Source organism: Larimichthys crocea, chromosome XXIII (genome assembly GCF_000972845.2).
Source record: "Larimichthys crocea isolate SSNF chromosome XXIII, L_crocea_2.0, whole genome shotgun sequence".
Taxonomy (NCBI): Eukaryota; Metazoa; Chordata; class Actinopteri; family Sciaenidae; genus Larimichthys; species Larimichthys crocea.
The window spans coordinates 9,470,154-9,592,049 of NC_040033.1; the positions used below are offsets into that span (position 1 = coordinate 9,470,154).

The 121,896-nt window shown below is 40.9% G+C and overlaps 6 protein-coding genes across 8 annotated transcripts; 4 read left to right on the forward strand and 2 right to left on the reverse strand.

Annotated features, from left to right (window-relative positions):
* Window positions 1-53,084: 53,084 nt before the first annotated feature.
* agtr1b (angiotensin II receptor, type 1b) lies at window positions 53,085-59,714 on the forward strand. The gene is made up of 2 exons (XM_010753411.3): window positions 53,085-53,359; window positions 57,629-59,714. Exon 2 carries the CDS (start codon window positions 57,735-57,737, stop codon window positions 58,818-58,820), a length of 1,086 nt encoding a protein of 361 aa, XP_010751713.1. The 5' UTR covers window positions 53,085-53,359; window positions 57,629-57,734; the 3' UTR covers window positions 58,821-59,714.
* Window positions 59,715-59,911: 197 nt separating this feature from the next.
* cpb1 (carboxypeptidase B1 (tissue)) lies at window positions 59,912-64,928 on the forward strand. The gene is made up of 11 exons (XM_010753400.3): window positions 59,912-60,053; window positions 60,744-60,819; window positions 61,141-61,265; window positions 61,388-61,487; window positions 61,568-61,669; window positions 61,778-61,882; window positions 61,966-62,076; window positions 62,196-62,286; window positions 62,742-62,944; window positions 64,162-64,246; window positions 64,560-64,928. The coding sequence occupies exons 1-11, from the start codon at window positions 59,989-59,991 to the stop codon at window positions 64,745-64,747; spliced, it is 1,251 nt and encodes a 416-aa protein (XP_010751702.1). The 5' UTR covers window positions 59,912-59,988; the 3' UTR covers window positions 64,748-64,928.
* A 1,245-nt stretch (window positions 64,929-66,173) lies between these two features.
* On the forward strand, window positions 66,174-77,478 carry gyg1b (glycogenin 1b). 2 transcript variants are annotated; one of them, XM_010753386.3, is made up of 8 exons: window positions 66,174-66,305; window positions 68,536-68,671; window positions 68,806-68,980; window positions 69,078-69,240; window positions 74,414-74,540; window positions 75,574-75,790; window positions 76,290-76,328; window positions 76,598-77,478. In XM_010753386.3, exons 1-8 carry the CDS (start codon window positions 66,299-66,301, stop codon window positions 76,751-76,753), a joined length of 1,020 nt encoding a protein of 339 aa, XP_010751688.2. In that variant the 5' UTR covers window positions 66,174-66,298; the 3' UTR covers window positions 76,754-77,478. The 2 variants fall into 2 exon arrangements, with proteins under 2 accessions (XP_010751688.2, XP_010751691.2); XM_010753389.3 differs by lacking the exon at window positions 76,290-76,328.
* Window positions 77,479-79,782: 2,304 nt separating this feature from the next.
* On the forward strand, window positions 79,783-83,194 carry bdh1 (3-hydroxybutyrate dehydrogenase, type 1). Its single transcript, XM_019258580.2, has 5 exons — window positions 79,783-80,004; window positions 80,314-80,424; window positions 80,546-80,687; window positions 80,767-80,919; window positions 81,458-83,194. The coding sequence occupies exons 1-5, from the start codon at window positions 79,792-79,794 to the stop codon at window positions 81,922-81,924; spliced, it is 1,086 nt and encodes a 361-aa protein (XP_019114125.1). The 5' UTR covers window positions 79,783-79,791; the 3' UTR covers window positions 81,925-83,194.
* On the reverse strand, window positions 82,999-110,680 carry nck1b (NCK adaptor protein 1b). 2 transcript variants are annotated; one of them, XM_010753362.3, is made up of 5 exons: window positions 110,350-110,680; window positions 99,792-99,844; window positions 99,097-99,337; window positions 87,702-88,447; window positions 82,999-87,244 (listed from the first exon to the last, which is right to left on the reverse strand). In XM_010753362.3, the coding sequence occupies exons 3-5, from the start codon at window positions 99,320-99,322 to the stop codon at window positions 87,044-87,046; spliced, it is 1,173 nt and encodes a 390-aa protein (XP_010751664.1). In that variant the 5' UTR covers window positions 99,323-99,337; window positions 99,792-99,844; window positions 110,350-110,680; the 3' UTR covers window positions 82,999-87,043. The 2 variants fall into 2 exon arrangements, with proteins under 2 accessions (XP_010751664.1, XP_010751675.1); XM_010753373.3 differs by lacking the exons at window positions 99,097-99,337; window positions 99,792-99,844; window positions 110,350-110,680 and adding an exon at window positions 96,412-97,105.
* Window positions 110,681-111,846: 1,166 nt separating this feature from the next.
* On the reverse strand, window positions 111,847-116,996 carry slc35g2b (solute carrier family 35 member G2b). The gene is made up of 2 exons (XM_010753702.3): window positions 116,023-116,996; window positions 111,847-114,834 (listed from the first exon to the last, which is right to left on the reverse strand). Exon 2 carries the CDS (start codon window positions 114,805-114,807, stop codon window positions 113,557-113,559), a length of 1,251 nt encoding a protein of 416 aa, XP_010752004.2. The 5' UTR covers window positions 114,808-114,834; window positions 116,023-116,996; the 3' UTR covers window positions 111,847-113,556.
* Between the last annotated feature and the right edge of the window lie 4,900 nt (window positions 116,997-121,896).

Below are 121,896 nucleotides of genomic sequence, written 5' to 3' on the forward strand. Positions count from 1 at the left end.
TGGTTTTCTGGAATAACTTTGGTCTTCAGCGAGCACAGGCTCTTTTAATTAGGTTACACTTTAGCATAGCACACTGGCAGCAGTTAAACATTTAGGGGAAGTGCAACTAATTCGCTGGGCAGGACTATGAACTGTGGCATTACATCCTTGAAGAAAAGGGGAAAAGCCATATAACAGAAGCACACAGGCTCTAAAGATCTTAATTCCCCATTAGTTCCTTATTCTCTCCAGTGACAAAGACGGGGCCCTTTCAGTCTTGTGTTCCCTTGCATACCAAAGTCATTCAACAGAGGAGACCTTTACCAAGAGCAATGCTCTATTCAAGCCATGTTAATTACAATTTTAAACCATTATTTGTTTCAACACCTGGTTAACCTATTCAGACCTGTTTAAATCCTCTTTATTATCCCAGGTGTGATGGGAAGGCACTAAGGAGTGAAAGGGTCCTGTGTGTACCAGGAACATAATCAAGCCAGCACTACATAGTGCTGAATAGCTTTTGGGATAAGATCAGATGTTACACACTCCAGTCCTCAAGTAAAATGGTGCTAGGTGGATTATGTCTGAAAAGAGGATTTTGTCAAGGATGTGTCCTCAACTTTTCTTTTTCGGCAGTAAAGCATCATGAATAGCACACTGCTTCTTCAGCAGCTGTATTAGGCCTAGAAAACTCAATTGCGGGCTTAAAAGCAATTGGCTTTGTTGTGCATTTCTGTGCATATATTTGTGTTGCAGTTACAGGCTTTGAGACCAAGGGGCCATGCTGTGTCATGAGGATGGATGGTGTTTCTATTAGAGGACATGGTCATAGAAGGGTCTCTTCATCTCCTAAGCTTCTTTTCTCTCTCCATCTCTCACCTACTTTGAAGTTGTAGTCAGTAGTTAGACCACAGTCCTTCGTCCATTATGATGTCATTAACACAGGCTTTACACAGGAACTTGACCCCTGTGGAGGCTTTGTTACCATAGCCACTCACGGCTTACCTGTCTTAGGTACTTGTTTGAGGATGATCCCATTTCAATAGGAAATATCAACAAAGTGGCATAATGGGACAACATGATGGAAAATGGGGGAAAAACACATGAAAAAGAATATTACACCATCATGAGAGCTTTTTTTTTCTGACTTCACTCAATGCCTTTTCTAATTTCCTGGCCCAGCACCTACATCCACAATGGCTAGAGGCTGTTTGTATACACTTCCCGCTGTGTGGTTCAAATATAGTGCAGACTTCAATATAGTAAAGGATAGCCACACAAAGTTCTGATTAACGAATTAACACCCTGTAATAGCCCTTCACCATCCTCCCTTAAATGGATTAAGGCTCCTCTCTAACACTTTCTTTTGCACAAAATTTAATTAAGATTTAGATTTGGTTTGAACATGCCAGGACAGATTCGCACTGCATTCATGATGTACTTCAATTAAGGAGCAAAGCAACTTAAGCTGCTTCACCAATAATTAGACTATCTCCTTTTTTAAATGGTATCTAATTATGCTTTATCCCTGTGTAATTCAATTTTTTTTGTAGGTTACATCGTGGATACTGGGACCATCTTTTTACATTTTAAAGGTCATCTTCTCCAATTTTGGGGTTGTATTGAGTGCCATCTCTTTAAATACATAGCTTTTTATAGCTTTGTAATGCAACTGCACATTACAGCAACCACAAATATTCAATTAGACGCCACTTTAATCCTCCGCCATCCCTGACAACATACTCTCAGTTAGCATCCAATCAACAGCTACTCAGGAAAATATGTAGAATAAATAAAGCTTCATGGCTAGTGTTTACATACATGATGGCTTTCCAAACAGTATTTTTTCTTGTCTTTGTTGACATTTGGCCTCCTGAGGGGGTTGCCCATGTATTTGTATAGTGATTTAAAACAACAGAGAATGTCCTGCCCAGTGTTAATTTACTCAAAGCAGCAGGGGTCGTTGGCCTGGCCACTGACCATTACACAGTAGGACAGGAGTGTCCAGCTGACTGTCCTTTTAATCGACAACAGCAGGCCTAAGGAATTTAACAGCATGGGATTCACCATTTTTTCCCCAACAAATAACGTTTATGGAAGATTTACGAGTTGCCGGAATTGTCTGGGCTTTCCTTCCTTTCAGTTCATTCAATTAGTGGCTGTGAATGTCGTGGTTAAAGGGGGTGACGAGACAATTGAAGGTGTCATCTAATTATTTTAGCCCAGCACTACATAAAAACCGCTCTCGTGCAGGAATCCCTGGCCTTGGCTTGGTGATATGAAGTAAATGGGTTAAAGCAGCAGGGATGATCCAATATGTGGCTCTCCTGGAGATGTTCCCCAACCTCTAGCATCTTTAAAGTGAATCACGGACCTGCAGGACTGCAATTTGATTAGATAGAAAATATACAAAGTCTAAGGTAAATCAAATCACCTACTTTATATGCACATTTATGAGTAGACTGTATCTTGTAAGGTCAGATACTGTACAGGATTCACTCAGTATGCTCCTACATCCACTGCTCTTGAGAGCGGGCCAATGTACACAGGGCTGTGGTAAAGAAATAAGTGATCCCTGTCCCAACTCCATCAACCCCATATGGAAGTTTCAAATGCTTTACTTTACCCCAAGACGGCCAAGGAAAACTCAGACTGAGAAGTCATGTGAACAGTACAGAGCAATAGCAGGAGGCCACAAGCTGAAGTCTGTCCTGCAGCCAGGTTTTTCCCTTGTTTGTAAATTAGCTGTGAGTAATGAATTCTGGGAAGCTGCCCTGCTGCAGGGTTGCTCCCTTGCTGCCGGACCCTCCCATGCTCCCCCGTCGACATTGCCTTCCCAAATCTGTCCTGATGTTCCTAGTCTGTCAGGAGCCGCCCCAGGGGGCAGTGCGATAGCCCGCTTGGCCTGCCCCCTTCCCTTCTCTGGGCCCAAGCCAGCTGAACCGTGTAAGTCCCTGCCATTGCAAACATGGTGACCCCAAACAGGATTGACAGATCGCAGACCGTAGATGCTAGGCCACCAGTCCAGTGACATCAGTCTCTACTGGTGGTAAGAAAACTGCTTGCATGAAATGGTCACATTGACAATTTCAGGTTTACATTCATAATCTGCTACAGAATGCCAACACTCGAAGGAAATCAAGAAAAGCTAGACCACGATGGCTTTACTTATGTGTAAACAACTGTTTAGCTGAAGAAAATGCTTTTTAATTCAGTTTGCATGAGATTTCCACTGTATCAAATTCAAAGAACGTGCTGTATTTCCTCTGTACTGCTACACTTATCCTTGTGTCTGTAAAAAGCCTTGGCTATGACTACCACATGGGTCCCCAAGCGCACATTAGAGAGCCTGGGGGGTCCCTAAGTGTCACCCATGAAATCGGGATGTTAGGGTATGAAAAACGGGGGAGGGACCGCTAGTAATTCTCATTATTGTTAAATGTTCATCGTCTCTGGTGTTGACTTTGCCTTAGTCTGGCTCCGCTGCCAAGAAACAACATGACTACTACACCCGCAGTCAGTTTTAAAAGCTACAGATATGGGAAAAATCCTCTTAAGTCTGAACGTGACCCTAAATTAATTACAACATCTGACCAATAAAGGTTGCAAATTTTCCTCACCACTGCTTGTCTTATAATTGTCAAAAAAAACAAATCAGATTTCTTGTGAAATATGAATAATTATACAATGATAAATGCTAAATTATCTAATTCTGATTCCAAAGGTCAATAGCAATTTGTCAGCAATTAACGTAAAGGAGGAACTGCAGGGTATCCACATCATTTACACTGTGGCCCCGTAGAATCCGGGCTGCAGCGTTGACTGGCAGAGAGAAAAGAACTTCTCAGTGGCAGATTTTTGACGTCCATAATGGCTTAATGTCTGCATTTGACAGAGATATTGGGGGAAGAAGAGTGACTCTTTGCGCATTGGCGTGGCCCAGAGGCTTTTGCTGTCACAGCTGATGACAGTAACTTTCTCCATGCAGATTAAATTGGTGTTTACAGATTTGCCCTGGGTGTACATTTTTCCCCCTGCTGGGCTCCACTAGCTGATGATGAGTTGCAGATGAGACCAACCGTTCTCGACACTGATGCTTATGCTTCCATCACACAGAGCCTGTAGTGGCTTACCAGGCATCCGGCACTATACTGCCACACAGTGCTTTCCACTCTGGCACAGTAAATGGTACAGTATTACCACCTATTTACATTTGCAGAAAATGCGAGCGCTGTCACTTCTGCCACTCCAGTACTTGCTGCATGCCAGAGCTGTTTGGCGTAGGAAGATGAAATGCTGTTGAGAAAATTAAACATCATCAGTCATGATGTTGATAGTAGACTCCAACCAAAGGTCCCATAGTGTTACAATAGATATCAATGACTTCGTAGTGTTGTTGTACCGCTGGAGTTGTTACAGCTGGTCGGTAAGAATGTGCTCAAAGTTTAAAGACACAGTGGGTTGTTTTCACAGATGCCTTTTTTTTTTTGAGACCCCACTTCAAAAAGGAATGGAACTTGGCTCATCGCAAACTTTGACGTATGTGAATCACATAAAAACAGAGACATACATTTCTCTATAGTATTTAGCTGTGTTTTTTTGAAAAGCACTGAGTAAACAATCATGTAGTCACGTAGCCTTCCACTGCCCAAAACAGCAAGTGTGTCCCAATGGCATGATGCAAAATATTAAGTAGTTTGTTACATGTAATTTGCATTGATTAATCTTTAGGCATACAATAGTGGGGCAGAGTCTGCTGATTGCCTGAAGTGTTTGATGCAGAATATTTACTCTGAAGGGCACTTTGTTAGTGTAAATTAACTGCCCTGAAAAATCAATGAACAGAATAGTTTGGACTGCTCTGGTCGTAGCAGCAGGTGTTAATGTAATGACAAATATTCATATTTAATTTCATATTTTGTTATTTCTATTCATCTACTTTTACTTTAAATAAAAACACCAGTACATGGGTGAATAGTAGCAGTCAGCTTCCTATAAATCAGTTATTGTTTAGATATAATTAAAACTCATTAAAACTTTTAAATCATCTTTAGATGAAAAAGTGTCCATAGATGAGCAGTGACTATACAGAGCAGCATCTATGTGTGTATTCATTTCAGGTTGTAAACAGTAGTCTCTGACACTGGGTTGTTATCGAGTTGTGGCCCCCGGCGTAGGATTGATCCACTTCAGTCCAGCAGCAGGGGGGCGGGAGCTCTGGAGGGGCTCAGCAGGGCTCCAAATCAATAAGGTTAATAGATGTGGGGGCCACGCAGTCAGAGGTGTGCAGCCTGGCATTTTCGGTGCCAATGAGGAAAATTCCTGATGACGAGGTGTCTCTTTTGGAGCCTGCATTAATGTCAGTCTGATTACCTGGAACCAGGATGTCAGATACAGTGGGTTAGTGGAGCCTTGTTCCCTGGCCATTAACTGGAATTAGCTTTACAAGGAGACCCTTCAGATTGGAGACTTTAACTTGCCACCTCTTCATCCGCTGTCCATTGAGAACAAATTGCCAACCCCCTCCCTCCTTTCCTCCTGACTCTATTCTTTCACTCTGATTTCTATAATGCCAACAGTTTCATAATCACTTGATGAGTAATTTCCTCTCATTTGGGATTTTGCGAGAGAGGTTTCATTAAGAAGTTTCTTTTTTTCCCCCCCTCTCTCTCAGGGAGAAAGGGAGCGAGGAAAAATGCTCTAATTTTTATGCTTTTCCTCACATCACATTTCCAAGAGAGGGTTTGATGGGGGGGGAGCATAGATGACGGCATAGTACAAAAATTAAACGTTAAAAAAGGGAACGTGGTTAAAATCTTGTTTAACTGACAAAATGGAAATAAAAGCCTTCCATTATAGGATCTGCTCTTCCACGTTTTGCTGTTGGACTTGGCGTTTGCCATATTACAGCCTCTCCTTCAGGAACTGAACTGAATTTCTTCCTATTATTTATTTCAGGGACAATAAGCTAACAGTTCACAGTAAGTCTTTTGTAAATTTTCCTCACACAGAAAGTTTGTGCTTAGCTTTCCCACACTGTGATACCCACTAGACTATTAAGATTTCTGAATAGGGCCCTTCAGTTTCTCTCAGACTTACAGCAGAGTTTGAATGGCGAAAATGCAAATGAGGTGCTTGCTGATCTATTCTCTCAGTACCTGGCTAATGTCTATACAGAAAGCCAAGTGTCTGCGTGCGTGTCTCTCTCTGTGTATGGGGTGTGTATGCGTGGATATACAGGGAGGTGGAGGCTGGCCATTGGCACACCTGCAATTAGCCATGCACCTGCATCAGCTGAATTAAAGTGTGCAGGCAGAAGTCATGCTGGCTTCACTACCCTCAGCCCCCCTAAACAAAACACTGAAGTCATTTGCAATAAAAGAATCAGTTGTCTCCTTTCCCCCCTTTTCAAAAGGTCCCTTTGCATAGGAAATCAGTTGTCTCTCCCTTCATGGACATCATGCAGTGTGGGCTCCCATGGAAATGAGTTTTGGCATTGTTGTGCCGAGGCACTCCCCCTCTAATAAATTGAGGAGGATTAAGGGAGAAGAATGTAATAAAGGATAGTCATTTCATCATGACAGCCATTTTTAGAGGGGGTTGGGGCAGCCAGAGATTTAAAGGATAATCAGCCCCGGGTTTATTTCCATAACATGCATTACAATCTGCTTCTTTGAACTTTGCTGCCACTTAGGTTACTAGATTTGTAGGAGGAAAAAGAAAAAAGAAAAAAGACGCATTATTATCAAATGTTTAGTATTTGAGACTTGAGTGACATATTAGAGACATCTGAGTGAGTTATTAAACCGTTATGGCTCTTGGAGATTATTACGCATTAATCTAAGCACTTTGAAGTGTGTCTGTTTCTACAGTGGAATTATAAGCATACATTTTGGCTGGTAAAATAAGGCCGTCATTGTAAATGATATTTAAGAAAGAGTCTTGCATGTTCTTACTTTGAAATTCCCTGCCGCTCCTTCCCTTTACTTATTTATATGCAAAGAAAGATCATGTTCAAATTAATAGGAACCTCAGGTGGCCAAAACATTTAGCTCAGTCTGATCATGCTGCCAAATTTCTCCACGCATGGTTTTGGTTTTTTATTGATCATGTCAGTCAGCTTCCAGCCTGCCCCCTCCTGACTGTTTGTTTAGTCTCTGTATGTGATTGGAAACACTTCAGAAATGGTGACCAGCAGCAGGTGAAGGGGTGCCTGAGCTTTGAAGTCTGTGCTCCTTATTGATCCCGTGCATATTCTAAAAATCAAAGAAGGCATCAAAGGCATAGCTAAACTCTTAAAGACTCTGCACGCACCAAAAAAGGGCACCAATGACAGCGTGAACAAGCAAAGCAGGTGGTGGCTGCTGGTCAGAGCAATCACCCCTCCAACCCCCGTCACGCCCCAGACAGACTGCTGAAGGCTTCTATTTTAATGTTGGACAGCAGTACGGCTCCCACTTTGACTGGCACTTGTCTCTCATTAGAGGAAGGAAAAGCAGCTTGGGGAAATCTTCAGTTCAAATTAATTAGTCTGCTAAGCCAACACACTGTAGACACTTGGCTGCAGAGGATAAATGAGTGGAATATAACATTTGGAGCAATTAGTAGATACAGATACAGGTACTTGATACAGACAACATGATGTGTGTCATCATTCTAATACTATAAATTATAAAAGGTGCTAATCTTTATCACATTTTGGGAGGGAAATGATTAGAGGCTGGCAAATATATCAGCTGGGTTGACATATCAGCATGTCAGTATATGAGGCAATGTTGAAACACATTGACTATTGTCTGACAATGATCTAGACTCTAAGGGTTTCTGGGATAGTCAGCAGATATCTGCAAAACAAATAATGGATATCCAAGCAAGACTTCCTCTGTAGTCCAATTAGCAACTTGATGCGTGCTAATGACGAGAAAGACTTGTCTAAACAGAAATCTGCGTTTGAATGCTTATATATTTTTTAAAAAGCTAAACCATCATCAGACAATAGCAGATGGGCTTCAAGATTGCATTCCACCTCTTCTGCTGTCCACATGGACCATTTATCTCACTTCAAATGACACTGGTCAACTCTGCTTGGACTATTAATGGAGTTCTTCCGATGCCAAAATCGTGGTCCCTTGCCACAACTTTGCAACTCTGAGCTAACTTAGAAAGAGTGTTGCCATCATAAAGTCTGTCCTCCAAAGAGCAACAACAAACTTTATTTTCTTGCTGTTATGTTACTATAACTGTTTCTGTCAATCAATAATCTAAACTGTTTCCACTGTTATACACTAGACAAAGCTCTCCACAGCAACTAATTTTGTTTATGATTTACTAAAAAGACATTAATTTGGACACTCTTATCTTGATTTATAATTTCTGACATATTTCTAAGTGTGAACAAAATCAGTATTTACTTCAGAATTGTATAACACAGTGTCAGGTAGACCTAGCTTTACGGTAACCAATCTTTGTGACAGCAGACAGTACCCAGAGCCATCACCACAGTCAATGACTCCACTATTGGCAGAATTGATGACACTAAAGCAACTAGGTGCAGGCTGCAATTGGAACATCTCTCTGAAACTCCAGGATAAATCCACACTCCTTCAACCTCCAGCTCCCCCTCTGATGTATGCCTGTCCTCTGCTCTCCTTGGGTGCACATGGGAGTTATTTGAGCCTTTCTGCGACCAGCGGGAAGCAGCCCTGCCACACCGGCTCACTGTTGGATTACTCTCATTGCGTGAGTCTTTGGCCTCTTTCCTCTCGTGACGACACAGGGTCGAGTTCACAAGGGGCTGATTTAACTCATTCACCGCAGTCCACTGCCACTAGCCACATGCCTGCCAGCTCAGTAACTCTAACACAACACTAAGTGTTCCTGAAATGAGGAGACAAAATGCCTCTTTGACTCGATTCACAAAGATTGAATTTTTGTTTGGGGGGGCTGATGGTTTGATTTACGCCTAACACTCTCCAGGGAGTTAATCTTAAAGAAGTTAAGCTCGGAGCACTTTGAGGTCTTGTTTCTACTGTAAATGTGTATCTTTCACTTTGTGAATCTGCAACTACTGTAATTAGGTTTAATTTAACTTTTCCAAGCAAACATACCAAACATTATCTTGTTCCAACTTCTCAACTGTGAGAATTTGCTACTTTTCTTTGTTTTCTATCATAGTAAACTGAATGTCTTTAATTTCTTGACTGCCGGTTGCACAAAAACGAGCAGTCACCTTCTGATTTACATAAGATACTTCTTATAGAGTAAATGCTTAAACAATTAATTAAGAAAATTTGCAGCTGACTCAATCGTTAAATAATGGTTAGTTGCTGTTCTGTTGGGCTTTTTTACTATTTGTACATGAAACCAGAACCACATTCATATCAAGATGTGTACATATCATGACCCACTAGAAGAAACCCTTTTAAAATATCGATTTTTGTTATTGCGGATTAATGGGTAGTTGCAAATAATGTGTTTTTCTCAGTTTCATAGATCTCGTGCTGCCATCTCAACATTAATAGAGCATTGTCTGTACCAACTTTAGTAACTTTGTTGCGTCTGGTGCAGTGATATGGATGTGTATGACATAGCATTTTGTTGCCATTATCACCTGTGGCATAAATGCTATCCATAAGCCTTGCAATTATGATAAATGTACTGACTTAATTAAAACTAGCTGCTGTGATGAATGAATGAATACAAGGTTACTCAGAATATATACTGTACTGCTGGATGTAGTTTAAATCCAGCTTTGGCAGCTTGTGTATTTCAGTCCAACAATGCCATGACAGGTTTAATTTTATACTTGTCAGAAAATATGAGTAATCTGATTGTTGATTTGAGTATAAACATTTAGAAATAAAAAGCAGGTTTAGAAATGAATATCTGGACTTTACTCAGTGTAAAACGTTACAAAAACTAAATTGTTCTTAAAGTAAATCAAATAATTCTGCTGTTGGAAATCTCCCCTCCTAATTGCACGTGGATTATCTATCTCGTTTCATGGGATGTTGTCACTGAGCTCAAGAAAAAAAACACAAAAAGCTTATCCTGCCTTTTCCCAAGAGACTTAACAATAATACATACAATGAACCTACTGACCCTCGAAACCCTTCTTTTTAGTGAGTGTGAGAATGTCATGTTTTTATTGGCTGTGTTTCTTAAGTGCTCCGATTGCTGTAAGTAGCCTGTACAGCAAATGTCTTTGGCCTCCCTAACTGAGGCATCCCGTCATCTGAACAGAGACATCCCACTGACGTCCCAGGAGACACAACTTGAGTAATGTTCTCACATTAAGAGGGCAAACAAGGGATACTCTTACATTGGGATTATTAATTCAAGGTCCTGCAGTGTTCTGGCTGCATGTTATGATTGATCTAATATGATGTAATTTTAACAACGTGGTTGCAATGTCGGTTAGAGTTTCATTTCTGATGTTCTTCCTTTCTAAAACTTTGAGTCTAAGTGGTTGGGTACGCTCTTCAGAAAAGGCATCGCTAATTCATTAGCAGGACAAGTGAACATCAGCTATGGGTGTGGTAGGATGTTTCCTCCGCTTTAGTGTTTGTGATCCGTGTCATGTAATTAAAGCCCAAACATACTAAGTCAACCCTTTTGCACATTAATTGACATCTTTTCAAGAAAATGTTATGTCAAGTCAGAATGGTTCCAAACGAGCTGTGCATTTCAACTTTGTTTGACATAAAACATGCACTCTAACATATTTGTATGTCTTAACATACTTTCTTCCACAGTGTTTCAGCGCGGGACAATCAGAACATTTAGAAAGGGTGTGAAAAAGTCTGCTGCCTGTGGCCAAAAAGAATGAACTATGGCAGACTGGAGATTGTGAATAGGCCTTTTACAGGTCACAGAATCCATTCAACCCACTGACATTGTTATTATCTGACCGTCATAGATGGGCCTAATTAATATTCTAATCATAGGCCTCCGGAACATTGTAAACAAAATTATCCACTGAGTACCATTTGCTTATTCAGTCGCTCGTTGACTCTGTTAGTGAGAAATAAGCACTCTGGAGAAAATGAACACCAAGTAAAGGCAAGCTTAAGGACAAGAGAATCTCTTTTCATAGGCGAAGTTTCTCTTTTCATCTCTGCAATGTTTCAGACATGTGTGCAGTAAGAAAATTAATGCTTAACACTATATTGACTTCAAGGGAACACATGTAGAGGATTGTTGGCTTTATATATAACAGAAATCTTAAGTAGGTAAATAAATAAATACCAATTGTGAGATCTTATTAGCTACCTCTGTCTTTATTAAGTTATTTGTTCTAATGCCCAAATGTGCATATTTAGATAAATCAGTCTTCATAAAGAGCTACAAGCAGTTATGACTTTAAAATATCTCATTAAATTAAAGTTTTAGGTGTCTTACAAGCCTTCAAATCTTCTTCCAAGTCTACAATATGCAGAAAAACCCTCCTTTTGGGCTGGAAGTGCTGAATATTAAGATTTCATATTCACATCCCTTTTAATAATGTTTTATAGTACAAAGCCGAGCCAGTGAAGTACATGGATCGTTATATTAGTGCAAATAAATCAGCCAAATTTAAAAATCATCTTTGCATTGGTGCCCAATATTGAAACTGTATTATACTAGTCTGTTGTTTATGATCTGCCTACAAAAGCAATGCTGCAAATCTCCATCATTATTGTTCCCTGTCAACTTAGAGATGTCTCTCTCGGTGGGGTGTTGCGAGAGTTATGGAGTGCCGTGACGAAGGAGACCTGGAGTTGACAGACATCTTTTCGGGGCACACGGTCTCATGACGGAGCTCCTTCAGATGGGAAAGTGAACAGACTGAAATGCTAATTTCCACACGATGATAAATCTGCAGTATGAAATTGTCGGTACAGAGCTCTCTTGCCCTGAGGCTGTGCGTTATTGCTTTATTCTATTAGTCAGTTATTACCAGCAATCACAGTCAACCCCCACTGCCCCCCGCACACAAAGCCCCTTTTACATTACATTTATCAGACGTTGTACAAACGTTGAAAACATATGACGGCAGCCCTCAGAGCTGTGTTTCCTCCGGGGCTGGGGGGCCTCTGCTGAGGGAGGGGACCTCCAGCTGGCCCATAGTGCATCTGTTCACTGGGCTGGGCGGCAGTGACACCATGAGGGCCACTTACATTCATCTCAATCAAGCTCTCACACATCCTCCTATAGATTCCAGTTTTTAACTCATGTTTATGTACATTTAAAGGATCTCTTGAAACCAACTCTGTTTAGGACTCAAGTGTTCACAATGAAGTGTGAACACTGTCAAATATATGTTTCCCCTAACGCCTGTGTGATGTAGCTAATCACCTGACTCTACACTTCTAATTGTGCTACCTCTTCGCCCAGATGTTCAGCCCCGTGCCCTCTCTCCACTTCCTCTTATGGGAGCAGCAGCCTGAGGCTATTTACATCGCTATCTGTGGAGTAATTACCATACTGTTTTATATAATGCCAAGGCAATCATAGGGTGATAACATGCAATTAAGAAGTGTTCTCTGATTTGTACGTAGGCAATCTTGCATCTCTCCAGCCCCGAAGATAAAGTGCCCATCTCAAAATGTCAGATTGTAGTGGGGCTTAATCTGATTATTTTCAATTAATATGCATGTCTCTCTATCCTGGGATTGCCGCCGTTATTGACATTGATAAATTGAGCTCATTTCGATCCTATTTTTGGGCCAGAGACACTCCATTTGGCTAAATGTCACCTGTTATACTTTTCCTCCACTCGCTTCTTTCTTCGTTTTTCTCCAGGGTTGAACTGAAATCTCCTACATCAGATTTGTTTCAGGATTAGGGAAGTCTTGAAAGGAGCAACATACTCATCGCAGGGTGTTGGGATATAATTGTTTGTCGTGTCATTTCTCCACCTTGCAAATTCCCTGCGAGTCCTGTTGGAAGGGAGCAGGCAGCCGTGGATGACAGGTGCCAGGGGGGCTAGGTGTTTATAGTGTCGCCCAGGAGAGTGGTGCTGGACTGGGCCTCGAGAGACAGTGCCGTCTGCCTGTCTTAGCCAAGAAGCTCTATATTTCAGCTTCAAAATCTCAACTACAGAGCTTGTGAGTGTCATGTAGGCTTGAGGAAAAGCAGAAAAAAAAGCTCTGTTAAAATTATTTTTTTATGTTTGCAGTTGAAATATACATTTATTTTGGAAGACATCTAATTTTCTGAACATTTAAAAAAAGAGGTCTGAGCTGTTGTAGTGAGCAGGCTGCTCAAACGGGTAGGCAGCTTCGTCACATTTGAGCAGATTCTTCCATCTAGCCTGAGGGAGCGTGGTGCTCACCGTTTGAAGATTAAAACATCCACTGTCATTTCCTGCTCCAGTGGTTGCTTTCCCAAGAAGAGTGGAGATATGAATTGTATTTTCCACCCCCTTCAGAGCTGATTATCGAGAGCCAGCCTTTCAGTGGCCTCCATGTTTCATGGTGGTCTCAGGAACAAGCCACCAAAGAGACAGAATCGGAGGGGTGCGGATCAGCTGTGTGTTGTATTTGTGTAAGCCATTGTTCCAACCAAATACAAAAGGTGAAGCATGGCTAAATCCTTTCTACTTCCTTGTGTGTGTGCGAACAGCCGCGTCCACGTATCTTCCTTTACACACATGTGTCTGGGTCTGTTTTTATGTGTGTTGGTCCATTGGCGTGTCTCTGAATGTGGCTGTTGGTATGTTTAGACCCTCCATTTAGTCTTCCCCTTAGCCCATCAGTGCGTTGTCAGCAGCACGTCCAGTCCAGAGAAAGGCCTGGGATAGGACTAGGTGCCGTGGTGGGGGGCTCTAATAGAGCCATCAGTCAAGTGCCTGTCCAGCCAACCATTCCACAGGGCGTTAGCGTTAATGCTGAGGCACATGGCGTAAGCGCTGAGGAGCAGGGCTGTTTGTCAAAGTGCATCCAATGTGAAGGAAGTTGTTAGTTAAGTGTGTTCACACGACTGCATGGCTGTCCCACTGGAACATGTTCTATAGCTGCCTTTTTACCCCCCTTTTCTGATGCTAGCGCTATTTCAGGGGTTATTTTTTTATTTTTTTCTCACAGGAATTGTCAACCACAATTGTATCAGTTAATGGACAATAACTGATTTGTCATTTATCAAGCCAAATTTAAGAGACTTGCAAGTTCAACTGTGAGAATCTTGTTTTATATCATTTTTAATTATATAATTATATTATATTATATGATTTTTTTTAAAAACTCAAATAATAAATCAATATCAGCCCTAATATTCAATCAATCTAAACAATTGTGTAGAGTTCCTATATCTTAAATAAGAGTTGGAACAAGCCAATACAAATGGAATAAAATGATTTTAACAACCTTAAAGCTACTTAAGGTAAAACTGCTAATCAATAATGAAAATAATCACAATCTGTGCAGTGCGTATAATTTTCCTATACGAGTGCTCTGAGCCGAAGACCTCTATTGCTATTTTGAGAGGTTGGCCCAAAATGTTTGTGCGTGTGCGTGCATATGCTCAAGCCACTTCCTGTGTGACCTTCTGGAGTGTGAGAGGAGCCACAGTGAGACACACACACCGACTCCGCGGGAAGCAACAGCCAACACTGCCCACTCTGCATCATCAGATCAGCATATCACTCCAGTTCTGCTGCATCACACATCATCTCTCACCACATTATTTGGCCATTTCTGCATGCCATTTTAACCCTGACATGTCCTACTGCTGCCCTTTTTCCCTCTTTAATAGTTGGGCTTTATTTTCTACCTCATCAGTTTGTCGCTAGGCAGACATAGAAGTGCGCTGCCTTTATTTTACAGCTCAGAATAGTGTTAAACCCAGAGCATCTGTATCATTTTCGCCTTTACCATTGTTTTTCTACAAATACAGACTTTCAGTAATTAGTATGTTTACAAGTGTTGTTGGGTGTGAAAAATGTACTATACATACATATACATATTTAGACGTGTTTCATAACCTCCACCAAGACACCTGGTTTGACACCATTTACAAAAGCAAATAATGCTTTTGTTCCACAGTTTTGGTAGTTTAAAATAGAATTGAAATACATAACTGAGCTCATTAACATAAAAAAAACAGTTTTCTGATACATGGCACATTTGCACCTGAGGAAGCTATATATATATTAAAAAAAAGCGGTTCAGATAGGCTTCATGGAAAAGATTTCTGACACATTGTACGGTGCTTCGAGACACTTTTTTCAGAGGAGAATGTTGCCTCGGGCTGAAATTGAAATGGTTCAGCTGTTTCCAATACAACAGCTCTCTTTTAGCAAAAACAGAAGTCGAGATGTAAAGATAGCACGTGTTGGAGCATATAGATCTTATTTTCACATGGGACTTGCTGCTTGTTTAGAGAATCTCTGATCAAAGCTGCCCCTCCTGAGAATGGCTTTATTAGATTTCACACCTTCCCCCTAGGAGCCAGGGAAAAACACAAAGCATACTTTCCTGCATCAATAAATATTCATTTTTCTCTCAGATCAATCCCTTTTCAAGTTTGTCATTACATTGCAACACATTACGGTTTATTGGGCCGGGGTGATGATCGTTTTGACACAAATATTTAATATATAAGCCTTTTAAAATCATCCCATATGTTCCGCAACCCCTCCCAACCACAAAAGCAAAGCTCTACCTTACTGGTGATGAACTGCAGTCTCATCAGCATAACGACGGAGGAGGAAAAGCAACACCATCTTTTAATTGGCTGGGATTAAGTTTGGATTGAGAAGACTTTTTGGTTGAATGAGATCTGGGCACGCTGCCAAATGAATAGAAAATGGTGTTCTCTTCCTCTCGACTGGCCATGGCACTCCCTCGTCATTAGGAGGGGAGTTCATGTGAGCCATTCCAGATTTGATTTTAATAATGCCAATGTCTTCATTTTGCCTCCCAGCCTCTTTAAATTGTGGGTTTTGGGTAAATGCAATACAGCCCTCCTGTTCCCCCAATTTAGGAACTTAGATAAAAACACCTCTCAGTTCTTTTGATTCCAACCTCGAGGAGTATCAGGTGTGTCTGGCAGGAGTGTTTGAGGGCAATCCTCTGAAATTGAGGAATTGTATTAGCTTCCATGAAATAGAGTTTGCTTTCACTGAGGGGTGTTGAAATAGAGCGATCCTCCCTCTGCCCTGTGATAATGTCCTATCTCTTTGTTATGATAAAGCTGCTCCAGTGTTTTGGCTTTTACGATCGCTTTTTAATAAGATCTACTTAATAATTCTACATCATCCTCATTGCCGTGGATTGTATCACAGATTTCCTCCACATTGCCTCATGAACGCTACATAGAACTTGACAGATAGCGCCACAATGTCCCTGTTTCACCTTTTTCGAGTGCCGCCATTGTCAGCATGCAAACAAACAGGCACAGTGCTGTTTCCTGCTCTCCCCAAATGAACCGTCTGGCCTGGGAGCTGGCTAAAGCCAGAGGTTAGCACTCCCATTTTCCTCCCTCCTCGCCACATCACCATGACAACGGATATAGAAATCACACTGTCTCCTGGGAAGAAAGCCTGGGTGACACCACACAGTGGCACTTTTGTGGTACATGGAGGAGAGCAGGGTTCATTTAGGCGAGCCGGTCAAGGATGAGTATTCAGCCATCTGAAGAGGAAAGATCAGGCTGGACAGAAGAGGTCGGGGGGATTTGGGGTGAAGAAGAGGTTTTGGTCAAAGAGCTATGATGCGGCTCCAACCATTGAATTCACCAGCCGGAAAGAGAAAGGTGACCGATTTATTTATGCGCAAAATAGCCAACAAGCCTGTCAAGAGCTAAGGCTTGCCTGAGAGCCTTTAAAAACAAAACAGCTTTATGTTTCACTTCCTTGCTCTGAATATTTTGCTGCACTTTGTGATATTTTGCAATGCAACTTGTATCATTCAAAAATGTCTATTTAGCTTTTACTCATGCAATTCTATCAAGGGTTGTATTAGACATGAGAGGCCTCTACTGGCAGCTGAGGTCCTAACATCTGTCGCATGAGTGGGAAACAAACCACATCCTACACAGGGGACTATGACATAAGAGGCATTTAGAGGAAGTAGCTTCTGTAAAATAAGCAGAACAGCAACATCTGAAATCCAAGCGCAGCTGTGTATAGCGTGTCTTATGTCTGAGAAGCTTATTACAATTCAATGCCCACATTGTTTGATGGATTAAATCCAAGAACTGAAAAGTCCTCTTCCTCCCTCTGTTTAAGAGCATGCGTCTAAATCCGTTCAATAAACCAGTCAAAGTCTTCACACTGTTCGGCGAACAATAAAAATCAATACCATTAAACACTTCTTTAAGAAACCTTAAGTGTTTCCCCAGAGGCCTTGTCGGTTTCTATGTATCATATCTTTTTACGGTCTCTTGTCAATAAAACATTCGGAGGATCTTAAATTCTTCATTACATCTCTGAGGCAGAGGTCTCCACACGTCTTTTTTCTTCCCCCTCCCTCACCAACGTTCTGAAGATTCAGGTAACTGATAGATCAATAGACAATATTTTTAGAGGAGCGAACGTACCTTTCATGCAGCGCTAACTTGTTTCTTCCTGCTCCCCAGGTGTCTGGGGCGTCCGTCCAATCAGAGGATCCCATAAGAAGCGGCCTGACCGACCACAAGCCTGATCATTCGCTTCCTGAATGCATTCCAATTCTTTCACAGGCGTATAAGCAATTTTTACAGTAGTTAAACAGAGGTGGAACTGCTTCATATAATCTCGCTTAGACCGTCTCCACTGTCGGCCCAGTGACAAATCATGTTAAATCCCAGACTGAGCTCAAGCACAAAGTGGAATAAGCTTTTTTGGTGGTAATAAACATCTGAGTACGGACAGCGAAAACACTCCTGTGATCAGTGTTATCCATCCTTTCAGTACACCAAAACATCCGCTACCCAGCAAGTCACAGCTTGTGGTAATGGATGTTTAATTTGAGCCTGTTTTCCCTGGACTTATTGCGCCCTTTACCAAATGTAACTAAACTATAATTCAGAGCTAAAACAGCATGTTTCTGACAGTGTTTACAGTATATTCTGCTGGATTTGATCAGTCATGTTAGGTTGTGGTTTCAAGCTATTAGGGGTCATGTTTGGTGTGATGCCTTGAGGGTGTCAGCAGGTCAGTTAACTATTAACCAAGACGGGTTATTTACTTTCTTTTCATCCTCTTTTACTAACTTCTAACCACTGGTTTCTGTGCCTAACTTGACACTAACTTGACTCTAGGGAGCTGCCTCAATTGTTTAACCCTAAGCTGACCATGACAAAGTAGCCCTTTCAATACTAACCAACAGGCTTTCTTCCGCTACAAATAACAATGTTGCGGCGAGCATTCAAGCCCAGAAAACATTCACGTAACACAAATAAAACATGACAGTGACGGGACAACGACAACAACATCATTCTTCTTTATGTTCGTCTGTTTTGCACTTTTTGGTTTGATGATAACTGCATTCTGTTGTACTAGCACTTACTCTGCGCGGTGACAATTCAGCTGAATCTAATCCAGTCATTATTGACCATTATCATCTCCCATTATTTTTTCCAATTAATCTGCTAATTGTTTTTTCAGAAAATGGCAGAAAAAAATGGACATCAGCATTCTACCAAGTCCCAGGGGAGGTCTTTAAATTGCTTGTTTTGTCCAACCAACAGCCTAAACCCTGAAGACATTTGATAACCACCATTATAACAAAGTAAAAAGCGGAAAATCCTCAGAGACTGGAAGCAGAAAATATTTCAATGGTTGTTTTTTGTTTGACTTAATGATTAATCAGCGATCAATTAGTGATCTGTTGACTAATCATTTCAGCTCTAAACATTTAACAGAAATTATATATATATAGGAACAGCAATATGAAGAAAGAGAAGTAACTCTCAGACCTAGACTGACCATTAAAGGCCAATTGCAAAAAATATTTCAAACTCCTTAATCTGTGTTTGTGTTATAATGTCATGTGTACCTACAAACTTTGTTTTTCAACCGCTGAGACTGACTCTTGACACTTCTTGGTCTTGGGGCCCTCTGAAGACCGTGGCATGCATCCCACCCCCTGCCTCATCACCCGTCCTCCCCTTCCCCTCCTCTCCCTCCCCTTCGCCCCATCCTGTTTGAGCTTCATCAAAGCAAAAGTAGCTCAAGGATTGCTAATGCTTCAGATGGTAGCACTAGTCCTAACAACCCTGAGGTTGTGGAATTCTTTGCAGCAGACTAAGGTCATTTTTTTTCTACATTCTCTCCCCCCTTTCTCTCCCTCACTTTCTCTCTCCATCTAACCCCCTCTCTCCCCCAAAATGCTTTTCTCTATTAATCAGAGCTCACAGCTCAAACTGGTCTTCAACTTCCTCCCCAATCCTCGCTAAGCCTGTCATTTCTGGCTATTATTTACTTTAATGGGCTTTGGCTGATCCCTGGCGAAGCCTTGGATCTGAGAATAATGCGGCTGAGGGTAGCAGGCCCAGACGCAAGCGCGGGGCTGCCTGTAGATTAGCTATGGCAGATGGGCTTTACAGGGGCTTCCTGTGAGCAGGAGTGTTGATTGAGAGGGCATAATGAGAGAGGTGGTGTCCTCACAATGGACCCAGCCACCTCGCTGCACCTCTTGCGTCCAAACAACCTCCGAGCCCCTCAGCGCTCTCTCCCTCTCTCTCTCTGCCTCTGCCTCCCTCCCTTCCTCCCTCTCGTGGTCTCTCCCTCTCGCTCACTCTCTCTCCTGTGTGGAAGTCGGGAGTGCAGAAACAAGCACAAAAGCAACTGTAAATAACCATGAATGTTAATCCAGCATTAATTGGTTCCCTCTTAAACTGGGTGTGCACTTTCACAGGCTGGGCTCCTCCGCGGGTCATTAAAGGCATAGACCCCCTTCTCATTGTTTACTTAACTAGATTCTTCTATATTTCAAGAGACAGACTAATAAAATTGACCATGGCTGCGATATCAAGACGACCTCATTGCTCGTCTTGAAGAGAGAGTGTAAAATCTGAGCTTTGATACGTTTTCTCACAGCAGCCAAACATCCTGTAAAAACTGGATGCCACCCCCCTTAAAGTTTTTATTTTAACACTTCAAAATGTAGATAAAACTGAAGCACTCCCATTGTTGTCACCCTCACCTGTTTGTCTATACACTGCGGTGTTGACACTGGGCCCCGAGCCACACTGGGGCAAACACTCTGCGAACGAAGTGTGGAAAACCCCGCAGTAGTCCCGGGGTCAAGTTTGTATACAAGAGTTTAAATTTTGTTGCGTCCGACTCTCTCTGTCCCCAGCTCTGGAAGTTTCCACACAAGGGCCACTACACAATCCACAGACTCCAATTATCCCCTTCCTCTGAGCGCCTTAAGCAAGTTTTTCTAAACTCCTTTCACTTCGCTCTTGTCAAGCAATGAAAGAAAAACTAACCACCATGTCAAGAGAACTCAGCTGCCTAGCAACAGGGCCACAGTTTAATTCTGATTTGCTTCAGGTTTTGAGTAATGGGAATTGACAATGTTAAGCCAGTCACAAGTGTTGTTTGTCACCTCTGAAATGCAAACAAAAATGCATTGTTTTTCCAAAGTATTGAGCATGATTGATGTTTAGAGACCACAATGGTATCATTCATTTCTCCCTTGTGTTTTTGCCAGGATTGATGTCATATCTTTTCATGGCAAGTTAAAGGTTTTGAAGGAGCATGAAAATGCACAGCTTTTCATCTCGCAGCAGACGGCAGCGCGGCGCATGCATTCCTATAACTGGTGAAGTTTAATGATTCTATTCAGCCTCTGTTCATCTCACCCAGAAATAATTTAATAAGAAACTTTGGCCTTTAGAAGTCTGTGTGTCGTGTCACAATAGTCGCAGGACGGACAAAAGACGACCTGAATACAACAAAGAGAAAGTCCTGAATATGAAAGCCTTTGATAGCCTTCATTTATTTGTTCTGTGACTTTTTGTAGGATTTGTTTTTCATGACAGACTTTGATGCTGAAATATTTGGATTTGCAGCTTAACACCTGGTTTAAAAACTGTCAAAAAGATATGATTTCCCATTTTAAATTTGGTTTAAATTTGAGTCCAAAAAAGTTCAGAAATGTTACATTTCACCAAGTTATCTACTTTTTTTGTTTTGTAAACACACTGTACTATTCATATCATTATGTGTGTTTATATTATTTTATCATACATGCTACTGTATACTGTACTTACAGTATATGTGACATACAGATTTTGAGATGATTTCTTATATTACTATATGAGAGAGGTGTTCAACTGTATCAAAGCATCAAGAACTATATTGCGTTATTCATAGATACATCATAATCAGTACAAAAAATAAATCATTTATATAACAGAATTTGCTATTTTATTGTTTTTTTTTCAGAATACATTGATCTACCTCTGCTCTAATGTTATGGATTTTTTTTTTAAGATTTGTTTTAGTTATTAATTTAGAGCAAAGATAGTATTTTAAAATCCCACTACTATATTTTTAACATTTCATCTGTAATTTTGGATCATTTTGGATGTATCCTACACACAAGATCTTTTTTTTTTTCTTCTCAGAGAACTGTGCTTGATTGTATGATTTGGAAGCTGGCAATTTCTTCTGCTCCAAGGAGCATTTTTCAAAAGGCGCAAATGACACAATAAGAAAGCCATCCATCACAAAGGAAAATTAGTGTAGAAATATATGGCAGTCTTTGCTCTCTCTCTCTCTCTCTCTTTCCTCTGTGTCCCATGTGAAGCTCAGATGAATATTGAGGCAGACAGCAGAGAATAGTCAACAATAACCTCAGTGACATCAAAGGCCCAGACAGTGGTACTGGGGAAGCCCACAGAGGGCCAAAGACAAAATAAACAGTGGCTATGTCAAAGCCCACATATCTCCACCTACAACTCCCCCTTCAGACGTGTTACTGTTGCAGGTCTTCCGCGTCCATGCTGCTGTGTTTCTACTGCCATCTGCAATAGATTGTAAAGCTTAATCTTTGCTGCAAATAGTTTTCTCTCACCCCGGGGATAACACTGGCCTCTGTGATAATGCACCATCTTATCCTTACCAAACAATGGGAAAGACTTAATTTTCTTAATTGTGAAAAACCCCACTGTTCACTATGCGCGTCTCGCGTGTGTAGCCATTTCAAAGGACATTTCACTGTATGGAAACTGTAATCTCTTACAAGCATTTAGGTTCTCCTTTATATGCAGTTCAATTCATGTTGTGTGAAGTGACAATGAAATGTGTGTACTATCAGTGTAGAAGTCATGCATATAATTTCACAAGCTTACATCACAACTGCCTCTACATTCTCATTTCTGTCTCAGTGATCTTATCACAAAACATGCCTTCATATTTAACATATGGACACATGTTTATGCTTTGATCAGACGTACATAATTTTGTTAAAGGGTCTTGTAGTGATCAATGATGTCATTTAACACAAGAGTAAAAAGGAAACGTGGCGGGATGATGAAATGTTACGAGTCTATCATCACTTAAACAAAAAAAGAAAATGTATATTCCAAGAAATGCATATCTATACGCCACAGTCACAACACACTGAGGGAAGTATCTGCTCATTTATAATCATCAACATGCTGAAATAATCAAGAACTACACCACCACAACAAATAGTGCTTGGTGTGAAAAACATATCTGATGTCTCTCAGGTTCTGACATTGTCTGAAATGTCTTCCTGCATCCATAACAAATGGCTTTCAGCGCTCATGCCATCTGTCCTTAATGAGTCCATTTTCTCTCCAAGCCATTTCCATACTGTATTGTGCATTGCCTTACATGCATTTGCATAATTGTTCAAAGATTTTGCGCCAAAATAGATATCCATGCTGGGAGTGAGTGTGAGAGGATGAAGCCGGAGAAGAAAAGAGAGAGAGAGAAAGAAGGCAGAGTGAAGATGTTTGTGAAATAATGTGCAGGGAAAATCCATTTTTTCCCCCTCTAAGCCCTGCAGTAACCTAATCAGGAGTTGCTTTATCTGCTAATCCACATTTAAACTTTAACCTGTAGGGGGGCTCTTTGTGTTAGTTAATGTAAGCATAAAAGCAGAGGCCGGCCTGAATGACTAATCAGATCCATCATACATTGTAAAAGCAAATAGCTTTTCCAAAAGGAAATCAGAATTAGCGTGACTTCCATCTAAGGCGAAGCAGGGTAAATTTTAAATGAAACAATGGCCATATAACAAAAATGGTGGAGTGGAATAAATTAGTGTTCAAAAGGCAACTTCTTAATCAGCTCAGCTGTCTAAGCCTGACAGAAACGGGGATGTTGGGTCATTTGGTAAATGAAGGCATGGAAGGGGCAAACCTCAAGATGCAGATAGGCAGCTGCTAATGGAGCCAAGTTCAAAATGAAATGCGAGGACAGGCATATAAACAGGAACAAATGCTGGCAATTTAATAAAAAGTAATTTGAAGGAAATCTTTACAGACCCGAAGGACATGCTGCAGCTAAGATGATAAATGACAGCCATGACAGGTGACATATTAGGCTTTTAATATTTCAGTATATAAAGAGAATTAGAAGTTTGAGCTCAAAGCCGGACGTAAATGAGATCATCCAACAACAATGGGTAATTCATTGGAGTATTTGAAATGTATCAGCTGCTGAAGTCGACTTTCTATTGAACAGGAACGCCAGCTGAACAGCAAAGGGATGATGACATTTTGTTTTTGTGTTTGGAAAACACTTAAAAAAGAAAAAAAGGATTTATCTATATATAACTAGAAAAACAAAGTTAAACATATATAAGCACATTTGTTTAAATGTCTCTCAATCAACATAAACTATGAATATTCATAAAGGCTCTAAAACAATGCATTATTTACCATGACACAGATACTCCTCGTTGGATTCTGAAGTCAATTACCTGTCACAACTGCTACATGCTAAATGGTGCAATCCACGTGAGAGATCAAGAGAAATGGTGATTCCCCAGATTTCACAGCATTAAACATCTGTTGACAGAGTTCACGTTTACTCCTTTGGGACTAGCACTTAATTTTGTTTTCCTTCAATCTTACATTACATTGTGTCAAGACACTGAGCCAATGTGTCTCTGGCACATAAGTGACATATGGAGCTCCAGACATGTGATGTACGTCATATTCTTTGCATCTAAATCAATACATTTACGCAGATTATTCTTTATTTTATTATTCTTTTGGAGCAGGCTGTGCTGTACTATTTATATCTGTAAAAACTGTTCTGGTAATGCTCTGCAATTACAATATTTCTTTCTGCTTTTAGCCACCATTAACACTAAAATGCTACTCTTGGATTCAAAGCAGAGAGAGAGAGGATTGAAAAAAAAAAGAAGAATAGCATGTCACTTTCTCCTTATCGATGTATCTAACTATATAATTTTCTCTCCATTAGAGACTGGGACATGCTTCTGTATCAGCATTATCATATCACACAGTAAGGCATGCCGTCAACCCATTTCATGACGTATTTTCCCCACCTCCCCCCCTTCTTTGCTCTATCTGTCCCTCCCCAAAAAAGAAAATCATAATAATGATGGACCTTAAGATTCATCTCACAGAAAACACTGTAAAATTAGAAAAATGTTAGAAATTACAACCTCTATGATGTTACACATTTTCTCTTAAACTTGGAGTTGTTCAGCAGTTTGACACGTGAAACATGGAGTTTGCGGGTATAAAATCGCAGGTCGTTCGTTTTCTACAATTTAAAGTAAAAGAATCCCATTCTGGTCACACAGAGTCTACATACATATATCTGTATGGATAATCCAAACACTAACATAGGTAATTAGCTCACTGTATGAGAGAAGGTGAAAGCTGGGGGATGCACTCAAGATGATTATCATTTTCATTTTAATAAAAGGTAGCTGCTCCCGTGGTATGTATGTGTATGGTCTATTTATGAGTCACGCCTGCTCCTAGGATACTAAATAAGACCAGGCCACTGGAAGATTATGCTGTGGTCTCTGTGCAGGAAACTATGCATTCTCCCTTCCCAAGGTCTGAGCACATGAAGGGGGCTACGTGTCCTCTGCTTCACTTCTGCTGTTATTGTCTTGTTTCTGCCAAGGTCCCAAAGCTCTTCTGTAGGATCTAACTCCATCTAGTGGCCCAGTGGGCTCTCTTCAGCGTGCACGACACCCCAAACCAGACTCAACCTATAGCTGTGTACACACTACTTCACCTCCTACAGCCTCTAAACAATTACCAAAATATGTTTAACCTCACAGGAAATGTGTATACTTATACAATCATTTGCTCTTTGTATCTCCATACCATCTTTATGAAATATTTTAGGTTTTTTTCCCCCCTTTCTTTCAAGTAGCTGTCGTCGTGCTTCAGCAGGACCAGTCTGCCAGAGGCTGGGGGTAATAAAACAATTTTTCGGAGCCAACACTCGGAGCCTAATAATAAAAGAAGCCATCTCAAGGGACATGTAATCTTTGTACATCCTCTAAAGCTCATTATTACCATAATACCACAATAAAGTTGTCTCTGTCATATTAATGTTACCCACTTTTTTTAGAATTCTAATGAAGTTGTCCGGTCCGTTTTCATTTAGCAGATTACGTTATGTAAAGAAACAATAACGGAGGCCAAGGCTTTGCGACTGTAATCACACAATTTACCACCACTCTCAGGTCTTATATGACAGGCCAATTTCCACACTTAATAAGCCCCTGACACACTTGAAATAATCGTATTAGCGTTTTTTTGTGAAATTAGCCCAATTTCTGGGAGACTGTCTTGAATTGATGTAATAGACTCTTATTCATAAGTTGTGATGTCTCTATTGCTGCTCAGCACCAGGCAGGGGGTGGAAAGGCCGGGCCTTACTCTGAGCTATCAGTCAAACCTTGCTCCCTGCTTGGCCTTCTATATACTACCACGTTAACTTCCTTTTTGAAATTTTCTAATCAACGATGTGGTGCTAAACGATTTAATTTGCTCTGGAAAGAACATTGGAATATTTTAACACTTCTAGCGACTCCCTGCGGAGGAGGTCAGAGGCAAGTCTGAGACCTCTACTCCGCAGCTAAGACCGAAAACAACTTCCCCACTTGTTTTTCACCCGCTAATGTTTGACACGACTGACATTTTGCCTCGGTACCATTGGTAAACATTGCCAAAGTAGCAAGCACGAAACTCGCGGTGTCATAACTCACCACCGCAAAATGAGGCCGCTCACTGGGAGCGGTGGAAAGAAGAAACACAAGGCACTCTGCTCATCGCCCCCCTCCAGTGAGGAATGCACACACTGCAAACCGGTTTCTAGTTGGGGTACGCCACATCCTGGTACTTTTATCTTTAACCCCTGACCCCGGCCACATCTGGAAACATAGTTGGACTCAAACATGAGGAAGTTTTCTTTTCTCTTCGCTCAAAGCGATTATGGAAGAGAAGCTTTTATGTTTTTCTGTAACGCAGTAGACATGTCCTTCTCTGTTTAATGGATGCACTAGCTATGAACTCTGGGATACTGACCATTTCGAGCATATACAGTGAGAGAGAGCATGGGACAACGAGATGGTGAGAAAACACTATTGTTCTTTTTGGCTGGGTGGCTTCAAGACTTGGAAGCAGACAAACATCTCAGCTGGAGTTGGGCGGCTTTGATGTTCGAGGATCAAGATTTGGACATCGAGCTGGAGCCAATGCAAACATGCCAAGCAGGATATTTTGAAGTAACGCACAGAGGCACCTTTTTTTTTTCTTGGATCAACTGTTTCCAAACAGCTCTTTATTAGTGCTTTTATTACAGAGCCTGTTTTTGCTAAGTGGTTTAAGGTGGAACATTCTGATCTTTCTTGCTGGGTGTTTCATTGTTTCTCAGAGACAGAGTTTTATTTGTGTGTGTGTGTGTGTACATCCTTTGCATACAGACAGTACATATTGTCATCCTTGTGTAAAATCATCTCTTTATAGGGGGCTGTGAGTGGGCCTCTTTGACAGCGTGAGCCAGCCTGAGGGTGTCTCAGGGATACAAAAAAAATAATCTTTCCCTCTGCTAGCCATCGCTGAATCAAAACAGCAATCAAGTGGAATATAATTAGTAGAATATATGCAGGTATTTATTAGCCATTTATTATCCGTACCAAGAGTGTCAGTCAGTACTGTCTACTGAGGAGTTGGACATTTCTGAGTGGAAGAAATTATTTGTCTATCAATCTGTCTTTTGGGACTTGTCAGTGAGGCTATGATTTGATCATCGAAGTCTTTCAGCAGAGATGGGTAACCTCTTCAGGTTTTATGATCATTGTTATTTCAATGTTGCTGGGGAGAGGGGGGGTTAGGACCATAATCCTGGCCGTTTAGTAGTGCTGACATTTACTGGAGCGACGGTTTTATATGCCACCGCCTTCTGCTCCTCGTCCAGCCACAGCTGCTTATTTTATTCCATATAAATGACTATTTCAGAGATAACACTGGATCTCACAGAGGAAAAGAAAAGGCTATAATAAAGAGTCTTGATAGAAATAGTGTCTATAGGGATTTTTTTTTTTTTCATCGGTCCAGTGTCTGTCTCAGAGGAAATATGTGAATTTTAGATTCCCCAAAGAAGCATTTTGTTCTTTGTTCATTCTCTTTCTCAAAGGAGTAAAAGGTGTTTCTAAGGCAAATCCTCCATCGTCCTCTTCCCTTTCAAGCATGGACAGACCCATATTGTTCACATTTATATATCTATTCACATTTCTCTTCTCACATTTTCTACTAACTAATCTTTCACAACTTTGAACATGACACCAAAAAGCAAAGGCCACATTTGAATTATCAGTCAGTTTCAAAGAAATAAACTTTGAAAACAAAAACACCCCTTTCTTGTAAAATAAACAAATGTATTTAATGAGATATGAAATGCTTATAAATGTCTTCTCGCTCCACGGTTAATTGCAGCTTGTCACCCTAAAGCATTCAGTGATATATTGCGTGCACACACCAAAGAGTTTTTCTTTTCAGTGTATGACTTTTATATCACATTTATGTTTTGCGCAGTGTTTTAAAAATGTATACACAGTGTCACTATTGTCTGTTCAGTAATTTAAATATGTATAATCATATTAATCACTGGAAGTTTAATAGGTAGGCTTACATCATTTAGCACATCACAGATACCAAATCATGCCCAGGGTTATAGTTGTCGGCATGAAAGCTTTTCTTCCTTGAGAAAAGTAAGAAAGTTCCAAGTGAGGCAATCACTGCTGCCATTTACATCAAAAAATCACCAATAAAGTCAGTGTTCTGTAAAAACACGCCATATTTTTACATCTGTGGCCCTTGCTGAGCGAGGCTGCACAGGGAAGACCATTTCACACTTCTTACTACCCCGTGGTTTCCTGGCTTACAGTCTCAGAGTCCATGTTCTCCACATTTTCCTGTATGCTCTGCCTCGTTAACTCTTACTCAGACCTGATAGTGTGAAAACGCATTTTGCCTTTGTTGTTCATGATTGTTATCTGGCCAACTTTGTTTCTCAATTTACTTTATTTTTACTTTTTCAGAAAGAAAAAGAAGTCACAGAAACCAAGTTGGCCTTCGCCAGGCCGATATCCGAACTCGCATACTGCGTGAGAAGAAAAAGAAATGGCTGGTATCTCCGAATTGATTTGGAAAGCAATTGTAAAGTATTTGATCACTCGTGCATGTGTTGGCTGTCAAGTGTTTACTATAAAAGACCATGAGGAATGCTGAATTCTGACCTCCCTCTTTGTGCTGATAAAAACAGCAAAGCGAGTGATGGAGAGAAAATGAGACTGGATGTGGCAGAAATAAAAACAGATGAGAGAAGTGTTAACTTCACAGCAACTCTTCCTTGCATGCTCTATCAGAGGGAACACATCAGCAGCCATCAGAGGCCGGTTCACCAAGCAAGACAAGAAATCCAGTAAAGAGTCTGGGAGGCAACAGATTAGAGGAGGTCACATCATGCTAATGAGAGTCATTACTATCACATGATAGCCAAATAAACTAATTGCCAGCTTATTTACGAGACAGAGTGTCCTAAATCAAAAGGTTAATTACATCTGAGACAGAGTCCTTCACTGGAAATTGACCTTTAGATTTTTTTTGTTTTCTTGCTTTTTCTTTTCCCGTCCTCCTTCCTCTTTTCTGTACAAGATACAAAAGGCCATATCCAGATAGAGTTGCCTGCTTGTTTCTTGATAAGCTTCAGGCGCAGAACCTTGCCTATTACTTTTTGTGTTTTCCCAGGAAGTGCCTGGCTGCATAATTAGCAAACATCATCAGACAAGACTTGGTGCCACCAAGGACTTTATTTTTCCTGAAGTTTCTGCGCCCCGAAGCTTTCCCCCAGCCACCAAAGAATGTTTGTTCTTCTTGAAATTAGATGGGTTTAATTGCTGTGGAACAACAGCAAAACACTGCCCGCCCCCCCTCCAAACACACACACACACACACAGACACACACACACACATGAACACACCCTCATACATAAAAAGTCTAAGATCAGGCTGGCTAATTATGCTAATAGCCAATTGTTCAACCATGGTGATATGTTTACTGAGGGAGTTGATGTGTTTCCTTTTGCTTCGTCATAAGCAGCCTGTCTACGGGTCCTCTGTGAGATCGCTGCACCTGAAGGCAAGAGGACTGTGCCCTCATCCATCCTGCCTAACCCATTACCCTTGGACAGGGAAGAAGATAAATATTGTTGCAGATGCCTAACTCTCTGCAAATGAGATTTTTCAAGCCAGATTTATCAAGGCTTGGCGGGGTGTTTAAGGCTCCAAAACTTGGCCCTCGGCATGATAAAATGGCAGCACATGTTTCTGAATCACCCACCACAGTGTTGTTGCCAAAGGGTTATGATGATATAGTCAGCTGCTTTTTTCCTGTTGTGCATCATAGCCTTTGAGGTTCTCATATTCTGTTTTCTCGACGCCTAAGATCTTAAATAATTTGGATAGAGCTGAATGTTAATCTTTTTTTTTTCCTTCTTTCGTAGCACAACATTTCTTGTTTATAGCACGCACTAAGTGATAGTATTCATACAGTGCACTGCACTGAAAAGAAATGTCTAAAAGTTTTTATATATGCCGGTTTGATCATGTGTAGTGTGTACATACAGGATTTTGTGTAGTGGAGAAATTATGTTTAAGTTCTCCAGTGCGTTGGGTGCATCTGTTCTAGTGATGTGAATTAAACAAAAAATCTAAATAGAAGAAAGAGCAAAATTACGTATTCTCCAAATCATCACCCATCAGAATCAAAAATCCAGATTTTTTTTTTCAGGATTCACAGTATGCAGCCTGTGCTCACACCCAAACATGCCGAGAAGGCATTGATGGGAGAAATTCATAGGGCCTGCAGTAAAAGTTGTGTATCCGAACCTGTTGCTGCCAAGCCTATGGTCTTAACGACTCTCCATGGAGCATCCCACAGTGAAGTGCCATATTTATGTTGGCAATATATGCGAAAGAATTAGGATCATAAAACTCTACGGCCACACAAAAGCTCTTAAGGAAGTTTTGTGCGGCCGGCTTTATTTATGCAACTGGAGGCTGAAGTCAAGTTGTCCGCTTTTTCTTACGTTCAAGACAATATTTCCTTATTTGCCCACCTTTGTAGTTGTAATGACTGGATAAGATTTATGACTTCAAAATATTTCTTTACTGCCACCGTCATTACTGAGTAATGCTCGTGTTTTGTTTCACTTATTTTTCCTATACTGTATTGTTTATTTTTTTGGACCACTGGTAGGAATCCGGCCACACAACACTACACAGCAAGCGTGTGCAACGTGGCATGTCTCCTGCAGGCCATCATGCCTGGAGGCCACGATGAAAAGCTGAAAAACATACCAAAAAATGTGTTCATTTCTATTTGGTTGAACAACAAAACTGACTCTTGGTCAATGCAGAACCAAAGGTCGACCTCTGCTGCATGAAAGCTATGCAAGAAATGACCCCTGCACTGAATAATGATCCCACCATCAGTTACCCCTAAGCCTCTTGGGTGACTTGTGGCACTTAGGTGTTGAAAATGACAAAGTTCACGAGCAGCTAAAGCGTATATCATATTCACTTTTTCTAGGCAAAGAGGCACTTGGAAATTCAAACACGCTACAGTATACAGTATATTTCTATTTGTGTATGAGCATGCATTCCTGTGTATGAAATGTCACTTATTTGGAGAAACACCGTTTCAAAAATTCTTGTAATTTTTTCAAGGGGGTCTGGTCATAGTACAGTAATAGTGTCACTTCACGATAACTCTGACATTGCAAGAGGGAGGAATTACAGTAGAAAACTAAGACCAGAGTCCAAGAATACTGTAACTCTAAACTGAAAAACACTCCCTGCCCACCCCATCATCTCCACCTCCAGGGGTAGCTCTAACCAGCAGCAGCAGCAGCAGCGGGGGTCGCTCGTAAAATAAACACAAAATTCAGGCTGAAGACTTTACCTGCCCTTTGAGTCGGGAGAGGAAATGCAGACAGGAAGGCTGCGTTTTACCTCTTTTCCCATCTTCACTGTGGGTAGTGGGACCAATAACATAAAAAGAATATTATAATGTTAAAACCTGAAATGAAATCACAAAATAAAACTTTTACGCACTGGAGATACCCAGGATGGACACTTAATTTAAGGATGGTGAGGTGTCTCCATAAAGGTGACCTTTGACACTGCATATCCACTCCAAATCAACACTCTGCTCACACACTCTGCTCAAGCCAACAGGGAGCCTGGAGTTTCTGCAAATGAACGATCTGTCAGGAGGCTGTTTATATCCCCTCGCCCGCTCCTTTATTTAACACTCTCGCATTAAAAGGGAAGAGCTTTTTAATTAGCTATGGACTCTCCTATTTTAATCAACTCACAAGCGGAGTCCAGCTGTGACAGCCTTGACAGGCGAAGACTGGTGACGTTCCGACTGCTGACTTTCCTCCCGAAAAAAAAAAAAGGAAAGAAAGAGAGGAGACCACTGAATTTGCAATCTCGAGCAGTTTAGCGAGATAGATGGGTTTCGAATTAAAGTCTAACAGTCTGTCTCTTTCCAGTTACAAGACAGTTTGTGGGAATTTTTAATTGAGTTTTTTTTTTAGTTCTTAAATATACAAAACTTGTCATAACGTGCTGTACTTCTGCTGTCTGTCTAATGTAAAGTTTTGTTGATGTGATACAGGAGGATATACGTAATAAGTCCTATATAATATATGCTGTTCTTGCTTGCTCTCAGTCACACCACACACACGTTAAACCCTTTAAATTAGACCGGACACATTGTGCCCAAAAATGTGCAGAATGTAGCGTGCTCGGCGCGTTAATCAACTTGCTTCATCAACACCATTTGCTTCATCTTCCTTCACTTCCGCCACTGACTTCTTTCCCCTCGTCTTTTATCCCTGGAGTGGCTTTAAGCTCTTAAGCAAAAACACAACAAACAAAGAAAGTATAACAGAGGTTCTTGTTTGAGCTATTTGATGTAGCTGCCAGGCAGCCAGTGGGATGCTTTGAATTTAATTTCCTCTATTCACGATGCAGCTTTTATTTACATGACAAGACTGAACAGATTGCGCCGGCCTTGGAAAAGATAAATGAAAGAGGGGGGTAAAAAAACAAACTTGGACAAATTAAAGCAGATATTTGCCAAACAATGCAATGCAATTAAAACGGAGAGAGAGCTGTCGAGTACGTAATGTTAGTCCACTCACTTCCACCATCAGTGACTTTTTGATCTTTTATTACACATAGGAGAGTAGCCTACTGTTAGACTATGATGTGCAATCTGCTCGCCTCTCATACTGTCATGCAAATACATTAGCTTAGGAGATGGGTCCCTCCACAGTACTCTCAGTGGACAACACTCATTAAACTAATTACACATTGAACCTAAACTGAGTGGAGCGTAATGAGGTATGTGATATTCACAAGGAACTTATGCCATTGGGAGCCTGCCAATGGAAATTTGTGATGCCACCATTCCACACCAGCCTGAAACCACACATACAGTGAAAACATAATTTGCTTTCTGTTTGAGTTGGTAATTTGTTTAATTTATCCACCTGGGCTGCTGGAGGCTGAATCACTCTGAATCCAAAACCTTATGGACTCTCTGTGTACAAGTTTAGCACTGATTGGTGTGGATTACAAATACTTTATCTACAGACATTTCGATTTGAAATATAAAAGTTCTTCATTTGGGAAATATTTTGGGTTCCTGAGAGTTTGATGAGAAAATCAATGCTATTCTCACACTTGTAATGCGAAATATGAAGCAACATCCAGCAGAAACTTTGCTTAGCCTATCATAAAGACTGGTTCTAGTCCAAAAAATTAATAAAGATCTGCTTACCATCACATCTAAAGCGCCCTCCTGGATGTCGTGTATGATCGATCTAATTCTCAGCAAGAAAACCAATTTTTCCAAAATATCAAAATTATTCTTTTAAAAACCACATGACCAATCCTCAAGTCTTACCATCACAACAAATAAAACAATTTTAAACTCTCTTAAAAGAGAAATATAATAATATACATGTGTGTATATAATGAACATTGCAGCTTCTGCTTGTTCGACTGAGGCTTGGAAAATGGTGACTCAAAGCTGTTAGTCACTGCTTTAGGCACTTACTGTAACTGAACTTCATGAGCAGGACATTAAAAAAAGTAATAAAACTTTTGTTTATTCTCAATTGAATTAAAGTTTAATCTTTGTGTATAGATCTGCCCTTCCTGTGTCCAAGACAACAATCAAAGTCGACTGAAGCCGAGCACTGTTTGTGTCCTGATTAAAGAAAACACCAGAGAAATGCAACTTAATAGAAATAGACCGCCCTCCCATGACTCAGACACACAGATTCCACATCTCAATCATAAGGCCTTTTCACGATCATTGGGATATCCATGGTGTGTTTTTTACTTTGTGGAAAAGGGACCTACTTTGACTGCTACAGACAACTGGTATAAACACTGTTGTAGCAGCACAAATGTGAAAATATTCACACTCATATAGGCTCAGCAGCTCAGAGTAGAGCCATTTGCTTCTTTGCATCGAAGTTAAGGGAGTTCAGAAGTTTTCTGAGTACATCCAACTGGTAGAAGACCCTGGGATAGACCCAGAATACACCGGAGAGACTATATCTGGCTTGGGAATGACTCTGGATCCCCCAGGAGGAGCCGGAAAACATTGCTGGGGAGAGGGACATCTGGACTTCTTTGCTTAGTCTGCTGCAATCACGGATGGAGGTTACAACGTAGTATTCTATAATTCTCTCACACTGATTTTCCAGAGAAGCAACCTTGTTCTTGCATGCCTAAAAAAAGTCTGAGGAAAAGCATGCTGAGGAACCATGAAATGGAAGTTGCTCAGAGAGTAGACACTGCTAAACCAGTCACCTGGACAAAAAAGAAAAACTGAGATAGTGTAACTGAAGCGAGAAGCCCTGTTGTAGCGTGTGCTTCCCACACTCATGCAGCAACTTAGGAAGGGTCTCGAAGTAAACGCTGTTGCAGTAAATAGAAAAAGGTTCTTGCCTCTTCGACTCATCACCACTGTCAGTTGGCCACACAAGATAGTGTAGGGTTTCAACTTCCTGCATTCAGGAGGGGCCAAGGGATGACACGCATATGCAGGGTCAGTCCCTCCCACCACCTTCACAGCAAGCCAGTTCTGGTTCCAGTGCTGTCTCAGAGGTATAGGTGATATAGACAGAGTGAGGGGTCCTGTGTTCGTCATCCCTCGTCACGCAGGAATGCTTTCAGCTCTCAGTATTCTGGTTGAGCTGATGGTGGTCAGGAAGCAGTCTTCTGTGCTGGTGGAGGTGCCGTTTTAGATGGATTCTCCTTTATTCCAGGAGAACCGCTGTGGTTCTTCCAAGACAGGAAGGGTGGTGATTATTCATCTGCCAAATCCTTGACCTTCTCAGAGCTTGGTGATTAACCTGTCCAGATAGCCATAAAATGAATCCCGTTGGCTAAAGCAGCATTCTTGTTTTTGTCAGCATTCAGGGACGATACATGATGTTACAAGCTGTCACAGCCCAAGCCACCAGGAGGAATAGTATGTTTTAATATTCAGCCATTTCTCTGTAGCTCTGCTGTAGAGAAACAGGTTTCCTGCTCTCAACTGGCAGATGCAGAGACAAAGTGGGTGGCTGCACTGTCATCCAGTTGTGGGATATATGGACGCCAAAGGTCCAATTTTCCCCACTGCTTTGGTGGATTCCAGGACTGTTTCATGGTGTACGAATAACTGATGATATCACACGAAATGCATCTGCTGTTTGTGTAAATGCACATAACTGTAATGTTTTCAGCAGTTAGTCGAAAAGCTGAAAAGAAAACATTGAAATATTAGAGGAGAACCTTTCTTTTCTCGACCTTTTTTCTTGGCTTCATCCTTGTAACACCTCCACCATCTGTGTGTGTGTGTGTTTGTGTGAGCATTGGGGTAGGAGGGAAAGCATTTAATTCTTTGTGCACTCCATGCAACCTTCTAAGAAGCATGAAGAATTAATTCATTGCTACTTTTATACGTTGCTAATAAATTTGCACTGCTATGTTTATTACATCTCACACTGAGGAGAGAGTATCACATTTCATTTGGCAGGACCGTTTGTTATAATGTTTTATTTCACTACAAACTCTCTAATTCTCTGGCTTTAGTTTCCAAACCACCCTGCCTGCTTTCATTCCTCCTTTTTATTTTTTTTTCTCTCCTCACTTCACTAAATGTATCCAGACTGGCTGTGATGGTGTGTGCTGGAAGTTTTCCATGCATCATAATTGTTTCGCTAATTTACTATGCTAATTGAGTAATTAATTCGGGAACAGGAGATTAGAAGGGGGCAAAAATACAGAAATAAATAAACAAGTAAAGCGTTGAGTGTTACCGCCGGGGCTACCGTTTTGTTCTGACATTAGGGATGCAAACTGACTCAAATACTCCAGCATGTTTGCTTCCTTTGCCCAAGGCGAGCTCGTTGATGTGCTTGGTGTGCAGGCACAGAGTTAGCATCCCCTAACTTCTCACCATGGGACTTACAAACATTCAGCCACTAACTGCATGCTACAACGCATCAATTGAACTCCAGTGGCGTGGTCAAACGTAATAGTCATCACTGCGTACACTTCCAGTGATTTAGCTGCTATTTTATTGCTGAGCACCTTAAAACTGAACACATAAAGGACGAGGTCATTTAAGTGTCACTGTGATTTCAAGAATCCCAGTTGTGGAGAAATTTCATGAAGCAGAAAAGTAGAAAGGAGTTTAATGTGCAAGGGAAAACGTGGCACGATGATGAAGAACATGAGCGAGAAAAAACATCTCTCAGTCTAGTGTCGGCCTGTGTTTCACTGCTGTGAAACTGTAGGACAATTAATATAACAAAAAGGTCAAAGACAGCCTGAACTACCAATGCCAATAACCTTAATATAAAACAGCCTTCAGGAAAGTTTTCACTGTGTCCTGGTAGTCCAGATGCTATTCATACTTTCAACATTGGGATCACCTCTAGAGTGGGGCCTTGCATGTCTCATACAAGCTCCAAACTATCAAATTAAACTAAAAAAGCTCACATTAAGCAGGAAACTGAACCTGCTGTACCTCACTTTATCTTTAACTCCACTGCGGCTGAAGTGAAATGGATTCAGTTTCTGTCTTTTTTGTGTGTAATTGAGATGAGAAACCACAAGATGGCAGCCATCCAATTCACATCCTAAATTCACTGTCTGCTTTGCTGCACACGGAATAACAATCTGCTGTTGATGTCTTTATTTTGGATAAATATATCGATCCCCTCGTGAGAATTTCTTATTTTTAAATTGATTTTCAGTCCGGTAGATCTCACCGAGCCAAACTATAAATGCAAGAAGTGTTTACTTGCACCAAATGTTCATGGCTAAAATTACTAGTGCTAAATCAGTAACCTGAAGTGATCATCATTCTGCATTGTATATTTTAATGAACAATAATGCCGTGATGATTACACCAATTTCACCTTTGAGGAAAAAAAACTGTTCAAACATGCCACAGATCTATTTCTTATTCATTTGTATGAACATAAGAACCACAAAAGACCATCAGACATGAATGATTATTATTTTAAACTTCAGTTTAAAAGAGTTACTGAAGAAATATATCAGCAAGCAAAGAGAGGCTCTCATTCAGCTGTTAATTCAAGCGTCCACTATGGGGCAGAGTTGAGACATGTGAAAGATTTCAGGAGTACAATTGCTTCATTTTACTTCACCGTTAAATATCACTGTGCTGAACTATCGAAAACAAAATCATCTTCATACACCAAAATCACGTATATGATATGAAAATATGTTTTCCAAAGTTCTGGCACACATAAAAAGGAAAGAAGTAGACCATAACATCACATAAAACTGGACACATCGTGGAGAGTATATGGAAAATTACAAATCTTATCAGTGGAACAAGAACAGAGTGCCAGCTGTGACTGGAAGTGATCTAGTGGCCTACTGCCCACCTATAAAACAGTACACAACCTCCTTTTTTAGGAACAGTGTTTTGTGTCAATGAGTTAGTATACATCCTCTCAGTGACATCAGCGCAGCCTGGTTACACAGACTTAACAACCTGTCTGGTGATGCCTTTGTTTCTCTGTTTTTCAGAGAGCTCCAAATGAGTGTCCCTAATGGATGTAAAGCTGAAAAATGGTACCACGAGGCCCTTTCATGTCCCTGACTTTGAAGGCCTTTGGATGGATGACGTCAGCAGAGTGAGCTTTATTGTTGTGTGCATGGTCTGAGCAGATGGTTTCCCTGGTGCTATATAATGCTATACATCACACAGGTATGGTAGTGTGTGACAGTTTTTGAAGCCGTCTTTTAAATATTTAACCAAGCTACGAGAAAGTAATAATATTGACTAACTCTTTGTCCTGGAACAGCCCACTCACCCTTTGTTGACAATATAATATAAATGTATTGTGGTATAGCCTTTAAATGAATAAGAGGGGGAGGAGGATAAAGAAGGGAGACGCCGTTGCAAACATTTTTTATCCTTCTTTAATTCCTCCCAAATTCCTTTTTTTCCTTTCCTGATTTCTCAAATCCTCCCCTTCCTAATTCCTTACATTCTTAGTTTACATCCTTTATTCTTTCCTTGATTCCTTCTTTCCACAATTCCTGTGCATTATTTTTAATTCCATTACTCCTTCCTTCCTCATTTTCTTCTTCAAGTGTTTCCTTCCTCCTCCCTGTCTTTCCTAGACATATAATTCAAGTCTTGTACATTTAAGAGGACGCAAACCATGACCGTCTCAAAACAAGGAGCAACTGACTTTTTCCAGTGACACTGATCCCTGATAACGTTAAACTCTCAGAGCAAGCTGAAGATAAATCATGTTTGCTAATCATGACATCTCGGACTGGTCTAAAACACTCCCAGATAATGTGTGCAACTGTCCATGGCGACCTTCCTCATTTTTTACACACCAGTGCAGACTGTCGAGGCTCTTGAAAATCAGTTGATAATCAGCCTGTGTATCATGTAATGTGCTTTTGGTTTTAGGACGATCAGGAACATATGAAATATTATGTGTTGCTAATAAGGAATACTTAAAATACAATGGTTTGGATCATGTCTAATCAGTAAAGTCAAGTCTCATCTTTGAAAATATATTCTTGAATTTCTGAAAAATTGCAGTTCGTCATGCAACCTGTTAGATGCATGAGAATACATCTCCAGACCCCAACGTTTCCTCTGTACAAATTGTGTTGCACAACCTATATGGGAAACAGGCATGGGAAACTGTCTTACTCAAACAGGCTTAACCTTGCAAGCAGACCGATGGCCAGGGAGCCCAACTTTACTGTAGAGAGAAAATGTTTCTCCTGGATGTTTAACATATGTCCTTGACTAAACGCAGAGGTCATGATAACAAAACCTAAATGTCAGTTGCTGAGAGAAATATGGGAAGACGTCCCTCAAATGTCGCTCGAACACAATTATTGAGGGTTCCTTCAAAGTAATTTTCCCTAGGGAGTGTAACTTATGCTATACATAATATGAAACAGATGTACAGTAAAGGAAATGACCCATCAGAGGAAGAATAACAGAGTGTGTTTTAAGTTTGCTTGAATGCAGAGAATCTATTGAGTTTTGCTGTTCTGGAAAATATGAAAGTGATGTTAATAAAGTTTGAAATGTAGCCTCTTTTTAAACTCTTCGAATCATTTGCACTCATATTAACTGAACTGATTCTTGCCTCAGTGCGTCAAGTTGCCTTTCGACAAAAGCAGATCATAAATAACAACGAGTGACTAGCTGTCAAATGCAAAATTATATAATGGTGTAAAAATGGCTAAAGGCTACATGTTTCTGGAAAACGTGACTGAAAGTCCTTGGATGAAGATGTTGTTATGAAACTGGTCTATTGGGAAGCTAACTTGGAATTGGTTGCCATAAAGGAACATGTCAAAATCCATGCCAAAGAATAAATCTTGGCTTTTTACCATTAGTATTACAACTGCCTAGAGCTGAGACTTCATTAAGTACTAAGATATCATAATGGAAATCTAAAAATCAGTCGCTTCACTCTGTTGTGTCTAGTCAAAAGACATGCCACAATGTCCAGCAAAAACTCCAGACAAAAACAATGCAAAAAATAATTTGTGCGGTTATAAGTAGCCTTCAATTGTCTGCCTCGTTATAGCTTTTAATGGGTCTGAGTCATTGTAAATGATCATTGTTAGCGCCGTTGTCCTTTCTCTGATGTAATTAAGCAGGCGACAGAGACGAAAGGCTAATGAGCATCGTCTGTTGTGAGGAAGGTCAGCGACCAACTAAACCCTGATATGAGGGGAAAGTGAGAAAGCGCGTGTGTGTGTGTGTGTGTGTGTGTGACTATCTAAACAGTACGGCAGATGCACTTGGGGATTGATGTACCACGGTGTCTCATGTCCAAATCTATATGGCCCTTTTAATCCAATGAAAAATGAGAAGTGTGCGGTAACTTTGTTAGAAGTGGGTAATGTAGCCAGGGGAAATGGAACAGGGGCCAGCTTTGCAGGCCTCCTCCACATTCAGTGTAAGAGCTAACCTGATTTGCACTGTGCTAGCTCTGAGACCAATCAGGAGTGATTAAATAAACATGACGGACAGTTTTCTGAGAACCTATTAACTGTGACGTCTGTTTAGCATGTCTTTGTCGATACAAGTGGGTCCTTTTACCATCAAATTTGCTGTTTTACACTCCGAAGGTGTGACCCTCGCTCGCACCTTTCCATGGCATAATTACTTAGTCTTCTAGATTCTACTCATAAGCTAAAATGATTCCAAATAAAAAGAAATATTCTACTCATTTTATACTGCGTAGAATATAAAAGAGCCTGGAAACTATGAAAATAAGTTAAGCGGTTTCTATCAGGTACGATAGAGACACGTGGTATCCATCTGTGGTTTGGCTCAGCTCGAGTAACTGACAAGAGGCTCATGCGGAAAGTCAGCTTCATCAATCAGTATGACTGCCATTAATAAGTAATGCTTTTCAAATTACCAGGATGAGTGAAGGAGTCTAGGCTCTGCAAAAGTTTGGACGAAAGACAGATTCAACAGTTTCCTGAGCATGACTGCTGCATCTCGCCTGTCAAAGATGGATTACGTGTGCGAGTGTGTGGATTTATACGCTGTGCACGAATCCAAGTATCCGTAACAAAGTCAGTGTATTATTTCAATTAGGGGTGCAATTATTCATCTTTTGCAATAATAATTAATTTTAAAAAAATCTGGAAATACTGTGTTTTAGTGTGCAGTCTTGTAATATTTTTCTTGATTCTGCCAAACCTCCTGCTGCAGATTCATCTTTATTAAAGAAAACAGCACCATCTTATAAAAGAGGGTAGTATTTCCCCTATGTAAGGCTATCAGCAGCTTTATTGCTGTAATGATTGTGTCTATTGAGACAATTATATCATAAATGCCTATTTGGGAAAGAAACTAATACAAGATTGTGAATCTCAAAGCAGCATGTCCTTAATAAATAGTCACTGCAAGACATGTAATAGTGTTACTGGGGGTGAAATAGACATGCGTTAGTGTATATGAGACAGACATTTTCCTCTGCGGGCAGCAATACTTTTAATATCTATGGTTAGAATAAGTCAATGTTGTCAACAGGACTGCTTTATGGAAATATGTGATGATAATGATTTTTCAGGTGTTAAATTAACTGGATCAACCAAAAACAAACATTTCCTATCTGGTTATGGTACCTAAAAATTTCCAGAAAAACGTACTACCAAAATACTTGATATTGTGGTATAAAATATTCTATTCTACGACAATATACACTGTTGAAATTACTTAAAATATCTGTCCAGAGGTAGAAGTGAAATATTTACCTAATCACACATGATGATTGCATACTGCAAAGAGTCAAGACCTATGCTTACAACCATTACTGGCATTTTAAAGTCCCAACAGTGATTAAATCATATTGATCCTAATTGTTTTGATTGTTTTCAATTAGAAAATCACTTAACTCATTGAAGGTATAATCCAATAAAATCTGATTAACACATTACTTTTGTAATGATTTTCTGTTTAAGAAATGACTCGCAACTATTACAAAGGATGAAATTAAAAAAGGTGACTAACACATGTTTTCATTACACATGCTTTAAAGCGATTACTTTCTTTATTAATCATTTGTCCTAATAAATGTCAGGAACCGATGTAAATGCACACACGGCTGTTTAAAACCCAGAAATATCTCGTTTCTGGACAACAACAAAAAGCAACAAATCCTCAACAATTATTAGGGAAGTTTCAACTAGATAATGTCCTGCTTGAAAAATGGTGTAGATATTTTAATCCATTATCACAATCATTGCCAATAAATGTTTAGTTGGTTAACTGATTATTTAATTAATATTTTTAAATTTAGATGGAATTTCTGCATTATATTTATAAAACTGGAAAATGCTTTTTATTGCAGAAAATGTGTGAGATCCCTGGAGGCTGGAATAAATCGCAGAGCATTACTAAAAATGCAGAATGTGAAATAAGAAGTCTTAAAACAAAAAAATGAAAACACTGATGCTGAAATGTACAACAGACAGAGGAAATACTACAAAAGCTGGAAGTGGAAATGTGCCACTATTTTCGTGAAAGGTTATTTTTACCTTCCTGTGCACACACGTGTTAAGATGTGTATGTGATTAGAGGTCGGGATGGGGTTGCATACGGGGTGTTGATGTGGACAGTTTCCAACAACAGTTGTCTGACCACTTATCCAGTTCCTCCCATCTCAGGCTCTAGTCTCCACTCCTCAGTGATTAATTAGGAAAGTGAGTGGAATTAGTCTATCAGCAGGCTGAGGGAGAGGATGAAAATATTTACAGAGCTCCCAGGAAGGGATTTCATTAGGAGTTGACTCGTGGTGAGCCGCCTCCTCTCTCTTCATGCCGACACAGAGCGGGAGTACTCTAAAACTTGACCTCCAGTGTCAAGTCATGTGGTAACAGAGTTAAATGCCATAATGACAGCTACGATACAGACATGAGGCAGAAATTACGATTTTCTTATTGGATTAATCTGGACAAATATACAGTAACAGGAAATGAACTGCTTCAGAACATGAAAGGCTAAACTTATGCTATAAAATATCCGAGGAACCGAAGCATAATCCCACTGAGACAACACGATTCAAGGTACAGCATGCACATTAACCCCTCTCTCCCCTGAAGAGTAAAAACAACCTACACAGTCTTGGGAAAATCGGTAAGCATCAGTCTTTTGACAAATGTTTCTCACTTTGCTGTATGTTGATTGGCGTGAGATATCCCGCTGCTGTGTTATTTCCTCTAGCTCCACTCCTCCTCCCATCCACTCCAGCTCTCTCAGCAGGGGTTAGCTGACCTCAGAAAGGCACAGTATGAGCACCCATTGGCCGGCTGAATGCCTGTGTGATTATCAGGGGAAAAATAACAAAGTACATGCATCTTATGACCAATTTAGGAGCCTTGGAGTCCAATCCATAATAATAATGGTTCAAAAATATGAAAGCAAATATGTTTCTTTTTGAATGATCGTGTTAGCATCTACTACAACTATTATTACTTGCGTCTGAGTCAAATGATTGCACAGATAAAACAACGGTTTGACGTTTAATAAAGTCAGTCAACAAACCATTCACGGTTAATGAGAGATTAAAAGTTAAACACTAAAACACAAAGGTGAATAAGAACACATATGATTCATCAGTGTTACTAAATTTCTATGAAGTTTTCACTTCATGTATTTTAGAAAATTGCAAATATTTCCCCTGTGTTTATCTTCGTTCTGTTGCAATGGTGCAAATGGTCATTGCCACATGAAAACATGCTGGGCCATTTTGGCTCCAGCTAGGGAATTCCTTGGCACGGTTTCCAAATCTTTTTCTAAGTTGTTCATTAAAAGTAGGGGACACATAATCTAATATGTTCAAGAATATGGTACTTTACTCTGTGGTTGGATGTTATTAGTACAGACTGGTGAGAGTACATGTGCCATTACTATTTATATTTACAACATATTTCCCTGCTTTGTTCTGCTTTCTCATGGAAAGTCAGACACCATTTTTAAACATTCATAGCTTCTGTTTACAGTCATAACAGAAAAAAACACACACACTGCACAGTTAACTTTGATATCATATTGTTTGATATCAGTTGTATTATCTAGCAGAGCAATGTCATGGACTGAAGGTGTGCCTTAATATTACTATATAACTGGGTTGTTTGTATGCAATCACGTCTGAAAGGCGATAGTGTTTATAGCTACTGTTCTGTCATAAAGATGAGCAGTATGAGTAAGAGTATGACGCAGGGAGTCGTAGGAATAATGCAGCACATTTTCAGACAGTGTGTCTTCAAATCCTCACATTTATGATGTTGTTCACATGAGAACTGACAGAAATAGATGTGTGAGCAATGAAAAAGAGAGCTCGGGAGTAGAGCTGTAATGATTAGCTGACCGATTATTAAATGAATTTGAAACTATTTTTGATAATCAATAATCCTTTTGAGTCATTTTTTAAAATAAAAATGTCCAGATTTTAAATCCAAAATGTCTTTAAACACTTGAGGATGTCTCCTTGAGCTTTGAGGAATGATCAACATTATTCATCATTTGCTGACATGTTCTTGACCAAAAAAGTCATTATTAATTATATGATTAATCGAGAAAATGAATGATTCATCGATAATGAAATTAAACATTAGTTGCAGTCCTACTTGAGAGAGAAGCTCATACCCTACTTTTTTTTTCATAACATCTGGTGAATGAGTGAAGTGGCCGTGATTGCAGATTTAAGAAAATGACAAAAATTGTTGGACGAGGCACGCCCATGCTAGCTGTTTAATAAACTTTAATTCAAGCATAGGACATCTTTAGTTAGTGACTTTATCTGTCACAACATGTTAATAAGTAAAATGAAAAAAAGCCTTGTTTGCAGTGCAATGCCAAAAGTAGTATGGTTGGAGTCTAAACGGCTAAAATGTATTTATTTTGGCCTCCAAAAGTGTAGGTGAAGGAGGTGTGGGTGGAGAGCTAGTGTCCAGCTATAAATCACAGGGATTTATAGCTTAATACTAGCTTCTCTAGGTTCTCCAGAGAGTCATGTTCTCTGCGTCTTTCGAGCAGCAACATAAAATCCCTGAAATGATCCCATGCCTAAATATTCCAGTTCACTTGGAAGTACGTCACATTAGAGAAGCTTAAGATGCTCCAACTTCCCAAATACAAACAGAAAACAAAATTAGAAACCAGTATGAGCTCCTCCTTCCCAGGGACTATGTGCTGATTACAAGACCTTGGTGCCATCCACTAACTGGCACTCCTCTAAAACGGGACCAAGACAAACTCCCTAAGCAAGGCCACCTCAGCAGAAAATGTAGGGAATTGGCAGGAAAGTTTTACAGAAGAATGTTCAGCCGTCTGGCAGACACTGCTGCGTCACCATCAAATGAATTAAGATGAATTGAGTAAATGCATGACCAAAAGCAAGTACTGTATTTTCTAACGTGCCTGTTTCTGCATCTCAGTGCACAAAACTGGACTGGAGGGATGGACAGATGCCTGTTCGAGATGGTTCGAGCAAAGTTCTTGACCTGTTGATTACTTTAGGTCAAGTGAACTCAGCGACCAAGGGTAAACATGATGACGAAGAGAGGATGACTAAAATATGCACGTTAAGGACATTCAGAGTCTGGTTTCCAGATTAGAAATTGTTGTTTGCACTCAGTGTCACCAGTAAAGCTTGAATTATGTTACAGCAATACAGTGTGTTCTTTTAAAAGGTTAATGTCTGTCTTTACTGACTCATGGCCCGTATAACACACAGAGGATAAAGATCTAAGAGGAATTATAGGAAAATATACCAGTAGGAGTTCTTTGGAGTTTATTGCAGGAATAATTTAGGCGGAGTGCAATACCAATAATCTTTAGGTTTCCTTTTAAGGCAATAGTCTTACAGATTTTTACGGCGCTTCCCATCATCTCTTCTCCCAGGAGATAATCAAAACGTTTGAACAAAGATTGTGATGTTTAAGTACTCGCCTTTCAGATGTCTGTACATTTTGTAAGAAGAGTCTTGTGTTCCCAAACAGGACGCGACTCAGGACGGATGTTAAATCTTTTAAAAATAAAGATGTCCAAGTTTGGTATTAAACATCAATAGATCATCATAAACTTACTAGTGATAGGTTGTCACAACCACCATGAACAAATTGTGTGTAGACATTTCTCAAAATGTTTTATAGAAGCCAAACCTGCACATAAATTAAATTGTTTTTTAAATAGTGTCAGTCCTGAAATTTAGTTTCAATCCTAGCAGGGAAGTTTAGTTTAATTTCAAATACAGGTGGTGATCAAAACTATACAAGTCATTATTAACAAATTATTGTAATTAGATTTCTTTTACAGATCTATTTTACTGGTGGATTCAGTTTTATGATTCAGAAATTAAGAATTTAGTAGATTCATGACCAAACACAAATACCAAACATGCCTGTTGTGCAAAAGGGATGGACAGAAGACTGTTAGAGTTTTATAGAATAAGAATCCTGAACTTTTCCCACCAACTACAGATTGGTATTTATAAAATATTAACATGAGAACCTATAAAACAATAGTGCAATAGAGAACAGAGCAGCAGACTCCTCAACATGCACAATGGTCGTATTTCAAATTGAAGACAGGAACTATTTAGAAACATTTTGGAGAAACAAAATGTTTAGAACATCCTGAGGATTTGGGTGGAGACAGAAGTGGATTTCACATTCTTTCTGAAAACCGGCCATCTTTCTTCGTATACACAATAAATCCAGACAACAGTTCTCTAATAAAACAACGTGGATGATCATCTGGTGGATCATGTAATGTTTTCATATCAGTTCAGCGCCTTAAACTGCTCCATTCATACTGATTCTAAAATTTGCAGTGATTTGTTTTAACTGCGTTATATACTGCGCCAATATAAACAAATAAAGAAAATCCTGTTTATTTGCAATATGACAAGGTCTCTTCAAAGAACGACTGAACCATTTCCCTCCAAACACATCTGTCAAGGACTAATCTGTTTGTTACTACAGAGATGAGGACATGACAAAACATCGCCAGCGTGGAGCGAGTCACCCTCTTCCCGGAGGACGGGGGTGTTTATAGGGTCTGGAGGGCCTCGGGGCTATTGACTCAGCTGAGATCCGAACTCCCCAGCAGCCCCAAAGAGTAACAGTGTGGCCGGAGGGTTTCTTTTTTAAAACAGGGACGTGGGTACAAGCTGTACGCACTTTTGGATAGACGCACACAGATGCATCTAGTGCAATTTAGTGTCTATATATAATTGATGTTTACAATCAACATTTGTTTTATTTGTTTTATTTAATTGAAAACTCTGCAGGTAATGTTTCCATGCCTGGTTATGGCTCTTTTGCAAGAGAGAAGGTCACGGGTGAGAAAGAAAACTCAACTCTGTTCACATGCTGTTTACACAAGGAAAGCCTGGCTGGGATAAGAACAGGTTCCAGACCCCTTGGTACACCATTGTGTGTGTGTGTGTGTGTGTGTGTGTGTGTGTGAAACTTTTCTGTCTTCTACACAAAAGTTCTCATGCGGACACACTGAATTTTTCCCATACAGTAACTGACAGCCTGCTGCAACTGTAAAAACATGAGAAAATAAGAAGAACATGGAGGCAAATTTATTTGTTTACGCACGTACAATCTGTGTCTGAGATGTCTGAAGGTAATGACAAATCTTTTTAATAAAACAGCAACCTTGAAAACAACAAACTCACTTCCTTGCTTGGGGGCAACATTACCTCTTCCTCCATTATCTTCGTCTATAATGCTCTTTTGGCTGAGCAGATAGTACCTTAAGGAAGCGAAATATGTCTGCATGACAGCTCACTGTTTTATTGAATTCAAATGTCATCCTCTGCTGATAAATCAAGTACAAATGCCTTATTTATCCGACATAGATCTAATAAAGGGCTCAAAATATTCATGGGAGAGGTTACACTAAAGGAGAAGTAGCGGGCCTCCCTCAGCAACCCCCTCAATATTTTCCCATCCCTCCCTGTGTGGTGATGTAAAAAAGCAACCTTGGGGAGCCCAGACCTAAACAATGTGATCTCCTAGAGGCCCGTTACATGCCTTCCCACCACTTTCCTCCCAATCTCTTGGACACTTCCTGTTTGTGTAAAAGATTTGTTGTCTTTGACATATCTGTACTTTTGCTCCAATTGAGAGGAGTGTGGCGCCTACATAATTTTGCATCTCAAGAGTCAACCTCTGGTTCAGTGATTTCCGTGACGTTGAGCAGGAATGGAAGCTCGGTGGGGGCAAAGGTCAGCCACAAACCAGCGTGCTTACAGGTTGTACATGTATTCCTAGATCCTGGCAACAAGAAGAAAAAAAAAAACACAGTACAGAGTGTGACACTTTTTGTTCTGTTTGTCCACGTCCCGCTCGTCCTCCCACACAAACAGTTTTTTTGAGTCAGGCTCGCATGGGCAACAACGCTAACAAGGCAGGTCCATTCAGTGTGAGAGATGCAGTAAATATTTTCTGAGCCTTGACTGCACCAGAGGGATGGTGCTAGAGCTGTCCTTGACACCTACGCAGCACACTGAGAAAATAAAAGCCTTGTTAAAGTCACATTGGACAGGTCCCTTGTGGGCCATCCGAGGGTGATATATGTAGTCCTGGATGTTTAGGACTGTCAGGAGCGCAGAAATTAGTTCTGTACAGATGGATGTTTGTTATGTCTATAAAGCACGAGAGCGCTGAGTGTCCATTAGATAAAACACATGTTATAAGGCTTGCTTGAAGTCCACCATGACAAAACATCTTTTTCAGAGAATATATTTTATAGCCTTTAACATCCCAGGCCAGATGTAAATCAGTTATTTGCCACTGGATGAACATCAGTCTTAAACACAAGGCTTGCGTGTTCTGTTTATAACAACACGATAATTACTGCAATATGTTAAACATAACTATTTATGTCAATTAGGTGGCTAATTAAGCTGATAAATGTCTTAATTAACACATATCTCTATGTCGACATATTTGTCAGTATATGCTACGCATTTTAAAACACAATATTAGCATTTAAAATCAGTTTTATGCGGAAAAATGCTACAAATTTTAATCGTTTATGCAGACAGACAGCATAACATAACATGTCCTGCATGCTACTGTACATATTATGGTGTCGGGGCCTTAAAATGGCCCATTTTGATGGTTCAGTGAAGCCAGCTGACATGACAGGGATTTAGTATGTGAATGCAGAGTTGATATTTGGCATCCAGAACTGACCCCATCACTCCCCGCAAGCATTCACCAAGTTCGACACAGCGGGAATTGGGGAGCAATGACAACAAACTTAGACTCCACATGTGGATGCTGTGGTGGAGGAGTTTTTGAAAAGCAGTGTGAACAGCAGTGGAAACGACAGCTCGCACTTTTTTGCAGCAGTTTGAAAGTAAAGTTTCAGGCACACAATCTCTTCTTAAGCGGTGCATAATCTTTAGGACATGGATGTAAGATTAAGATATCGATAAATACAGTTTCAGCAATTATAACGAGCAAGTTGTCACGTAACAGAGTTGAAATATCTCTCTAAATCTTAGATGTATATGGAGGGGATGTGTCAACAGCCTTGCTTAGTTACACTGTTTGCACGACAACAGTTATTGCAACATGAGCATCTCCTAGAGACCCAAGCTTGCAGTGGGATATAGTACGAAACAGTAAAAACTTGCAAAGAAGGATAGTGCAATATCAATTCAGCTAATAGCACTCACATAAACCAACACGAGTTTCAACACTATCAAAATGAACACAATAGATGTGGTAGCAACAGGAGCAAAAGCCGAGTCTTACCTTAATGAAGCCAAGCAGTGAGTGAAGCAGGGACAGAAAACATAATTTCTGGGTTGACATGACAACATTTTTCTTAACGAACCAGAAGAAGCACCGAGTATTTTCCAAATTAAGACGTCCCGAAGCAAAGACGACTGGTGAGTTAGCTCAAGAAATGCTACATTAGCAGGAGAAACAAGTAGCTTAAAGTAGCTTAGCCCTAAATTAGCCTTAACTTTATTATTCATTTGTTCAACAGCTTTAGTTACGTCTTACTTTACAAATTATGACTTTTGCAAACAAAACTTACGAAGAGCTTAGAAAATACAATGCCTTTTTTTATGAATATGCTATCCAACAGTATAGTACAGCTGAAGTTAATTAACTAATTAGTGATTAGTTAGGGGCTGTTTTGATAGTTGTTTAGATTCTTAAGCAAAAACATGGTTCTGGCTTTACAATGTGAGGATTTTCTACATCCCCATTTAAAAATATTTAAATAATTTAGTTTATTTTTTAGTTTAATTTTGAGGTTTGAACAAAACTAGTATTAAAAAGTGTCACTTTGGGCTCTGGATAATTGTGGCATTTCTCAGTATTTCCAGAAGTTTTACAAACCAAACAAACATTTATGGAGAAAATAACCAGCAGAGTAACCATAATAAAACATAGTAATAATGAATTTGCTGTATTATATAAAATTGTTTAAGTAACATTCTGCTTTTACATTAAAAGAAGAGTACTGATGATGTATAATGTAATAGTATAACAGTTGCAGGGGACATTTTTCTGTATTGAGTTCCTACATACATTTTTCTGATTATACTCACATCCTTTTACAAGTTACTGCTATGCACTAACTTGTAACACAGTCTACACAGTGTGGTAGTGAACACGGTCAAGACCTTAAAAGGAAGTCGAAGCTGCCTTTTTTTTCCGCTGCATACATTCGGTCCTGACAAACGCAGGTGTATCTAATAACATTATTGATTGCAGCGTTTCATTGCAGTGATTGTTGGAACATAGACATCCTTTGTGTTATTAGTTCCACCTGTGCTTTTTTTGCTATTACGCGGCAAAATGTCTGCTGTTGTGAAACAGGTCTGTGAATACAATTCATTTGGGAGCGATGGTGGGAAAGGTTCCATGAAACATGCACAAGAACAAGATGCACAGACTTTTGAGGAAAAACTGGTGATGCTTGTTAAGACAACAGAAACTAATGATTGCCATGTGTGGAAACAAACATGTTAATTTTATTTTAATGAAATTCAGTTTGGCCCTCTCAGCTGGACTTTTGATAGAAACCATGCAGCACTAACCTGTAAACATGTCAAATGTATTCATACAGGTATAAGAGGTGACTCAGCTTCATGTCACTCAATACTGGTCAGCAGTTCTATCTTCAGACCTCACAGAGTATTGTCTTTCGTCAGCAGGTGGCTATGTGATGTTTGGCATTTTAGTGCCTGTGTTGTTCTTGTGTAAAAGGTCCGTCGTTCCCCGCAGTGCCCTGGGCTACCAGTAATTACCTCAGTCATCAATTCATTCTACTACAGCTTAGGTGCTAACGCAGCTAATCTTGTTAGAGTCATTTGATTAGCAAGAACATCACCCACTATCACACCTCCGGGGTATGAGCACTTGAGATTAAGCCTTGTCCTCTTTTCTGGCCCTACTCACCCAGAAATGATGTATTACCCAATAGATGATAAATGACCATGTTCTTTGGATTTTACTATAGTTGCTTCAGATTCCTAATTGTTGCACAACGTGAATTTAGACCTGAGAGAGAGAGAGAGGGAGTGAATTATGGAGTTCATTTCCAGGCCAACAAGTTTCACTTTGTAAAAGTACCACAACCACAATCTGAGATAGACGCCCCCCCATCTATTCTAAAATAGGTACAGTCTCACAAGAAAGTTTATTTCCCACCTAATCGTCTCTCTGCAAGCTCTCCATTTTTAAAATAATCGACATCTGTTTTTGCTTGTACTCGACGAGTGTAAGTCAATGCTGTAGTGTGGGGTGTTGCAACAACATCCTGTCCCTACTGAGAATTATTTGTCTTGAGGTAAATGCTGTGCATATTCGGAGCTCGCTACATAACTCTTTCCCCGCTTCCTGATGGGTCTCGTGGGTTAGATTTAGTTTGTTGATAACTCTTGTGTTAGTAAGGCCAAGACCATGCACGCAACTTGATACTGTACGGGTGCTCGCTGCTGCGACAGGATATGCAATAAGATAACGTTCACCTAATGGATGATTCTTATCATTCACAGTAATTGAAGGCATAATGGAGGATCCCCTGGAGGTGTAAATGGCTCTGTTGCTGTGTTTTAGAGAAAGTGAGACACTGTCCTCCTCTCTGCAACCTGCTCCTGAGTGAAGAAAAAAAGTGCATGTCATGTATTTACAAAAAGGTCCTTGTATCTGCTGTGTTTTGACCCCGTGTGACCTCCAAGGAGCTGCGAGCCATAGAAATCTCTGCAAATGTGATCATTCTCAAATGACCAGGTCACGCATGAGCGCGCAAAAGCCACCAAACAGGACCTCCACTTAGGCCAAAGTGTTTGTTTTTCCTTTCTTTCCTTGTTTGTCTTCGACCCAGGCGATGGCTTTCTTCGCCATCAACACTGCAGACACTGAAACTGAGGGGATTTACGGGGTGACAGCCACACGGCCTCATCCATCACTATACATCTCCGTGACGGTTGTGAGAGCTGCTTTGGACTATGGTGGAGAGGTGAGATTGTGACCCACTTCTCAACACCTGTCAAGACCTTAAGGAAAAAAGAAGAATAGTGAGAGACAAATAACTTCAGTGTTTAGGTGTGTCTGATGGATGTTTGCTAAAAATAGAAATTCTTATTACAGCTGCATACACAATAGTAAAGTGTGCGGGTTTAAAATTCCTCCCTTTCACACCAGTCGGATCTTTTTTTATATTATTTTTTGTCGTTACAGTTTAACTGTCACATTTTACGTGCCTCAATCACACTTAAATAGCCTCCACAAAGCCATCTTGACCGCGGGGAGCTGTCAGCTCGGTCACCCTGACACGCATGCACATGCGTTCACACACTCCCGACAATACATCTGCATCTTTTGAAAGAAAAGAAAAAAAAAACAGAAAAGTTTGACAAATGAGTGACAGCTGAATCACACTGGAAAACGAAAAACATTCTTAGAAAGCCAAGCAAGGAGTGAAAGAAAAGTGGTAACCCAACTCTCTAACTCCACCCTGCCAGTCCCCACCCTCCACCCTCTCTTAGCCCCTGATAGACCCTGATCCAAGCCAAGGGCAAGCTTGTTGCAGCTATTAATACAGTGTGTCGACAGGTCCAATCACAATCAGAGCCTGGCCATTCTTTTCATGCTGTGCAGAGGACAAGGGACAGGGGACTGTCATAGGATGAGAGATGATCTAGTGGTGGAGAGCGGTGTTTGAGATATTAAAGTAAGATTAACCTGCGTGCTGTCAGTGCGGGTGTGCATATATGTCTGATTAATTAAACTTTATATGCCGAATTAAACATAAAGATTGTGCAAGAGGCCCAGATTTGGCGCTTTAATCAGCTCCGCCTGTCAAAAGCAGCAATCGGTTTCACATGAAAGAGATAAAAGCAGACATTAAGAGAGAGAGAGAAAAGGAGAGATGGTGCTTGGGGAGTAGGGGGGGTGGGGGCGAAAGAGGAGGGGAGAGGGAAGGGGGGAGGAAGAGGCGGAGGAGGCGAGGTGCTATTGTGTAAGATCTTGTGTGTGTTTGTTTATGTGTGCGCAAGCAGTTGGCCACAGAGAGAGATGGGCTAGGACAATGCGTAGCTCCAATATAATTCATTCATCACTCTAGTGTGTGTGTGTGTGTGTGTGTGTGAGAGAGCATAGTAGGGGGGTGTGTGTCAGTGTGTGTGTGTGTGTCAGACGGTATTCCTGCTCGTCTCGCTCCACCAGTTAAGTTAAATCAGAGGCAGTCACTGGCACACTGCAGTGGTCTCTGTCTCTCTGTCCTGTCCTCCTCTGAAAGCATCAACAACCTCCTGCTTCAGCGCCACAGGTAAGAGATCACGTTACCTCATTCTCAGGAAGATGTTTTACCAACTTTTATTCATAATTCTTCTGCCAGTTTAAATCTATAAACTACTTAAATTTAACTTTCTCATCGGATTAACAGATCTTAACTTGTTACGGCTGCTTTTAGGCTTTTCTAATGCTCCAACACCAGCGCAAAAAAATGTTTCACTCTGTAAATATTTATCTCATAAGCCTTTTGTTGAAAAGCGCTGATATTACCTTGGGAACCAACACAATGTAGTAACTACAGAGAGCAAAATGTTAGATGTATTCACTGGTTTAATCGACGCAACCTGTTGTTGCTGTTTGTTCAAGTTGTTCATGTGAAAGTCCTGTGTGTGCAGAGCATTCAAAGGAAGCGGCGTAGCTGTGCGGTAAGCATGGTAAGAGTCCAGGATTATAGAAACTATACGAAGAAAAGGACAGAGTCTGTTGTAAAGTTTACATTGTCTCATATTCCCTTAGAGAATTACAGCCACTTCCTGATAAACAGTAGCTCTGAGCTCCCTAAAAGACCTCGCTTATGAGGAATTTAATCCTGAAGCAGGCAGGAAAAGGGGAGATGGTGGATAGCGGGGCATGGTAACTGAAGAAAATCAGGTGAAATTAAATTTTCTGCACTGCCAGTGAGAGAGACGGGTATGCTTGTTGAAGAAAAGTGAAATAAGAGGGATGGACTGGAGCAGGACCATGGGGAAGAGAGGAAAAGAAGTCGTGGCTTCCCTTCTAGGTTGTTCAGAGTGGAAGCTGCTCAGCATCATGCTCTTAAACCAAGAGCTTTGTATGGGTTTCAATTTTATAGGCGCTTACTTTGCCCCCTAATGTTTCCATGTTGGAGACACAAGCTACTATGAGAGCCAGTAATCGTGTTACTCAATATAAACTCACGTTCGGCAGTGAAATATTCTTCCAACTTCTATAATCTAGTCTTCTAAACAATCACAATGATTGAAAATAAGTGGGATTAATAATTTGTTTTGTTACTGTAATTGAAAATGCCAATGGCATATTTTATAAAACGCAGCGCAGGAAATGAAGGGAAGCTTCACAGGCTTTGTGCTGTCATGTGAAAGCGTAGTTTTATAAACAAAAACAAAAATTCAGACATGGTTTCTGATGCCAATATTTCCATTAGCCTCTTTGCTGCACACAGAAGTCAAGTCCTCATTTGTGTCATGGACACTGTCACTCTGTCACACACACACGCACGCTTAATCAAAATCCTCTTATTCTTTCTGAACGTGTGTGTGTGTGTAAATGCACAAAATTAAAATGGAGAAGTCTGTTGCTTTCCGTTTTTTTTTAAGCATCCTTATTATTTAAGAGATTCTTTAGTCACCGGTGAGTTTACTGTTGGTCAAGTTTCCTACTTCAAAAGCTCTTCAGTTGAAGTGACACCCTTGTAAGTTGAGACAGAGGAGGAAGTGAGTTGAAGGAGGCTGCGGTTGAGGTGCGCCACACTTAAATTAAACACCCGTATTATTACTCTACATGGAGCAACAGTGTGAAATTAAGCTGTGATACCATTTTAAGGTCATTTGTTGGCGGATATTAAATTTATATTCCTGTAACGTGTTTGAAGATACAGGAAAAGTTGAGTTTACAACAACGGGAAGCGCCGGCTGTAACGTTTTGTTGACTTAACATGCCTAAATCGAGGTCTAAACGAGCGGATGATCATGAGGTGGGTGGCTGAGGTGGTGTGTTCCTAGTAAGATGAACCTCACTTCATAATGGGCTGATATAAATCATTAACTCCATCAAGCAAGCATTTTAGTGGCTGTCTCTATGGGCAGCCAGATGGTGGTGCTCATGTCAGAGCAGCCAGTGCGCTCAGGCCAAGTCGAGGGCAGCCTCAGATAGTTCTGTTGATTGGAACTACACTTCAGTCCAACACAGCAACCCAGACCATGAACTTTTTAGTTTTAACTTTTTAAGAAATTCCCATGATCCCAGCAAGAGTCTGCAGTTAAATATCCTGAAATAGGATTAGAAGTGGAATGTCGCTACTACAGTGACATTCAGGAGTCGGCCCCTGCAATGTGCAGCAAAAATGTCCTTCCCTCTAATCCTGATTTTATTGTCCATTGTAAGCAGCTATGTATTTGCAAACACAGTGTGCGGTCCATTGTTGCGTCTGAGAGGATGCAGCTTGCTCGCGGATCCTTGTGAAGTGGGTGTTTACCTTCCTGTCTGTGGTCACCCAGGGTTTATGGCTGTCATTCAGTAATGTACCATCTCACTCTGAGCTATACCTCACTGGACACAGCCGCACTTAATCACCTGCTTCCGAGTCGCCTTCTGTTCGTGCCACCTCACCTTTATTATGGGGCTCACTTACATATATAGGCAGCAATAACTTTCAGCCTTGTTTATATTCACTCCCCACAAATGTCCCCTCGCCTTGAGCATCTCCCTCATGGAAAAATACTGGCGGTTAAAGTGTCAACCATACCAACAATGGTAAAAGGCATGTGGTGTCCATTTTCTCCAATATTTCCATTTGTGGTCATCAGAAATCTTCTTAGCATCAGGGGATTGTCTTGAACGATTTTAAATCCCTAAACTGTGTAACTGATATGTGTTTAGTCGCTCTCTTCTGTATAGTTTAAATTTACAGCCACCCACTGTTATAATCATTAAAGAAAGAAAACACATGTACTGTAAATCCAAGCAATGACATCTGTGTTGGTGCTTTACCCTACCTACTACCATCAGGAAACTCGCAGAGATATTTCATTATTCTGTTGCCCTTGGCACCCACACATCTTCCACACTCAACAATCCCCACATCTGCAACCGATACGGTTGTTGCTTTAGTGCACGTACATTCTTTTTTTTTCATCCACTGAAACCTGGTGGAAAATGAGGAGATCATTTACTTGGAGATAAAATAGTTCTACTGGAAGGGCTCAGACTGTCTTAATGCCAACCAGAGGCAAGAGGAATGCAGAAAGAGCATTCAGTTGTAGTCCACTGCAGCTGGATTCCTGCAAAAAATATTTTTCCATTAAATATATATGTGGATTATCTGATGTAAAACTAAATGTATCAATATGATTTCCATCATAATATCCCTGTACTGTGTCAGCTGTGAAATGGACAGAATAAAATCTTGAAGTTAGAATGCCATCTTGTGGAAAGACTGCTTAGTTTAGTCAAGCTGCTAACCATGAGATTTTCATTTCTACAGTGGCAGCTTATAGAGAATTATAGAAGAAAATCTATTTAATATTGTAAACACAGCCCATAAAATAGTTCTTTCATTGTCTATATATGGTATTTGCCTACATTTGAGCTCCAAATTCACAGCATGTTTTCCTCTGGCATCTGTTAGGTTTTAATGTAACCACAAACATGGTGTCATTTTCATGTAATCAGTAGCAGAAACTATCATTGCAGCTTTAGTAATATTATACATAAGGGTAATATTGTTACATCAGCGCAACAAACGGCACTCACTAAGCTATTCTATTAAACATAAAGACTCGCAACAAATGGGAGAATTTGTTTTTTTTCTCCCATTTCACATTCTGCTTGTACAAATGAAACAACAACAACAAAAAAGTAGCCCAGAGGCAGATTTTCCGCAGCACGCAGGTTTGATTTTCTCACAGAGCAAAGTTTCCACAGAGCTGAATCCCTGCTGTCCTGTTTGTTTAGGTGTGTGCTGATTAGAAGTTCTCATGCTGGGTACAATGTATCTGTGCACACCAAGGGTTTGAAACGTGACATGTCTTTTACAGTGACTGGAGCCTCAACCCTCTCTTTTTCTCTCCTCCCTCAGTACCTCAGTGTTTAATGGTGTTGTTACCCAAGCTCGCACTTAGCCATGCAGTCTTCATTAACACAGGTCGTAACACGAGGCATAAATGTTCTCCTTCCGGGTGCTGACAGTCCACCCAGATGGACAGACCATTTGATAAACACTGTACAGTTTTACTGTTGCTATTCATTAGCCAAGAGACGATTTTAAAGAGAAAGGAGAATGCAGACTGTCTAAATAATGACGTTTCAAAGGGCATTTTTGGAATATTGAATAACATACAACATCTGTTTTTCATGGCCTCTTATTTTACAGAAATAACATAAAGCGTCAGGATGGCTTTAATGTGCAGGTCTTTAATGAGCTGGTGTAGGGTGAGCACTTTCATGGGTGCTCGTGTGGATTCGCGTTTATGGACCATGCCAGCAGTAATGATGACTCTTCCCCTAGACTGCCTATGACATTTTTGTTGTGTTTCTTTTATAGGACTCGTGGAGGCCCTCGCCCAAGGCCTGTATCAGTCACCACAGACGCACCCTGCCGACAGGGCCCCCTGTTTAAAAGTCTCAGGATCTGGCACTAAAAAGGGAAAATGAAGAACATAACGGCAGGAGCGACAGAAGGGATAGTTCTGACTTGCGGCATGTCTGGAATCCATGAATTCATCTTCACCCTGGTACCCATCGTCTACGGCTGTATTTTTGTCATCGGCATTGTCGGAAACAGTATGGTGGTGGCCATCATCTACTGCTACATGAAGCTCAAGACGGTGGCCAACATTTTTGTGCTCAATCTTGCTATCTCTGACCTTACCTTCCTGATCACCCTACCCATGTGGGCCACCTTCACTGCCACAGGCTATCACTGGCCCTTTGGAGGATTCCTGTGCAAGGCCAGTGCAGGCCTGGTGATTTTTAACCTCTACACCAGCGTCTTCTTCCTCACAGCACTCAGCATTGACCGTTACCTTGCCATCGTTCATCCAGTTCGATCACGCAGGTTCCGCACTGTGTTGTATGCACGCATCACCTGCGTAGTGATCTGGCTTTTCGCCTTTGTGCTTAGTGTGCCCACAGCACTGACCAGGGATGTCCACCACATCTCTAACACCACAGTGTGTGGCATTCTGCATCCTGAGAGCATTGAAAATGAAAGAGCATTGAAAGAGCTCTTGCTGGCCATCAGCCTGATGAAAAGCCTGCTGGGCTTCCTGGTGCCCTTTGTCGTCATCATCACCTGTTACTGTCTCATCGGACGGACACTTCTGGAGGCGAGACACATCCAGAAAAGCTCCCGTTCCCGGGATGACGAGGTGCTGCGCATGCTTGCGGCAGCTGTCCTGGCCTTCTTCCTGTGCTGGGTGCCCCATCAAGTGTTCCACTTCATTCAAGTGCTCACCCAGCTGACCCAGCTGGACTGCGCCATCCTGGAGATCATTGACACGGCCATGCCCTTCACCATCTGCATCGCCTACTTCAACAGCTGCATTAACCCTATTGTGTACGGCTTTGTTGGGAACAACTTCCGCAAAAACTTACTGCGCCTGTTGCGCTGCTCACCAGGTGGAGCGACACATCCTCACATGAGCATCAGCTCCAAGATGAGCGCCCTCTCTTTTCGTACCTCTGAGGCTCTTAGCCTCACAGCCAAGAGTAAAGCCTCCTCTGACGTTAAGTGAGAAAAAAATAAAGTAATAGGGTACAAGTTCACTCTCCGCGCTCTTTTGGTCTGTGGTTAAGGGGCCGGGGATGGAGACATTCCATGCTTTTAAAACCCCAACTGTATTACCAAGCACTGAACCATGCAGAGTGGTTGAAATGTTGTATTCATGTCCCTCTCTCTTTCACTTACAGTATCTGCAGAATAATTATTCATAAACCTTCACGTCACACAGCACTCACGCACAACACAAACATATGGTGAAGTAAAAAAGAAAAATCCTTGAATAAACTATATGAATGGAGTATTGCCCTGCAATACGTAATTACAGATCGCTTATCCCATTATTTATATAAGATATGCATGTACTGCAAGATTTTTTGTCGCCATTTTGCCTTCAGGATACAGTGCAGTAATATATAGTCCAGTGTGTTCTGTGTGCTCAGCAGGTCTTTCACCAGTTAGAACAGTGATCAAGTGCTCAGCAAAAATGCCAATGCTTAAAAAAAAAAAAAAAGCAACAACGATGCATGCTCTGCCAGCAGTTGTATACATGGAACAATTGAAAAAGTGTAGCAAAAATGTGAATTTATATCAGTTAATAATATACTTGACTATGATAACTAGCACCTGTATACTGTATGTGGTCCTGTCAAATTATGTACACCTTGTAATCTATAAAAAGTGCTTGCATAATAAGATTGAAATGCTGAAATGTGTGCTAGCCTGGGAGTAACATGCTGTCTAAAAAGGAGTGCTACACCAACACTCCAGGTAGGGTGATCATTGTCAATAATTTTGGTGGTTGTCTTTGTGGTATTTAAACATGTTGTACTACTCTGTAAGTGTACAGTTTGTGAATATATAAATAAGTTCATTTTTCATGTTTCTTTATTAAATCATTATAAAGAAAGACGAATCATCCTCATCAGTCATTAAAATGTGTCATTAATGACTATACCGAAATATTAAGTACTTGGCTAAAAGCACCTCCAACATCTATTAATCATTGACAACGCATCACACCGGCTCCTGTTCCTTCACGTAGCACCTAAAAATAACAGGTGCATAAGATGGTTTTGGGAACATGTATGACATGTTGCTGCATCACAGATAGGGATTGGTGGACGGGCGGCAGGTTGGGGTTATAAAGGCTGTCGAGCGCTGACTTCAGCCTCACTGCCAACATGAAGGTCCTCCTGTTTTTCGGATTGGTGGCTGTTGCCCTGGCTGAGGTCACTCGCTTTGAGGGGTAAATCTCTTGACATATATTTCCATTATTATGTGGAACACTACTTTATCAGATACTAAGTTAAGAAAAGATGCAAACACAATGATGTACTGTGACTCATGACCTGTTTGCTGTGTATTATAGGTATTTTAGGGGGGATAGGGATTTCTAGGCAGTAACCAAGTGTGTATAGTAGTGTATAGGTGTGCATTCTGGTTCAGTGTAATTAGCCTGCTATCAATTAAAAATATGTCAAGTTCAATATTTTTGGCTATTGGTAAACCATTTAAAGCAAGAGGTTGTCGTGTTTATGAAACAGGTCTTTTTCTGTGACCTCAGACAAGATGACAAAAAATTCAGCAGTATTGTACATACATGTAATAAAAAACCCTTCAACTATAATAGCTTTAAAAAAACAACAACCCAAAAAACAATTTGACCACTATAAGTATATTTAGCTGCACTTCAGTGTATACAAACTGTTTAGATAAACTAGTTAAAAAGTGGAATTTAACATATATAAATATATATCCTCTTCATCACTCAGCTAGTAAAGCTACATGGCACCATGGCAAACATTAAATAACACACTAAACAATCACACTTCATTATATTTCTGTGAAAAGCCAACACTTGTGCAGTTTGCTTTGTTACGTGAAACACAAAAACTGCAGTTATTGTACTATTGTATTTGTGACCTCTCTCCGTTAGAGAGAAAGTCTTCCGTCTGAAGCCTGTGCTTGATGAGCATGTGACCGCCATTAAGGAGCTGGCTAAGAGCATCGAGGTACATTGCTGCCTTCTCTTTCACACACAAACACACACACACATACCTTTTAATGCTATCCTCACTCACTTCAGTGATTGCTAATGGTAAATAAGGTTAAATTGGGCCTTCTTTTGATATATGCATTGTCATATGCAAACAACATCATCTCGAACACAAACATTACCTGTATTTGCTGGTTGTTTGGCTTCTCACATTCACTTCACACTCATTTCTTTCAGCATATCAGTTTGTCAAATGAGCAGCTGAAATGCTGCATTTAGATTTCATAGCTGAAAAAGCTGAACAGGCTCAAGTGTTTGGCTTTGGCGCCATCTGCAGGTCGATTTCTGGAGCCCCGATAGCGCTGAGCTGTTGACCATCGACATTGATGTGGACATCCATGTGCCCGCCATGTACCTTGATATGGTGTACACCATCCTGCAGCAGAGTGGCATGGAGTATGAGTAAGTCACTCAAGATGCAACATGTATTTTCCACTTAATTAGCACTTCTATAATTAAAACATCTTGAAAACTAGTTTTTGCATTTAGTGTTTTAACATTTTTTTTACTGAATCCCTCTTCAGGATCCTTATTGAGGATCTGCAGGCTGCTATTGAGGGCCAGGCTGACAACAAGCCCACTCCCAGAGCCCACAGCTACACTAAGTACAACAGTTGGGACAAGGTAAGATTCAAAAAATATTATTAGTAACAATGTCTTTCATGTCTGGACTGCATTCTTATTCGTACTCACTTTAATTTCAGATCCAGTCATGGATTGCCTCCATTTCCTCCGCCAACTCAGCTCTGATCAGCAAGCAGGTGATTGGAAACACCTACGAGGGACGCCCCATGACTGTTCTCAAGGTATTTCAAGACTTTTCTACTATATTAATCCCTTGTGTTGAAGAATTTTATGCCAAAAAATACATATCAATAATGCAAATCTTTTGTCATTACTGTTAACAACCACAGCTCGGTAAGAAGTCCGGCTCCACCAAGCCTGCTATCTTCATGGACTGTGGTATCCACGCTAGGGAGTGGATCTCTCCTGCTTTCTGCCAGTGGTTTGTCAAGGAGGTAAGGAAGACACCTTGATGGCCACAACAAGCATTTATACAGAGGCTTCCACCAATTGGAGCATAACATATTTTCTTCGTCAGGCTCTGTCCACCTATGGCAGTGACTCTCAGATGACCAGCCTGCTCAACCAGATGGATGTCTTTGTTCTGCCCGTCTTTAACATCGATGGCTACGACTTTACCCACAAGAGCGTATGTTATAAGTTTATTGTCTAACCTAATATAGACCACGCTGTCTAGTTTATCTTAAAGTGTTTATTGATTTGTTAAATGTCTGACATGTTCTTTCTGGTCCACTTTTGGGACTTTAGAACAGGATGTGGAGGAAAACTCGCTCCAGGAAGTCTGGATCCAGCTGCATTGGAGCCGATCCCAACAGGAACTTCAACGCTGGCTGGTGCAGTAAGTGTAACATACATGATTATATCTTAAAAGGGGCGATTTTATATTGCACTTCCGTAAAGATGGGGAGCTTATGTGGAACAGATTGATGGACCAAAATCTGTGCAGCAGAGGCTGAGACATCTTGACTTTTAGGGCCTAGTTTTAGTGAGTTACAAAAAAAATAAAAACCTTAAACTACATTTCCCATCATGTAACATGGCCATAGGTTACATTATTAGACACTAAATTACCACATCTTTCAAACTCCACACCTCCGATTTGTTACACAATCTTTCTATTATAAGGCTGAAAGAGGTCACCCTGATGACGTCATCAGAGTTATTTTCTGCAACTTTAGAAGACTCCGTCGAGCACCACAGAAGACGTAGTTTTGAGGCCGTATGGTACTCCTCGTGACAAGTAAATTGAACTTCATGTGTACAGTCGGTTCCTCAACGTCTTTTTCTTTGCAGCCCTTGGAGCTTCCAGTAACCCCTGCAGTGACACTTTCTGTGGGTACAGTCCCGAGTCTGAGATTGAGGTCAAGAATGTCGCCGACTTCATCCGCAGGAACAAGTCCATCATCAAGGCCTACATCACCGTCCACTCCTACTCCCAGCTGCTGCTCTTCCCCTACTCCTACACCTATGATCTGGCTGCAGACCACAGTGAGCTGGTAAGTCATCATCAGCCATAAATAAATACACTCTACTCTATATACGTATTGACTACATCACATGCTTTATGGGTCACAATGACTATATAATTATTCATCATGTCAGTGTCACATGCATCGCTGTAGTGCAGCGGCGTTGCTGGAAACATTTAGATTGGGAATGCAATAACAATCTGCCTCTTCAAAATAAAAGTAGTGTCACTGAATTAATAACAATCTGCCTCTTCAAAATAAAAGTAGTGTCACTGAATTATATTCACTAGATGCATAGCCAGTTCAAAGAATAGCATCAAATTAAGACTCTCAGAACGAAAAGATCTGACATAATATGAAAATAATAAGACGCCAATTATAAAATCTCAAAAGGTGTTTCCAAAAGCTTAAGCAAGAATTCAACCCAGTCCCATTATGACTCTTATCTAAAGGCAACAATTAGCTGCTGCAAATCATTTCCCTGCTCATATGCCTCATTCTCATGGCTCTTTTACCTCTCACTGGGGTGTCCGAGGGCTGCACAGTTAACACTCACACCCCTGCTCCAGCTCTCACACTAACTGAGGCAGATCACACGTCTCTGCCTCTCTATTACTCACTTGTAAGTTAAGCTCTCTTCTGACAATTTACAGAACAAAAGAACTCCGGGGATCTGTCATAACTCATCTGTTCTCCCAGAAATATCATTTCCTCCTTGCGCATTTCTCTGGTGGTTTTTCATTTCCTGTTGGAACTCACTGGAGATTTTTTTTTTTTTTTTTTTTTTTTTACTATTTTCTGTAATATCAGTAAAAATGTTTTGTTTGAGACTAGTGCAATCGATGGTGAATGCTGCAAGGCAAAACAACATATTTACTATTCTTACTTCCAGCTGTAGGTCTGTTTAGCATTGTTCTTTTGTTTACTTCAAAGCCAGACTATTTAAGTTTCAGGAGAATTAATAACTCAGTCTTACAAATCAAATCAAAAGCCAAATTCATAGGCACTAAAATGCAACTTTGCAGTCTATTGCACTAAGGTGTTCTGCTGATACAACCTTACTTGGTGTGGTATGACCAGTAGCTGGCCAGTGGCTAGCTTTAGCTCAGATTTATTAATGTGTTCAGTAATATATATAAATATATATGTGCTTTATATTTTATTATATTATATTATATTATATTATATGTTCAAACCCCTTCTGATTGGTCCTTTAGTACATTTATTTCTTCTCTGTCTTGTAGCTGAAGGTTGCCCAGGGAGCCTCTGCTGCTCTGCGTAGTCTGTATGGCACTCGCTACACCAGTGGACCCGGTGCTGCAACCATCTGTAAGTACAGTGGATATTACAGCCGCCTTGTCTCCAGGGGGAAATAGCATATTGAGAGGAAGGTTGAGTCTATTTTCCGTCTATAATAATGTGTATTATGATGTGTTCACAATGCACAAGCCTCTTTTGAGGGATATGTCCTCAGGAGGCAACAAAAAAACAATGATTTGTAGTGAGAGAGAAAGGTATTTCTAGCAAACAAAGGATTGCCTGGCCTTCAAAAGCAATATTTCTGTGAAAGCACACTGAGACTGTCTTAGGTTAATCAGCATAACCCACTCTGAATAATCCCCCTTTCCTCATCTGCCCTCAGACCCCGCTGCTGGAGGCTCTGACGACTGGGCCTACGACCTGGGAGTGAAGTATTCCTACACCTTCGAGTTGCGTGACACTGGTCGTTATGGCTTCCTGCTGCCCGAGTCTCAGATCAAGCCCACATGCGAGGAGACCATGCTGGCCGTCAAGTACATTGCCGCCTACGTGCAGAAGAACCTCTATTAAAGAGCGGAACTGCCAGGACCCCTGCCAACTCAGCTCCTCTGTCCCAGCCCCCAGCCCCTCCAATCTCTCAGCCATCTCCAGCCTGTATCCATGGATACGGGCACCACCCGCCATGTTTCCTCGCTGTGCTTGACAGAATGTCAAGATGAGTGCAAACAATAAAATCAATGATCCATCCCCACATGCAGAATCAATTCTTTATGTGTATATGATAATATAGTGTGTGATGGGCTGAGCCTTTGTCATTTATATGAAAATATACAACAGAACAGTGATGTATGGTGAATAAAATAATGCTCACACTTTACATCCCATCACTAATAGGCCAGAAAACTTCTTGTTCTGGCCAAAAAAAACAACAACACAAACTGTCCAGTATGTTGGCTTGAAACTAGACAATGCTTTTCAAGCAAATAAGCACACAAGAAACAAAAGCAGCCACTAATTTACTGTACGAGACCCCTTTGAACCCCAGTGATCCCTCTTGTTGAGCTGGCAGGGTTCCAACAGTGGAGGTCAGGCGGGTGGGGGTATCAGTCTTTTAAGGATTTTAGTCCAGCAGCACAGTACGTGACAACCGCAGAGCACTCCTTGGCAGCGTCTCCACTCGGCCAAGCATCTGCCCGAGTGGAGAAAATAAAGGAGCCAAAGATCAGCAGGGAATCTAACTGCACTGGCAGACATTTCTGAAGCAGAAGGTGAGAAACATCATCCTCACTGATTGCTCTTGTAAACATTTGTAAACTGAGGGTTTCATATTATCCTTTCCTATGTGTTTAGAATTTTCACAAAAATCACTAGTGCAGTTATTATTATTATTATTATTATTATATTTTGCACTTATACTATATAAACAAATAGGCATGGTTGAGCCCTCTCCATCTAGCTTCAGACCCAAAAGCACCACTTGATCTGAAAAGAGCTTTTTAGAGACCACTAAAAATAATTCACTGTTGTGTAACACAGCCTTGCCCAACAGTTTTGTCTCGTCACTCGCTTCCTATACTGCCTTCTTTACTCCACAAGATGGTGACAAAACACCAGCTGTACAGCAAAGAACACCTTGTTCCTGATCACCCCATTACAGCATCATCGCCATCTCTACATTGTCACCACGGGTGAAGATGACACCTCCTGGGGGATCTACATTTGGCATTTGTTTGAAAGGTCAAGGCTGCGGAAGGATGTTCTGGGAATTATGTACTCGAGACTTTAAGAAGAAGTTTATTTTTTTGTTTTGTTTGTTTTTTTAACCCCCTTGAGAGCAGCTGTAAACACAAAATAAACTTCATAAATATGTGCTTTCTGCATTCACAGTGAATACTTGTGAATCTGTGAACTCCTTGACCTGCTTTAAAAAAAAAAGGGGTGTGTGTGGAGGCTCATGTTGGGAGCAGGTGGGTGTGTGGGAGCCGGTCATGTGACTCAGTGACTGACACACTGGTATAAATCCACCTCTGTATATTTAGTCGGTCCTTTTCTCCACGCAAAGCTGCAGTGAAGTCCAGGCTACACAAGTAGCTTCGACTTTTTTTTTTTCCTCCTTCTGTCATGGCAGGTATGTGACATTTTAACATGTTTACACTCGGCTGCAAAAACAAAGAAAACGCGTTTTCTGCAAAACTTTCTGTTAAAGTCTCGCGTTGTTAAAGTCTATCAGCTGTTTGTCGTTAAAGGTCGCTTGTTTGCTGTTTTGGTTATATAAGAGTAAAAGTACATTGTGTCTCCATTTGTGTCTGAGTTGACTTTGCCGTATCTGAAACATGACCACCACATATGACAGCCAAATGTCATCCTGACTACAAGTTAGTCTCGTTTGGTCCTCTCCACTTGTCATGTGTTTGGTGTCTAAGAACAGTTTTCTGTTTTAATATAAGCTTTATTTTTCTGCTGACATCTTCTAATTAATTAATTAAATATTAGCTGTATTTTTTTTTTTTTAAAGGAGACCCCTTTCAGGTCCCTGAACCTTAGTTTTGCAAACATTGTGCTACTGTATGTCCTTCTCCATAACTCATTTCCCACTTGTGGTGTAATCTTACTGTGTGTGTGTGTGTGTGTGTGTATGTGTGTGTGTGTGTGTGTGTGTGTGTGCGTGCGCTGTGTTTGAGCTAATGAACCCTCATGTGTCAGTTTAATTTACTACCCTCTTCAGTCATTAAGGACAAAAATGTCCACAAATGAATATTTTTACTGCATAAATCTCATAAACCGCTTCAGCCCCTGCTCAAAACTACCAATCATTTTGAAGAGTTTAAATTAGATTAGATTAGATAGATTAGATAATACTTTATTTATCCCACAACGGGCAAATTCACTTGTTTACAGCAGCAAAAAATAGAATCAAGGAGGGAAAACACAAGAGTACATATTTACAAAAAGATTTAAGAATCTGCAGATTTACAAAACAAGTACTTAGGTAGAACATAAACTAAAAAAACAAAAACAAAACAAACAAGAACAAAAAAATAGCAATGGGACATGAACAGGAGACTACAACATGATCAGGTGCAGGTATTGTAAAGTCTCACAGCAGCAGGGATGAACCTCTCCTTCTTACACCGTGGGTGTAAGAATGTTTGTTTACCTGATGTCACTGTTATTATCAATGAAAAGACACAAAACAACTTGATGTTCATAGATGACATCGAGTACACAAACTGACATTTAAAGGGTTAAAATCCTCTTCTATTGAGCTATCAGGAAAAATTACAATTTGAATTTCAAAATTTGTCAAGAGAGACTTTTCTTACAAAAGATTGTGCCATATGCACTAACACAGCCAAAACGATGACCAGATAAAGAGGTAAAATATCCATAGTGACTCATCATGCGTGTCATGTCAGGTTACATGCTTGAATACTACAGCACTGTGTGTACCAATTGCAAAGGGGGTGTGAGAGGAAGGAGGAGTGGTGCTGTACAGCCAGTGAGGCAGACTAACTTTTCCTGGCTGCTCTGTCTGGCTCAAAATTATAAAAAAACTTTATTTTCAGACATGCTGTTCGTAATATCTTTGCCCATTCTTGGTAAGAGAGAACAAAGAGGTTACAATCCAAGTGGGATTTGTGCTGGCCTATATGCTACAGTCACATAACCTCTCCGGTGGCGTTGCTTGACTTCATCTCCGATTTATACGTCTCTCACAGGCTAGTCATTGTTCTGAAACATGACTTGGCAGGTGGCTGACAGTTTTTCCTCCCTGACGTTAGAAGTGGTGGTATAGAGTAGGCACCACACTGCAAATAAAATTCACCTTAATGAGACATTTTAATCTGGTACTGGCTACTAAATATTATTCTTGAAACAAGTGAGACATCCACTGAGGACAGATTTGTTTTTTGGGTGGGTTTTTATACTCAGTTCATACTACCAGAAATAATACCATTACTTTCTGGTGTGAAACGCTGAAGATAACATGCCAAAACATGACTAATGATACTTCATGTGAAGACATTTGCGCAGCAAATATGGTGTAGTTAAATTGTAGTTAATTTTTCCTGTGCCACCGTGTCAAATAATAGTGGCCACTTGTACGACTCAGCATTTATTTCCTTTTGCTTTATCTCAAGTGGAGTTCACTGCTTTGCACTTACTGTGCTATGGGCATTGTTTGACTTTCCTATTGTACTCTCGTTCTGGATTTTGTTGAAATATTTGAAGAATCGTGAGGAGGTAAAGCAAATCCAAAAAAAGATCAGCAAGTCCACCAACTAATCTCTTGCATTAAATCATATGCCGTGCATACATCAAGTGTTCTCTTCGTTAAGTGTTTCTTTTCTCTGCAGATCAGGCTTTTGTTACGTTGGCTACCAATGACAACTATGCTCGGGGAGCCATGGTTTGGGGCAAGTCCCTCCGTAACCACAATACATCCAAGAAGTTGGTGGCACTCATTGGTCCACAAGTGTCAGAGCCTTGCCAGTAAGAAATTTTGCCTCCCACCAGTCGTGCAACATTTCTTCTAAATCACACCTGTTCTTCAACATTCTTTCCCATCCTTGTTTTCCACTTGCATTGTTGATGGTGATTCATTCTATAGTATTGTGAATCTTTAGGTCCGTGCTGAAGAGGATCTTTGACGAGGTGAGGGTGGTGGATGTGCTGGACAGTGGCGATACGGCACACCTGGCCATGATGAAGAGGCCTGACCTGGGCGTCACCTTCACCAAACTCCATTGCTGGACTCTGACGCACTACTCCAAATGTGTTTTCATGGACGCAGACACACTGGTGAGACTAATCGAGCATTTGTCCTTAAGAAACATTCAAGATGTTTACTATGACTACGAACATGTTTGTCTATGTTTGTTTTGTGTCCGCATCCTAGGTGCTTTCAAATATAGACGAGCTGTTTGACAGAGAAGAGTTGTCAGCTGCTCCTGATCCCGGCTGGCCTGACTGCTTCAACTCTGGTGTGTTTGTTTTTTGTCCTTCTATGGAGACCTATGGCAAACTGCTTCAGTATTGTACAGAACACGGCAGCTTTGACGGTAAGTCAAAAAGGACACAAGTTTTATGTTTTTCTAACGTACATTATTGGATTTTTGACTGTTGATTGGACAAAACATGTGAGACGTCATCTGGGCTCTGTGGGTTTAAAATGAACTTTTTCTTTTTTCAAATTAAATACTATAATAGTTTAATCAGCATTAATAATTAGTTACACTTTGACATTCACCACCAAGAGATAGATGAGATATATACATATATACATACATACATACATATACACACACACACACACACACACCAATTAAGAGTGGTATCAATCTTCTCGTCTCACTCTGGACAAGAAGGTGAATGAATTACATTCACCCAAAATATTTCAAATTATTTCTGTTACTCAATAAACCAATGACCCTTATAACCTGTTTCTACATGTTGGTATTAGATGAAATGTAGTCATTTACAACTTTTCCTCAAAATAGACATTTCACATTTCATTGCTAAATGCATCACAAGGATTTAATATGTCTAATGAATTGCCAAACCAGAAATGGTTAACCACCGCTGAGTTCTGATGTCAGCGATCTTTTTTCAGTCATGCTCAAACATTTAGGCACTGACCAGCTTTGAGTAACACTGAGTTCTTGGTAACATGATGTTAAACCGAGCTTGTTTATCTTTTTGCTCTAAAGTAAGGCCTTTATCGAGCCCTGTGCCCGGACACAAGGCCCTCCTGTCACAGACGGTCTAGCTCTGCTGAGTTATTCTCAGGGGCTCGCTGGGGTGGGGTGGAGGTTAAATTTGAGAGGCCCTGTTTTGCACAGAGCACTGGTTGACATTCAACAACTCTTCTGCATGAGGCATACTGTAACTGAATTGTGGTCGTCGTTTTGGCCCCGTATCAGGTGCAGTGAACAGCTTGAATCAGTGGCTGAAAAGATCATTGGGCCATACTTGCATGGTGCTGTGGTTCTCATATACTGCAGGTTTACCACCTTTAGCTTCCAGAGAAGATTACATAAATCAGCTTCCTAACATTGCCATTTTAATAAAGGTATTTTCATCATGACAGAACATTGATTCATAGTAAAATATTCTAAACACTTGGACATGCTAAAGTATACAATTACGTCACCTCAGTCGAGTCGCTAGCTTTGAACTTTTATACAATGCTGTGTTGAGGAGCTTTCACCTAGACCTGAGAAAACAAAAACAAAACCTGAGACCTGCTATCTCATAAATAATTATGACATACTGATATATTGTATATTAAAGGTCCAATGTGTAGCATATGAGGAACCATTTGCCATAAATATAATATTCAGAAGTATGTTTCATTAGTGTATGATCACCTCATCTCAGTGTCCTGCTTCTGTAAACCTTTACTTTAACTACAGGGACATGTAAAAGTTCTGGGTAATTTTGTGAAATGTATCTGTAATCTTGTCATGTCAGATTGTTGAGACAGATCTAGGCTTTATCATATAAAGATATGTACTGAAAGAGACTTGATAGTTGACATCACTGCTCCCTGCTGGTCAAACTATGTAACTGCAACACAAAATTCCATTTAAAATTAAAAAGGCAATACAAAATATCATAATGACATCTTAACTCAAGGTTCACTTACTAGCCTTTTTCTTTTTTTTTTTTTTTTTTTTTTTTTTTTTTTTTTTTTTTTTTTTTCAACCACCTATCACAGTCTTAATCACATGACCAAAGTTTCATACTTGGTTACATAATGATAACACCATGACAACTGGGATAATTGCATTCTTCTTCAAGACTGACCACTGTTAAAAAGCCCTGCAAATAACCAGAAACTGACCTTTTTTTTAAAATTGAAATTATTTTGTCAACGTACCACTTCCAAAGGTGATCTCACCTGCCTATATACTGTTGTAATCAAACTCCTCAGGGTGCTGTGACCTCAAAAATGTAACCAAACAAAGGAAACCATTGTGAAATGCGACTCATAGTAGGGCTTGGATGAGCCGGGGCTTGTCCTTGTTAGCAGCAGTGGACCTTTTTTTTTTAACATTAAATGACAAGCTGTTTTCTCTTGTGATACTGTGAAAGAGATTCCATCAGGGAGAGTCCATTGGCAAAACCAATTAGTTTGCTTAATAGTGGCCAATTCTTTCAAGTGCCGACCAATTGTGTTTGCTGGCAAGGATGTTTCCATCACAACCGCAGACAAAAGACATAATATTTCCGGGAAGACTGTCAATGAAAACCTATATAACTTTCAGTGTTGAAACAAGACAAATGTAGATATATTTACATCCAATATTTCAACATGATGCCAGTACTTGTATGCATGATGGCATGCTAATGAATAAAGCTGTCTTATTTATAGCCATGGACAGTCCTTTCATGTGCACCAAGGCATGAGTTGGAATTGCTTTGACCTTTTAGCATTTCACTTCCCCTCCACTGTAAGGAATACGTGATGTACACGTGCAGCTCTCGGCAGCTCACGGATAATATTGAAAAATAGCTGAGCAAAGACAGCAGGAAAATAATTTCTGTGGTCGAACCCCGAGGCTCTATCGCTTCATCTGTAGCTCCAGTGTTGTCTGCTGCCAACCCAAAACTGGCAGAGTTACATGCACATTCTTGCTGAGCTCTGCTCATCCTTTCAAAATGAAGATCCTCGGCCCCATATTAAGTTTGAAATCCCCAGTGGAGGCTGTGGTTTCGGTCAAACAGCAGTTCTGTGTGTTATTTTAAACTGCAGCAGTCTGCGGTTTCACAGACTGTACAGTCCTGTGCTTTTTAGGAGTTATATGTGAAAGTTCTATTAAAGGCCATCATCTCACCTTGTGCCAGCGTCAGTCCAGTGACTTACTGTATGGCTACAGGGTGAATCAATTCAGCATGAATAGTTAATGAGCGTGTGGCATGTTTTTGCATGGTTTCAGTGTTCTGGTTGGTCAGTTACAGATTTGATTATGTAACAAAGGAGACAGGGGGAAAAAAAAGTTTTAATAAAGCCTTGATTCAGATCCGGTTCTATACTTGAAGTGTAACTGACCTACTTAACATCAGATGCATCCCAAACTGTTCTCTGTGCTCTCTGTGTTTACGTAAGCCACCGTGACAATGCCCCAGTTCTAAATTAGCCAAATTGAGTGAGGCCGACTGGCTGTCCAGTCTAGAAAACCTGAGGAAACCCAAACTTTAAAACAAGTTAACCTAGTAGACACCCACAGAACTAATATTTAAAGTTTAGTAGTCATGAACAGGACTGGAGAGCTCAATACAAGTACAGACACAATGCATTATCTATGCCTGCCTTTTAAATCAAAAAGGGAGAGTGATCATCGATTAGCTTGCCAACCCCTTGCAATGACCTTAAAAGTCCATAATTCATAGTTCATCCGTTCTGCAGAATCAGATTATCCTCCAACTCTATCTCTACCCAGTGGACCAACCATCAAACCACCCAGCTTGCAGGGAGAAACACTAAGCCTGTCTATTAGATGCATTACACTTGGATTTTCTGCTTTTTGTTATCTCACTTGCACTCTGTTAACCCAGCTCCTAGTCAAACCGTTACTGTACACTGAAATTTTGCATCCCATCAAAAGACAATTTCTCAATCAGAACTATGCTTCTTGTTCAGGGTGCAGCCACACACAGGTGTTTTCACATTAGGCTTATTTCTGCTCACACTGTGTGGGTGTGAACAGGCTGTGCCTGATTGATCAATCACCCTGACTCATTTACTTGTAATGCACCTTGGGGTCGGAGCACGATATGAAATGATAAATTGAAATGGAAAAAATGAATTGCACTGACAAACCCAGAGAATTATGACCTGACTCAGCAGTTCCACTCAGCTCTACAGAACATTTTAACATCTTTCAGTTCACTGATTTATTCCGTGGTCCGCAACTTAACTGTTTCCATTAAGTGCCACAGCTTTAATCAGTGTTTACAAAGCATAGCAAGCTGATGTTTCCGGCAAAAGGAGCTCCGATAAGGTGGTGCGCCCTCACAACGGAGCAATCAGACCAGCATTGCCATCTGTTAACAGGCAGCCTTTTTCAAAGGCTTCTGGTGTTGCCGAGCAGATTTTGACTTTGAACTGAGCGTTGGAGGTCAGTTAGCAAATAACAGGCAATCAATCTTTGTCAAATATAAGATGAATAAATCCTCACTGCTGTTGTGGATTACCCAAAAGAACCCAGCCTTCCTATATATATGCATACGTACATACATGATCTTTGATATTTTGCCATCGGTGGAGAGTAGGGTGTCAAAAGTAATGCGCATGTGACAGACCTGTTCTGTACATCACGTCTCTGCTACCACTATAAATCGACACTGTGCACATGCATGGCTGCAAGGCTGTCCTAGCAAATCAGATCATCTTATTTCAAATTACCACACACCTCTGTGCTCTGAATGTGTGGGAACATTACTCAAACTGATCCCAGCAGACTGCTGACTAATGAAGATGAGTGGTAGAGACAGATTAATCTAGCTTTCACAGGTTACTCTGCTTTTCCTCTTTCCACAAAAGCCACTCAGTCATACGCTAAACCTGTCAAAGCATGTTGTCAGTTACGCCACCATACTAGAGTTTCTAATAACACGTCTACACTACTATTAAAAATAAATTGGACAAGCTCCCCCACCCTCTTTTTTGACCCTGTATTGACACCTTCAGTTCAGTTCATCCCCTGTAAACACATTTTTAAATGTATGAATTAAAAACACAGATCTTGTAGTATTGCTCACTGGAATTCTACAGAGGTACAAGCTTAACATATGTTTTATAAATATTAATCTAGGCAGTTAAGAAATAAAGTAAAAGTCAAATTTTTATATTATGTAACTCTTCACAGTCCTCTGTACTTCAGTTTTCAGTTAGTACAGAATGCAGTAGTAAGGATGTTAGAGGGTGTCAGTCCCACATCACCCCAGTCCTTCGTTGGTAGAACACAGAATTGATTTCAAAATTTTATGAATCACGTATAATGTGCCTTGCGTGGTCTGGCCCTATCCCTGCACATATGTCAGTGGTGACTCAAAACTTTGAAATAGCATTACTCATTTAATCGGATCTGCTGAAAACTCATTTCTGTAGGTTCATTTTCTTATAAAACACTCTCTGTTGTCTCTGTTTATCATTGTAACTAATCTTCTCTACATTATGATGTTAATATAATGTTTAATATAGATTTTCTTTTCCCCTCTCTCCTGCAGGTGGAGACCAGGGTGTTTTGAATGGCTTCTTCAACAATTGGGCAACAGCTGACATTTCAAAACACCTCCCCTTCATCTACAACCTCAGCAGCATAGCCATCTACACCTACCTTCCAGCATTCAAGCAGTAAGTGTCCGTCTACACAGGAGGTTGTGTTTCTGGAAAATATTCACACTGAAGTTACTTAATTTTTGTTTTATTTTGGTGTGTTTCTTCGGTTTAAGCTACTACACTAAAGACTTCCACAGGACGGTCGTATTATACTACAGCAGTGAGTCTGTCAATGTGACGGAAATCTTGCGTAACGGACGCAAGGCCAAGGTGTAAGCAGATCCTCGATCACATGAACGTGTAGTCACATCGTGACATGACATCAGGTTACGAGCGAGATGAGAAGATTCCAGCGGCTTTGCCGGAGCATCCCCCAGTGCTGGGTTGGATATCCACCACTGAGCTCCCAACAGCTGAAACCAAATCCTAAAATAGAGTGGTTTATTTAAAGACCTTTTATGTTCGCCTCTAGGACCGGTCATTGTGCATTCAGTCTTAAGCCCCCACCCTCCCCCACATCCCTCCCATATTCACTACCTCATCAACAAGCTCTTAGGTTTGCTATTTCCTGGCAGCCAAATTAGGATGACAGGAGTGATAAACATGTATTTGCTTGTTTGTAGCTGTCAGCAATAGCAGGCTTTCAGATATCTGGCACACAAAACAAAACAACCTGCCCTCCAGGGTCAGATTAATATTTATCTGGTTTGTAATAGTCACTTTTTAAGAAAAGGTAGTCTAATACGAGCAAGATAATACCATGACAAGTGCAACCTTGAACCTTATTTTAAAATGACTGTGAATCTTTGTTCCACATTTATATGAACATATAGATATCAGGGTTTCACTAAGAAGTAAGGCATTGTTTTGGATTGAGTGTATCAGTGCTAACAGAGTCCCTAGGCAATTCATTAAAGCTGTAGTAATTCAGCTACTGTTACAGTAGCTTAGCATTCATTTAGCTCAATACTAAACAATAGTTTACCATTAAGCATTAGCTCCTAGTTGTAGCCACAGTGGATGTATTGTTTACAAGAATCGCATGTAGTTTAAAGTAAACTAATAACTAAAGCTAACTATGAAAAAATGTTCTAATTACTCATTACAGATATGGTGGCAATGCTAAGGTGGTCCACTTCCTAGGAAAGACCAAGCCATGGAGCTACGCATTTGACCCCAAAACCAAACAGATTGCAGGGAGCGTGCAGGAGGCCGCCACACACTCTACCTTCCTCCTGGACTGGTGGACCCTGTACTCCAGTGCTGTGGTGCCCATGCTGCAGGAACAATACGGAGACCAACCTTTCCACTCCGGATGTGTGGAGGTGAATGGGCACATTTGTTTTATTGGACCTGCAGTTCAGTTTTTGTTTGTTGATTTGCCTTTTTTTTTTTTTTTTTTTTTTTTTTTTTTTTTTTTTTTTTTTTTTTTTTTTTTTTTTTTTACTATATCACTTTATGGCTTTACATTCATCTGTCTATCTTGAATAGAAATACTTACTAAGAGTCATTTCAGAGCTGTAGCTTGAAATTCACATTCATGGTGTATTCAAGTGTACAAGCCAAACAGCTTCTCTAGCATTTCCAAATGTGACATAACCAATTTTTTTATAGCTTCCAACTTTGTGGACACTGACCAAGGTTCCAGCTCTATATCAAATTTTTTCATTTTATTGATGGTGGTGCTTGTATTGTTAATACAGAAAAATGCTATGTGTTTGAAAATATGTATTTCACCTTTTTAATTTATTTTACTTTTTATTTTATTTTGCTTCGGTTCTGGATGATATACCTCTTTTCTCCCTTCCTATTCATCTCATAAAGTTCCAGTACAGTGACATGGTCACTTTTCAGAGCGCACAGGTATGGTGCTGTATTGGTGTTGCTTCCTTTCAGCAGTAGTTTGTCGGCCCCTGGTTTGATGCTATAACTGATCTACCTCTAAAATCAGAGCTGGTTTAATGCTAATAGTGCTCTACCTCTAAAATCAGAGCTTTCGTGTGTGTGTTTGCCTGTTGCCATTAATATGGAAATGGCGAGTTGCTGTCACAAAACAATCAGCGTCTGTGTCTCTTGTCATTGATTCATATTCAGCTTTTTCACTATTGTGTATTGTTTTTATTTTTGCTTAGGGTGAGGGTCCCTCTGCACTTGTACATGCACAAGCACTCGAGTCCCAGCTGTCCTCTGAAGAACGGAAGCAGAAATGGGAGCAAGGTCAGGCAGACTACATGGGAATGGACTCATTTGACAATATCAAGAAAAAGCTTGACACGTTTCTCAAATAAAGAAGCAATGAAGTGGGATATCAAAATAGCACGTGCAGTTTTTCACTACGTCTCAAGAAAATACTGTAAAACAGGTTGCCTTTTTTCCCCTTCCTACCTGTTTCTCAACTAAAAATGAGTTGAGTCTCTCCTTACACCAGCACTGCCCCCTCATACTCCAAAGACAACGCCGTTTTTAAATGAGAAATAAAAAGTTAAATATTATGAACGGCTTTTAATTGTCTATGCAAGATCGTCATTGTTCAGTTTACTCTGCCGCAGGTATCTCTTCTGTTACACTGTGAAGGAAAATCAGAAAATATTTATAACAAAAATTCACTTTTTTTTTTAAGGTACTTGGATTAGATTTTTTTTCTCTTTGTGCTGAAAAGATGGTAAAAAGAGTTGAAATTGTCTAAGATAAGCGGTCACTTACATTTTTCATTTTCTTTTGTTTTTTACTATACAGTCATCAAGCAATAATATTTTCTTTTCTCAAAAGTTGATTTTTTTTGTTTGAATTGAAGCTCTATTTAACATACACATAAAACATGTTTACAGCACTCGTAAAGGCCATAGTATGGTCATTTAGACATACACATAGATACTTTAGTGTCTCGCTTTCTCTATTGCCATCATCGTATCTGTACTTTTCTGTAGATTTGATTTATAACTTTCTTGTGTTTACTTGACCAGGATGTTTGCTGTACTTCATCAAGAAATATTAAAAACCTCATTTAAAGTTTTGGATTTGCTCAGGTGTTTTTTTTGCTTCAGCATCTATGAGGTCCTTGTGGAACTGATACCACAGGAATATGCACGTTAATGTGTGTGTGAAATTAGGTTATAATGATTAAGAGGAGATTGCGACTAAGAATGCAAAATATAACCACGACTATTTGCTATCTAAGAGTCCACAAAAGTAATGAAAAAGGAATCCCACCTTTACCAGCTGCAGCATTAATGCATCAATCACTGTTATCAAATAATAAAATGCAATACATAACTCAGAAATGGCTTTATTCACATACAGTATAAGGAATTTGGCTTGTTGTTTTAGTGCATGACAAACATGAAGTAGAAAATATAAAGATAAAAAATCAAATACTAACAGGTCAAGAAGTATAAGCAGATATTATAAACATAAGTGCAATATGTTTTAAAATGAAAAAGTATGTGCAGGTATAGACCTTTTACACAGCAGACATTTTGACATGAAATAGGGTCAATTATATTAATTAAGGTTCCTAATTAACCTTAAATAGTATCAGTGTAAACGCCTGCGTATCAGGTAACATATACTGAATATTTAATTGTGCATAGTCAAAAAGGTATTCTCTAGAACAGGGGTTTTAAAAGTGTGGGATAGTGGGCCTCCCCTAAGAGAACTCAAAAGCAGAATTACATTTATTGGGGGGGGCCACTAAATGTCATTCACATCTTTATTTTTTTAAACATCTTAAACATATTTGTACAAACATTTTAAATATTCTTATTTGTGAATGTGCTCAGATATTTGTTTTAAACACAATCTTTGTGTATGTTTTTTAACATCTTTTTAAAACACATTTTAACATCCTTGTGTGTTTTTAAACATATTTTAAATACATTTAAACACATTTTTGTTAAGTCTAAAACAACACAGTGTGTGGATCCTAATTGGCGGATTTTGATGATTGACACCTGTCACCTGTCGACCAATCAGAGTCAGGAGAATCGATTAGTATCACCCACATTCACCTTTGACCCACCAATGATGATCCAGAATGAGGTAAACCCAAAGGTAGTATATCGCACCAAGAGGTCACACTTTACGTTCAAAGCCTCTTTGTCTTTATGTAAAAACCAGGAGCTTTGTGACTGATTCAAACTAAAGCAGAGACATAGCAGGAGACATTAGCAGCGTTTCTTCGCGCTGGAATAGAAGTTCTGACCACGAATCAGCAAAGATAAGACATACTGTATCGTTTTGTGGATTTTTTTTGCTACTCTTTGGGACCTAGCTCGCCGAGTTTTCATCGCACAGTGATGAGACACATATCTTTGTAAGATATATTTTTATTTTTTCCTGCGCCACGCCTCCACTGAAGTCCTCTGGCGCCCCCCAAGGTAGGTGCACCTCACACTTTGAAAAACGCTGCTCTAGAATGAGTACATTTACTTTTAGTATTTTAAGTGTATTTTCATGCTGATATCTACTTTTAAATTGATAAAGAAATACATCTGCATTACCTTATTATAGTCTTATTTCCATGCAGACTATGCCCCCACACTGTTAGCTGAGAGCAGGACAACTTATGAAAACGTCGTCACCACCGAGAACAACAGCAAGGGCTGGCTCAATTCGTGGCAGCGGCAGCTAGTAGTGGCACTTCCGGTGGCAGCCTAAGCTGCCACTGACCTGTCGAGGCAGCTGCCACTGACCTGTCGAGGCAGCTGCCACTGACCTGTTGAGGCAGCTGCCAGTATCTGATTGCATTGTATTAACCCGTGAAAATGAAATAACAATGGAAAACACTAATTTAAATTCTTTTTAACCATTTGACTATATTTAACTTATTAACATATTATTATCAAATTTTATTATTATTTTTTTACTTATAGCATAAGTACCATTTCAACTTGTCACACCAGCTGCCGCTGCCACAGACTGAGTCAGCCCTCTCTCATTAGATGAGAGGAGGACAACTTACGCAACGTCAGACCGCTTCCCGTTTCACTTGAGTCCCGTTGACCCGCATGTTTAAACTTTAATAATAATAAAAAACATTAAAACACCTCCAATTTAGAATAAAAACACTGTAAACTCACTCCTTAAAACGTTGTGGTTGGACACTGCTGAAGCTGGTTTCACCTACGTGACGTTTACGGTTTAATTAACGCAGTTAATTAAAAGCTGATAAAACCTTTTAATAAAGTGTTGGTAAATAGCAACCTAAAGCGTATACGGTTTTAAATAACACACATTAATTCCCGGTAACTCGGATCCTCTCGGGGTTTTTTAGTGGTCTGACACAGGGGGGCGTGCCGCGCTGACCAGTAAACATCATTCAGTCAAGATGGCTCCGCTCTCCGTGTTCCGAGTGGCACTTCTGGTGTCGTTTTCAGTGTTTCTCACTGTTGTTTTGGGTTTGGGACTGCCTGCTCTGCTGAACGCAGCCATGAGGATGTTGGGATTACCGGAGACAAATGTCACCGAGTGTATAGTTATGCTGTATTTACTTTTTGTGCTGTACGTGGCGACGCCTCGGATTCCCAGAGGATTGGTGGAGGTAATGACCAACACGATAATGACTGCATGCCCTGCACATAGGTGACGGTGTATAACACCTTTTACAGTAATGCAAACATAACTGTATCATGCATACAAGAGGGGATGTGCTACTGCTTTAAATAATGTGTAGTGGTTAAAGAAATTTTGCTGTTTTGTACATTAATAACCTAAATTAACCCTTTATTAACAACTTTTAATTTCTTAAATGTTTCTGTGACATATCTATTTTATGTTATTACACTTTATACTATAGATATTAATGCATGCAAGCTTTTCTATATCTCTTTTATTATGTCCCTGTCTGCAGGTGAAGGGGAAAGCTGTGTTTGTCACAGGTTGTGACAGTGGATTTGGTCATGCACTTGCCAAACATCTGCACGAGCTTGGCTTCACCGTCTTCGCCGGATGTCTTCTTAAGGTACGGATAAAATACATAGAGGTTAAACACAAATATCACACTCATCAAAGTCAGAATGCTGACTCAATTCTACGGCACGTGATTGCACTTTTTTTTAACTGTAACTTTGTCATCGTTTCAGGATAAAGGTGGAGACGGTGCGAAGGAACTGGAGGACTTCAATTCAGACCGCATGAAGGTAGTCCAGCTGGATGTCTGCAGTGAAGAGCAGGTGAACCAGGCAGTGGAATACATCAAAGACAATCTGTCTGACTCAGAAAGAGGTAAATGACCTGTATTCATTAACTCGGATTAAAGATCCGTATGTGTGTGTTCTATTCACTGACTTTCTTTTCCTCACAGGTCTGTGGGCCGTGGTCAACAACGCTGGCGTGTCAACGTTTGGAGAAGTAGAGTTTACTTCCATGGACACCTACAAGCAGGTCTCAGAAGTCAACCTGTGGGGAACTATCCGAGTCACCAAGGCTGTTCTGCCCTTAATCCGCCGGGCCAAAGGTCAGCAAATGGAAAACAACACTGTATATTACATATTAAACATTTGTGGAGAAGTTAAACAGTGTCCAATGTGGCAGAACACCTTGGATTTGAACTATTTTTCTTAATGAATGCAAGAGATTTATCCGTCACATGCATAATGAAGTTGAAAATTAGCTAAGGATTATATGAGGAATGGCAACAATGCAAACAAGCCTGGAATTTAAAGACTTCGTGTGACATGAAACTTTTAACAGTGGCATTCACATTTGTACATAGATGGACAAACCACATCAGCAGAACAGCAGCGTTGTGCATTGTTGTTAATTAGTGACTGATCAAAAAAATGTAGTTAAATTTTTGTCTTGTCTAAGCACAGCTCCGGGCTACACTTTTGTTAAATATGCCTTCGAAGAAGTTGATGTTTAACCAGTTGAGTTTGTAGTTGTTTTTTATCATGCATTCATGCAAATTCAGCAGTTTTAAAGAGAAAAATATCCTCCGATTTTTGGTTGCAGGAGAATATAACAGCCTGTTTTTGTTTCCCACATCTCTGCAGGCCGTGTTGTGAACCTGGCCAGCATGTACGGGAGGATGGGAAACATCATGCGCTCGCCTTACTGCGTATCTAAATACGGCGTGGAAGCGTTTTCTGATTGCCTTCGCTATGAGATGAAGACCTGGGGAGTAAAAGTATCCATAGTGGAACCAGGTAACTTCATCGTGGCCACCGGCATCCTAACCCGTGACATTGTGGCGAGCACGGCGAATAAGCTGTGGAGTGAGGCGCCCTCGCACGTGAAGGAGGACTACGGGAAAACCCACTTCGAGCAACACATGGCTCTGATGCGCAGCTACTGCAACAGCGGCCAGAAGGATGTGGCTCCTGTTCTGGATGACATCACCGACGCCATCATGTCCAAACGCCCTTATGCTCGATACAACCCCATGGAGCCGCACTGGTGGATCAGAATGCAGCTGATGACCCATCTTCCCGGCGCTATATCCGACTTCCTCTACTTTTAAATGAGAAGCTGTCCCTGTACCAGCTCCCTCCGTTCCACCACCTCCCGCCTCCAATGACAGATATCAGCATATTCTTCAACTATGTAGCACTACGCAGATCTACAAACTTGAGGAGGGGTCTCTGCTGTGCATTCCTCTGCAGTCATTCACGGATCAAGCCTTAAAATGTAATGGTTTTTTTTTGACACTGTAAGTGCACTTTGCTTTTTGTATGTCTGACAAAAAAAACAACATAATTTTATCTCTTCAGATATATTCCCTGATAAGTAGTAACTACTTTTTGTTGGATTTCAGCAGGGCTATGACATACTCATGGCTATAAATATGGCATTGTTCTTGCTTGTTGTGTGTTCATCTTTATATATAAAAAAAAAAGGTTGTTTTTCCCCTTATATACTTTCTTTCCCCCTTCCTGTCTTGTAATGTTTTGCCTTATGAGAATCTTTCGGAGCCCCACTAGCACGAGGACCAAAAGCTGGTTGAGCTCAAGAGAAGGCTCCTGCTGTTCTGTTGTGGCTGACGCCGGAACAAACCAAGGTCAGCTACTGTAAGACCGTGGTGAGATTTGGCTCGACTCGCCCCCAAAGTTACGTAACAACTAACACAAGCCCACTTTGTCTCACATTGCGGCACTGAGATCCTGAGCGGCTGCCGCTCCGACAGTGAGGTCGATTGATGTGATTAATGGGCGTGCTTGAACACAAACACCTCTTTGGTGTCATCGTATTTTATATATAGAATGATGTGAATGAATAGAGCATTTTATTTTGAAATTACAACAAATCACAGTATAATTATTTGAAAAATAAAGTGACCAAAATGTAATCGTTGGCTGTTTTGTTGGTGTCGTTCCAGACAGGCCTGGGTGTTGCCAGTAAATGTAGTTATACAAATGGCCACCAAGTGGCATATGTGCATCATAGAAAACCACCACTGCTGCCTCCATGCATTATTCATCTGCTGCCTGTCACATAATGCGAATGTCCTAATTTAAGCTGCAAAAGCACAGTAGTAGTAGTAACATTTAAACAACTCATTCTGAGACCGTTCAAACATGACAGGCAGAAGCAGACATCACTTTTTGTATCGTTTATTACGTCTTTTGAACACTCTAATAAACTCTTCTAAATTATTACACCTGAAGACGATCTCCCCCCTCCATAAAAACAGTATTAAGAGCATGACATTTAAATTTCACAGCACTGCCTTTATCATTCCACAGCATGGATCTGTTTTCTTCACTCCCTCTCATACAGAAAAAAAAAAAAAAGACAGAAAAAAGAAGCCTTGTGAGACAAAGAACACCATGGAAATGTAAGCAGCACAAAAGCACCAAAGTTTTTAAAAACACGGGGGTCATTTGTTCGAAATATTATCAAGAAATCAATACTAAGATTCAAGATTATCTCAGGCTTGTTTAAGCAGTCAGGAAAGGAAAGAGTTCCCGCTGCGTTGTAGTTCTCGAACGTGAAATATAGTTTGATAGACGATCTCTTGATAATACATGTCACAACTGACTTCAATGTCCTTTTAAGCAGATTTAAAATAATTTCTGTACAGCTACAAGGCTCTGCTCATGCGGCCTCTGTTGGTGTAAAATGAAAAAAAGATCCCAGTTCATAACAATATCTATGCAGGGAGATACTGTAGTTTTTGTATTTGAATATCAAGTAAAACATTTAAGTATTGAGGTTTTTTTTTTCTTTACATATTTAAGTGGCTAAACTGCAAAAGTGAATGTCTTATACTAGTCTTATATGAAACGCATACAGACATAAAAAACTATTTCCTTGGAAACCATGACAGTTTCTTCACAACCAACAATATGTGATACCGTTACTTGAGGTGCTCATAACACGAGATTCAGGTCATGATTACATCACACCTGGGGGTTATGTTTCTGAATGAACATCAGCACATATTTTTTTTATTTTTTATACTGTACATGTAGGCATTCACCGTTCAATTAAGAAGTTATACTTGATGAAATCAGCAAAGGTAAGGTCACTTGAAAAAACTACACACAAGATCACCTAACGGGCATTTTATGCGTGACAAACAAAAAAATTAAGACTGACTTTTTTTTTTTCCTTTTCTTTTTAAACCTATGTCAACAACGTGAGTGCTCAATGAGGAAATACTAAGGATGTTTTCAGACGTCGCTCACTGATCAGACTCGACTGACGCACATGCAAAGCTTTAACCAAATAGCACGCAGCGGTGACAAGAGAAGTGGGAAGATAAAGAATTAAAAAGAAAAAAAGGGCAGGGGTACACACTGAACCTTTGGTTGACAGAAAGCTGTGAAGGCACATTAAAAATCTCCTAAATCCTTCAAAGTGGGGCACATTGCGTTGGCGCTTGTCACTATAATGCTGCGTAATATTGCAGATGCTGTAGGACTGGAAGTCCGGGAGGAAATTTCACAAAAAAAACAACAAAAAAAAAAACGGGTTGCCGATAGCAGTTGATTACTACTGTAGGCAAACACTATCTCACATAAAGTGTCAGGGGGAGAAAAACAAAACAAAAAAAATGGCACTGATACAACAATGGGGAGGAATAAATGATTCCTGTAACCCAAATACTGTTGACTGAAACCAAAAAGGGAAAGGGAATACAGGCACACGTGTCCTACATGACCTGAAATTATGGTTACAGGTTAAATTGAAACAAATCTCCGGACCCAAAAAAAACAAAAACAAACAAACAAAATGATCAGTCAAGCCACACGGAGAAACAAAAAGCTGTGATTTACATTTTGAACCATGTAGTTGTAAATCTGGCAGGTATCAAACAAGATCTTTCGAGCCGCGACCAAAAGTCTTTTTAAAATCCTGGAATGTTTTTGGAACCGTTTAATAAAATGTAATCTCATTCATAAATTAAAATTGTTTCACCGTTTAGAATTCCTCTTTTACAGCTCCAAAAGTCATCACAAAGCTCTCAGATGAGTAGTTCTGTCAATCACCTGGGGAATGGAGAGAAGAAGAAAAAAAAGGTTCACACCCATGTTTTGTGCTCTCTGTGGCATGACTGACTTTCATGCATGGATTGACTAAACTTTAAAAGCCCTCCCTTAAAACACCGCCATCCAAAAAAAAAAAAAAATCTTTTATTCTCTGCTATGATACATCAGCGTTGGCCTCTGTTCATTTCTCCACCCATATACTGGCTGGGAGTGGTAATCCAGATATCCTACTCGGTGGAACAGATTCTCCCAAGTCTCCTCCCTAGATCCTACTTTTGTTTTTTAGGGTCCAATTTTTCCATTCCTCTATGAAATCCCTCTTCCTCCCTCTCTCCCCCTTCTTTCTCTGCTCTCGGGTCCAACTGGCCACAGCTGGAGAACTCATCATCGCAAGCATCGTGATCATCATCATCATCATCATCTTCCCTGAGCCCACTGCTGGAGCGGCTCCCTGCCAACGCTGCTGCAGTTTTGATTGCAGGCGCTGACGCTAGCTGCCCTTCAAAACATTCAAGCACTACTTGGTCCATTTTCACTCAACAAATACCCATTCACAAGAGACCTGTACTGTAAATATAAACCATGTGTTTCTGCTGAAAACATTTAGGTGTTCTAACTTGACACTGACCATACCATTTGGAGAAAAACAAAAGCTGGATTTCCCAAAACTAGGAGATGTCTTTGCCTTTAAACCAATTACTTTTACCAGAACTTAGCTGTGAGGAGTCTTCTCCTGAAAAATCCCTCGTCTCCGGGCTTGATATACACGTGCAGCAACCACACAAGCACGACCCCTGGGTGACCCCCTTTACTCATCCATTCCCTCAAGCGATCACTAATTCAGGAGCAGTGACATCATCCTTTGGACTGCCTGGACCGGTCCCCTCCATTTCCCCTCCCAGCTCTGGCCGGTTTGTTTGGGAGCTGCGCTGCTGTCAGCATACACCCCCGCAACCCTCCCTACCCACTGCCCTCTCCTCATCCCCAGAGAAACGTCCCCTTTGGCAACACTGGGTGGACACATCAGCTGTCAGTCACACTCTACAGACTATGAGGGGGGGGAAAATACTTTTTGACTCTTCACATGACCTCTGGACACATGGATAACCTCCCACGTCATCACCCATGCGGACTGTCTCTGTTTTTTGGAGCTACAGTAAAAAATAAAAAATAAAAAAAATAAAAAGTGTGAGGATACTATTCTGTTTTTACGTGCACGCATGCAAAGTCACAGGATCTCGAGCCTCCCGCCACAGTCTGCGATGCCTCGGCTTTGTAACATTCACATGATATGGATACAGCAATATGTGAGACAAGCAGTTGTGTTGTACAAAAAAAGAAAAGTTGAACAACTAGTTTGACCTTGCACGAGAAGAGGAAGTCCTCAAAAAACAAAAACAAAAAAACAAACAGATGTGAGTGTGATCTCGACAACCGTTATCCTAACAGAATTGTATCAATAAATATATTTTGGTCACTTAATTTTTTTTATTCGTGATTAGGAGTTAGCAGAAGTTGTGGATTAGTGAGTCCACAACTTTTTAAAGATTCGAGTTAAGACAGACAACACAAAAATGAGTTGCAATGTAGACCTCTACAGGCTAGACTGTGAATTTGCTAACATCTCAAAACGCCTCATACGGGTGGTTGTTGTGTATTGGATACAGTTAAAAAAAAAAAAAAAAATCATCACATTTTAAAAAGAAACTGTTAAAAAGATTATATATTATCAACAAAAACAACAACAAAAAAAAGAAACTAAATGCAACTCTAATAGATAAAGGTGGAAATACATGGCACTGCCTATGACCTAACACATCTGGATAATTTAAAATAGGCGACCAAGAGGTCTGTAGTCATCTCTCAGGAGTCCATAGTCTTTTTGTCTCCCCTTTTTCATTCCTCCGTCTCTCTCCCATGCTTTTTCCATACCTCCTCTTGGAATGCTCACAGATCGGGCATTGAAGTCCTGATGATGTGTTAAGTCGTCAGGCTGGGAGTTTAAATGTTAGTGTGTGTCCTGGCGTTAAGTATCTGTATGTATATATACTTTTATATATATATATATATATATGGATGCAATTAACAATGTATAAGGGGGTGTGTGTATGTGTGTGTAAGTGCGTGTGTGTATGTGACAGAGAGGGATCAGGAGGCAGCCAGGGCCTTGATCAGGTACAGTTTGTCTCCCTGCTCACTGGTGAAGATGGGTGCCTTTTTGTAGTGTTCAACAAGCTCTTCCATAGAGTTGAACTTGCGCTGTCCAATGCAGTAAAGGTTTTCCTTCAGCTGCACTTTGAAATGCTTGTTCTTGCTCTGCGCCTTCAGGGAGATGGAGAAGTCGTTTGGCTGCGGAAAGAAAAGCAAACACAAAGTTTTATTATCGGGCAACAACATCCTTATACATTTACTGTAGATTTCCTATCTACAATGTTGCAATGTGTCTAAGACTGAGATATCAGTTTGGGTCGGATTGTGCAATGAATGCAAGATTAATCACATCTTGTGTTTTGATCAGACTGCTTACACTTCTATGCATCTAAAAAAAAAAGAAGGCGGAAAGTTTTTTTTTTTTTCCTAAACTTTAGTCAAAACTGGCGCTCATGAAATGTCGCACTGGCTCATAGCAGCAGTCACGTTGTGAGAATTTGGTCCAAATCGGCCATATGTGGATGAATCTCTCATTCTGGAAAGATTTGACCATCAACTTTCATCTCTAAGAGTCCAAATCTCACAGCGTGAAGGAGCTGAAACACAGTGTACAACGAATCAAAGACGGTTTAGTAAGCAGGTGCAGGTTACTGACCGATGACTCGCTGTCTCGGATGAGGAAGTCTCCCTCTATGCCTCTCTGGTTGAGGGCCACCTCCGCCTGGTGGCGCGTCACCTTTCCGTAGTACCACTCCTTCCCCGCGAAGCGCCCGCTGCCTGATGGTGAGATGTAATCACAGTCAGGTGTGGGCGGCCCAGCGGGCCCTGCTGCAGGTTTATGGGAGGTGGAGTCCAGCACAGTGACGTAGTTTTTAGGCACCAAGCCCAGCTGTCCGTCCGCTTTGCGACACTTCCACCACTCCGGGTCGTTCTCGGGCTTCTCCACGACCTCCATCATCTCGCCCTTCTCGAAGTTGAGCTCCTCGTCGTTGCCCGAGCTGAAAGGGTAGAGCGCTTGGACCGTGTGCAGCACCCTGTTCCCGTTCGTGGTGCTGTTCACCACGGCCGCCAGCTTCTCCGTTAGTGATCCCGCTGGGTCTCCGCCCCCGCCCATGCCCCCTCCCCCCGCCGTCCCGTCCACATCCTCCGTCACGTAGTTTGACGGAAACCAGCCGGAGCGTCCGTTGTAGCTGCCGCGCCACCAGCCGTCGCTGCACTTCTCCATCACCACCACCCGCGTGCCTTTCACAAGCGACAGCTCGTCCTCGCGCTCTGCCGTGTAGCTGAACTTGACCAGGGCGGGCAGGTTGAGGTCGTAGAGCCGCTCGCCGTTATCGTACATGTCTGTGTCCGCATTGGAGGCCGTGTCTCTCCCCTTTCTGCCCTTCACCTTCCCAATTCCTGGAGGAAATAATCAAGGAAAGGTGTCAGAGTTTACAGAGAAAAACTTCATCACCGGCTACACTAAAATTAAGTCCAATGAATTAGGTCAGAAACTTAATTACAAGGCAGCCGATAGCCTGAATTAGCAGACACTCATGCCTGTAGGTCTTTTTGTGTAAATTAACTTAAAAGTCGCGCTTCATGAAAACACAAGTGCCTGGAATTCCAATTTTCACATCCTTCCACTCATGTCGAACAAGTCTCAACAGAAAAACAAAAACCACACGCACCATTAAAAAAAAAAAAAAAAAAAAAGAGAGAAAAAGAAACACCTCTGAAAATTTAAAAAGGGAGGAGGGAAAAAAAACCCAGACAAATACCAGGCAGCGATAATAAGCATTAGGGGCTGTGCTAAAATACAGGGAGGGTGGCTAAGTAGGTCTAAAAATCATTCCTTTTCCACATTACAGTGCCCTAACCACCCCCCCTACGCCAATTCCAAATACATTCTTGGGGATTAAGACAAGGTGCTGAGGAAACAAAAAAAAGCAACGCTGATGTGGCTGAAAAGAAAAAAAACACTGAGTGGGATGAAAACTTGTTTTGGCATGGGCCTACAAATCCTGTGGAAACGTACGCTCATTTATAAAAAGGACATGAAATTTATCACAAAACAGACTTGCCTTGAACTCCGTAGGGCAAAAAAAAAAAGGATCAGTCACGTTTCATTGTTGCTAATCACATTGCTCCAATCACCTGACTGGCTGACCTGACACCTGCGGCCTTGCTTGCGCAGCAGCTGGATACCAAAAATCTGTCCCATTTCTGCCGCCGCTCTTTTTTAGCTCTCCGTGCAAACTCCCCCAACCCCTCCCCACATCATTACCCTCCGAACACCCCACTGAGTTGACCATTTGATTAAAAAGGGCTTATTTAATGAGACTTTATCAACTGTGGTCTAGCAGAGAATTAGCTTTCCCTTTCTGTTTGCAGGCTAAATGTCAGCCAGCCTAACACGGAATAACCACAGTGTGAATTTGATCAAGAATGCATTCAACGTCTTGGCACAGCGGAAGTCTTGCACTCAGTTGCGCCATCTGTAAACAGCCCAAAGGCTAACAGAAGGGGGGATTATCGGGCCCTTTAGCCTGTCCCTGGGTTCTGGAGCTCGAAGGCTGAGCTTTGGCAGGCCTGTGGTCATCGTCTTACTGGACAAGAATTTCCACTTGGCAGCCTTGGCATGCTAACAGTTGTGTGAAACACGTGTAGCTCGCAGTGGACGCAGTGGTGAGATCACACCTTCTTCAAACTTTCCAAGACAAGCAGAAAGTAGCTCTAACACTCAGGGCTTCACCTCTCTATACATTGTACTTTGACGGTCCTCCATTTTGCTAGTTCTCGCAAAAGCTAAGATGACATTACTGTTATTATCACAGATCTAACCGATGATGCAGGCGAGCCAGACTAGAGCTGAGGCAGACATTAACGCCAGACGCAGTGAGCAGACCAAAGTGGTGGCTATTTATCATTTACGTTTGCGAGGCCATCGCTTGCATAATCCAGAGTCAGCTGGGTGAAATTATACAGGAAGGCAGGGTGTAGTCTCCAGGACTGTGTGCGTTTGTTTACTGGCCGAGCAGCGTGACTAATTTGTCACAACGCCATACTGGATCTGTTTCACCGCAGATAAATTGTTACCGAAAAGTGTCTGTGACTCAAGGGGTGCAGACAAATTTCATGGTAGCGCTCAGAGTCCAACTTCAAATTGCTTCCAGGTAGACCCTGTTATTAGTCACACCACTGTACATAACTACAGACTCCAGACAGGGTGTTAAGAGCTGATGTCTGTACGTGGAGGTTAGGTCTAGTTGTGCCTTTGTGGAGTGTAAATAACTCAAAAAAGGAAGAGAAGGAGAAAGACTAAAATCAAAACATTTATATATAAACATACATATTTTACATATAGATGAATCACAGTTCCACAAAACCCAGGTTTCAAGTTTCACATTCCAACAACTCTACAAACAACTTCTTCAGTGTTTAAAATCAGACAAAGATGACAGCTAAAATATCACATGATGTGGAGGAAAATGTGTTCGTGCAGGTGCAAGCCCCAGGATGTGTGCCGTGCACAGTTGGAATTGACCTAGTTAGCTCCAAACAAAAGGTGAAGGGTCAACCCTGCATAAATAAAGTATCTTTTAGCTCCAGCTGAGAGCGGAGAGCTTAATATTTTATCTCTCTGGCCAGGTAACGGCACCCTTATCAGTGTCCCTTGTCTGGGATTTTATTTGATGCTTCCTGCTTTAGTCACACGAACACTTTGCATAAAAAAAGCACAAAGCCCAGGACCACTGCATTTGACTAGATTCGAAATCTAAGCCAAGGTAATAAAGGGCAGTTGGGATTTGCCTGCACAGCTATAGGTGGATGATACCGGGAGAAGATAAGGGTTATTGAGGGCATCTGCTTCTCTAAGGGCCCATCTGTTATGCGGTTGTAGGTTAATTGCTCAGAATTCAAGAACAACTGTGAGCTTGAGCTTCCTTTTACAATTTAGCGGACACTCTTATCTTACCGCTTTTACATTGGTACCGCTTAGAGCGAGGCCACCGTCTTCATGGTGGACACGGCTGCATTCCGTTCAAATGACGGTGACTGATTTTGGTGTGTGTGCGTGTTGAACTTGGAGGACAATCTTTGGTCCACTACGAGGCGTGTTCAGTGGCATTCCGGTAGAGACAAGAGGGTGAATGTTTGTAGGAAACACATTTGACTTCAAAGAAGACGACAGGAGGAATTATCCGGAGTATTGGGTGCAAAATAGTCGAGTAAAAAGTGTAAAATGCCAAGCAGTACATCAAAAAACAGGTATGTACAGCGTACATATAGTTTAATTTGGATGAACATGATCTACGCTACACATTAGCTTGTGTATACTACTCAAGTTACACAGTTCTAATGACTGGGCAGTCTGAGGTCAAGCAGTTCAGACGGGACTCATAGTTGTTGTGATGGTCACATCACTGGTTATTAGGGCTGAAGCTGGAAATCTTTAATTACGGCACAGTGCTGTCCACACCTTCCACCATTACCACAACACAACCGTGTGAGGATGTGTAGAATTGAATTGAAGAGTTAATAGGTAAATTTAATTTTCCAGTAAATTCAAATAACTAACTCCACAATGACTGGTAAAGATACAATAATAGTAGTCCGCAGAAAGTGGAACTAAAAATACAGTTTCCCCCACCCCCGACTCCTCTCCATCCTCCTCCTCCTCCTCTCAGTAGCCACGCTTGATCTCTCCACTTAGAGTTAACCCTTAACAATGCCAAGTGCATGAACTTTGTTTCTGTAGGCGCAGATGTGGTGGCTGAGCGTTTCCCCTGAAACCCGCAAATCATGCTGCAACTACCTGTGAAACGTCTTCAAGAGAAAATGAAGTGGCACATCGCGCTGGAAACTTTTCAGTTTCGAGCGTCAGATGCTTTTTCCTGTGCATTTCCTGAGAGAAGGACGCAGAGGAAGGAAATGGCGTTGCGTCGGGTAGCAGTAAATCACTGCATACAATGACAAAAAGGCCATAACACTCGTGTTAAACCCACTCTGAAAACTTCACTTTTTGTTTACAGATGAGGTGTACCAGCGGGGAGGAGAAGAAAGTGCCGGTGGAGTTTGTTTGGCTACCAGTGACAGACAGGAAATAGTTTTGTTTTTTAACTCCGGCCTCCCTGCGCTGGCTGGTGCTCCATTGTCTGCCAGGGCCCTTTCGACCTCTCGGCTTCCCTCCATTCCAAGGCTCTTCCTCTGTGGACGACAACACCCCGCGTCAGGCTGTCTGACAGTGTCTGAACATCCCTGTACTTGAACAGAACGCAAATACTGGGACAAGTTTGACAGCAGCGGAGCGGCTCACAAAAACAAATCCTAATATTTTAAGTGTGTCTCTATTAGGACTGGTAAACTAATATTCGAATTTCGAATATTATTCGAATATGATAAAAATATGTATATTCGAACGTAAAAATGAATATTCGAATATTTACTATTTGCTCAGGGCAGCGCGCGCATTGATTCTCCTCCGTTGTGTCCCATGGTGCGTCCCTTACTGACCTGTAGGCTAGCTATCTGCAGTCACGTGACACAACAAGGAAGCACCCCATCCCGCTCCCCACCTCAATGAAGAGCAGGCTACACACCAGTGATCCCGATGAGCAGTACGGTTTTGCATAAATTGCACTGAAGTTACACTAAATGTAACATGTTGAACACGACGCTTGGATTTAGTTTGAAGACCGAAAATAAATCAGCGTTTGACTACCACTGGTCGTTTTTCTTGACATTTGGCAGTGCAACGCCCTCTGTTGGATATAACGGGGTACTGTTACAATACTGTTACAAGTCCTATTCTCCGCGGGGGGAAAATAATTAATTAATTAATTAATTAATTAAGAATATTCGAATATATTCGATATTCGGACCATTTTTTAAGACTAATATTCGAATTCAATTTCTGGGGAATGTTACCAGCCCTAGTCTCTATCATATCCTAAATTACAATTATAGCCAGGCTGCCTAATTACTATGCTGCAACTGCCATGGCATCACCGGTGAGACTGTTGACTCTCAGAAAATCACCAACAATGTGTCACTCACATCAAACCAGACGCGTGACGCCACGCAGCAACCCTCAGATGTATGGCCTCGTATGAGACTTTGACATTAAATGTAATGACACCACGTGCAGTCAGAAAGAGTGAGTCAAACGAGCTGAAGGGAATCACACGCAACAGTGAGTTGGCGGATTTCTTTGATGGGGACAGGTCTGGGCTGCCTTTTAAAGACGACAGCTTCCAATCAAGCTGCTAACATGGCTGACTGATGGCTGCACAGGAAACGTGCGCGGCTCTTTCAACTTCAGTCGTTGGAGGCATCAAAAGCAGGCAGTCATCAGTCTCTGTGACGGAGCTGAGGGAGGGAAAAGCTCCATTTGTTGTTGTTTTTTTTTTTTTTACAGCATTACTGTCAGAGGCTCAGCCAACTACAATCCTGATAGTAAAACAAATTCACGTTTCTTAAATCCTACTGGCTGTAAATCCACCCAGCTTTATTGATGTTTGTGCATTTACTCATCGCTGCAGCAACACAGGAATGATTACCTCACTCTCAAACTCCTGTTGCAGCATTTTATCTGTGAAATGTCTTTACAGACAGCAGCTTTTTTTTTTTTCCTCCCTTTCCACTTGACCTATTTTTCTTTACCTCCAGTCTGGTGATCGAAATATAAAAAGGACTTTTCAGCTCGGATTTCCCCAGTACCAATCATTTCCAATGAATATGACAAACCTTTAAACCAGAAACAAACCAAACAAAAATAACTTAACACGGTTACGAAACTGGCCAAACATGTGACGCCAGCTTTGAGTACCTGACAATTTTTTATACTCGGTGCTACATTTCATTCAGTCACAAAAAGGTCTCTACTCATGACATGGACTTTGAAAACATGTTGCTCAACTGAAAACAAACTAATTCAGTTCTTTAAAAAGAAATCGTGTTGTTGCTCCCCTGCGACCACCAAATTCAAATCAAGAAATGACACCATTACAGCTGGAGCTATAATTTAGTTTGCCAAAAATGATTCTGGAACTTATCGATAACTGACCGGCTCGCCAAAATGGGAATGTTGCTGCTTTTCTTACTCTTTTATGATAGAAAGCTTCTTTGGGTTTGGTCAAAACACATTCCAAAATGTGACCGCAGGTTCTAGGAACTTGTGATGAACTTTACCTGACGGTCTATAGACTAATGCTGCAACAAACAGTTCATCTATTATTATCAGTACCATCTATCTACTTTTTTTTTTTGATGAATCAGTTTCTCTAAAAAATGGCAGATTGTTCGAATTTCCCCACAGTCCAATGTGTTGCAAGGCTCTTCCTCTGTGGACGACAACACCCTGCGTCAGGCTTTCTGACAGTGTCTGAACATCCCTGTACTTGAACAGAACACGAATACTGAGACGAGTTCGACAGCAGCGGACTGGCTCACAAAAACAAACCCTAATATTTTAAGTGTGTCTCTATCATATCCTAAATTACAATTATAGCCAGACTGCCTAATTACTATGCTGCAACTGCCATGGCCAAGCAAAAATCCAAAGACATTTGGTTTACCTATATGTACGACAAACGCATCAAATCCTCACGTGAAAACTCAAAACACATCTGAGGACTCAAATGATCAATCAATTACCAAACTGAATACTGTTTGTCAAACCAACAAGTCTTAGCTGCTCTACTATAGACCAAACAATCTGTCAATGAATCAAGAAAATAACCTGTACAATCAGTAATGTAAATAATCATTAGTATGAGAATAGACGTGAGGAGCTGTGCTGAAGACGTTACCACTGTACTCTGAACTGTTTACAGCAGTGGCTATCCTTCAACAAGCCCAGGCCACTGCTCACTTCCTCTTAAGCAACCCTTAATGGCAGAAGACACGGGAAAACAAAAAGGAGTGGACAGCCTTGCGAGAGAAAAACATCTCTGGTCGGAGTGCTTAATTATGATTATGTCTTTTGCTTTTCTAGTCAGTTGGAGTGGGGTGGTGGTGGTTCGGAGAAAAAGAAGCGGGACTCCTCTCTGGCAGTGTCTGTCGCTCCCTCTTTCCAACAGACAGAAACCCCACACAATGATTCAACTTCCTTCTAACTTCTCACTTCCTCTCTGGCCTGTGCTCCTCCAAAGCTCAGGGAGAAATGTGGCTCAAATTAGAGTTTCCGCTCGCTGGGGAGGCTGAGAAACAGGAAAACAGAGGGAGGGGAAAAAAAGAGAAAGAGAGAGAGAGAGAGGGGAGACTAACAGCTCTCAGTTTACACAAGAAAAAGGTTTGTTAGCTCATCTCTGTCATTCTCAGCCCTTTACGCTCTCTTTAAACTACAAGGCCAGTCAGCAGACACACACGAACACACACACACACTAGGAGGGAAGTTAGGGAGAGACAGGAGATACCACTCAACAGTTACAAGGTGAGATTACACCACGGGGTGTGCGCCAGGGCCTTTTGAAAAAGTGTGTCAGTGTGGCTGTAAAGTATCCACGGCCGGCGGAGCTGCCGAGGTAGTGACATTCCTCTGATAACCGAGCGAGGTGCAGGAGATGGGAGTCCGGGTCCCATCCATCAGCGGAGACCCCTTCCTCCTCTTCGCACAATGACTACAGTGTTCTACATGAGCACCCCGCGTCCCTTCAACTGTAGCTCATGACTGGCGGTGGGTTAGGGGGGGGGGACCCCTCCCAGAATGAGCAAGCTCGCCCTGAGGGCGGCATAAAAGAAAACAGACTATGTCTTGAAGATATTCCTAAAAAACAGGGTGGGGGGTGGGGGGTCTTTAAGCATGATAATGTAATCCACTGAGTTGCAGCCCACTCACTAGGACAAATGCTAGGAGAAAAATGAAGTAGGATTACTGTGTGTGTGTGTGTGTTTAAAAGAAAGACACAGAGAAGGATTGCTGAGGCAATTACAGGCTTCGGCTCAGCAGAAGGCTTTTCAAAAAAGCATATCCACCCAGTCTTTGCAGCCGCTCACACAGACACAGCTTCAAAAAAAAAAAAAAAAAAAAAAGCTGTTAAGACACCCGCTCTCCCTCGCCCTGCCAGCACAACATGTTAGCACAAAAATCGCTTTCCTGTCTGCTCTAATTATGACACGTTAATTTGGCTATCCTGAAAATGAAACCGACTTGTAAACCAAAGTGAAAAATCTAAACAAGAAGATGAGAAAAGAAAGAAGGAGGGAGAAAAAAAAAAAAACACCCTGACAACCGCTCCTGCAGTCAGAGAAAGAATAAAGAACTGCTCAAACTTCAGACAAAAGCCCTCTACACCACTTGTAATCCAACAAACAAGACAGAACTTAAAAAAAACAAAACAAAAACAGCTACAGGAGACAAGGAAAGTTTAAAAACTCACGAAAGAAATGTTTGAATAGGTTAGCCATGTCCATTTTGGGCTCGGCGTCTCTCCCTCTCTCACTCTTTCCCGGCCCCTGCTCTCTTCCCACTGCAGCTGTAGAGTTATTCCATGTGAACACCCAGAGAGCTGGGCGGATAGCGGAGCAGGGCGGCCCACTCTGTGACCATGTGGTCAAGCTCAGCCAATGAGAGCCGGGGTAGAGAGAGGCCTCCGGTTCAGCTCTGGAAGGCAGAGCACAGAGGCCTCATGGAAAGGGGAAGAAGCAGGGAGGGGAGGGAGGAAGAGGGGGGGTGGTTGAAGCTCAGACTGAGAGAAAGAAAAAGAGATGAAAGAAGACAGATATAGGGGAAAGTGAAGGAGCTATCCTATCAATATTTAACAGTGGAGTATATTTATAACAGCGTGGCGATCTCTTAAAAGAAATCCACTCAGTAGGGATCTGTGGGGACGCTGCAACGGCTGAGTGAGTCAGTGAGAGCCCAGAGTCACATGACTGCAGTTGTTTGTAGAGACACACGCTCATAACTTTACAACAAACTCAGGAAACATGAGTCCTCAAACAGTGAAAAACACACGCACCAAAACACAGCCAGCTGCAGACGGATCATACCCGCGCACATTCCTTTAAACGATGACACCACTCCACACCCAGTAACAGGCTTGTTTCATAAAAGAAGGAGAAAAAAAAAAAAAAGAGAAGGAAAGCGATTTTTCCTCCCACATAACATGTGAAAAGTGTGGTCATCATCTCTTATCGTTCTCCTACACAGACACTCTCAAAAAAGAAAAAAAAAAAAACACAACCACCCACAATCTTCCAGTTAAGCCATCTTAAATGTACTCATGAGTCATAAAAATAGAAATGAGTGTATTAGCGTTTAACGACTAGCGTTTAAAGCTCGGTTTTGGTTTTCGTATTTCTACATTAGTCTGAGGTTTATTGGGTTTATGTGTGAGACCTTAACCTGGCTGTGTGTGTGTGTGTGTGTGTGTGTGTCACATTCATGCAGCTGTTCACCTGAGGTTATTTGATCAATGGTTGTAGTGACAGGTGGGAGGTTTGTTGGAAAGCTCATGGCTGTGATGCATGACAACTTATACCTCTAACCCAAACACACATTACCTAAGAAAAACAAAGCTACATACACCTAAGGGCAAAATGGACAGGACAGACTGGTGTAGCACTTTTATAACCAAATTATTTAAATGTATATGCTCAACTCAACGTTATCAGGTAGAGAAAGTGGGGCAGGGGAAAAGTTAATGAATAAGCTGTAGATAAACAAAAAGTGACTTCCTGTTCTTATATCATGTTTCATCAGAGCATATCAGCTCACAGCATTGCTCAAATGTCACCAGTATCCTCTCACCACACACACACAAAACTGTGCCGCTAACAGGAAGACATATTTCACGTGTCCAACAGATAAGTGTTTTGCCAACACTGCAGCGTACGATACGGTTCGAAATTCATGACACACTTCTGGTTAGCAGTACAGCAGAACACCCTCGTTCTTTCTGCCGTCTGTGCAGGGAAAAGACGTTTTGGAGGCGAGGGCTTCCTCCACCCTACGCAGCGGTACGTCATCACCGCACCAAAACGTGAGCGAAGGATATACGGCTTTGGTGCGATGTTCGAATGAGATCTAGGCCAAACCAAACATGGCTGAAATATGCCAACAAACATGGTTATCCCATCATGCTCTTAAACTGAGACACAAATTTCCTGCAGAGCGGAACAAGTTGGAGATTAAAGTATGAAAAGCACCAGAAACCAACAAGAGCTTCACGTTTTATAAAAACACTAAATGATCAAATAGTGAAATCATAGGCAAAAGGGTTGAATGTGGCTGGATGCCAGTGGTCAGAGTGGTCCCAAATTATCATGAATGTCTGTCATCAAGAAGAATTAAGCTAAGACAAATGGTAACCTTGGCTTACATACACAGTTACATTTGGCTTGCTCTAGGCGGTACAAGGCCCTTGGCGAATGGCAGCGCCCTGAAATATTACGGTTGCGTTGACAGAGCAGACAACACCTGTGCCGTACCGTTCTGGTCATGATAAAAAAGAGCAGGAGGATACCCTCTGGTGCGATTGCTCATACACAATCGAACACAAAGTGGATCTATTTAGATTTGTAAACACAAAACTGGTTGGCTGGATACACTTTTTTTGTGCTAAATTATGAAACAACTCTTTACTTTAACCTCCAAAGAAACATCTTAAATCAAAGAAATTTATTGCTGTCTTACCTGTGACAATGCTTCAAGGTAAAATGGGAAAATCAACACATCACCTTAGACGCTACACAATAAGACAATCGAAAGCTTTCGGTCTGAGTGGGTTTCAAGTCTAAGTGGGCTGTGAGAAGAAAGTAGTTCTCAGCATTTTAACCAATCAGATGTCAGCCTGAGATTGACTTCCTGTGAAGGATGTTACAATGTACAGCAGATACCACAACAATGTGGTTGAAAACATACTGAGGTGAGTGCTGGTCTTGTTAAAGATGCTACTCCGATTAGGTCGCGTGTGAAACAATGCAAGTCAGTCTCAATCGGAAAGATGTTATGAGTGACTGACATGTCTAGAGCGCAAACACCTATAAGTAATAAGTAAGTTAACTAATCTTACTTACTAAAGCATCACAAACAAACTAAAGAAACTGTTTGGTTTTTTTACCAAGTGTGTCTTTGAGATTCTTGACAATAGAAGCTTTCCTGGCACTGTTTTTCCTCTCCACATAGTTGGACGGCACAAAGCCTGTTTTGTTGGTGGCATTTCGAACCCTCCACCAGGACTTGGAGTCGTCGAGGAGCCAGAGGCGCTCGTTTTTCTTGATGTCCAGCTCCTGGTCCTGCTGGGCCATGTAGTCAAACTTGGCGATGACAATCACCTCTTCCGTCATCTTGCACTAGGTGCACTGGGGGAGAGAGGACAAAGAATGACGTCAGGGTGGCTAGAGAGATTTCCCCCCCCCACTTTTCTTTTACAGAAAACCTTTGTCAAGACATCTTTTTTTAATCGTACAGTGTAATCTAGGACAGCGTTGGCAGCTTTAGTTTCTACCACAATGATGAGGAACATGATGACACAGTTACTGCTGTAGTAAAACATTAGATATTTGGCAATTCTTTTGCAAAAATAATAAGTTAATACACATTTAATTACATAAACCTACCTAGGAAATTTATTTAAAAAACACTTTTTGGAACCCAATTTTCACAAATCCTCCCTTTGAACTGAATCTGTTCCCTCTCCATCTATCCAGCCCTCATACACATCTTATTCTCCAACTGTGCGGTTTGCTCTTGACACGGTGATTAGACGCACCGAAGGTAAATTTAGAAACTGTGTTTGGAAATAGAAAGCTGTACCTGTACTGCATCAAAGCTCAGAACTTCAAGGGCTCTGATACGTCTCTGTAGACCTGGGAAAAGAACAGAGACAATGCAAGAGAATTACAAACTGACTCTTCTCAAAATTTGCCCATAGGTTTAATAAAACTAGTACTACTTAGATACTAAACTTGTATCTGTATTTCTGTTTGAGTGACTTGAAAGTGTATTGATGATGTATTCATTCCAGGACAAAGACAGCGTTATCCAAATATACTATTCCGTAGAAATGCCAGCTACCATTTCCACAGTTTAGTCTCCTCAGTCATAATTTCCCTACGCCAATTGTAATCTTGAAATAGCAGATATAAATTACTATTCTTTTCAGGTCTTCAACACTAACAGCTGCCGGAGTACCGAGCCAATCTCTCACTATTCACATTCTTCAGAAATTTACAGAGAGGGATGATTTCCTCTTCGAAGCAGTCCAACGATTGTCTATTGTGTCAGGCATCAAACATGAACCTGAGAGCCAGGAAGATGGCAAAGATTGCTGCAACGGGGAAGTGAAGAAGAGAGGGGACTGTGCGTCAGCACTGTGGCTACGTCAGGGAGAAGCTTGCTGAGCACTAATGATGTCGGATACTGCTTTAAATTTAGCACAGGCTTATAAATATTCCTAAGTGTGCAGCCTATGCAAATGCTGTGATTATGTGATCCGCATTACAAGCATGGCTCCATTGTTTGCAAAGTTGCTTATCACAAGAACTTTCAAGCTACGCCGGTCATTTTAAAAATTATCATTTGGGAGTGCTGTGATCCACAATCAAAACTTGTTTGTGTTCAACAATGAGCACATTCACGGCCGACTGGTCTTATGACCCGTGTGGCCATCAGTACAGCTCGACTACGCTTAGGTTAATACGGCACTAAAGCGGCAAGGCGCTATTGAAGCGGCTGCTTGGCTGCTCTGATGTCACGGGAGTAGATGGAGTTTCACCTTTCTCCCCCCGACTGACTGACTTCAGAGACCAGACACTGACCTCATTGATCGAGAGCTTCTTGGGTTTGTTTGGTTTTTTTTTTATTTGAAGCAGTAGTGTCTAGGTTTCAGCTGCAGCTGGCCTTAAGATAGGCCCCTGAACCTGATCTTAGGCAAACATGAGGAGCTAAGCTAACTGACAGCATGACTGGCCAAGAGGAATAAAATACACAGTAAATAAGCATAAGATAAGAGAAGAACCGCAGAGAAGAACTTCTTTATTAGATGGAGTCTGGATAAGACACAAACTGAAAGCTGAAATGTGTCACGGAAGGGGGACACCTGCGGTTTGGTCTTTCCCCATGTGGGGTGTTGTTCACGTCGTTTACCAAAATTTCATTTAGGGTGTATACTGTGGTTTTATCTCATGGCATGTTGTTGCCTGCTCCTTTTCCATCTCTAATTAAATTAATGAACACTGGGAGACATGTTAGGGAGCGGCACACAAAAACAAAGAGCTGATTTACTCTCCTCGAGTGCTGCCTCTTTCACCAAGACAAAGGCAACAATCTCTCCACTCCCTGGGCTGGGCTGGATAACTGTCTGCCAAAGAGGCTGACAAGTGTGTGTATGTGCTCCTTCTCCGTTTACAACATCCCTCCCCTTACTATCTTTTTTTTCCCCCACTTTATACTCTCCATACCAGAGCATGAAAGAATCGTCAATGCAGGACTTTCCCTTTCCCAGCTATCTCCAAATTTCAGAAAGCACCCTGCAGTCCCAGTCTCACTTCTTTTTTACTGCAAATCGCCCCCCACGTCTTGAGCGGCTGAGCACTAAGTGCACATTAACACCGCAGAAGACTTACGATAGTGCAGATGTGAGGGAGGATCAAAAAAAAAAGTTGGGCGACAGATGCTTCGAGCTAATCGCGCAGCTCCAGACTGAGCCAAGGCCACACGCCACTCCAAAAGAAGTAACCGCGAGGTCAGACGGGTCAAACCGCTCAAATGGTGTCATATCCACGGCGGATCTCAGTTTACCATGCCGCCTGGCAGAATTAACAGGTATCCAATCCATCACCAAGCCGCAGTGCACATTAAATAAGAGCTGAACTTTGCAGATCAAAGCCTGATTTTTGTGCCTCCATATGTTTCGTTCTTAGAGATAACTAAAAACAAAAAAAAAGGGTCCAGTGTGTCAGATTTAGTGTTTATTGACAGGAATTGAATATAATATTCATTATAATCTGGAAACAAGAATCATGTTTTTGTTGTCTTAAAGTGAGACCATTATATGTAAAGTGAGAGCTGGTCCTCTTCCACAGAATCCATGCTTTTTATTTCCTACATGCTTAGAAGAAGGAGAAGGTGAGGCGTTGGTAGAGTATTCATTTGGTTGCTGTTTGCAACTTCAATGCTAAATCCTACACTGGACCTTTAAAAATCAAGCAAGTTGTTGAAAAGTTGCACTAGAGTTTCATATGTTCACAAAAACAGACCTAAGATGCAACAAAGTGCGGAGCAGTCCTCTTGTAATAACGTCAGAGAAGTGTGCAACAAGTAACTGTTCAGAAAGGCACGCAGGAGAGGGGAATTATCCCAGATTTTAAAAGGTAAAAAGGACAAAGTTGCTGAGGATAATATTACCACAGATATAATGACTCACTGCTTCTCATCAAGCAGCATACAAACTTTAATGAGCAACACGTCATATAGATGTTTTGAAGAAGCGTGCCCAAACTCCGAAAATAACTCGGGTACCAGACATAAAGCAAGAACAGAATCTGTATGCACGAGCTTTGCGGTTGTCAACAAGGGCGACCAGACCACATGGATGGTAGACAGGTGGTCAGATCTGGTGACCAGGGTTTTCCCAGCTAACTGTAGCTACTTCTCTGTGGCTACTGCGCCTCCCTCGCCGCATTTGAAACTGACGCGCTGAGAGAAAACAAGGTTTCCATCTTCATTTGTTTTTAAATGACTCTGAGATTGAGAGGAATTTAAAGCAGCACTTCCTGTGACTCCTTCACAATATGACCTATCAAGTGGTTCACCAGCAGCAGAAGTTTTTCCATTTGCATTAGTACTATCTTAACACCAATTGACTTCATTACAGCTCCCATAACACAGCTAATGAGTGGCCTACCTACTGATTACTATGATAGGGGAACACTGAATTAGGGAACTTAATAGCAGGGTGTTTGGTTAGGGTGGTAACTACTTATTTATTTTCTCTATTTTACTAGTTAGTCGACAGAACATCGGATAATTGTGACAATCACAATTTCCCAGAGCCTTTCTGTTGCTTGTTTTGTCTGATAAAAAAAATGTTTAATACGCAGAGATAAAACAAGAGAAAGCAGCAGTCCCTCACATTTGGAGAAGTTGAACAAACACAGGTTTGGCTGTTTTGCCTTTTTTTTAAAAAATAAAAATTACTTTATAGGTGACCTTCAATTCACTGGCAATAATACAAGACTGAACGTGTTGGAAACAAATCAGAGGAGAGTGTATTTGTATCATGCAAATATACAGAACTGTTAGTACCAAGCAAATACCAAGCTAATAGACTCGGCCCGGCTTATCTACTGCCACAGCAGCAGCAGCAGCAGCAGCAGCTGGGGGCCAATGACAGGTCAACCAGTAATACACTCAAGTTCTCAAGAGTGTTAACACTGTTCCTGCACTGTAATCTTGAATACTATATTTATTTTAGGGAGGCGGTTCTCTACATAGATTTGTTAGTTAATAAAAATTAAAAAAGAAACATGCAGCACTGTAAACCACAAACCACAAGAGCTGCACATCAGTGGTGTAAATAGAGATGCAGGGTGCAACTCTGCGAGTAACTATGAAACAATGACATGAGTTCACCACATCCTGCAGTCTACAGCTGCTGCCGCAACCTCCTGTGTCTCTGTCATAGAGCACACCCAGTGGTAACGCGTGATATAGGGATACAAGACTCTGAGAAGAAAATGACTGGGGTAGCATTAGAGTTCAGCGTGGATTTCCGTGAATGGCTCTGGCTTTATTTGCCAGACTGCCGTCGGAGGTCCTTCGCCACAACTGGACACAGAGTGATCTAAACAAGTCTAAGAAAAGAATTACGGATCCTTGTCTCTCCTTCGCAGTGGGAGCAAATGGTGTACCGCTGCTCGACAGGATTGCTGAGGCACTGAGACAGCAACAGCATGAGCTCACAGAGGCAGACAGAGTAACCTAATCCCTGTGACAGCCTGCTAAAATCACAGCCTCCGCTGCCTTCTGGAATGTGCTCTGTATGCTCGCTGCTCACTCAGCCCCTCTGGCACTGCCGCACTTCCTCCAACTTAACACCAAAACTCACATTTTGGCCACGGGGTCCCGGCATACTTCACTTTAAATAAAATAAAATAAAAAAAAAGACAGTGCGGGATTGTCGACGGGCCGATGAATTCATGCTTGTGCATTTTCTTTTTCTTTTTTCTTTTTCCTCCCCAGCGTCAAACTACAGCGAGCGTAACCCATGAGACTGCATCTCATCCCAGCTGTCCTAGATTCTCTCAAAACAAAAACAGCAGCAAAGGGTCATGGGAGACTTGGCAGGCCAGCTGTGAGACAGGAAGCGTGGACACAAGGGTGACCGGATGATGGGAAAGTGATGCAATCTGACAGAGCGCAGGTTTGACCTCTGAGTTTAGATGAGTCCAGATAACTTATCTTTTGCTTTGTACTGACGCGTGTAATGCTTTTCAATTAAGAGATGACAGCTCAGATCCTGGTGCTGGTAGAAAAGATGATGTTCCTCGTTAGAAAACCAGATCGTTCCAGTGACATATTAAAACTTTAAAGGGCACCAGCGGAGCCTCTAGTGTTTTGGTCCGAGCATATGGGCTCATGACTGTGTGAAAGCAGTTGATTATCCACCCCTCGGGATCACCCTCAGCAGTTGAGCGTGGCCTAAAATAGACCGGGACTGATGTCCTTTGAGAATTGCCAGAGATTTACTCTCATAGCAACAACTAACACCAAAAGTTTCAAACTGTCTTTTAGGCCAACTTCACATCAAACGGCTCGCTCTGTGCTCAAAACAGATCTGTGAGAAGCGTACACAAAACGCCAAAAAGTTTGAAATATGCTGTATGGTAATTCAGCTACAAAATGCAAAGTGTAAACACAATCTGACCCGGCCACTGACTTATTGTACAGAGAAGAGATTTTAAAAGACTAGAGCAGTATTTATGAAGCTTCAGGAAATCGTATCCAAATGATATAACCAAATATCTCAGCTACATCTACTGAATCACAGACTGTGCTTTATTCAAATCGATGGTATCAAACATAGGTATTCTTATAGATGCATTCATAACAGAGGATATGACAGTCATGAAAAACTGATCATCACTAGAGATAAAACAAATAAGCAAGCGCAGCTTAAATGTGTTTTCACTTCCCCGTTTTCACATCTTTGCATATTCTCCACTTCTGTGGCTGGATGTTAACTGTCTAGCCCGCAGAGGGATGGCATTGGTTGCCATTTTTGTGGCTGGAAAAACAGAAATGAGATGCCCACACAGCATGAGGCAGCTGATAGAAATCCAATTTTAGCTAAATGCCTGGGGGATATCTAAACCAGTCATCCTAAAGTCCTTTTTGTATGCTTTATTTTGGAATAGTGAGATTTTTTGACACATTTGATGACACAAACATGAGATGAACAAGTCTTTTAGGGGTGCACGCTTGACGAAAAAAGAAACTCAACATTGTCACATTAAAGTAAATCAGTGATGTTTATCAGCCCTGAATAACCTGATCAAAGCATCCTTATCAACCACAACATAACCAAATGACTTGTAGGAAACCGACAGACAGAAATGAGACCACCAAATTAGTATTTGAAGAAATACACTGAATATGAGCCAGACTTACACTTCATTTAATTATTTACACTCAGTTGATTTAATGCAGTCCGCAACTGGCCTGAGCAGCCGCCTAACAGCTTGAAAACACTTCCATCCTCTGCTGGCAAATAGCTGACAGGAACTTAATACCACTCTGTAAGAAAGGATCTATTTCCTCAGACCCCACCTACATCAGCAGAGCCTACACATCCGCATCCACGCCCTGCTGGTGGCTACGGTTGCCAGTTGTTGTTCTGGGTGGCCTATTTGCTTACAGCTACCGGGTCCAATGGTGGCCACATCCAAGCAATCTGGGATCAGGGCAGGAGCAAAATAAACCTTCCAGGTTACCTCACCAACTCTTGAGAGCTTCAGGGGATTTCCCCAATGACTAATCCAAGTTTACAAAGCAGAAGGATTCCTCACATCAAGTACTACAGCACAATGAAGCTGTTTGTGGTTTGGTTTTGTGTGGTGTCAGGCTACTTAAAGCTACTAGTAGCATTAAGGAGTCAGTAAAAGAGATGATCCACATAAAATCTAACATCGGCCCACGCATGGTGGTGTAGCTGTATACCTCGTTGCAACTATAGCCTTCTGGAGAAAGCTATTGTTCCAGTCAAAATAGCAGATAATTTGTAAACCGCAAGATAATAATCCCAGACAGCCTGTGTCAGGGAGGTGAAATGGATACACTGGCTTCCTCTTCGTACATCCTGGGCCTGGCAAATATGAGCCCTAGGGTGCTGTCACAATAGGACTAAACAAGCCACTTGGGACACAAGTCTGCGAGAGCCACGTGTTGGAACTTGCGCGGGAGCATCCTGAGAGCAGGAAGCATTCCAGATTGCACGGTGATGCCACAAAAATCTGGGGTCTGCACAAATCAACGACATCAGCGAGATTGTTTGATAGGAGACGGACAAGAAAGAAAACATTTCTCCTCAGAGAGCCTCACCTCGGTGCTGCCTGACTGAGACACAGCCTACACACACTGTAAACACTGGGAGGACTGTGCTTGATGAAACTGGGAGTTCTTTTAGCATATTGCCTCACGTCATTTTTACTTAAAGCCACCATTTGTACCGTCAGAAAATGTTGTCGCTGGTGAACGCCGACACGCGTTATGAACTCACAATGACTAGCTTGAACCAACTGTTCACGTTTTTCTACATGCAAAATCTTCAATGCCATCAAAATAATCTGACAGGTGTAATTTAAAAAAAGACTGCACACGTAAGAGCTTTGAAAACCAATTCAAATATTGATTTTGGAAACCAACAGATAGCTTTGTAATAGCTGATTAAATGCCTAAAGGATGAATCATCATGACCAATCTGGTAATCTGTTTTTGCAGTTTTAGCAGTCAATGTGCTTAAAAAAAAACATAGCGAGCTTGTTTTAAAGTAGTCTTGACTGAGACTGCTGTCATATAAAAACAGAGAGACCATAATATCGGCATCTTCCAGCCCTCTGTGGCTTCATATATATTCTTTTCATTCCACTTCCCGTTCAAAGTGGACTCACACAAAGTAATGCTGCTTTCTCTCTTTTTGTCAACACTGCTGATTATGCGGTTGTCTTGTTTAAATAAACTTTATTGGAACTGTCATGGACAAAACCAACCCAGCCATGTTTACATTGAGTATTCAGTCAATTAATCTGAGACTTTGGCTGTGAAAACTATGTTTTTTAACACGTTTAAATAAGAATATCGCCTTACACAACTTTTGATGTTTCCAAATCTGTGGTAAAGTCAAGTAAACCTCTAAGGCTACACCTACTGTTGGCTCAACAAATTCACACGAAATATCCACGAGGTGGGCCGCTTCAGCGTGGGTTTGGTGTGTCAAAGTGAAACTGTGGTTGTGCCTGAAAAGTCCACACAAAAAAAAAGAAGAAAAAATTCAAGAAATGAATTTCTTTTTGACACGTGTTGCTTTTTTTAGTCATGGATACAACATAACACCCACTGTCATCACAGTAAGAGACAGACTTGCAGGTACACACATCCTCATTTTCACACTGCCAAACCCACTGAGAGAAAACCCCGAACAATAACGAACCAATAGATTAAAGAAAAAAAAAATCACTACTGAAACTGCACATTTCTTTTTCAGTTCTGGGGAAGTCAAATCACTCAATCCAAGTGAGAAGTGTCGGTAAAAGATATTGAGTCCACATTGTTTTACAGAAGTGTGGAAGAAATGTCGTCACACTTGACATCAACACTGCATTGTTGGCTGACTTTGCTTTTGCACGTACGCATTGCTTAATATTGTTTTTTTTTTTATGTTTTCACTTCCCTTTTTTTAAGCAGGTAACATATAGATAGTACCTTTGATAATGCTTGTACAAACATTCAAGCATGCATGGGTAGTCAAAAGAAAACCTGTCGAGACAAAACTCATAAAAAGAAAATGAGGAAATGGAAGAGAGTGTATTTGCAACACATCAGATTAGGGAGATAACAACAGAGTACATTGCGGAAAAAAAAACCACTTCTCGATTTCACTACAACCGCTCAAGCCGCTCAATATAAATTAAGTGAGTAGATTCCTGAGCTTGTTATTTGACCGGGGAATTTCTCAGCCACATTAGTTTTTTGGCTATCATAAAAATGCACAGTTGGTATTTTCCCTGTGGCTGTGGGAACAGATTTGGCTGCCTGAGGCCACTGAGAAAAGAGGCGAGGGCAGGATCGTATACATAAAGAGCTCATCCATAAGATTATACTGCCATAACATCCAAACAAAAAAGGCGCTGTTAGAGGGTATGTGAGTCAACAGGAGCTATAAATAGGACACAGATTAGGTTTATAGGGCCAAATCACTGCAATATCAACGTCACAGCTGAAAAAGGAGTGAGTGTGAGCTCATGACCTGGCAGCTGATCGCTGCAAATGTGTTGTTTTTTTTCACATTTCTTACAATTTTTCCTTCAACGCCCAAGACAAATAATATCAGCCTCCGAGCAGGTCACGCTGGTGAGCAGGTCTCCACCAGATTTCTTCCAGCAAACTGTGGCTATCCTCCCCCTGACTCCCACTGAGAACAGAGCTACAGCAGACCAAATGTCTCTCTCTCTCCCCCCGCTCTCACCTCCCTGAAAAACCTTAATGAGAGACTGTGAAGAGGTCTGTCAGTGTGACAATAATTACAGAAACTATACTATTCAGCAGCTGCAGAAAGACCCCCCCCCCTTTCCCTTTGGCGTTTGGAAAGACACACATGCTACACCCCTCCCCTTAAATCATTCAGCTCTACCCAACCACATATCTCCAAATTAATATCTGTGAGATAAAAACAACCAAGCCACAAAAAAATATACACCACGAGAGCTTGCCAACAATTATACAGCCTTATCGCTCATTGTGCTACCGAAGCGTGACATTTAGTCTGGCTTTGGTTGTGTAAGGTAGAAACAATGTTAGGAGATAAACAGAGGGAGCAATTACCCAAAATGTTGCCCAAAAACAGAAGTGGTTTACACAGTACATTTGCCTGCCTGTGTAGACCAGACATTTTCTTACTAACTCTTTGAGAGAGGAAATGATTAGTCAACTGACAACTAATTGATTTAAATCATTTATTGAGTAATAAAGCCTTCTCCGGTCGCATTAATATCGTTGTAAACAGATTATGTTTAGTTTGGGGGGTTGTTGTTTAGCCAAAAATTAGATAATTGAAGCCATCACTGTAGTCTCCTTGGATGTAAATAAATAAATAAATAAATAAATAAATAAATAAAACAGTCCCTATTTCTGGTCACGCTATGTAAATCAAAGTTCACAATCTTTAATTGAGAGGAAATGATTAGTCAACAGACAGAAAGTTAATCTCATAACTGATTCAAGTCATTTTTTGACTAACAAACCATTTTCTGGTCCAGTTTTCTTGTGTTTTACATCATTTTAAACAGACTGACTTAGCCAAAATGTTTATATTTGAAGCCACCAACTTGGATTCCTTGGATGTAAACGAATAAAGACTTCCAGAGCATCAACACAAGGCCTTATTAGTAAGGCAAACAATGTAAAATACAGACTACAATAAGCATTTAAGTGTGTCTAAAAAGGAAAGTCCAAGGATTCATAAGTTAATGTCAGGGGAATGCCTCCATCGTGACCATGACCAAGCTGGGTCCAATCACTGCAGAAACACCCTGCAGTTCACATTTAAGTAGTTAGTTATATAAATAAATAAATACAAGCATAAGAAACAGAAAAAAGACGACATGGCATTGTTAACGTAGCAACTTAGACAAAAAGATGCATTTTGCTTTTGTCAAGCAGTCACAGTAGCTGGCGTTCAGTCTTCTCCATTTTCAATCTCAGGAAAAAAAGAAAAAAAACGTGATGCAACGCACGAAAACGAACTAACAGCCAACATTTATCTGCCGTGCTGCAGTTTATTTATTTTTTATTTATTTATTTAAAAAAGCTTGACAGCGTGTCTTAACTTGACTGACCAGGCTGAAAAAAATAAAAAATAAATAAATAAAAATAATGGTTACAAAGCCAGAGCCAAAGTAGCCGTTGGTAGCCGTTGGTAGCCGTTAGTAGCCAGTACGTTGGCCATGTTGGCAAGGCGACAGCCTGTTAGCCGTTAGCCCGACCTGACTTCTAACGTTACTCGGTGAATTCAAGGAGCTAGCCTGTAGCTCCCGTGAGAAACCTCGGTATCAGATAGCAGCAGCAGGCTTGCTCAGTCATACCACGTCTTACTTACCCCCCGTTTGCTGATGTGACGGCCACCTTCTTCTTTATCTCCTTCTGAGGAATATTCAACGTGATTTAAAAACTAACACACACACACACACATATCCAGAAATCCTCCCAGCTATATAAGCTAAGCTAGGGGAAAAAAAGCCAGTTATTTTTTTTTCCCCACTCCAACAACAGGCTAGCCTAGCTGATGAGACGCTGTGCCCCGTTGGAATAGCATTTCTATATCAAAGCATGTCATTGCTCAGCAGCAGCAGCACACACACATACACATACACGGGCTAGCCTTAGCAGCAGCAGCTTCACAAGCTGTTCACACACCACAGCTCCCGCCCCCGCTCGTATCCAATTGGCTGCGGGGTGGGATAAGCCCTCTGCTGATTGGACGGTGGCGCCCGTCAGTCAATCACACTGCAGCTGCTGGTGTTTGTAGCGTTTGTATAAGCATCCATCATGTTTGTCAAAGGCCAAAAAGTCAACCTATTCACAGCTATGAAAGAGACGTTTGAATGAAGATTAATGTAGACAGATAGATCTTTATTATTTATGCTTGTTGTCTGATTTGTATTGGAATCAGCTGTCCAAAAGGAAATCTGCATTTAAAGCCTTTAAAGTACCGAGTAGGGCTTATTTAGTAAAATTCATGCATCTTTGTTATAAATGAACAACTATAAACACAACAAGGGAATTACACCTTCTTCTGTGAACTCTTGCACATTATCTGTCAAATACTTTGCATATTCCTGCACAATAGCCTACCCCATAACATAAAGTCCTCCTCCACTATTGATATTTTCAAATCCAGTTTAAAATCTTACCTCTATGATCTTGCCTTTAGCTGAGTCTGAGGCCGCACTATTAAGAATCTTGTCTACTTTGTTATTCATTTTTCTTTTGTTTTGTTTTGTTGTTTTTCATTTCCACCCTGATTGTAAAGCACTTTGGGTCAACTTCTGTTGTTTTTAAATGTGCTCTATAAATAAAATTGACTTGACTTGACTTGACAAGTTGTACATAAATTTATATTTTTTAATACTTTGATTTTCTTTTTACTTAATGTTTGTTATGCGCCAATGACACGAAGACAAATTCCTTGTATGTGAGAACCTACTTGGCAATAAACCTGATCCTGATGAATGTTGGCTGCAGCACTTAAAAAAGTGTGGCATGATGAATTTCATAGTTGGAAAGTCCGGTGTTTTTGAGCCCTTCATAAGAAAAAAAAAAAGCTCAGTCATCTGTATTGTGCATTATACACACACACACCCACACACTTACATACAATAACTCTTCCATTCAGACCCCTCCTGGTAAATGATGACACTTCTAATAAACACGTCTGTGGTTGCAGAGTAATTTGGAAGGTTGTGCAGCTCGCTGCAGGATGCAATCTGTTTCCTGCTCAAACAGATGGGCCTCCCCTACATGTATTCTGTTTTCTGCACCCAAAACCCCATCTCAAAACAAGACTATGATAGAACACATGGAAATGGAGACTAAATCCACTTTTATCTCAGTTTATTCATCTTTTTAGTTCCAAAGAAATAAACTTCAGTAACCGACCATGGTGTTTTGAAAGAAAACCTTACATGACAGACATAATGTGTTTTCAAAGTAGAAGACACTTTCACTTTGTAATGTGTTTTTGATGGTGGTGTTCAACCTTTGGTTGTAAATGAGTGGAGCTTGTAGTTTACTCACCATTTTATTCACTGTGCCATCACTGATAGTAGATTGTCATCACAAAGAATGATAAGCTTTCAGCAACGCCTCGGCTGTATGGTCATAACCACAAAGCTGATAATTTCCAGCTTCAATAGAAATGTGTTAACTCAGTTCCACACAGTGTCATAAATTCATAAGACTTTTATAGGTGATGTTCTGTGTACAAACAGCCATAAATCTATCCAATAACCTTTCTTCCGCTTCTGCTCGCTCAATGAAAATGGCTTGAATGAAAACTGTTATGTCATGCGTTTAAATTGTGTTTAAATTGGTGCAATAACAGTCCATAGTTAAATGTTATTAACCACTGGATCAACCACTGATTACCACAATAGTTTACAGTAATAAAGTAATATTTCAGCCCCCTTTGACTGTGTAATGAAGTGGATTGTGAATGCCACCTGCTGGGCTGTTAGTGCAACATCCATGCTGTGTCAGTTTTGAACTGCAACATGCAACATGCCCTCTTTCATCAGCTCTGCATCATCATGTCCTTATTTCATTCCATCATTGTTGCTTTGCCTTGGGGGAATCACAGAGGCCGACCGCCTCGGACTGGTTTTATACACAGAGAAAAGAAGCATCTCTGGCGAGCCACTGAATCGTCCACCACAGAAAAAGGGCAGACGGTCTCATGTTGTTAAAGGGGACTTTAATTCAATACAGCGTACCTGCCTCTGGGCATTAGTCTGATATGCATCTGAAAGTAAACAGAAGCAGCGTCCAGGGATGTAAACACTAGTGTTAAATATCAAGCAGGTGCTGGAGCTAGAACATACGTGAGAGGCAGTAAGAAAGTTTGTGCACAAGATATTAGTATATGGTGGATTGCTTGTTTTCCTGTGCACATTAATTAAGATTAAAATTATTGTTTATGACGTGGGCCTCTGTCCCAGCACATAATGACATTTTATTTGAATTAATTATACCATCTCTGTGATCAACAGGTTAAGGCTGAGAAAAGCAATACCAGTAATTTTATGAAACGTGGGTGGTATTTATTTTTATTCTTCCATTCCTTCTATGTATTATGAACGATTTTCTGGGCTGACAGTTACACAGTGTGACAAGTGTGGTAGCGTGACAACAGAGGGGTACACCACACCTCGATGATGTTATCATAAAAGGTGCATTTCAGTCAAATGATCTTCTTACACTGCCACTCACAAGACCAGATTCAATATGGTTTCAAATGTTGGAGCAAAATAAAGCACAAAAATGAAACTGACTCTTGTTTTTTTTTTCTTGTTTTTTGCTGACATTTGACACAATTTGACATTGATGCAGTACTATCAGGGGGGAAATGGTCACCATATTACATTTGATTGTTTTTTTTTATTTCACACACAAATATTAAGACATTGGTTACACAACTGGCACCCTTTCAACAACACAACAATACAAAAATCATCAGATGAAGATCCAGACATTCTTTAAATTGCACAACCAAGCAACATTGTAAACAAATAGACTGATGTATCAAAACTCATTTGATGGGCGAGTCAAGGATTTCTTGATAATCCTGCCGAATGGCCCTGCTCACCCTGTACAGCTTGACTCCTGTCAGGGTGAACACACTGATCATGATGACCAGGCCTCCAATGACGTCGTAGACAGATGGGATCATCCTCAGAACAATGAGCTGGAGGAACATGGCAACCACGATCTCTAGATGCTGCACGGTGCTAACTAAGGCTGGATGAAACTTGTTAAGAGCATAGTAGACTCCGAGGAACGCCACGGTGGAGCAGATACAGATCCCAATTAAATAGCCCCAGGTCTCCCCATCCAGAGGAATGATGGGCTCCTGCATGATAAACATGGTGGAGGCACCCCACACCGTGCCCGTCCAGCCGAAGGTGAAGAGTGCCGTCCACATGCTGACACGCTCCTTAATGGCTCTGTAGACGATCATGGAGAGGGCAGCAGTCAAGCCAGCCATCACTGTCATTGTGTAGCCAAAGGCCTCTTTCCAAAACCCCAGCCTGGACTTCTCCTCGTCTGCCACGTTTGGCACCATGACCAGGCAAAGACCAAACACGCTTCCCACCACGGTGACCACATCTGTGTAACCCAGCCTCTCATCTAGCAACAGGAAGGCCAGTATTGCACTGAAGACTGTGGTGGAGGCACGCCACATGATGGTGCCATTACTGGGTGGTACTATGGCAAAAGAGGTGTAGGCGCAGGTGATTGAGATTACGTTGCACACACCGTAGAAGAAGAGACGCAACCGGTAGCCCTTAGGGCCAAATGGGGCCTCGTGGTAGTAGAAGACCACCAGGATGGACAGCACTTGGATCACGGAGCGGATGAAGAGCAGCTCGAGGGAGGGCACTTTGGAGCGGTCGGCTGCTAAGCGTGTAATCAGCGCCACACAACCATGGGCCACCGCTGCCCCAAACAAGGCCATCCAGGTCACCCTGGAGGCCAACACATTCGCCTCGCCAAAGCTGGCCAGCTGGCCCTCGACCCCCTTGTCTTTTTGCACACTTGGCTGCTTAGGCGGGGTCTCCATGGTTCCAAAGAAAGTCCTGCCACCTTTGCTGTCTGAAACCAGTCTCTTTCCCACATTAGCCTCCGCGAAGGCGCCAAAGTCTTCAAAAGAGGGCGCGTCATCGTACCCTTCATCGCCGGGTTGGGGGAAGTGAGTGGCATACTTCACTGTAACTGTGTCTGGGTGAATCTTAACCCGCTTTTTTGATCCGTACTGCAGAGAGGATGAAGATACATCCATGTTTCTTTATACGTCAGAAGGTGTAATCTGCAAAAATGACATAATCGTTGCAGTGTTATTGCGCTAAAATAATATTCATATATTCTTTATCCTGTGATCTGATTTGGTGCCCCTAATGAGCTTCTCTGAAACAGAAAGAAATATCTGCATAATTCATCACTTCCTCTGCCAGTATCCACCCCTCACACATACACACACATGTTGAAAAACTCACACACACATGCATGCACACAGATAAAGCACACACTTAACAGCCCTATCTCTCTTACCTTTGTACTCTGGCTAGCCTCACACTTGTGTTACTTCTATATATATATATATATCCCATGTGATCTCATATAAGCCGAGCAGCAAACATCCTGAGGTTGATGCAGTCTGATGGGGACGAAATTACATAACAGGAAACCACAGAGGGGATGATACATGAATGTGAGCCACTTATGAGATGAATGGATTTGCACATCATAAATGAGCAAATCCTGAAAAATAAAGATTGTGTTAAAGGGTTAAATAGTGCTGGATAGTTTGAATGTTCCCAAACAGTGATGAAAGATTTCTGATGGTAAAAAGCAATATTTAGTTTAAGGGTGAGAATAGCAATTATAAAATAAATCAATTATATAGAAAAAAAAATTAAATTAATAAATAATATTAATAGTGCTAAATCTTTTTTTCTAAGATTATTACTTACTACATTCATTCTGTCAATTCCTTAAAACACAACATGAATCAAAACCACAAGGGGGCAGATAAATACTCTTCTTGGCTCCCTCTCCTCTCACATGCGGCTGCTCCTCCTTTTTGAAATATACATTAATCTAACTTGATCATTAATAATAAACCATAATAATGATGATGTTAGGTCGTGGGATGATCATATAAAATGAAACATTTTTGTCTTTTAAATACACCTGAAAGCAATGATGTGTGCACTAAAAACAGCCAAAAATGTTGTTATTGGAAATTTGAGAGAAAATAACGAACTAAAAACATAAATTATGCTTAAAGATGTGCATTTAGATTGACATATGTAATACCTGATGATGCACATTAGTAAAAATCTAGTTGAGGTTAAAACTGGCGAATTTTGCAGTCGTCTTTCCAACACACCTCCTGTAAAATCGTTATTAATTGGCATTTTTCAGGCTTCTTTTGGCATTTTATTATTAAAAAATGAATGCGGCAAGAAAAAACACAATATCAGCAACATCTTACCTTTTGTTCTTTGAATAGTTCCTATTGTTGCATAAACCCCGAGTTTGTATCATAAATGAAGACCTCGTTTGATTTCTTGATCCTTACATTCGGTCAACTGCCATTTCCCCATCTTCCCCCTCGACTGGAGCGCCTCTTGAAGATGCGTGCGGCTTATTTGTTCTCCACGCTGTCGATGGCAGTGCTGCTGCTGCTGCTGCTGCTTCGGCTGCTGATGAAGCTGAAGCTGCTGTTGCTGAGGTTGATGATGATGATGATGATGGCGATGAAGAAGCTGAAGCGGCAGGGAAAGGGAGAAGCAATTGTCACTGTCACAGCCAGTGGTTTCTCCTCCTCCTCCTCCTCCTCGTCTCCAAGACTGCTCCCCAGCTAGACCCGCTCATATTCGTCATCTCTCAGAAGGGGAAAAAAAGGGATGTGCGTCGGCCAGTCATCACCATCATCATCATCATCATGTTCATAAGATTAAAACTCTTTATGCAGAAGATTTGATTTCCCTATCTGATGGAAATAACATCATCTTCAGCATGCATCACTTTTTTTTTTATTGCACTTTATATGACACACACTCTTATTATCATGTTTAAAAGGTGGTGGTTCACCCCCTCCCCTGTTACATTGCTGATTTGTAGGCACATTTGTTTGGCCCAAAGATTCTGGATGATTTCTTTTGTTTGGAGTCAAGCTTGAAGTGATTGGGATTCCCATAATCCTCTCTGGGAGTCTCTCATTAGCTCCAAGAAGTCTCTCATGAGACCGGTGGTTCTCTCTTGTGTGCAGCACTCCTTTGACTACTTGCTCCTAATAGCCTAAGAACAATACAGCTCTGTCTTTCTTCACTTTATTGCAATGATCCATTTTGCAAATAAAGTTAAAAAAAAGACAGAATACTTATGTAAAACAACCTCGAATGGAAGAAAAGCACGGTGGCATTTGTTGATTAAAGGCAGGCGTTGCATTTATACTCACTTCAAGATGGGGGAGGTTGAAAGCGCTAAAATTAGAGTGAGTTTAACCCCCCCGGGCGATGCAACAGGAGCCTCGGCTGGTAATATAGATCATACTGCTAGCTGCCGCTGCCCCACTACCATGACGATGATTTTAATTCATACAGAGAGTCATAGAAGGTATGATACTGGTAATTAACACTGTGTCAACATTTACTTCATTAAGCTAAACCAGTCCGTAGGGAATATGAACTTTGAGGGATATAGTTGACCTGTTATTGGTGCAATAATGGTGGCATATGAACAAATTAACAGCAAGCAGGTCAAGTTTGCATGAGATAAATAGATAATGGGTCTTGAGTATGAGCAGAATAATGGAGTTATGAGGACAGACTGGTTGTTTAATGCACATTAGAGTAAAGAAATGACTGCTTAGGTATATGTGACTATGATGGAGGATGGATATAAATACCTGGGCTTGTTGTATTTATGTGTTATTCCGAATAATTATAATGTCAATTAATACTGCTTGGAAACAAGATAACAGCAATCCTCGCGCTGTCCGTAGGTTAAAAAAAATCCACATACCAGCACCTTTAACGCTCACTACTTAACATGTTATTTTTCATTAACATAGGTGGATGTTTCCCTGAACCTCCAGCTTTTATGCTAAGCTAAGATAACCTCGATAACAAATGCACATAAGGGCAGTATTAATCTAATCTTTAAAATCTTATGATTAGTTCATTGGTTGTGAGCTTCTGTAGTCCTTTCTTTAACCTTTGCTAGTTAAAAAACAAAACAATGATGAAACATCTCAATTTTCCACAACTAGTGAATATCAAACAGGCTCCTGTGGTGTGTATGAAGCTGTAACTGCTCATATATCCAGTGTCTGTGCCACAGGAATAAATGGAAGGATGAAAAAACACAATAAAACTCTGATGTGTCTCACAGCTCATTGAACCACACTGAAAACGATAGCGCAATAGCGCTGTGTCTCTTCATTTTACCATTCACGGTGCATAATCTCGCCATAGGAAATTCACAGAGATTATGATTTCCTCAAAGAAAAATTCAGACTGTTCAAGTGAGAGAGTTCACGTAAGTGAACTGCTGGAGTTTTTTTTTTTTTATTATTATTATCTCACTTAACAGGAGAATGAATCTGCTCTATTAAATATCTCTAGGGCCATAGCAACGTATTAAGCTTCCCTAATCCTGACTACACTAATTTTATGTCAGGGAGCTTTAGCAGAGGCTCCACCAGCACCAGCAGATGCTCTTCTTAAAATAAATGTATACACAGTAGATTGTATTTTGCATCTTAATATGGAGAGCACTCGTCTTTTGCAATCTTTTTTTACATATTCGCACCTTATATTGCCTGAGCTCATCAGCTAGATGTGTGGGCAAGGACAACTTAGAACAGATTTAAGCACATAATGAAGACTAATTACTGCCGATAGCAGGTCAAATTTGTTATTATGCCCTGTAGTGCGGCGACTTTCAGTGCAACTTCTTCGCATCACAACAGATTTCAAGATGATTAAAATCCAGCAACTGATAATTTGAGACGAGGGAACAACACTTCACTTGCACTACATGTGGTTAATGAGTGGGAAAATCTCAAGTCATGTGCAACACTTTGTATTTTATCTGGGAGGAACGACACTCATGAGGTTGTGCACTGATTAGCACAAAGTAACACAAAGATTAACCACATTTCTATTTGGAAATGAAAAGGCAGATGCCAGAAATGGAGCTCTAATTGATTTTTGCATAGAGGCTGTCATGTTTGAAAATAGAAATGAGAAAGGGCATCCGACTGTTTTCCTGATCGCAGAGATTTTACACAGAATTTCATACCGTGCACTTTTGTTAGGGTGACATTTCAGGCATTTTAATTTCCATATCTGCAAGATGTTTTCTTTGCTTTCAGATCTTACCTGTGGCTAAACCTTTGCAGCTTTGTTACTCAAAGGGGCAAAAGCATTAATTCTTCACCTCTCTCTGCGGCTATCACCTCATATATTTCTCTCACTTTCTCAGTCAGAAAAGCTGGAAATGGAATTTTGTGTTACCTTTACTGGCTTTTTGAAAAATATGTGAGCCCTAAGGTGTGTTTTGTATTGATCACCTGTGATTTTTTACCCTTCTAAAAAAGGTTTTCATCACGCACATGGGGCTGATTTATTTTCCGTCTGGGGCTTGGGCCACCTGTCATTGATTTAGCAGTTATAACTGGCTGGAGAGCAGAAAGCAACACCATCCCTTCTATTGGTACATTGACTGATAGACTTATATGGAAATTTAGGGATTTAGAGAATAGGGAAGGCGAGAGCAGGGCTGTCACTGACATGGAGCAAATAAAGTGGAATAAATGGAAAATGGTGACTTAAGTAGTCAATTTGTGTGTGGGTGGTGAGAGAATAGATGTGGTTCTTATTCTGTTCCCCTCAGGACAGAGGAAACCAAGTACCATGGTAAATATGGTCAAACATGCCTGACCATTTCCTCATTAACCAACAAGACCAGTGCTAAATAGCCTCTGCGTATTTTAACACACAATATTTACCCATTTCTAAACACATGAGCAGTAATCTTAGCTTGTGTATCTGTTGTTAAGAGGTTTCTTCAGATAAAGCTGGAGGCTTTTAGACTTTGCCCAAGAGCACAGTGTTCATGTTTGCCCAGCTGTCAAGAACCAAGGCAAACTTTTTCCAACATGACGCTACCTGCAAACATTGCTCTGAGAATAGCTCATCCTCGTTGGCAAGCTATCCACACATGTTTCTTTTATATTTGCTGAACCCAAAATCAAACATGGCCTCATACTTCTATGAATCTTAACTGGGCCAACTTTGCAGTTTGTCCTAAATCAAGACTTTTTAATTATGTATGATCAGAGGAGGATTCCTGCTTTTGTAGAGATGAGCTTCCTGTCTGCTTATGATATTATCTTCCATCCAAGAGAAAACAACAGAAATGTTTCCCTGTATTAATTCATATGCAGTCATATCCATCATAATCCTTGTAGCTGTAATATAGACACAGATTTTTAACAAGACTAAAAGTCTACAACCATGCTAGTGACTCTGAAGTGAAGCCGTACCACTGACAGTATATAGAATGGATGGTGTCAACCATAGGTTTCTAAATCTCTGGCAGTCATGTTGGCAATCCTGCCCTTTTCACCTCCTGGGTAATCTAAAAATCGGTAAGGATGTGGATCATTGGGCATTTTAACATGGGGGTTTATGGAGACCGACTCGTTCTGTAGCCAGCCTCAAGTGGCCGTTTGAGGAACTGCAATTTTTTGGCACTTTCGCATTGGCTTCACTTCACAGCTACAGAGGTTGCCTCTTGGACTACACAGTTTAGTGATAGACCATCCGATAGTTCTTGAGATATTTCTGTCGTGGTGAATCACTGCTAGCACTGATAGGAAATTATTGAAGAGAAACAAACATATATAATTTCAAGGTTCAAGGTTAATTTATGTATCATTTTGCAAGAAAGGAGCTGTAGTCTCTTTATGCACACAGCACCAGAAACTATTATTTATGGTGGAGTGCGGAGGAAGTGAAGTATCTAAAATTATCGGTGAACCATGCCCACCACAGTATGAACTCAGACATCCGAAAGCTTCCACCAGTTGAAATATCAGAGGCGGGTAACCAATGATTATAATCCAAATAACACTAAACTATGAGGAATACTAAAACAATTAGTCCTTACAATAATTACAGTATCACAAAGACTAAAAGTATGAAGCAAAAATAAACTGTTATGTCACCTAAGTATCGCCTCAATTAAAGCCCAAACATACACCAGAGGAAGACAGCACATGGAGGAGTTACTTGACCATATGGTGCATCCATGTGAATCTGACAAGAAAATGATGACGGAGCACATGCTCCTTTTGAATCCTGACGATTCAATCAGCCTTTGTGCAATCAAAAGTACAGCAAAAATACGATAAAACTGTCAAAATATGTACTTTTAAATGAAATAGGGTCAACATTGTCAAATATCAGCGATAATTATGCTACACTGTGATGCCTATCCAAAAATATCAATCCAATTAGACTGTGGCAAGATTATTATCAAGGAGTACAGACTCTCAATGTCCTCTTCACACTCCTGATCTACACTCCTGTAGCAGATGATGAGTTTTAACACATTATTTTTTTTTTCACTTACAGTGATATTATCAGCTCCTCCGCGCTGCAGAGAGCTGTGCATAATTGGATCCTGAAGCTCCAGTAGATGTCTTTTTTCTTTTCTATCTTCTTTTCTGGTTTAAACTGGTTCGCTGTGAGACTTCACCGTGCCTGTGAGAACGGCATAGTCAGTAAAGCTTCTAATTTCTTTCTGAGGGAATTTTAAATCTGCATCATTTGGGAGAAATGTGGTGTGGTCTACCATTACAATCAGATGTCTCCCAGCTACCTTGTGGCTGTACCATGGGACTTTGATTAGATGATTGTATGTGAGCAGCATATGCATCACTTTACAATTTGTCTCATTGATTTTCTTTAGGTAATTGGCCTGAGGAAAGTTGAGCCATTCAAAGTGTGTTTGTTCAGGTGTGCAGGTTTAATGTCTTTGTGTTTAACTGCATAAAGATATCCTATGTGCATATTAGATACAAGCATGTGATCTGTGTATTCTAGCTGACAGAGTTTATATGTTAAAGGTAAGGACTAGAATTATCCTTCAGATCCAGTTAAATGTAGGACCCCCTGATCAGCAGGCACCCAAGGGAAGCGGATCTGACTTTGAAATGTGCGCATGGGATAAGGTAAGGTATTACATTCCCATCACTATGTGAGAAAATACATTTGACAGGTGACACTTTGTATGAGCAGGTGTAGCGCACTGACTTCAACACATATTTGCATGTGATTCATGTTGTAAATGG

What these genes read in the sequence shown, in the direction of transcription:
- bdh1 (XM_019258580.2), top strand. Translation starts at nt 79,792, where the DNA reads ATGGCTCCGCTCTCCGTGTTCCGAGTGGCACTTCTGGTGTCGTTTTCA. An exon ending in TTCCCAGAGGATTGGTGGAG is followed by an intron (nt 80,005 to 80,313) that starts GTAATGACCAAC and finishes CCCTGTCTGCAG; the next exon opens with GTGAAGGGGAAAGCTGTGTT. An exon ending in CTTAATCCGCCGGGCCAAAG is followed by an intron (nt 80,920 to 81,457) that starts GTCAGCAAATGG and finishes ACATCTCTGCAG; the next exon opens with GCCGTGTTGTGAACCTGGCC.
- cpb1 (XM_010753400.3), top strand. Translation starts at nt 59,989, where the DNA reads ATGAAGGTCCTCCTGTTTTTCGGATTGGTGGCTGTTGCCCTGGCTGAG. An exon ending in CTTCAACGCTGGCTGGTGCA is followed by an intron (nt 62,287 to 62,741) that starts GTAAGTGTAACA and finishes TTTTCTTTGCAG; the next exon opens with CCCTTGGAGCTTCCAGTAAC. An exon ending in ACCCGGTGCTGCAACCATCT is followed by an intron (nt 64,247 to 64,559) that starts GTAAGTACAGTG and finishes ATCTGCCCTCAG; the next exon opens with ACCCCGCTGCTGGAGGCTCT.
- agtr1b (XM_010753411.3), top strand. Translation starts at nt 57,735, where the DNA reads ATGAAGAACATAACGGCAGGAGCGACAGAAGGGATAGTTCTGACTTGC.
- gyg1b (XM_010753386.3), top strand. An exon ending in TCATGGACGCAGACACACTG is followed by an intron (nt 68,981 to 69,077) that starts GTGAGACTAATC and finishes TCCGCATCCTAG; the next exon opens with GTGCTTTCAAATATAGACGA. An exon ending in TCACTTTTCAGAGCGCACAG is followed by an intron (nt 76,329 to 76,597) that starts GTATGGTGCTGT and finishes ATTTTTGCTTAG; the next exon opens with GGTGAGGGTCCCTCTGCACT.
- slc35g2b (XM_010753702.3), bottom strand. Translation starts at nt 114,807, where the DNA reads ATGGATGTATCTTCATCCTCTCTGCAGTACGGATCAAAAAAGCGGGTT.
- nck1b (XM_010753362.3), bottom strand. Translation starts at nt 99,322, where the DNA reads ATGACGGAAGAGGTGATTGTCATCGCCAAGTTTGACTACATGGCCCAG. An exon ending in GAATCTCAAAGACACACTTG is followed by an intron (nt 88,448 to 99,096) that starts GTAAAAAAACCA and finishes TATTTCCTCCAG; the next exon opens with GAATTGGGAAGGTGAAGGGC. An exon ending in TCCGAGACAGCGAGTCATCG is followed by an intron (nt 87,245 to 87,701) that starts GTCAGTAACCTG and finishes TTCTTTCCGCAG; the next exon opens with CCAAACGACTTCTCCATCTC.